A 141575-nucleotide genomic window follows, 5' to 3' on the forward strand; every position below is an offset into this window, starting at 1 on the left:
TCACTTCAAAAACTCACACTTGTAAAGATCACCTGAACAACATACCTACAGCATTTCTCGGGTCATTATGGTCATCCATCAGTGGGGTGCGATGAAGGCCTTCTCAGTCAGTTGTTGTGGGGGGGTGGAGGGGGGTTGTCCTGTGGGTTTGTCTGCAGGGCTTTTCCCCTATGGGTCATTGGTCTAGTCAGTTTTTGTCATCCCACAAACGTCCGCGCCCACACCCCTTTTACCCCGCCGCTCGTCGGCGCCCACACCCCTTTTACCCCGCCGCTCGTCGGCGCCCACACCCCTTTTACCCCGCCGCTCGTCGGCGCCCACACGCCTTTTACCCCGCCGCTCGTCGGCGCCCACACGCCTTTTACCCCGCCGCTCGTCGGCGCCCACACCCCTTTTACCCCGCCGCTCGTCCGCGCCCACACCCCTTTTACCCCGCCGCTCGTCCGCGCCCACACCCCTTTTACCCCGCCGCTCGTCCGCGCCCACACCCCTTTTACCCCGCCGCTCGTCCGCGCCCACACCCCTTTTACCCCGCCGCTCGTCCGCGCCCACACCCCTTTTACCCCGCCGCTCGTCCGCGCCCACACCCCTTTTACAATAAATTCCACATTTGATCACAGAGCTGAGAATCCCAGATCTGTTACGGTTGTTGTACCCAAGACCAGAACACCTACCTTTCACATAGATTACCAGATTTTCCTGCGTCGACCTGGGAATGGATCAACCGTTTTATTGTACCCGTTACCAATTTTCTTTGAAATCCTCCAATGACTTCAGAGTCTTGAGGACTGGCTACAGGAAGTAGCAAACCACATTTCCCACTGGTAGGTTCAGAGTCCAGTGCCATAGCCGCCTTCTTGATGTCCACAGGATCGTCAGTCTTCATGTTGACAAAAACTTGTTTGGCTTCTACATCTTCTTGGTCCGTATACCACAAGGTATTGAAAAGGTCTTAAATTCTGAACCATGAGCTCAAAACCATCATCACCATAGACAAACTGAGGATGCACATGGTGACAGTAGAGAGGAGCAACTTCCCTTTAACATGAAGACTTCCCAAAAAAAAAAAAAAAAAAGCCAACACTTCACCAAACATTATCTAGTATGGTTAAAAGTAATACCAAACAAGCTTAGCCAAGGCCTCATACTGAGGATACATGTGACAGAAAAGGAAAAACTTCCTTTTAACAGGATGATTTTCCAAAGGAAGAAAAAAAAAGTCATCACTACACCAATTATTTAAATTGGTTAAAAGTTATAAGCTTAGGCTCAAAATGAAGATGTATGCATTGACAGTGGAGAGGAAAAACTTCCCTTTAACAGGAAATAACCTCTAGCGGAACCAGAAGGTGGTTCTGCATGAAAGCCCATCTGTCACGACCCCCGGGGGGAATAGAAAGGACAGAGCAGAGAGACAGAAAGAGCTGCTGCAGGAGTATTTCTATATTGGAGAAAATAAAGAGTTAGTTGCAATAGAAGCTCCTTTTGTGGCTTTATCAGAGAAAAAATGGTTAGATGCAACACAATGCAAGTAAGGATCTTAGTCTAGGAGAGAAACTGGGTTAAAAACAGACAAAACTCTTAGACAGGTCCCAGTGGCTCATCTCTAGAAGGAAAACTGTTAATTTCATCTGAAAACCTGCAAATCAGAGGGTGGATTAGACAATGAACATTACCTCTGACCTCTGACCTCCAGTAGATCTCTCCGTTGAGCGCCGTCGTCCAGAAGAAATGAAATTGTCGTCCAGAAGAAATGAAATCGCAAGAGGCCACGCGTTTGACGCAAAGACAATCGGTTGTCACTTTTAAGTTGTTTAACGTAAATAAAATTTGTGAGTTAGATTATTAAAGTATGGATCCCATTTCTGAAATATTTAGATGAGGTTTCAAACTAAGTATTAAGTGCATACAAAAAATAAAAAAGGTATGTACATTGAAATGTAAAAGACCTCATTTTCCACCCAAAAACATTTAGTATTCATGCAAAAGACAAATATCTTATGCAGCTATATTAAATGGCAACATAGTCACATTGAATTATCACCAATAATGTGTAGGTATGGCATCAAGGATTATTATGGTGATATCTACTTGGCCCAACTCAATGACTTCCTGCAGCCTTTATACTGTATTCGCCAAAACCTTGGCAGCCATCTTTCTTTCACAGAACTACTGATTTTTAATCATGAACTTCAGATTCCAACATGCAAACTACACTTAAACCTCCACAGATCAACATGACCACAACCAAGAAAAAAGGATTTTCAACAGCCGGATCCTTCTCAGCTCACTGACTCTCAGCAGAGAATCAAACCAAACCAGCATCAGCCGAGCGTTGGCCTTCAACAGCGTTAGCATCAGCAGCTAGCATCAAACCCGCAGCAGCTCCTACCCTGAGATGTCTTCTGGACCCGCCATCGAACAGTTGCTTGACTTAACCTACCTTTGAAGGGTCGGGCGGGTCCCCCAGGCAGCCTGAAGCGATCCTCAGCCCGATTGTAAATCCCTTTAATATCCATAATCGATTTGCTGCTAGTTCCAGACGCCATTGTTTTCCTCCACAGATATTCAGGGACGCCATCAGCCAAACAAACCGCCTGAGACGCCATGGTCGGCTCGCTCTTCATCTGCTGCTCTGTTCAGCCATAAAAATGGCTTCAGTAACTTAATCAGGAACAACACAAATAACTCCGAGTGAGGATTCCAAAAAAATAACTTACCGAGTAACAACGCAGCCATTTCCAACATGGCGCTCCCGCGGCCTCTCGCCCTCTCTAGCCAATCCTCAGCAGGTGAGTTAAGTCGCCATTTTATGAGGCCTAAAGCAACACAGACCATTCCAGTTGGATTGGGAAAGTTTTGAGTTATTTAGGCTGGGCATCAAGAACGATGCGGCGTCTTAGGAGACCAGTGAAGTTCATTTTTAAATCCAGGTTCCAGAGTTGATGAATATCACACCAGCAGCTTGACGTCTCCGGCTGCCAGGTGCGATCCGCGCCTTTCTTTTCTTTTTGTCTTTCAAACAATTAACGTCGCTATATTTATATCCAGTATGGCGCATGCGCCTCACGCTCATAAATGACAAACATGGCGCTGTTCGACGGGGTTGCCAGATCTGACAATTTCCAGTTCAATGGTAATATATATATATATATATATATATATATATATATATATATATATATATATATATATATATATATATATATATATATATATATATATATATATATATATATATATATATATATATATACTGGTCAAAAAAATAAAGGGAACACTCAAATACTCAAATAACACATCCTAGATCTGAATGAATGAAATATTCTCATTGAATACTTTGTTCTGTACAAAGTTGAATGTGCTGACAACAAAATCACACAAAAATCATCAATGGAAATCAAATTTATTAACCAATGGAGGCCTGGATTTGGAGCCACACACAAAATTAAAGTGAAATGTTCTCTTTATTTTTTTGAGCAGTATATATATAATGTAAGACTGAAGACACTTTTTAAGCTTTGAAAATGTACATTTTAGTAAGAACAGTTTATCTCTAATGCCGTTTTAGAATAGTTAGAGAAACAGTGAAATTTAATATTTCACATATATATAACTTAAACTGTTACTCCAGTTCTCCACTCCTAAGTAACTTATGAAATAATTGTGTAAATGTGTCATTGACTTATTAAAACTCTCCACTCTATTCATTCTGTCAGAACAAGGTCGAGTCTAGTCAGACAGATGTTTTCACTTTTTAGTTTGAAAGATTAGTTGTTTTCTAAGAAAGCAACAAGACATGAAATGACACAACAGTCCAGCCAGATCATCTTTATTATTCATTTTTTGCTTCATTTTACATTTAGAGAATTCAAATCACACAAAAGTTTTCTGTCCGGATAGTAAATTTATTCATTTTTAATGATGGACAAGATTATACCAAATTCTGCAAGCTGTTGATTGATAGGACAGAGGTTTACATTTTGTCACCTTACTGGCAGGAATGTTAATCTTTATTTTTAATTATATTTTTTCTAGGGTGGAATGAAGATACAAGGAACTTAAAATATATTTTAAAATAGAAACAAGATGCAAAGTTTGAACTTATTGCTACTTTTCCAAACAGGCTGAAATGTAGAATGGACACAGATACAAACGTTTAATTAATTTAATGTTTCATTCACTTCTTTACAAAGACCTTACTGCTCCCACAGAGGCTTTTTTAACTTTTTGAATTTGAGCTAAAAAAAAAAAAAGAAATCTAACATTTATTCTGTTTTTGTCTTTTTGGTCATTATTAAATATTTCATAAAACAAAATTGAACAAGTACCTTAGTTATTTGTGAGAAAAGGTACCGAAAACAACCTGAAGTCGCGTTTCCAAAACCTTGCTCATGCCACAGCCTATTAAATAGTTTCAAGCCCAGACTTTGACTAGGCCATTCCAGAACCCTCCATCTGCTGATTTCAGACAGAAATTATATCCATTTACTCAGGTTCTGTTAAATATTAAAATTTGTGGAAAAAAAGCACAACCTGTATCCTTTATTACACATTTTAACTTAATCATTTTTTGCCAGATTTTTTTCCATTAATTTTAGAAATATTTTGGATTTTCTTTAGTAAACACAGGATAAAAATAGATATTTCCTCCACCTTTGTGTTGACAGCCATACTAATGTTGACAATTCATGTAAATATATACATTTAATTCCTGAAAAGCACTTTATGTTGCTCAGTACTGCACAAATAAATTAGATTGATTGATCCGATTATTCATTGCAAACATTTATTACATTTTTTAATGATGCAAACAACAGCAGGTCCCATTCATGTTGGAACATCTCATTACTTATTCATGAGGGATGAAAGAGACACAAAGGGACAGGGACAGATTAAAGTATATTATGCACATTGTTTCCTTAAAAAAAACAAAAACATGACAATCATCTCTAGTTGGTAATTTTGGCATCGTCTTCCCTCGTACAGAGTTAATAGTTCTTAAAAATAATCAAAAGAACAAGGCATGCATAATAGTTCCTGTTAATGCACATATTTCAAAGGATACCACTCAGAAATAGAAAATCCATGTACGATGTTTGTGTACATTTCATATATTTATATTTAATATGGTCCCTTTGTTGGAGGTGTTCTAGGCCTGTCTACCTGTCTCCGCTGTTTTCACCAAATTCACCCTGTCAAACGTCTCACTTGCTTCTAATATTGCCTAATTTTAACCAGCGTCTCTTTATTCCTCCCTCATCTCTTTATGGCGTGTTACGGTCAGCCGATTTGATTCCTTTAAACATCCATCTTTGCGTCAGCTGAACATTGTGATATCTACATAATTTTATCAAAGAGTTATAGCCAGTATCATATTCTATTTTAAAACAAACAACAAAGAGAAGTTGGCTCCGTTTTAAAAAGGGAGCCCGCTCAGAGGCTGGACAGAAAGAGATATGGATCTAACTTATGATACACTAAGATAAACGCACTGCTCCATTCAATACACGGGGAAACAGCCAAATGTGTGATGGTGAGGGCAATTTTTAAATGTACTCAAACCATGTTAAAGAAAGCAACAAAAAGAAAACACTGATTAGATACAACGTGGAATGAATTTATCTGTTAAAAAAGTGTACTGCTGTGTCTGAGTTGGGGGAAGGAAGAAGTTTATTTAGCAACAGAATCAAACAGATTTAAACTTCTGAGTCTGTCGGAAGAGGAGGACAGCAAACATGGTGTAGAAAAGATTCAACCATTTCAACGTGAACCCCTCTCTCTTGGAAAAATGAAATAAAAATAAAGAGATGATGATGATGAAAGTGAGTGTGTGTGAACCAAATGTTCGACCAATAAAAGTCTATTGGGGTCGAGTCGTACTGGTTTCTCTGGAGGCGAAGGCAGACTTGATTAACCGAACGGGGCTGAGAGGATGATGATGATGGTGGGCGTCTGGAACGGCTGGTTTTGGCCCCCTAGCCGATAGTGTAGTGGGAGGCGGGGCCTGGTTTAGTCGATGTACTGAGACAGCCAGCGGAAGCCCTCGCCGTAGCCCTGCCTCTTCAACACGCTGCACATGAAAACCTCCAGCGGTCTCGTGTTCAGCTCCTTCATGGGAACGTTGCCCTGGAGACCAAAAAGGTCCAAACAGTTCAGGTTGGATCCAACAGATCAGCGCCAAGCAGGAGACGATGGAGAGTTAGGAATCAATTACTAATCTATTGATTATTCTGACAAATTTTAAAAAATGACTAACCACATTAGCCGTTTTTATACATTAGAAATAACTACTTTAAAAAAATACTCATTTATTTAGTTTTAATAAAGGTGTACAGATTTATCAGCTGATTTCCTTCATTTTAGATGGGCTGATAATCGATGTGAAGCCGATCTTTTCTACCTAGCGAAGGTCTAAAGGTCAGACGGCCCACCGGCTCAGGTCTGCATATCTGCAGTAAACAATAGTCGCCCCACTTTCTACATCTAGCAATATTTCAGACAGAAAATTTAAAAATCTTTGTCAAAATTGGAATCAGCAGGTCAGACTTTTTAAAGATAAATAATTGGCAACCAAAAGGTATTTAATAGTTTTTTTTCCAGAATTTGAACCAGGTGAAGTTAAAACTTTGCTCCATGACGAGTTCAAGGTAAAACACATTTCAGACAAAGTAACTAAACCCCCAAATCAGTTTCTTTGCTGATAAACGAGACGCGTTAGCTCTGCTTCTATATTTATGTTTCTGTGGGTGAATTTCAAAGTTTTATATTCTCAGACAAATGAACCATCAGACAGAAAATCGTCTCACAGCCACACTGGGTTAGTTACACTTTGCTCAGTTTTGGTTTAATTACTATTGAAATTAGCTAATTATCAGAATATTAAATCATTTATTAAGTCATTCTTTCAACACCTGATTCATCGTGATTAATCCAATTAACTGTTTCTTAAAACATTTGATTAAAATAATGTTTTATTTTCCTTTTTCTTTGCATTGTAGACTGAACACAAACTGATCTTTGCAGCTTTAAAGTTAATTTGTCCTCATAAACCTTAAACATTAGTATAATGTTAAACATTTTAACACTGATCACTTTTAGCTCATCACTTTTCTTATTTCTCTTTGTTTTACTTAGTTTAGTTATCAATATCATCTTTGTTAAAGAGCTGAAGAAGTTTGTTAATAAATTCTTTTATTTTGGACAGAAGTTGTTGAATATATTTGTAGATTCACTCCGTCTGTTGTTCTATAACAGGCAGGTATCCATGAACCAACCGAGAGCTGATTGGCTGTTATTTCCTGATAATCAGCTGGATAAAAGAGGCTGAACAACAAATGGAGTCCAATGAAAAATTTAAATGTCATACGGCTTTTTTGCAAAAACATTTCCAGACTGTAAAAAATGACAGATGTTTTTATTTGTTTCTTTATCCATAAGACAGATGGTTTGCTCCGTCTCCTCACCTTGCCTGTCGTCTGTCCGTAAAGTCCAAAACATTCGCGCAGCTTCTCCTCGCTCACGGCTTCAGGCCTGTCGATTTTGTTGCCAAGGATTAAGATAGGCACATTTCCGATGGTCTCGTCTGTCATTAACGCCTAGAAAGGTGGATAAAAAAGAGCTATGATTATAGATCATCACTGAAACAGTAAATGTGAGATTAAATCCCAATCCCAGCAAAAAGCATCCGACATCTGTAAAATCTAGTAGAAATACAATGTCTGTACTAATGTTTTTATTTTTTGTAAATATGTTAAGGTATTTTATAGACACATATTATCTTTATCTAAATTCTGTCCCAGTTTTTAACGAAATAATTCAAAGGAAAACCACAGAAACACTGAAAGCTCACAGGTTTGATGAAATATAAAACTTGTTGCTACTGGTGACACAGACCCTGTATTTACATTTGCAGAATCAAACTCCTCGCCTGGCAAAGAGCTCAGAAATGGCAGAAAGATGGATGTTTTCATTCAGCTTCACTAAAAGCAGCCGACACTCACATCAAGTTCTGCTTTAGATTCACTCATTCTCTGAAGGTCTGCACAATCCACGATGAAGACGATCCCGTTAATGGCAGGGAGGTAGGTTTTCCACACTCTCCGGGCTGCAGAGGCAAAAAATAACCAACTTGTCAGGTAAACTGAAGATGAAAATCTCAATCTATTTATACACCTACTGCATGTTATAGTTTACAAATGGAAATTTTGATCATGTGCTCAACGCCGGAGGGCAAAAAGACGATTCTTTTCTATCCACAGCAGCGCTGCAGCAAAATAACACAGAAAAACTCAAAACCACTTTTGTTCTTGCTACGCAGACTCGTTGTCATAGCAACAGACAACCCCACCGCTATATGAGGATTCAACACTAAAAAACTCTCAAACTTTTTCACACACACAGAGCAGAACATTCAGTCGGTTACAGTTTTATGTTTTCAGGCTCGATGTTTGTTTAGTGATTATTAATAATGATCGCTGCGGTAGATTAGCTACCGCTGCTATTAGCTAAGATAACACAGTGGTGGTAGATTAGCTACCGCTGCTATTAGCTAAGCTAACACAGTGGTGGTAGATTAGCTACCGCTGCTATTAGCTAAGATAACACAGTGGTGGTAGATTAGCTACCGCTGCTATTAGCTAAGCTAACACAGTGGTGGTAGATTAGCTACCGCTGCTATTAGCTAAGCTAACACAGTGGTGGTAGATTAGCTACCGCTGCTATTAGCTAAGCTAACACAGTGGTGGTAGATTAGCTACCGCTGCTATTAGCTAAGATAACACAGTGGTGGTAGATTAGCTACCGCTGCTATTAGCTAAGCTAACACAGTGGTGGTAGATTAGCTACCGCTGCTATTAGCTAAGATAACACAGTGGTGGTAGATTAGCTACTGCTGCTATTAGCTAAGCTAACACAGTGGTGGTAGATTAGCTACCGCTGCTATTAGCTAAGCTAACACAGTGGTGGTAGATTAGCTACTGCTGCTATTAGCTAAGCTAACACAGTGGTGGTAGATTAGCTACCGCTGCTATTAGCTAAGCTAACACAGTGGTGGTAGATTAGCTACCGCTGCTATTAGCTAAGCTAACACAGTGGTGGTAGATTAGCTACCGCTGCTATTAGCTAAGCTAACACAGTGGTGGTAGATTAGCTACCGCTGCTATTAGCTAAGCTAACACAGCAGTGGAAGATTGGCTACCGTTGCTACTAGCTGAGCTAACACAGTGGTGGTAGATTAGCTACCACTGCTATTAGCTAAGCTAACACAGCAGTGGAATATTAGCTAATTTAAATACCTCCTCCACTGATTTTAACTGAACCAAAAAACTGAATTCTGCAGCACATCTACATGTTAATTCTGTCATAGTCAAGCTAGCATAACTAAGCTACTTCCATCTGATTCACTATTTTTCCTGATTGAAACCGTTTCCTGACTTTGCATCTAGTTGCTGTTAGTAGCAAAGCACTGAGTCCATTTTTCTTTTATATATCTGACATACATGTAAGATTTAGTGCGTTATGTTGACAATTTGACAGCTAAAACCCATGCTAGTCATTATTAGCGGGCAGATTTTCGCCCTCCAGCAGGAAGCTGCACACGGGATCTTGTGCATGTGAAGCCATGCTGCAACAGGTCTGTGTGTGTGTGTGTGTGTGTGTGTGTGTGTGTGTGTGTGTGTGTGTGTATATATATATATATATATATATATATAAATGAATTACACACCTTGTGCGTGGCCTCCAAGGTCAAAGGTGGTGAATGTCATGCCAGCAATCGTCAGCTCCTCTGATGCTGGGTAAAGAATCCAAAATCCCAGATTAACAAACAGCTGCATTATGTTTCTAAGTTATTAAATGTGCTAGATTATGGAAACAACTCACTTGGGTGTAAAGTTGGCACATGCTGTCCCAGTCTGTCATCTTTGAGCATGTGCAGTAGCGTCGTTTTGCCAGCATTGTCCAGGCCAAGAAATACTAACTTGCCCGATTTCTTGTACAGTCCTAAAATTAGAAACAAACTTAGATTTCCAAGGCGTAACAAATCTTAATACTAAACCAGATTTTAAGATGCCTTTTACATCTTGAAATCTCAAAGGGCCTAAAAAGAAAACAAGCAATTACAATGGATCAAAATAAATGAATAAAAGTAATTAAAATAAGCATCTAAGAAAATGAACCTGAGATTTTGGTAAAAAGAAATGTCTTTTTATATTAAATATAAATATTTCTGGTGCCTGCTACAAAAAAGGACAAAGTTTCTGTTCTTTGTTGCTTTTGTTTGAATTGTTTAAAGAACAAAGAACTAAAAGCAAACTCAACAACATGAGATCATCTTCTTTATTATCTGTTATGTAACTATGGAAACAAATACGCAACGCTACAAATAAAATAGAAATTGAATAAAAGCCATTTTATAAAGCAACCAGGTCCAGCAGCAGGTCTGCTGTCTGATTTCTGAATGAGCTGATATTTTTAGAACGAGTCACTAAAAACCGAGAAAAGAACAAAGTGGGCAGAAAGCATCATGTCAAGCGCTTTCTGTTGTCTTCCTGGCAAAATGTGCACCACAAAGAAACATGCTAATGAGTTTGTTGCTTCACATTTTCCTCCACTGCTGCGAGTGAAGTTAATGAAACTCTGCTGTGCTTCTGGACTTGATGTGAGAAAAGTAACATTTCTCCAAACGGGGCTGAATAAACCGATGAAAGGTGCAAACGAAGCCACTCCTCCTTCAGCTGAGTCAGCACAGCGAAACTCAGAGGATTTATAAGATTTGTGGCTGAGTCAGCGCCGCTGAACGTCATCGTTACTGTCAGCGCTCTGAGCAACCTGTCAAACTGGGAGAACTGGAACAATCGCTGCATGTCGCTCTGACTGAAACTGGAGCAGCGCACTGGGGAGAAGACCTACTGGTACACTTCAGGATGCTAGCGTCAATCTAGAGTCTAGTCCAAACCTAAAGCAGATGGGGGAGGGACTTGTGTTTCAAAATAATATTTCCTTTGTTTGCTTTAAGAGATTAAGATTAGGAAGAGGATTAGGGCCACTGGTAAAAATAATCTGACTTTAGTCTCAGAATTTCTCAAGATTAAAGTCAGAAGTTTAAAGAGGAAGTCAGAATTCGAAAGAAAAAAAAACTAAAAAGGTCAGAATTCAGAGAAAAAAACAATCGTAATTCAAAAGAAGAAAAGTCAGAATTTTGACTCCCCAAATAAAAAAAATACATTTTTAAAAAACTCAGAATTTGGAGGAAAAACATCAGAATTCTGAGATAAAAGACATAAATCATATCTGTTGTTGTTTTTCAGTGGCTCTAATCGTATTAACTTCCTGGACAGACGGGTTGACATTCTTCCGTTCGATGTTGAGGCCAAAACGTGTAAAAATCTGAGCCGACTCCAAACCGAATCCCAGGAACAAACAGGCGGCTGAATATTTCAAATATCAAACTAAATCAAATCAGTTGTCATTTCTGAAGCTCTTTGTTTTGGTTACAGAAGCAAAAGTTACAATAATGTTGGTAATTTTAAGCCAAAGATATGAGTTGTTGTAAATATTTAACCAAACATTGTTTTTTCTGCCAGGTGTAAATTTCAGCTATTGGGGAAAAATGAAATAAATTCAGCATTTGCTAAAAAAGGTTTAGGCAAACAAACAAACATCTTTTATTTCTAATTCTCTTTTGCTGCATTAAATGTACATTAGCATATTAATTATTAGCATAGCATCCCAGGCCACAGGGTGTTTACAGAATTAGTCGATATTAATTGCCGTCTCAGCAGTTCTCTGCACAGCGACACTGAAATGGCAACAACCAGCAGCTTCACCAAAACTTTCACTTCCAGCTCTGTTCTGTGTAATTAGGCAACAGTTTTATTTTATTCTTGGCTTTCTCTTGGTATAAAAAGCTGAGACAGTATCTCACCTAAAAACTGTAGTACGCTATTGAAACCGCTATAAATCCAATCGAATAGGAATGACATATCCGGAGCTGTTGAATTCTGCAAGACAAAACGAAAGAAAGAAGAAGTCATTCATGGAAAAACAAGTATAAATGTTAAGTTTGTGGGAATCACACCGTACACATCCAAAACGAAATAAATACAGGAAGGTTTCAGCACTTAAACTGTTCTGGTAACAACCTGCTGAAGATGCAAACAACGGCTCTGAAAATGTAGATTTTACAGAAATTAATTACAATTAAAATAGAAACTGATGGAAAAGCAGACAGAAATAAGTATACCTTTAATTTAAGAACATTTTATATCAGTTAATAATAATAATGATAGTACTAATAACAATAATACAATTGTATTTTTTGGAGTCAAATCACAAGAAAGAAAGTTTTCGTTAATAAAAATCTATTGCAGCAACAATAATTAGAACAATGAAGCGTTTCTTCACCTAATGATTAACTTTTGTTAAAATCAGAGCAACATGTCTGGAGCAGGAACACAATGTGGAAAAACCTCCAAACTAAAGACACTTTTATAAATCGCTATAACTGTAAAGTGAAGAGCTCATTATAGTTTATAGTTTCTTATCAGCTTATCCTACTTTTACAACCATGTAACTCATTTTGTCTGTGATTAAATACCAGAGGAGGCAGAGTATCCAAAAACTATACTCGAGTAAAAGCAGAAATACTTCAACATAATTTTATTCAAGTCTAAGTAAAAAGCAGCTGATCAGGAAATTACCCAAGAGTAAAACAAGTATTTGGTAAAAAGTTGAATCAAGGACTGAATAACTGTTCAAATTATCAATCATTTAATATTTAAAAATTCAGGGTTTCCCCCAGAAAACCTGCTCAACCCGGCGGTCGGAAATGTAAAAATATTACATGTTACAGAAAACATCCACAGTGAAATAATATTTAAACCCACAACTAAAAACAACAAATCAAACATCATTAAAATGAATATCAATTATCTGCACTTTGTTTAATCCAAATTAAGTCAGCGGCTCCATCGGGCCCCAGGGCTTCAGGGGGCAGAAGCCCTGGGGGCCTCAAAATATTCATCTGATTGTTTCACTTCTTATTTCATGTTGATGTTTATGAAGCTACACATGGAGAGACTGAAGGGATAGTTCTGGAGTTGGAAAGTTATGGCTAGAGAAGCAAAACTTGCTTCTGTAGCCAAAAATGCTGATATTTTAACAGATATATAAATGTAACATTTATTTATTGAGATGATCAATGCTGCTGAATTTGATTCAAAGGTTTCAGCATACATAAATGAAAAGATTTTAAATCGTTTAACATTTAAATTTAACTTTAAGGAGCTGGCAAGTTTACTTTGTAAAAGTTCAAAGAACAATATTCATAGTTCATGAAGCATGGCGGGCCGCCAGGCTTATAATGCACTGGGGGAAACCCTGAAATTACATCATCAGACGGACCAAAACATAAAGTTATGCTGAAATTTTGGTATTTGAAGGACCAAAATTACAATAAATCATACAAGAAACAAAATAATAATAAAATCAGGCCAAAATAAAATGTTTCTAAATGAGTTTCTTTCAATAAAAAACTTCTGAAACTTTAACAGAAACTGCAGGTTTGAGTCTATCTGGTGGATTTTTGGTAAAAACATGTTTTTCATTCAGTGGGAAGAAAATACAGAAATTTTACTCAAGTAAGAGAAGAAATACTTTTACTCAAGTAAAAGTAAAAAGTAGTAAAAAATACTCTTAAAAATACATTTAAAAAAAATCAAGTAAATGTAACTAGTTACTAAATACCATAAGTCAGAAAGAGTTATAAAATTAAGTTTCCTCGTTAAGGATTGCTCACTGCTGATTTCCAACCCCCCCATCATCATCATCAGTGGCCGATCCTGAAGCATATAGCGCGGTAAGCCAGCTCTGACCTCCAGCCTTAATTACGCAACATTCAAACAACTCCAGGGCTAAAGTATAAGGTAGATAAAGGTCAAGATCAGACAAATACAAGAAAAAAAAAACAGTTAAATGACGGACCAGCTGATGTCAGACGTGGTCTGATGCACCAGAGAGGGAAACTAACTAAAGTTGAGACATTTCTTAAAGCTACAACAGAAACTTGAATTAAAGTCTCTGGAGTTTAGAGCATCGTACTCAGGCTTCACTCAATATAAATCTAATCTGCTACACAGACGTTTTATCTACATGCTGCTTATGTTTTTTCTCAAGCTGAAATGTGCCACAGGTCTGAGGCTCTGAACTAATTGTTCTGTTACTACTTTGTGAACTTTGATAAAGTCAAACTGTTCACTAATATAAACAATGATCTGATAAATGTGATTAATATCCACAATCATTTCTGGAGTTGCACCTCATTATTTTCCAATTTCAGACAGCTTTTGTAAGTAAAATAAATGAAATGAGAAATCCATACTGTAAAGATAATTGGTTCAAGTCATCTGACCTTTTGACCCCAGTTATTACAGTATCACCTGATGAGATTACACATGCTATTTCTTTGTGGAAAGGTAAAGATACAACAGTTTTCATCTCAGCCTAAATGTTATTACAGCAAATCAAACTAATATCAAAAACCTTGATTAAGAAAAACAGGAGTTATGATGTAACTCCTGTTACAACTCCTAATGATAACATAACTATCACCAGTCAGTACAAATATATTTTCGCAGTTTAGGTTTCCAAATTAAACAGTTTTTAAATGCCTTTAACGGACTCAATCAGTGTTTGTTTACTACTATAACAAACTATGAAGGCCAGTGCAATATCAAAAATTTTATCTTATTACAAATATTTTACAATGCCATCCTACCAAAAACATAAAAACTTTTAAAAGTGTTTGTATTACAGCGTCTGTCGCTCCTACATTTAATGAACACGCAATAAAGTTACATTTCTGCCCTAACTTTACACAACAATGTTAACGTTAGCTGAGTCTATTTAAATGTACACACATGTAACAGTCTCTCCTAACAAAATAAAAACCATCAGCTACTCTGGGATAGTGTGAAACCTATTTTGGGCTGTCACACTTCTAAAGGTTTCATAATATTAAAATGAGAAGAAGCGACATTTTAGGCTACGTGAGATAGGATCTATGTCTTATGAAAAAAAGCATACAGTGTCATAACTCTTGATTAATTTAAAATGATGGGTAACAAATATTTTAGATCAACACCGGTTAACGACCTGAGAACAAGCTACGTGTCATATTCAGTAGGCGACGTCGCTCCGAGTCGCTACTAGCGGCGCTAGCTAATTAGCAGTTAGCTAGACAAATAGTTATTTGATTGCCTAAACGCAGCAGGATTTGGAGTAACAATTGTGTTTCTCAATATAATATTACTAAAGACTGTTATTACGCTAAGAATAATACATGTGTAGTTAATATCAAGTTTAAAAAAGCTCAATCGAAGCAAAAAAAGAATGCTAATGTAGCATCGTTAGCTACCGGGGAAACAAGCTAAAAAAGCCGACCGCTCACCTCCGTTTTTGTTGTGAAATATGATCAAAAAACTTACCGGTTGTTTAGATGTAGATTTATTTACCGAGTGCCTACGCTCTAACAGTCATGTAAATTAATCTGTCGGTCAAGGGGAACGGGGAGAGCGGCTGCCAGGTCTTCCTCAGCCCTTTCGTATTTTGTTACTGAGCCACGACACTGCAATGGCTGTCCTGCTACTCCCCAGCCGCTTCCTGCTGGTGTCTCACCGACAGCCTTCCGACAGGAGAACTGAAGTAAACCAACACCCGAACGTTCCGTTATTCTCAATTCTACAAATTTACACCTAATGCAAAAATTCACACCGATGCATTTTTTTTAATGCATCGGTATGTTTAGTTTAGTTTAGTTTAGTTTAGTTTAGTTTAGTTTAGTTTAGTTTAGTTTAGAATAGATACCAGTACAGTATTGTTGAATAAAAAGTTTAGCTTGTATTTAACAAAAAGTGAAACTTTTTGTATTTAAAAAGCTTAATAAATATCTATGGTGGCAAACATCTGTACAATTTTAATGATTTTATTGTCATTACATTGAAATAAGGAAAAGAAAGGAACAAGAAAATATATTTTAAAAAATAGATAAACTAATTAGAATAATTAAAATAAATATAAAATAAAGAAAATTAAAGAAAACAAACAAATAAAAAATATAAATAATAACAACTAAATAAAAGAACTTAAATTAATAAGATAAATAAATAAAAACAAATACAAGAAATATTTTTATTTAAACAGATTTTAAAAATACATGTTTGGAAAAGAAAAATGCCTTAGTCTGCTATTCATATGAAGTGAGGACGACATCACAACTCTGGTGAAACAGTGAGAAGCGTGCAGAAAAACAAACCAAACATTTCTGTGAATGAAGTGGATAAAAAATGAGAACTTATTAATTGGAAGCCATATTTCTGTTTTAATAATTAACATGATCACTTCTGGAGATTACCACAAAAGAGGAACAATCTAACATCGCAGGTGAGAAAATATCTTTAGTGTAGAAAGGTTATAATTGTTTCCATTTCTTTAGAATAATAATAAAATTATGAAAATACAACTTCTTGCTCTAATTCTTTTGTCTCATATTTTACTTTTGCTGTCAAAAAGGGAAAAATAATCGAGTGGTATTTTAATAGATTAATACAATAATATATGTGTTGCTGAACAAAGCAAGAAACTAAAACAATAGAAAATCATTTTTAAGTTGTTGAATTGTCTTTTACCAACTCTTATTTTTTAAAGTCACCAATGCGAAGTGAATACATATTGTTGTAGTGATACTTTAATTGGGGAAATTCAAAATAGGTTCTATAATTCTGACGTTTGCTGCTGACTGAAATGGATTTAAATTTCTTTAGTCTTCTCCAAAATCAATAACAAATACTTGATGTTCCCACAACCCCTTGAGAAATATTTGCATTGAGGTGGCCCTCCACTTGATTTTAATAAAAATATCTGGTAATAATTTGTGTTGTTTTAGTTTGATAATTTGGGTTATGTTTTTCACTGTTTCCCTGGTTTTACACCTATTATAAACTTTGCCTCTTCAAGAATCACTCGTGCAACAGGAGGAATTTCTCATTTTCCCTTTATTTGTCCAGCAAATAAGGCAGATCCAACACATTGTTTGCCTCAGTTAGCAGGACAGAACATGCACAGAAAGCAATGCCTTTCTCTTTTGTTGTGGTCTTTTTACTCTTTTGTATTTCATTTCTTGTCTGACCTGTTTTTGTTGTTATTCAAATGTGTTTTTTATTAGATGTTATGCAGTCAATGCAACCTTTTGCACTATATGTACATGTCTGTTGAAAAGTCTTTAATTTACTTTATTTAATAATAGTTTATAATTAATTGAAAACTAACAATTATATTATGATATTATTTTATTTGTTACATTTGGTTAATTGATATTCTTATTTTTTAAAGATAATTTTTAGCTCTTAAACGTGTATGAAATGCATCACTTCTTGAAAAAAAAACTTTAAATAAAGGTTCCATAAACATTCTCTTTACAAAAACAATGTTTTCAGTCAGAGGCCTCTTCAGATGCACTGTAACACAGACAGCTACAGGAGAGCTTTCCTGCCCACAGTCATCGAATTACATCCATCCTGTACACTGTTGTCCCTTGTCGGATCGGGAGGGGTGCTGGTGCCTCTCCAGCGAACATTTCGGGTGAGGTGGGGGGGTCACCTGGAAGGTCACCTGTCTGTTGCAGGGCAACACAGAGACAGGCAGGACAAACGACCATGCACACACACACAAGCAGAATTTAGAGAGACCAATTAACCTAACAGTCACTGTGGGAGGAAGCCGGAGTACCCAGAGAGAACCTCCCTGCAAACTCCATGCAGAAAGACCCTGGGCTGGGAGTCGAACCCAGGACCTTCTTGCTGCAGGGCAACAGTTGTGCCACTGAGCAGCCCCATCAAGTTACAATAACATTTAATATCACTTTGGAAGTAATAAAGTGTGTTTTAATTGAATTTAAATTACATTACCTTAGCCATGAAAATATTGTATATTCTACAGGTTGCCATTAGTAGGTTGGATTATAATTTATTGTTTTTCACTGTACATATGTACTATGAGATCAAAGCCAGCACCAAAACAGTGCAAACATTGTAAGAAATATATACAACATAAACATAAATATGGTGATATTTACAGTATTAAATCAGTTAAATTTATGTATACAGGCATAGACATATGACCACCATATAATTGGTGCATGTGAGAGTTCAGGGTGTTTTGGGGAATAAACAGTTTTTGAGTCTATATATGAGGGTTATGAAGCTGGTCTGAGATTTTGGATGGGAGAATGTATTGATGTAGTAAAATCTCAGTCCGTTTTGTTTCTGGTACTCTGAAAAAATCCTGTGCACAGGAGGAAATGCCACGTGTACATACTGCGCATGCCCAACCATTTTTTACGTTGATCCTGCTGGGTGATCCCAACTTCCGGTGAAAGGGGAGAAGATTTACTCTGAGCAGGCCCGACGTTGACCAACCTGTGGGTTGTTGAACCGGGTCTTGGGGTACTAATCATGGTTTATTGATAGTGAAACGACCGCCCAATCAACACCTTTAAAGTAAGCAGAAGATTTCCGCCTCGGACTTTGCTCTTTGCTGTGAGCTTTCACCGTCAGAGCCACAGGTTTGAGCGTCTAGCCCGCGACGGTCAGAGCTAGCCAGCTAGCTTTCAGAGCAGTCACCCGAGAACCTCTAAATTAGATTCTGGTGTCTGTTTCAACATGTCAACCGCCGGGTTCAACTCCCAGAACGGGACTGGGACGGGACAGACGTACACGAACGGTGAGTAACTTTTTAACGTGTGTGAAGGCGGTTCGTTTCGATGTAGCATGTGAGCTAACGCTGTTAGCTGGAGTCAGGAGACGTTTTGGACTGAGGTTACCCGTTAGCTGGCTTTACTTAGAGAGGTGGTAGCGTAAGCATGATCTGTCAGGTTAACTCATTATTAATCTCGACCCGTTACCTAATTTAAGACGACAGAAATAGTTTCTGAAGCGTGAACTGAAGACTTCTAGAGCTGTAACAATTAGTTTTATTATTTAGATTACAACATTATGAAGGTAGTGCAAAGGTTTCAGACCCAATGCGTGTCAAATGACCAGTTAATTTAAAACCTCATTAAACTTAATGTGTTGAGGAAAGGAAGTCATTATTCAGTAAAATGTTGTTATATGTTTAAAAACATTAGGATTCATATTCAAAACGCTCAGAAAGTGATTGGTTTTTACTTTAGATGAGCTCTTTAGCTCATCAGCCAGACTGAAGCTGTTCAGAAACACCCAGCTCGTCTTTTCCTCTTTTCTCCAGGGAGTTTTCACCAGAATAATTTGTCAGACTGCCATGCTCCCCTCTATGTTTATTGGCTGGTTCTTTGTTGTGCAATAACAGAATATAGAGCCAAACAGAAGCAACTTGTGTTCTGCCTTTCTCTGTACATGTGGCACTTTGGGGATGATCCACACGATTTCTTCCAGCCTGAGACATCATCTGCTGTGCAGATTATTTTCACATTTTAGTGACATTCCTTTGAGATCAGAAAAAAATCAACCTACACACACTTAGTGATTGCTGATGTAAGCATTCTGCAGCTTTTATTATTGATGCATGTAAATAACTTTTCCTTTACTTCTGACTTTATGCATCTCCAGTTTATTGTTCTCCAGCTTTATTTAAGACAAAATTCTCATTAATCTTTATATATCGCTTTGAATTTGACACCTGCTGTCTATTAAAGGCATCATAAAGATGTCATGTTTGTGTACAGTATGAGATCCTGTCGGTATTATCAGCCGCTGTGTTCTTGTTTCACAACATCACGATCTTTATTCAAAACATTTCAATCAAAATTTGCATTGCAATTAAATAGAAAAGCTAGATTTATTCCCACAGCCGCTGAATATTACAGCACTTAAACAGTTTGATGCACACATGAGCAAAAATACAGGACAAAATAAAAGTTAGCAGTGGTTTCAGTGATGAGTAATTTTCGTCATAATACATAAGTATTATGAAATGAGCTTACTTAGCTCCTTCAGCCAGTTGTAGCTTTAAACCAGCATAACCTCAGGAGTAAATGCTGGCACTTCATGTTTTCACCACTGGAAAACTTTCCAGACGGTTTGATAGCCAGCTGATCAGCAGTGCGCAGCGACAAGTTGTCATTCTAAACTCCATACAGTCTAAGTGAAATCTACCTTCTTTTGTTTGCTGGACAATAAAGAAGTTGTAATATGCTGTTGTTTTCCATTAATATAACGGTAATGACATATTAACACTCATTCTCAAATGTCAATGAACTTTAAATTTTAATGAGCATTTAACTCTGGAGCTGAAGGACATTTTAAATATCCAAAATAAATAAACAAAACAAAAGAAACAACAAATAAAATGATTAAAAAGCACCAGACTTTATAATCCAGTTTTTAGTAGAAAGAAAACAATAAATCATGCAAATTGAAATTATTGAGATCATTTTAATTTCTCAGGTGATTAATTTATTGATATTGCAACCAGCCTTAATGCACCTGGTATTTTTATTTGATTTCTCTCCAGTCAGATTTTACGTAATTTTAAAACAGAACTTGGTCAATCAGGACAGAAAAAGAGAAGGAAATGTATTGTTGGGGAATCCTTCTGTTAAATCATAAATGAATCAAAAGTTTCTTCCTGTGACTCATTTTTCCAGATTTTATTTCCAACACTTTTTATTATTCGTGACATAATTGAGCATCTGTCGAAATGTGACAATAAGAACAAGCCACTTGGAGTGATTCCTGACGCAAATGAGTGACTGTGATTAGTTTTCATATTTATTATGTTTAAATATTCATTATTTTAAAAACCGTACTGCATATCAGTGACAGTCTTGCAGTCAAACTTGTCAGTAATAATATCATCTCTACAGTTTACCTTTGTAAATCCATACTGCGATTTGATTTGTGTGCATTTCTGGAGGGATTGTTCTGATGATCTGATTGGCAATATCAGAGTCCTGGATGAGAAAAATGTTTTAACCTGAAGATTTAGTTCATAAATGTCCTGCAAAGATGCAGAGAAATAAGGAACTGAATATTGTCCTTTTTTGTGTAATTGCTCTTGCATGTGTTGAGAGAGACTTGGAGAACGGTATCGAACTCCTTTTCAGTTACGTTATAAATTATTACTGTAATAACTTTAAATGTTTATCATCTTGTTGAAAATGCTTTAGATAATCCATCTGATGAGGTTTTATATCCTGTATTTATGAAACTGAGGGGAAAATGTCCAATAATGCTGATTCAGTAAAATAGTTTGATTGGGTGTAAAGCATCACTGTGGCTGGTTTCAGATCCTGCTCAATTAAATCCTAGTAAGGAGATTAGACCTTTGGCTGCAGCTCAGCAGTCAGTTGATGCATTTTTGAGCAATTCTTGGATTGAATTGAACCTCTTTGGAAGTGTTTGGAGTTATTGTGACCGGACTGCAGCATCTAAACACAACTTTACTCTGAGAGCTGAAACTTTAAGACGACAGTAAAGTACGTGACCAAACGTAGTGGGGCTGAAACGATTAATTAATCATGATTAATTGATCATTGAAATAATCCGTCAACTAATTTAGTAATCAGTTAATCATTAACTGGAGCATACAGACCTTAAAAAGACAAACGGACTCAGAGCATCAATAAAACCCCAAACTGAACAAAAATAGAAACATTTTGCATTTCTTCGTTTGTAAGTCTGTTCTACCCATCCATCCATTTTCTAACACCCTTGTCCCTAATGAGATCAGGAGCTGCTGCTGCCTCTCCAGCTAATGCTCTGGGCGAGAGGCGGGGTCACCTGGACGGGTCACCAGTCTGTCGCAGGGCAACACAGAGACGAACAACCATGCACACACACATTTAACCTGACAGTCATGTTTTTGGACTGTGGGAGGAAACCGGAGAACCCAGAGAAAACCCACCATGCTCAGGGAGAACATGGAGACTCCATGCAGAAAGACCCCGGGCCGGGAATCGAACCAGAACCTTCATGCTGCAAGGCAACAGCTCTACCAACCGCGCCACTGTGCAGTCCTGTTCTACAGAACAACTCAAATTACATTTTTATCTTCATCTGCTTTAAATTCAGTAAAAAACAAATCTTTTATTAAGCACCTTCATAAGACATTTATTAATTTAATAAAAATAATCAGTAGATTATTAGAAAATATTTTTTAGCCGCAGATGCATCTTTTGGTAAAAATGAATGTTATGATGTTGCATTTTATCCAGTAAAATGTAAAAATGTTATTATTTGTATCTTCTAATGGGATTTCTAATATTGTGTAAAAATGGCTGAAGTGTTTAAATAAAAAAATCTGTAAAACGTGACGATTTCTTATCCTAATGATTGATTACTAAAACAGTCATTAGTTGCAGCCCTAAAATGTGGGTCAATGAGGACTTTTGAGTTTTTGGATTCGTTGTTTAACAGAAATGTTTCATTTTTAACAAATAGGGGTGCACCGATTTATCAGCCAGCCGATTTATTGCTGCAGATTTCTTTAATTTTGGGCGATGGGCCGATACTGCCATGTGAGGCCGATATTTTCTTCCTCAGCGAAGGTCTAAAAATCGTCTGCTGTCATCTGCTCTGCAGTGAGAGGTTTGACTGACTGACCGGCTCACCAGGTCAGGTCCAAACCACTTAACAGATGTTGCCAACTCGGCGTCTTTATTTCTATATTTAGTAGGAATTCACTGATTGCAGTTTTCTGATCTATCCCCAGTTACCGATTTAAAAAAAAAAAAAAAAACTGACCAGCTAATTTTGATTTTGGCTGATATAATTTTTTTTCTGTCTGAAATGTTGCTAAATATAGCAAGAAAGTTGCTGAGTTAATATTTGTTAACTGCCAACATTTGGACCTGAGCTGAGCCGGTCTGTCAGTCCAACCTCTCACTGCAGAGCAGAAGACGACAGCGGCTGATTTTTAGACCTTTGCTGAGGCAGAAAAGATCGGCCGATCTCCTAAAAGTATGGAAATCAGTGCCGAAAAGTCGGTGCACAACTGGCATTGAACAACATTGCAGACAAAGAATTTGTATCAGCCAAACTGTGAATTAGCAGGTCAGCTTGTTGAAGATCCGTAAACTGCAGTCGGTGCCTTCCTAACAGTCTTTATTTATTTCTCTCCTGATCTGCAGGTCCGTCACAGAATCCCGTTGCTCTGCAGCAGCCGTCGGGGGTCGGCTACAGCGTGAACCACCAGCCGGCCTACAACCAGATGCAGGCCAAAGTGTTGGCCCCCCCCGGCCCTGCTCTGTACCCGTCTGGACCGTACCAGCCGGTTCCGCCTGGCCCGCAGGTCGGCTCCTACCCTCCGGCACCGGCCCAGCCTCTGCTGCCCCGGCCGCAGATCGGCATTCTCCCGTCCCACACCCCGCCTCAGTCCGCCAGCCCCAGCCCGGGGCCACGGCCAGCTCAGGCCACGCCCCCAGCTCAGGCCACGCCCCCTCCTCCTGCTGTCACCTCCACCAGTTACTACACCGGCCCGCCAGCGTGGCAGTACGCTGCTCCCCGGGGCCCCGCGCCCAATCATGTGAACCCAGCTGCTGCTGCGCCGCCCCTCATGTCCCACAGCTCCGCACAGCCACCTGGTCCAGGAGCCCCGCCCACCTCCATACACGGATTCACTCAGCCAGGTAGGAGCACGCTGGGGGCCTATCAGTGTGGGCCTACAGCTGGGGGTCTACCAGTGTGGGCCTACAGCTGGGGGTCTACCAGTGGGGGCCTACAGCTGGGGGTCTACCAGTGTGGGCCTACCGCTGGGTTCCTACCGCTGGGTTCCTACCAGTGGGGGCCTACCGCTGGGGGTCTACCAGTGGGGGCCTACCGCTGGGTTCCTACAGCTGGGGGTCTACCAGTGTGGGCCTACAGCTGGGGGTCTACCGCTGGGTTCCTACCAGTGGGGGCCTACAGCTGGGTTCCTACCAGTGGGGGCCTACAGCTGGGGGTCTACCAGTGTGGGCCTACAGCTGGGGGTCTACCAGTGTGGGCCTACCGCTGGGTTCCTACCGCTGGGGGCCTGCCACTAACTATTCTCCTTACAGTTTAATTCCAGGCATAGTTGCTCTGGGTTTGTGAAACAAAGTCCAGCTGACACAGTTTAGCCTGAAGTGATGAATTATCTGCTCCAGTTTCTATAAACCAAACCAGTTAGCTTAAACTGCTAATTCAGGCTCAAGACAATGTTCTATAAAATCTGCACTAGAGAAGATTGTGCTGATTTGTTAGACATTTTTATATTTGTGACCAGAAGTGATGAAGCTACAGATGGACACAAACCAGCTGCTTAAATGTTGTACGGCTGAAATGATTAAAAGTATTAATCATGATTAATTGATTATTGAAAAAAATCAGCTAATTTAGAAATCGATTAATCAGATATACACCAAAAAAAGGCCATTTGCTGAATTAACAAGACACTTAGAGCTGTAATTAATTAAACTGTATGGCATAATAATAATAATGTAAGAACAGATTCTCAACCATCAATAAACCTTAAATTCTAATGAACATTTAAAAGTGGAACTGGAAGACACTTTAAATATCCAAAATAAATAAAACAATAAATTATGAAGTCTCTGTAAATAAAATTCTTCTTCTTCATAGAAAAGATTAGTTGAGACCAAAACACCAAAGTGAAAACGTTTATCATTCAGTTTTAAACAGAGGAAAGGAAGCAATAAGTCCTGTTCATGGAAATTTGTTTTATAATTAACTGATTTATTGCGACAGGCTTATTAAAGCGGATAGTTTTATCTTCCCCTGCTTCACTGTGTTTTATAATAATGTTTAGTTTTCAGGGCTGATCGACTCAAACCGCCTCACAACCTGAAACAAAAACTGTAATTACTCTGATCGTCTGACATGAGCTGCAGATACTCGTATCTGCAGGCTGATACGTTGGAGCTGGACGTTGACCTCTGCCCCAACACCGAACATGTTGGCCCTCCCATCACACACACACACACACACACACACGTTCAGTCTATCTCTGGACAAAGTCCAGATCAAACTCTGATCTGAATTAAAATCTCATATTTTAAAAAAGGGCATGTTTTATTTTCAGCTTCTGTTTCACATATTTGTGATGAAAATAGGAAACAAAAGCCACAAACGGAGACGAGTAACTTCTGTTGCATATCACAGATTGCGTCATTTCTGCCCACAGTGCATAAAGTTTGCTGAGACTGTTGTGATTATTATTTGCTGAAGCACATGAATCCCCTGGAGGATGCAGAAAGCTGTTCCATTCTCTGAGAAGTTTTTGGTTCTTATGTTAATAATCTGTCAGTATTTAGTTTTTTAGTTCGTAGTATCACCAAACCGTCACTCTGGGCCCGCATTAGATTATAAAGTTAGTAAAATTATTCTGGTGTCTTGGTGTTTACACAAGTTGATTTATGACATAATCTTATTGAAAATTGAAACTTCTTTTATACTCCAGTACGAATAAGCAATAATCTGATGAGGTATGTATTTTGCTTAATCTTGAACATTTTTGACAAACCGTCGTTTTGAAAGATGCTGAAGACATTTAACACAAAGCACCCAGTAGTTTGTGGTGTTAACATTATTTTTTATTATTTTACAAAAGGCCTAACTGGGGGTTTTTCCTTGTCTGAGCCTGATGATTAATATATTTTATTTTATTTATCATTTTGACTGTTTTGATTATTTAAAATGTCTTGCAGTTCCAGAGTTAAATATTTTTAGAAATTAAAGTTTATTGATCCTAGAGACGCTGTACTTGAATTATTCTGGTATTATTAGTCTAAAATAGATGCAAAACAATGATGTTATTGTTTAAAGCAATAATATTTCAAAATTTATCATGACAGGTTGCATATTAAAGTTATTAAATGTCTTATTTTGATTTATAAACTTCAACAAACATAAAATAAAAATCTAAAATATAGTATTTTTAAATCATGTTTTAATAAGCTAATGGGTGACAGTAGCTTTTTCCCCTCTAAATAAATAAGATATCTTATTTAGAAAAATGTAATAGTTTATTTTCTCTATGGGAAAATGTCAAAGATGATCAGAAAAAGTTCTTGATGTTTAATTCTTTCCAGGCTCCGCCCCTCCACCAATGAACCCTCTGCCTCCCCACACATACCAGCCCAACAGGCCCGCCTATGGTCCTCCACCAACCATGAAACCCACAGCGCCCCCTGCTGGGCCCCCAGGAACCACCGGCACACCTCCGCCTCCCAAAGCTGATGGTGGGTTTAGATCTGCTCGGTTTCAGTCCCACTGGTTGCTCATAAAGTTTTAACTTGTTAAAAATTGAATGTTTTTTGTTGGAAGTCTTAGGGATTGGTAAGAACAGAGTAGAATATGAAGTGATCTGAAAAGTGTGGTGTGCATTTGTACTCGGGGCCCAATTTTACCAGAGTTGGGTAGTAACTAGTTACATTTACTCAGTTACATTTACTTGAGTAACTTTTTTGGGGGAAAAAGTATTACACTGTACTTTTTATTTTTACCTAAATTTTATTCTGAAGTATCTCTGCTCTTACTTGAGTCAAATTTCAGGATTTTCTTCCCACTGAATGAAAAACAAACATGTTTTAACCAGAAATCCACCAGACTCAGACCTTTCTGTTAAAGTCGGACATAAATCCAGAACTTAAAAACTGAAATGCTCTTCCTCCAGTCTGACGGAGTTTAAGGTTTTGGCAAGAAAAGTCTCAGGGTTTCAGTCTGTGGGAGGTCGCAGCTGTGACTAGGAAGTTCTGATTTAATTAGCACACTTTAAAAGTATAATTTTCTTTTTACATCACAAATATGTACAGACTTGAGTTGGTCTGTCTTGTTAACGTACATCGAAGTTCACATGTGTTTGTGACTTAAAGGAGTGTGAATACTTCAGGTCTGGAAGCCGTGACCGTTGGATAACAGGTTGTGTTGGGAGCAGAGTAAACTGTAGACGGCAGCCTCATGTGGTTGTTGATCACATCTGGAAGCAGGTCCAGTTCCTTCTGTCCTGACCTTGTCCGTCCCTCTTTTTGTTCCCCCTCCTTATCGAGGCCAGCTCAGTGCTGGGGGGCTGCCAGCAGCGCCCGGCCCCCCGCTGAGCCCGACACCCAGGAAGGAGATGTTGAATGTCCAGGTGTGGCCAGGTCATGAGTGTTGCTGTGTTTGCTGTTCTGTTCATCTTCCATCCTGTGTTCTGGTGGTCAAACTTCAGCCGATTCACTTTGTTTTATTACCAGAATGTCTTTAAATGAGCCCCAAAGTTTCAGCCACCTTTAGTTTCCATAGTTGTTGTCTTTATTGTTTCTTTGTTTAGGGCTGCAACGGTTATTTTAGTATCGATCATTATGTATTTTAAAAATTGGCTCGTTCTGCACATTTCTTATACAGTCTAAGAAATGCAAATATATGCCAATATAATAATTCAATTCCTTTTTTAAATAAGAAAATAAACATTTCATTGCCTAAAATTAGGCCTGTCCCGGACAGTAATTTTTCCTGCAGTTACCATGATAAATGATGATATTGTTGTTTTGAAACCATTTTCAAGTGACATAATTGTAATTATGTTGTCAATCTTTGAGACCAGATTCTCAAAGATCGATAAACTTTAAATTCTAATGAACATTTAACACTGAAACATTTTAAATATCCAAAATAAATAAATAAACAACAAATAAACTGCCCTTAAACGTGTTTAGTTGAGGCCAAAACACCAGACTGGAAACTTTTAACATCCAGTTTTTGTTAGAAAAAGAAAAGTGATAAATCATCCAGATGGAAATTATTGAGCTTGTTTTAATTTGTCATATGATTAATGGATTGATTATTGCTTATTGTGACAGGCCTTTTAAAATCCAATCACAGAATCTGAACCAGATCAAACTAAAAATGCTGATTGTTGTTTTTATCTTTAATTCAAAATATACATGTTTTGGATTTATTATTGCTCTGAATATGTTTCTTTTTTTTATTTTTAAGTCTGCGTTCTCCAGTTAATGATTAATCGATTAATAAATTAGTTGCTGATTATTTCACTAATTGATTAATCGTTGCAGCCCGAGTCCATCTGCAGCTTTTATCGGAAACATGCAGGTGTCTAACAGGTGAAATCCCTTCTGCTGTTTTGTTCCAGGAGACGTGGCAGGAAACGGCCCCCAGGCACCAAACAGCTACAATCACGTTGACAACAGAATGGGTAAGGCTTCCTCTGCCTCCGACTAGGGCTGTTGTAAACGAATATTTTAGTAATCGAGTAATCTATCGATTATTCTTACGATTAATCGAGTAATCGGATAAAAAAAATTATAAAATGAAATATTGGTAAATCTGGCATAATACCGGTGTTACTATCAGATATCAATATCAGTCCAATGTTTCATATTTGAGCATCCCTAACAGTTGCTTTTTTGTAGTTTAGAAAACTAACCTGTAACAATAATAGCTCACTTTCTAAGTTAACCAGAAGAAAAGTTATAGAAAAATCTGAAATTATATTGAATTTAATAACAAAGAGGCAGGCTCACAAATATGCTTATAAAAAATGTCTACAATCCAGCTTTTAGTTTATGTATTCATCTTCAGTGAGTTTAATAGATTAATTAAACTCACCTTGCCACCTAACCTGTCACGCTTTGGGTTTGAAAATACGGGAAATGTCGCCTGGAGTGGGAGGAGAGGGCGAATGAACGAACATGGGGTGGAGGGGAGGAAATAGACCAGCGGACTGACGAACCGTTAGCCCGGGGGACGAACACGGGGGGAAGCAATACGGGATATTTACGACACCTTCACTGGTCACACTCAGAAACTCATCTACCAGCCATGTACGATGCGCTCCGCCACCCGTTTCTTCAGACCGGGATATGAAATTTATTGTGCGGTTCGTCGGTAAAGCTACATTTACACGGTAAGCATCAGCTACTCAGCCGCCCGCCCTGTTCAGGCTATCCGCTCACCTCAGCGCTCTTCCCGCCGTTCGCTTTCAACCAGCAGCCCCGGAGGAGAAATGCTGCCGTACTCCAGGGATTCCCCCCCAGTCATTTTAAGGATGCTTATTGGTTCCCCAAAAACGATAAAAAGTCGGGCATTATCATCAATCAATAAAATCCCCACGGGCCAATCTTGAAGATTGGACTTTATGCCGCTGAGACTTAGCTTTTGTCAACAACTCAGAGGCGGAAGTGAGAGCTCCGCGCAACGCAAATGAAGTCCCGGCCGGAACACGGTGCGCTAACTAATAAAACATAAATTAACGAAGCTTCGAGGCAGGTAAATTTTCCTCGAGGAATTTTAGTAATCGAGGTACTCGAACCTTCATTACCATCGATTAAAAATACTTCTAGTAAAGGATAACTTGGCTGACTTGTTTTTACAGCTTCTGTGAAGCCAACCAGCTTTTCTACTAAATAATTTATAGTTTTATGAAATGACCAGAGCCTTTTTTTCTTAAACTGCTTTCCCAGTGATAATAGACAGATCAATGTGAAGCATAAGTGTTTTTTCCTCTGCTACTCAGGATTAGACCTGTAAAAATAACATTTTTCCATAAATCAGCCCAGAAATTATTGCGGTAACCAATAATGTTACTTTGAGACAATTAATATAATGGTGATGGCATAATAATGCAAGAACACATTCTCAAACATCAAACTTTAAATTCTCAGCAGGATTTCCCCCAGAAACCAGCTGAGGCCGCTGGAAGGTACAATGTTTAGCCTGGTGGGAGGCAAATAAAGCCTGGTGGCCCGCCAGGCTGATGAAAGCTTACAACTGGAAGACACTTTAAATATCCAAAATAAACAAAACAGAAACGGCAAATAAAATGAATTATAAAGTCTCTGTAAATAAAATTATCCTTAAAGTTTTAGTTGCAGCCAAAACAACAGACTGAAGAGAAAAGCCATAAATTAAATGGAGATAAATTTATTTATGCAGTTAGTTGATTTATTGGGACAGGTGACTGGTCCTCCTGGTCTAAATGTTTTTGTTGTTTACCTCAGCTGGTGCAGCTCCGCCCGGCCCGCCCGGCCGGCATTTGGGCCACTACCCGTCCCTGCCCCCCGGGTACCAGAACACCTCGGCGCCGCCTCCCTCCTCCCTTCACCCGGCGCTCCAAGCCGCCACGCAGCCGTACACTCAGGGCCCTCAGCCGTACCAACAGGTGAGTCTCAGATTCAGTTCAGGCCATTTTCACGCAGATCGGCTCTGAAAAGCTAAAAGTGCTGCTGAAGATGGAGCATCTTCAAAAATCCTTTTTATCATTTCTGAAATTTCCAAATGCTTTGTAAATCTGGGACAATTTGACAAATTTCACTGTATTGGTGACATCATTATGACTAGATGTCTGAAATAGGGAAGTCTCCTAATTAAAGAAACATCTCATTTATTTGGAAATGTCTTAAAAGGAATATTCGCTAATCAAAAACCAGATATTGCTTCAGTTAATCATTATTTGCTTTGAGGATTTCATCAATTTAATTTGCGCTGGTTGAACACATATCTACGGAGGAGGAATAGGGCCATCTGGGAAAAAAATAATTCCCAAATGGCCCAAATTAGGGCCATTTGGGAAGTGCCTGAAGATGACTCAACAACAGCAAGCAGTTTCCTGTCTACAGGAGCTCCATTGGGACAAAGTAGTTTTTTAGTAAATTAAAAAAGTAGTAAATTCTGAGATGTAAATTCATCTCAGAATTTACATTTTTTACCCTCCAAATTCTGATTTTTCTTATTTTTTTCTTCTCAGAATTTTGGTTTTTGGTGTCAGATTAAAGTCTGACTTGTGAAGTTTTTTTTTCAGTGACCCGGTTCCTCTTCCGTAGACCTCCTCTCTAAAATACATGTATAACCTCCAAATTAAAAATAAGTTAAGATATCTAATTGGAACAGAAAGCAAGATATCGTAAAAATGCTTCATGATGAGTCATAATTTATTTAAGATGATCAGTAATTAATTGTATGTATTTTTAATTAAAGTCTTCATGCAACTGAATGGTAAATCTGACTTCATTTATAGCAGTCAGAATATAATCAGAAATATCAAATATGTATTTTGTCTTGTCAAAATATTACATACTTTAATTAATATTTCTAGTCAAAGTATTTTCTGATGTCTGGAATGTAAGTGAGGTTGATTTTTATGTTAAAACTGCTTGCCGTACAGAGGAATGTTTCTGGAAACTAGAGGTGTGCCGATCGATCGGTCACCGATCATAATCGGGCCGATTTTCGTGAAAAAGTGCATGATCGGTGATCGGCGATCATTGTCTCTTGTTGCCGATACCGATCATCTCATTTCCAGCCTGCCTGTGCAGCTGGTCTCCTCTTTCCTTCACTCTGCGCAAACGCGCAGCAACAAATCCTAAGCGATGTGGAACTATAACGCACTGAGTGAATGGGGAAGTTTGCTGCGTGTTGCAGCGGAAAATTGAAGCACGTCAAAATGCATCAACACAACGAAGCTAATACGACATAAAAACAATGAGATACTTGACGGAGTTTGGCTACATCGAGGCTCACTGCAGTAAAAAAGACATACGGAGGATCAGACAGCAGGTAAAGCAGCGCACAGCTACAAACACTCACCCGGATTAGCATGACGGTCAGAAAGCTAAACAAATAACCCGCGAAATTATTTAAGTCTTTGAGCTACGATGTCAGACGCTGGTTCTGCTCTCCTGTTGAACCGCTGCTACGCTACAGGTAGTAATATCTGACAGACGGAGCTTCGCTTCTGCTCCACCTGGTAGTGACTCTCACACTGAACCTGCTTAAAGCTGCAGCATCTAACTTAAAAAATACATTTTACATCCGTATTAAAACTTTCGCTGTCCTAACATGAGACAGATAACCTCTAAAAAAATAATCGATCTCCTCCCTGATCTGCATAATCACTCCGCTCAGTCAGAAACAGCCAATCAGAGCTAGCAGTAATCAGCTAGCCGCCATGCTAACAGGAAGTTTTCATTCAGTAACTCTGGATTGTTTATTGTAATGGAACCTGTTTTTGCCTTTGAATGTTAAGTTTTATACTTGAACTTCTTGACAATGTTGAGAGGTTTTATTTTGGCTCTTTGTATTATTTAGCCTCTTCAGAGCCTTCATATGTTTTCAGTCTGTTAAAGATAGTATTATCAATAGCAGTACAATTTGCACAATGCCTGTTTTGTTTAGTTTTCTTCTTGGAAAAAGTTATTAAAAACAAGTTTTTGTCTAAATTAAGGTGAATTCATGGTTCCTTTTTCCACATAATGTAACAGGTAGGGTTTATGATAAAAAATAAATAAATAATAATTATGTGATCGGTATCGGTGATCGGTATCGGTGTATCGGCCCTCATGGGTGATCGGTATCGGCAGGAAAAAACCTGATCGGCACATCCCTACTGGAAACCCAATAATATGAATATAAACTGTTGAGTTTTCAGTTTTAGTTTATAGTTTCACCGTCTCCCAGCAGCCTGGCGGTCCCGGTCCCGGTCCTGGTCCCGGTGCCGGTCCGGCCCAGCTGAGCCCGTCGATGGCGGCCATGAGCCTCCAGTCCAGCACGCCGGAGGCTCTGAGAGTGGTCAACCTGCTGCAGGAGAGGAACCTGCTGCCGCCAGCGCCGGTCCCCGCCCCGACGCCCTGCCTCACCCAGGACCTGCAGAAGCTCAACTGCAGCCCAGAGTGAGACGAGACGGACCGCATGCGGCACCTGCTGCGTTTACGCCTTCGGCTCTGATCGTCCTGTTTGTTCCTGCAGGGTTTTCCGTTGCACGCTGACCAGCATCCCTCAGACACAGTCTGTGCTGAATAAAGCCAAGCTGCCGCTGGGCCTGCTGCTGCACCCCTTTAAAGACCTCTCGGTAACTCCCTGGTCCCTTCTGATGCCCACATGCTCAGTCTGGGCTCGTTTGAGTCGTTTGGGGATTAAACTGGTTTCACTTCTGGCCATGTTTGGGAGGGACAGTTTGGAAGAAAAAGAGGCAGAGCAAACTTCAACTTGTTGGCATTTAAAGTGTGGAAAAATATTCTAACCAGCCTGAACTTAGTCACTGCATTACAAAAACACAAATATCCTAGGACAAAAATAACTTTTTAGCAAGATAAATGAGCTGGTTTTGGTCAATAATTCCTTAATATTCATGGAAAAATGCACGTTGACTTTTGCCAATCACAAAACTACTGAAGCATTTTGAATTTAGTTTTACTTTATCAGGTACTTTAAAATAATTAAATGATGTTTTTCATATTTTCAGAAATTTTGTGAAATAAATTGTTGGATTATTTTTTAAATGAAGCATGATGAGGTAAAGAAATATTGATTAATTGGTGAGATATAAACGCCACTTATTGGGCTTTTAATGATCAAACATGACTTTGGTTTGAATAAACTGATGTTTTCACAACTTGGAAGAAAACCGAACACAAAACGACTCATTTGGTTTCTTCTGTTTATATGAATGCAGCAGCTTCCTGTGGTGACGTCCAGCACCATAGTGCGGTGTCGGTCCTGCAGAACCTACATCAACCCGTTTGTTTCCTTTCTGGACCAGAGGAGGTGGAAATGCAACCTGTGCTATCGAGTAAATGATGGTAAGGAGATGTGTAGAGTCACACTGCTTTTATCTGTTTTATCTCAGCATTATTCTCAGAAATGTTCATTTTAATGTGAGACCTTTAATGGATTTCATGTTTTTGTGTTTTAGTCCCAGAGGAGTTTATGTACAACCCGGTCAGCAGGTCGTACGGCGAACCGCACAAAAGACCAGAAGTCCAGAACGCCACTATTGAGTTCATCGCTCCTTCAGAATACATGGCGAGTTAAAATCCCTTCTTATTGCTGCATTAATGTCGTTTTAATAAGCCTGTTTTTACTGAGCGTTTGCCTCCATGAGGGCGACGGTAATAATGTCAGACAAAACAAAACGAAAATAATAAACGCAGCTGAGGAAATGTTCAGACATAAAAATTATAAGATGTAGATAAAAACTCAATAATCAGATTTTAAAAATAAAATCACAAAAAGAAAAATGTTATAAAGTAGATACTCATTCCAATATAAAATAAATTAGATATTTTTATAAAATATAAAATAAAACTCAATTATGTGGTAGAAATAAAAAATCTACAATCTTTATAAATGCTAAAAATAAGATCAGAAATATTGAAAAGAGGAATAATAAATAAATTTAAATGGGAAACATTTTTAATGCATCAATAACAAATGGAAGTAAAATAATGAAATTATTATTCTAAAATCCTAACGACTAAGATCCAGAAAAAATAGACATAAAATATCAGAAATAAATAAAATCCTGAGTTGGAGATAAAAATACAATCAGATGTTAAAATTCTCATAATTGTTTAAAGTAAAATCATAAATATAAGAAAATAATGGAACTAAATGCTGAGGTAGAGAAAAAAATATAATTATCCTTAAGTGTTGAAACTATAATCATAAATATTTAAAGTGGAAAATTAATAAAATTATTTTAATAAAATAAGGGAATGAAGTGGAAACGTGACTGTAGAAATAAAAAGTATGAAAAACAAATTTTAATTGTATCCAGTTCAATAAACGTCCATGGAAAAGTATCAAACCTGTAACTCTGACACACACACACACATATTTGTTTTTGTTTTGTCTGATGCCATTTAAAAAAGGAAATGAAACAAAGATGGACGTAAAAATGTCCATTTTATTCAGGCTCTTAATGAATCACAGTTTGCTGGTAGCTGTGCTGCTGCGGTTGCAGCTGGTTGTCAGTAACTCTCCCTGCCTGCCTCTGCAGCTGCGGCCGCCGCAGCCGGCCGTCTACCTGTTCGTCCTGGACGTGTCCCACAACGCCGTGGAGACGGGTTACCTGAGCGTCTTCTGCCAGTCGCTGCTGGACAACATCAGCGCGTGCGTACCGATCAGAACCTGGAGTTTGCTCAAAGTTTTAGGTTTATTCTTATTTATTCACATGGAACCCGACGTCAGCAGGTTCATGGTTCTGATGTTTACCCTCTTCATGTAAAACCGGAGTAAAGCTTTGTTTCTGCGCCTCAGGCTTCCTGGAGACTCGCGGACCAAGGTGGGCTTCATCACCTTCGACAGCACCATCCACTTCTACAACCTGCAGGAGGGGCTTTCCCAGCCGCAGATGCTCATCGTCTCCGACATCGAAGGTGAGCCGCGTCCGGAGCGCCACTGCTGGACGGCTTCTGCATTTCTGCTCTTATTGAAATTATAACGTTTGATCCACAGATATCTTTCTACCAACACCAGACAGCCTTCTAGTAAACCTTAACGAATGCAAGGAGGTAAGCGGCTTTTTCATCAGTCGGTCATGTTTTGACTGGGCAGGAAAATAAAACCTCAATTTTTTTATTACCTGGTTGATTTCTTGCTTTCGTTAAGAAATGATAGAAAATATTTTCAAAAGTGGCTTTTATTTCCATTTCAGTTACAGAAATAGTTGTAATATTAGCCGAATAAAGAGGCAATTTCAACAGAATAGAAAGTAATTTTAATGAGAAAAATGTTGATAGTTCTTTAGTCCTACACTTTTTACTTTACCACGCGGCTGTTTCTTCTCCAGCTTGTGCAGGATCTGCTGAAGAGTCTGCCAAACTTATTTGAGAAGACGATGGAGACGCAGTCTGCTCTGGGCTCGGCTCTTCAGGCCGCCTTCAAGCTGCTGTCTCCCACCGGAGGGCGGATGTCCGTGTTTCAGACGCAGCTGCCCAACCTGGGCGTGGGGGCGCTGCAGTCCAGAGAGGACCCCAACCAGAGAGCGTCTGCCAAGGTACAGACTGGGGCAAACGCGGCGTAGTTCTGTAGATCCCAAGTTGCTGCAGAGAGAATGTGTTGATCCCTGCATGATGTTGTTTCTGTCTCGAAGTTTCACACATGCGCCCAACGCTGGAGGGTGAAAAGATGATTCTTCTGTCCATTTTTATTTCTGTCCACATCAGGCGTTCATTTAAGAGCTAACACGCTATGTTGGCAGCTAAACCATCGTTGGCAAGCAGCTTTTTGCCCTTCAGCAGGAAGCTGGGGCAGATCTGGCATGTTGCTAATGGTCTACAATTGAATAAATAAATCAGCTTAATAGAAACACAACAGGTTTTTGTGGTTTTTCAGCCATATTGAATTTAGTGCGTTGTCTAAAACTGAGAAACTTAACTTAGTAAAAATTGCTGACTGGCTGGTATTTTTGTTTTCCTGCCAGGACGTCCAGCATTTATCCCCAGCAACAGATTTCTACAAGAAGCTGGCGCTGGACTGCTCCGGCCAGCAGGTGGCAGTCGACCTGTTTCTGCTCAGCGCTCAGTACTGTGACCTGGCGACGCTTGGTGAGGAAAACCACAACCAGCGGTTTTAAAATGCATGTTTTGGTGCCAAGACTGAGTTTAATTTGAAACGTTTCCTGCTGCTGCCCGTTTCTCAGGATGCATATCCAGATACTCGGCAGGGAGCGTTTATTACTACCCCTCCTATCACCATCAGCACAACCCGGCTCAGGTGGAGCGCTTCCAGAGGGATCTGAAGAGATACTTAACGCGAAAAATCGGCTTTGAGGCCGTCATGAGAATACGATGCACCAAAGGCAAGAAAATCTCCCAGCTTTTTATTTCATTCTAGACTTTAAAATCCCTAATTTAGCTTAACGGCTGAAACAGTTAATTAAAGCAATGGTGATTATTGAAATCATTGTCAACCAATTAATCAATTTATTAACTGGACTATCCAGACGCCCCAAAACAGAGCAACACACTCAGAATAGTATTTAACTGAAAACTGTTTAAAAATTAATACATTTTGCATTTAAGAAAAAAAACTGTAAATATGTCTTCAAATTATTATTTTTTTTAGCTGCAGATGCATCTTCTGCTAATTTTTATTATTCAGAAAAGTAGTTGAATTATTTGCTAATTTGCATGTTAGTCCATCTCTAATATTGTGCAAAAATAGGCTTGTATGGTAAATCTGCACAATCTGCCGTTATTGATACGATTAATCGATTACTAATCAATTACTAATCGTTAGCTGCAGCCCAGTAATTTTTTACAGTGTAATTTGAGTTGTTTTGAACATTTTAAAGTGTAGTTTTTCTGTTTTTCTTCTAATTCTCTGCCTTGTTGCTGGAAAATGGCTGAACTAATAAAGCTTGTTGTCGTTCTTCTCCCTGCAGGATTGTCCATCCACACGTTCCACGGAAACTTCTTTGTGCGTTCCACGGATCTGCTGTCCCTCCCCAACGTCAACCCGGACGCTGGCTTCGCCGTCCAGATGTCCATTGAGGAAAACCTGGACGACATGCAGGTCGTCTCCTTCCAGGCTGCTCTGCTTTACACCTCCAGCAAAGGTTGGAGAACAAGCTCTTATTTTGAAAGTCCAACTCCAATTTTTTTTTTCCTCCTGTTTTTATGAAACAAAATGTCTTCCCTTCACAGGAGAGAGGAGGATTCGGGTTCACACCATGTGCCTCCCGGTGGTCAGTTCTCTGTCGGATGTGTTTGCTGGAGCGGACGTTCAGGCCATCACGGGGCTGCTGGCCTGCATGGGTACGCACTCCTCCAAGCTGCGCAGACGCTGAATTCATGATGTTATTCCTCTTCTCTGAATCCGCCACAGATATCCACTCCCTTCACGCAGCCAACTTTTCTACCTTAACTAAACATAAAGCAGTACATTAAGGCAGTGTTTGGCCGCCAGGGGGCGCTAGAGAGCCTCCAAGTTGGAGGGAAGTAAATTTTTAAATCTCAACATTTATATAAAAAATAAATTAATTTGTTTTTCCATCATTATTATAAATACAAGTTAAAATAATTTATCGAAGATGCAGACAGAAGACAGAAAAACTCTTATTGTCTCAGAAAAGAAATTTAGGAAAAACGTTTTGATCCTGAAGCTGGAAACGGAAAAGTTTGACAAGAAAAAGAACGAAGGAAGCGTCCAGCTGTGGAGGACTCTGCTGCTAGAAAATATTTTAAATCAAATTTGATGGCATTAATATAAAAATCTAACTGTGGGTTTTTTTATCAAGAGAGGATGTGGTGGAAATGTATATCTAAAATATTCAACATCAGATTAATGACATTTATAATATTTACCTGATAAAATATCTCATTGCAAAATCAAAAGGTATAAACAACATTCATGCTAAATCGATATAATAATTATTGAACAGTAAATAAAGTGAGAATAAAAATGTAAACCTGTCTTTACATGTTGTGCAGCCTGAAGTTGGCTGAGCAGCATCTTGGTGCTGCTGCACTAAGACCTGCCTGCTGTTCTGCTCGGTTTGTCTGTCGATGCCGAATAAACTTAGTAGATGCTGCAGCCTCTGTTTGCAAAACAAGCTAACCGTTTAAAAACCGTCTATTTATCCATTTATGGCGTCACAATTACTCACCAGATCCAACCGGATGAGATTCAAGAAGAAATAAAATCATTTAATTAGAATCCGGAGGACGGCAGAGTACAGTTACTACCGAACTCTGAGGAAATCCCGCTCTCTCCAAGCTGAACCTTTTCCAGAAAATATTTAATGGGAACCACCGTCTGTGTCTCGTTTCCAGCTGTGGACCGCTCTGTGACGTCCAGCCTGAGCGACGCCAGAGACGCCATGACCAACGCCGCCATCGACTCGCTGTCCTCGTACCGGCAGTCTGCGCTGACCATCCAGCAGCCCGGCCTGCTGGCTCCGGCCTGCCTGCGCCTCTTCCCGCTCTACATCCTGGCTCTGCTCAAACAGGTACCGCTCACAGTCCGCTCTGCTTCCACCGCGGCTCTGTAGTGTTGGTACCAAAAGTCACGTTTCGGAACCTCCACCATCAGAAGTGATTTTAATTTACGTCTGGCCAGAGATGAAGTGTCGATTCGCTCCTTATCCAGCTCTCCTATCTGAAACATTTTGGATCTGTTGGATTGTGGGTTAGATTCATTTTAAGGGAAAGACAAAAGAGCCGAGTTCCTCTGTAGCTTCGCCTGAGCAGCTCTTCAGCTGAACATTTCGTTTGGATCCATCCGTTTCTGTTCATTCAAGTTTACATGAAATCTGCTTCACTTCAAGCAGCCTCAGCACGTAAAACACATAAAAACTCCCAATAAAAAGTGATTAAGGCAATTAATCCGGAAATTGAAGCACACTAATGTTACATAGCAGGTTAATTAAATCGGCCGGTTTGACCTAAAAGCCTTTCTGCTGTGAGGCCGCCTGCATTCAGCTTCTGTGCTCCACCAATCTGGAACAAACCTCCAGAAGACTGTCAAACGACCGAAACACTGACTTCCTTTACATCCAGGGTAAAAACCAGCTGCAGTTGATTTAAAACGTAATCGATCAGCATTTTATGGTTCTAATGCCGCTCTTCTAAATGTACCGTTTGTTCATTTGTTGACTGTTTTCTTCAGAACTTTGTAGTTTTTTAAAGCAGCTTAAACCTCCTGAAATCAAACCTGGTTGATCTGTAATATTAACCTGTTTGGTGTTTTTGTGCGTTCCCTGCAGAAAGCCTTCAGAACCGGAACCAGCACCCGGCTGGATGAGCGAGTGTTCGCCATGTACCAGCTGAAGTACCAGCCGCTGGCGTTCGCCATGCTGATGATCCACCCGGCTCTGTACCGCCTGGACGACCTGAGCGACGAGGTGCGGCTCAGGAAGCCGAACATCTTTATCTCGCTGCGTGTCTTTATTTTCACCTGGTTTCCGTCGTCCTCAGGGAGCGCTGAACATCGGCGAGCGGACGATCCCCCAGCCCAGAGTCCTGCAGCTGTCGGTGGAGAAGCTCAGCCGGGAGGGAGCGTTCCTCCTGGACGCTGGGCTGGTGCGTTTGGAGGGAAGGAGGAACGTTCCTGTTGAACCAGGTCAAAACCGTAACGCCCGTGTCTTTAATCCAGGTCATGTATCTTTGGATCGGACGAAACTGCCACCAAAACTTCCTCTCTCAAGTCCTGGGAGTTTCCAGCTACGCTGCCGTTCCGGAGAAGCTGGTAGGAAAAACAACATTTAACGATGATGCAGCTACTTTTAATAAGGACAGCGGCAGGGTTAGCACTGCAAAAACACAAATATTACCATGTAAATTCAGTTTAGTTGGTAGAGAAAATATCTGTGAATACATTGGAAATGAGAGAAAACTAACTTAGCAGCAACTAGTTTAAGTCAGTAAATACGGGTATGAAAACTTTAGTTCCACTGGCAGATTATTTTAGTTTAACACATTTTGCATGTTATAAGTGGAATAACCTGCCAGTGGAACTAAAGCTTTTTATATCAGTTTTAAGGATTTATTGACTTAAAGCTAATGTTTCTTGCTGAATAGTTGCTGTTAGTTTTTGCTCTACAAACTAAACAATAAATATCTGGTAAAGGTTTCCAGCTGGTGGAAAAAGAAACTATGATAAAATAATTTCTCGTCTCGATGTATCAAGTTTGAAAAGTTCTCCTCCTTCTCAGTCTCCTTACTTCCTGTCCTTCCTTCATTCTTCCCTTCATCTTTCCTTTTGTTTTTCTGGATCTACCGTCACTTTTCTTCTTTCACATCTCGTCGTTTCACCTTTCTCTGCTTTTCATTTCCTTGGTTTCCTTCCACCCGTTCATCCATGTCCCTCCGTTTTTATCTCCTTTCTTTAGCTTCTGGACCGCTAAGGCCTGCCTGCTGTAGAAATGTTCACTAAACATCAGCAGGACTTTGTGGTCTCTGCCAGATTGAACACCAAGTTAAACTCTGAGCCGTTTCCTGTTGTAGCCGAGTCACTAGACTGATGCTGTAACTCGGTTTTATCTCTTACTTTAAAAGGTCTGTTGCTCTCCTCTGCAGTATCTCCTTCCAGAGCTGGACACTGCAGAGTCCCAGAGAACCAGAGCGTTCGTCAGCTGGCTCAGGGACCAGCGGCCGTTCTTCCCCTCCCTCCACATCATCAGGTGGGTTTTGATTTAAAATGATTCAAAGTATCTGTTGTTCTTAATAAAGTCTTGGACCTCTGTTGTTCACACTGCTACCAACTCTACAGTTATTGGGGAAAACTTTGACTGGACAGACCCAGTCAGACATTTTAGGCATGAATTTGAAAACATTCTAGTTTTTTTAAGTCTTTACCCAGAGTGAAATTAACAATACAACTTCAGTCAGTTTTAAAAATAAGAACTGGCTTTTAAACGTGTGTGAATTATACATAAAAGACGTAAAACTAGACTCGGCATTGCCACTGATGTTTGGCTGGAACATCAGTAACTGAACAAATGCTGCAGAAAGATTTATAATCTGGCAAGAAATGAATCTGATGGAAAAGGAGCCAGTAAACGGCCAAAATGTCTAAAAATCTGATCTTTAATCCAAGATGGCCGACTTCCTGTTTGGCTCATGTGCAAGAGGCTTTTCTGCAGATTTCTACGGCTGTAAAAAAATCATTCTTCTTCATTAAATTAAATTATACACAGAGTATTTTGAATGCCAGAAAACATTTTTACACATTTTTTTGTGTTTTAATCGTTTAATTTGAGAGGAAGGTTGTTTATCGTAAGAGTTTGTTTTGTTTCACTTTAATGAATATTTATTCTTCTTAATGGCTCAATGGCTTACTGGTCTTCTTACATGTTTTTCATTAAACAGTTACTTTTATTTTTTGTTAATTTAGTGTTTTGGTGTCAGACGTTTCGAAACATAAAATTATATTTTACTTTGCCAAGTTTAGTAGAATGTGGAATACTATCAAAATATTTTAATAAGAATAATAAATTATATCATATAATAGTGAACTTGTATTGTTTTTGTCTCCAAAGTGTGGTGTTTGAGTTTTATTGTGGAAAAGGAGCCGTTCACAGGAATAGAGAAGTTTCTTGTTTTTAAAGTCAAAGCTTGATAATTGGTCTTTACATGTTGGATAAAAGCGGCACTGAGCAGGAATTTTCCTGTCGTTAATTTCCTGCTCAGGGACGAGAGCCAGCTGAAGCCTCACTTCCTGCAGAACATGATCGAAGACCGGACGGAGTCGGCTCTGTCCTACTACGAGTTCCTGCTCCACCTGCAGCAGCAAATCTCCAAATAATCAGCAGCGGCGCGTCGGAGAAAGGACGTTCACCGTGTGTGTGTGTGTGTTAGGATGTCTGTGTGTGTGTGGGGCAGCAAGAGGCAGCGCTCTACACACACTCCAGCTGCGATCCGCCATCACCTCTAGAAAAACCTGAGCGGGAACGTCGGATCAGAATCTGACGGTCGGACAGAGGAACTGGGTTCTGTCATTTCTCCGGCCGGCTGAGTCGGAGAAGGCAGCGGCTGGAAGTCCATGTTGATCATAATGGCGTTTATCGGATGAATCAGTGTTTCTTTTCCTCGGAACAATGCTGTCGAACCGAGGTGTCGATCAGATGCAGAACAGGCGGTCTCTAGTGTTTCTGTTCAAAAAGCACATTTTGTCTTCACTAACAAATCAAACTGGTCTCCATGTGAGTTCATCTGCTTAGTGGGCGTACGAGCGGCCGAGCGTTGGCCGTCTTCATGTTCCTGAAGGAGAGTGTGTGTTTTTCCATTTTAAGTCATTATAATTGTTGAACAAAGCATAGACTCTAAAGCTGGAGGCGGACGGACGCGGCGGTCTCTGCGGCCTGGAATGTGCCGACTCGGCGGCGGGGAAAAGGTCCGGTCGGTCAGATCTGTCCTCCAGAAACTCGTCCGCCATCTTTTCTCTCTGGACTTTGCAGAACACCTCTACGACTTCGCTGTTCTGTTTTTCGTTATTTTCTGACTCCTGTTTAATTTATGAGACTCCCAATCTGATTAAATTCCATAATTGCCTTGTATGGGAACTCACTTTTTATTATTAAACCTCTGTTTAAATACTGACTCTATATATAAAATATTTTAATATAATAGGATATGGGAAATCTTTAACACAGGTGTGACGAAGCCATTCTGATCTTTTAATCCTGCTTATTGATACTTGTATATTGAACAGACTGCATTATGTAAAGGAGAAGAAATGCTGATGATTTTAGTATAAATAAATTGAAATGGATGCTAAGAAAATAAACAGTTTGGGACTTTTTACATGTAGTTTGTGTTTTAGTTGGTCAATTATGTTTATTTTGGAGTTACAAGTTTCAGGCTCATTGAAATGGAGTTTATATGCCAAATTAGATTATCTTGAGTTATAAAAATACAATATAAATAGCTTTAAAGATTTTTATGTCAAATTAAACCTTAGACTTTCAGATCACTGATGTGGGTTTGGGTACCTGCAGAACCTGAATGACTATCAGTAACTACGCTCTAAAATAACAATATGGAGAGTAATAAAAGTAGGTTTTCTGGTGAGCATTAAATGCAGATTCATGTATTTATTCTCCATTTCCTGGGAATTATGAAGCTTCTAGAGACAATCAGTCAAAGGCAGTAATTCATACATTTTCTGTTTGGTTTTTCGTTTATTTTGACTTTGTTTTAGTTATGGTTTTTTTTTTATTGTCTTTGGCTAAATTAACCAATGTCGAGGTAATATTGGGACTCTGTAGGTGAACTTGCCTCCGCTGAGCGGATATTGTAACTCTGCTAATGGAGCATCAAGCAGGTGAGACTGACGGATGAAAGGCATCAGTCTGTCCAAACACAGACATTTACTGCGGTAAATGGAGCCACCTCTTCGGAAATGAAAGAGTATTTGATTTTAAAAGGAAAATTGCAGTTCAACTTGTTAGTGAGATGAAACGTCTGAACAGGAAGGCAGTGAGCCGCCGGAGGAGCCGGACCGCAGGCCGCTTGTTCGCTGAGTTTGTGCCTCCTTGTTGGTGCGTTCACTGCGGCCAAGTTGTGCTCGGGAAAAGAAGGAAGGCGTTCCGATTTCCCAGTCAGAAAACTTAAATGGGGAGAAACTCCGACTATAGTTACATTTTGTAAGACCGGCTCCGCGTGTCGTTGTGGCCGCTCCTTACATCAACAGTAGAAAGCTGATGGCGGTGGAAACTTTAATTATACAAGACAAACGTGCGAGAGCGTCTAAAATCAATATTACTTGTTGCTCCTTCAACTGTTAACTGAACAAATTAAAAGTAGTGCTTGGACGTGGAAATTAATGCTTAAATAGTGTTTGTAAGAGGAGCTGCATACAATGTACCTCAGGTCTGATGTCACACCGAGCTCCGATTTACGATTTCCCAGGAACGCAGCATCAGAAACCTGGGGACGAAACCTGGTTTCGTTACCAGGTTTGGCGAAATCTGGTGACTTTTTCTGTCGGCTTCTTTCTCCGAGGAGAAAACAAGACTCAGATGCTTTTTCAGAAAAATGGATGTTACAGCTGCAACTTTGTTCATTTTATTTTTCTCCCTCTCTGGGTTTATTTTCGGTAAGAGTTTATGCTTTTATTTGCGTCGTGTTTTGTCTTTTATTAGTTTTGTGTAGATTTCTCCTTTTCAAACTAACTTTTAATAGAGAGAGGATTCATTACCCCCCCCCCCCCCACACACACACACACACACACACGCACACACACACAATTTATTTAGATAAATGAACAGCCAATGCAGCATTTCCATGTCGAGTGGGCCGGTGGGGGATTTTTAACTTTTTATGTATTGTTTTTATTTTATTTTTTATTTTTACCTTGTTTAAAGATTATAATTTTCAAAAGGTATTTGTAATCTGGCAAACGAGCCTCAGAACGCATACTATAACTGAATGAATTAGGCATTACTACGAACAGGGTCGCAACTGCATATTATTCAGGTGGAAGCGAACATATAAATCGACGCCCCCCCCCCCCCCCCCCCCACGTGAACAGTGGCGCTGCATGCCCACGCATGACAATAAAACTCTGCCGAGTCGGTAGTACGGGTTCCTCCCCCAATCGGCAGGTTGTTGGTTCGATCTCCGCTCCATCTCGTCTGTACCTGGGGATTACAGTTTCCTTCTTCTGTCAGACCCCCATCTGCACCCTCACTGCAGATGGGGGTCAAGAAGTAAATGCAGCCCGTTCGCCCTTTGAGACAGCTTCAAAATGCCAAAAGTCTGTGATGTGTTGGTGGTTCTAGAGACTGAGATTAATGTTACTTTCATGTTTCTAAAGTCGTTAGTCACTTAAATTTATAAAACTACCGGGAAAAGTGGATCAACAATCTTAAAACAGGAGGTAACTCAATGCCAGAGTTTGCAGCGACCAATGAACAACCAAGCTTTCTTTTGATGGAAGTACTGCCACCTTTTGTTGAGTTACAGTGGTGCAAGTTCCTCTTTAACTTCTCTGCTCTGTTCTTCCTTCCTGCAGCTCAGGAGAACATCGGAGCTGAAACTGGGCAGGATGTGATTCTGCCGTGCCAAACTCCTGACAACAATCCTGTCATAGTTGTTGAGTGGAGGAGAAATGATTCGGTATCTGAATACGTTCTTCTGTTCAGAGACGATCAGCTGGATCCAGACAACCAGCAGCCGACTTTTAGGAACCGAGTGGATCTGCTGTTCAGGCCGATAAAAGACAGAAACGCGTCTTTGGTCCTGAAGAACGTGACGACTGACGATAAGGGAACCTACGAATGTCGAGTTATTGAGAGAGACCCAAAGCGGGGACAGAGAGCAGGTCTAACATCTGAACCAGTCAGCATCGTCAACCTGGACGTTGTTCCTCCTGGTGAGTCCGTCAGCTGGTTTGTCTTCCTGTGACACCAAAGATCCTGCTGCTGTTTCCTGGAAGCAGATAAAGTGTGGCTGCAGGCTGCAGGCCGCAGGTGAAATGTTTTTGGTTTTGTTCTTCACCCGTCTCCAGTCTAACAGCTGATCCATGTTTCTGATCTGCAGGCCAAAAAGACGACCAAGAAGAAAACCATGTCAGCCATCGAAGACGTGATGCTCTGATCGGCGTGGCTGTCCTTTTGGCTGCTGCAGCTGCTGCTGTCAGCTGGAGGAAAATTAAAATGGAGCTATCTGCAGAGGAACATCAGATGAAAGAGCTTCCCTGATCAAATTTCACTTCTCTGTAATTTTAGGCAGCGGTAATTTCTTCCACCAGCCACTCAAAAATGAGCCACTATTTGCTTAAATGATGTGTCTATGTCAAGCTTGTCAGGTGTCAAATAATTTAACGAGGTGAAATTATTTCATTTATAGATCTGAGAGGAATTTATTGTTGAGGTGTTATGTGTTTTCAGGCATGTTTTGCCATTTTATAGCACAATGAAGTAACTATGCTGCCTTCAGTTCTTATAATAATGCTGTAAAGGGAAATCCCATCAGTTTTTTAATCAAATGCAGGGATTTGAATGGGTTAAAAAAAAACATTAGGCAAAATGAAAAGCTTCATTTATTTCATATTTATAGTAAAAAGAATCAAAGCAACACTCCAGGTATATTTCTTATGATAACATAACATGATGTAAAGCTGAAATTTGCATATCTTCCCCTTATTTCTGTAAAAGTAGAACAATGTACTATTAAAGTGTTCAGAGGTCAAATCACACGTAAACACATCTTCATCTAAAACCACGTGGGACAATGGAGATAGTACCTCAAATCTCAATGGGATTAATTTGATAATTCATAGATTTTGTGTTTCATTGCAACTCTGTTAAAATGTACCTGTAAATATTTATGTTTTTTTATTACAGGTATACTGCAGATAATGTAGCAATATATATATATATATATATAGGTTATATATATATATATATAGGGTATATATATATATATATATATATATATATATATATATATATGTATAAGCGTACATGGAACGACATAACCAAGTGGCGGGCATAGTGTACAGGAACATCTGTGCAGAATATGGACTGGAAGCCCCGAGGTCAAAGTGGGGGACACCCCCAAAGGTGGTGGAGAATGACCGAGCTAAGATCCTGTGGGACTTCCAGATCCAGACAGACAAGATGGTAATGGAGAACCAACCGGACATTGTGGTGGTGGATAAAGAACAGAGGAAAGCCGTTGTGGTGGATGTAGCAATACCAAGTGACTACAACATCAGGAAAAAGGAGAAATTGGAGAAATACCAGGGCCTCAGAGAGGAACTGGAGAAGGCCTGGAAGGTGAAGACCACAGTGGTGCCTGTGGTCATCGGGGCCCTCGGGGCAGTCACCCCCAAACTGGAGCAGTGGCTCAAACAGATCCCAGGAACAACATCAGACATCTCAGTCCAGAAATGTGCAGTTCTAGGCACAGCCAAGATACTGCGCAGAACCCTCAAGCTCCCAGGCCTCTGGTAGAGGACCCGAGCTCAGAGGATGAAAGAGAGAGAGAGAGAGAGAGAGAGAGACCACCCGTGGAGGGTGAGAAGGGAATTTTTTTATGTTATTTTGCAGCTTAAAGCTGCTATGATGTTCAAACTAATTTTAACAGACAAAGCTTTATATATTCACTGAAACGCTCATCTGCTTCTACATAGGATCTTTGTGCAGACTTCTGATGCTGTATTGTAACTTTTTTGTTTCATGATTTATTGATTTAATGTGTAGCATGCTTTGTTTGAATTTTGAAACATGGAAGTTACAGAAAGTTATCCTGCTTCATAAACGAAGCACAATACTGTAAAAGGAACAACAGTTTTCTTTTTGCTTGGTTTGTCCAACAATAGCACTGAGAAATCTGATCAGTCTGAAGTTCATTTAATCTTCAGGGTCGGAGGCGGAAATAAAATGTTTTAAAAATGTTGACTATCAAATGAGCATTTTTGTGGCAATTTTTCTCCATAATTTAAAAAAAAAAACATGCAGTGAAGTAAAGAAATTGTGACACTTGAATCAGCTTTTGGTCACAATTAAACAAGAACAAGAAACAGTAAAATCATGACATAACCTGGGAAAATAAAAGTGTTTTCAGTTGGTTTAAAAACTTCCACAGAGTCAGCAAAACTAAACTGATTCATATTAATCCTTTACTTTTTCTATTTTTCTGGGTTTTTATCAGTTAAAAGCTTTAATCGTTTCCCTTTTTGAATTCAACTCCAACTTTTCTTTGATAGTCTAACTCAGTGAAATGCACATGGTTGTTCCTGTGAGGCAGCGTTCAGGGAAAAACAACATCCTGCGTCATTCCCGTTGTCTGCTCTTGATGATGTCATCAATGTGCGCCCCGTTTCTTCATTCTGTCGTGTTTTCCGCGAGGCATTAATCTGTTAGAAGCTTTTGTTCCACCTGCAGCGTGCTGTTAACCCGCTGGTCGTGTTTTCTGTGGTCACACCGGGAAGTGTTAGCTGAACCTGGGCATGGAGGCCGCGGAGGAGAAGACGGGCTCCATGTCTGCGGCTCAGCTCCGGGCGGAGAAACGGAGAAGGAAACTGCTGCTCAACTCGGAGGACAGAATGAACAGAATCGTTGGATTCGCTAAAAACGAGCCGGATCACAGCGGTAGGCAGGCACAGAAAACCTGGAGACTGCAGGCTGAAACCTCCGGCTGATTATTTAGGTTTATCATTTTTAAAACGTTTTGGACGCCGGCCAAAACATCGCATCTGAACTGTCCACACCTGAATTCATAGAAAGAAGGAAAACGTTTTTAAAACTAAACAGATTCTACAAGTGAAAAGCCAGTAGATTTATCTCTAATAAACGAGTTACTCAATCACGGATCATATAACAGGGCCGGATTGAAGAGGATTAGAGCCCCTGGGCTACAGATGGTTTTGGTGCCCTATCTAAAACAAAAGAAACATTTTACTCATGCTCTTTACAGTAATGGGCAAAAATATACATCAGCAGGTGGCGATAGCTCCAAGTTAGTGCAGCACTATTCAATCATAAATAAGCATTTTAATGCCTAAAGGTCAATAACATATGTCCTTTAATGATCATCTGCAGCTAAAACATCCTTCTGACATTAACATGAGAACAACTCAGGCCTTCCTGCTGGATTGCTGTCAGTACAGTGTAGAGATGATCTGGAGATTATTTTTATTAATAATTAGAAAGCAAAAGGTGCTGAACAGATAAAAACAAACTGAATTTGAACCAGAGGAAACTAAAACTATCCTAGTTGAGGAGTTCTGGACAGAACATGTTCTATATTGCTGACCTTTTTTAGAGCCTTTATACATAACATTAACATTAACATTAGTGGATGATTATTTGAATAATCAATTCGTCACATTTAATCCCATGAACTGTTTCAGCCTTAATTATTTTTCATCCTGTAAAATATTGAGGGCTTTTTGCCATTAAAGGTGAAAAAAGTCAAATTGTCTCCAAACGTTTTGCTCTCTGCAGCAGCCGCCCTGCGTCCCGCCGAACCGCGCTTCCACCTGGATCTGGACAGGTCAGAGCCGTGGTCCTCGCCTTCGCCCAGACCGTCTCCCTTCCTGTCGGAGGCGCCGGGCGTCCGCTCCCACACCGCCACGCCGGAGAGGCGGGGCTCCCCGCTGCCGGACTTCGGCCAACCTCGTAGGGCGTCTCTGGAGGGCGACGTCGGAGGACTCCGCCACAGAGCGAAGGCGGAGCGGCCATCAGACGAGGCCGGCGGCTCGCCGCGCCGAGGCCTCCATCAGTACTTATCTCGCTTCGATGACGCCATGAAGCTTCGGAGCCAGCTGGCCAATGAGAAGCCGGAGCAGGACGGCGGTTCTGACGTAGAGGAGTTCGATCCGTTTCGGGTCTTCCGGCTCGTCGGCAGCGTCCTCCTCGCTGTTTTCGTCAGAGTTTTCGTTTGCAAGTATCTGGTGGGTCAGCCTGCTGCTAACATGAAGCTACAGGATCCAACTTATGTTTTTATCAAATCACAGGATTTTTAATACGATGGAGGATTAGGGCCATTCTAATAAAAAGATAAAAAATTAAAACACAAGAAGAAAGTCATAATATTACAGGAATATAGTCGGAGTAATATGAGAATAAAGTCATAATATTGTCGTGAGCTCACTTTTTGCATTTTCTAATGCTGTGTTGTATATTGAAGATGCACAGAAAAGCTAGTTTAAAATTTTCTCCTTTTTTCTCTCTTCCAGTCAATATTTGCTCCATTTCTGACCCTTGAACTTGCCTACATGGGATTGTCAAAATACTTTCCAAAGGTAAAGTTACTCTTCTATATTTTCTTTTAACTAAATGTAAATAATAAATAATTGAACCTCATGGTAGGTTATTTAGTTTTATCAGCACTCCACTGTGGAATATCATAAATTAAACAATTTCCAAATTTTTATGACAAATTTAAGTAAAACTTAATATTTTCTATGAGAAAATGAGGAAAATAAAAAATCTGTTGTCATCTGGTTGCAAAAATTCTTTATTGAATTCAATTTTGTTTATTCAAAACCACTCCAATTTATTTCAAATTAATCTGAAAATACACAACAAATCAAAATTACACCAACATATTTGAATCATTCAGACAGATTTAAACCTTTTTAGTCAGTTTTAGTGTTCAGTCCTCTAACTTTAGTTTTGTTTGAATGACTATTTAAACATATTTTCCAGTTTGTTGATCACCTGCAGGATATTTTTTCTGCTCCTTCAGGTGGAGAAGAAAACCAAAACCACGGTTCTGACAGCCGCCCTACTGCTGTCCGGCATCCCGGCCGAAGTCATCAGCCGCTCCATGGACACCTACCGCAGGATGGGCGACGTCTTCTCCGACCTCTGCGTCTACTTCTTCACCTTCATCATCTCCCACGAGATCCTGACGCTCTTCGGCTCAGAGACGCCCTGACAGAACAAAACCACACCTTCTTCTTCTTCTTCTTCCCCCTCCTCATACCGATGAGGCTTACTCGTTTGCGCCCCCTGTTGTTTACATTCTGCTGCCTTATGTTGAGGGCTGCACCCCCTGGATGGGCTCTTCAGCTCTAATCAGAGTCCAGTGTCTAAACCTGCATGTTGATTTTACTGCTTACAGAAACTCTGGAAGAGGTTTCATGTTTTGACTTTGTTTGCATACCAGGTCCATGCTCTACAAACACTGTAAAAAACTGAATCTGACCAAGTATTTTTCATCTAGTTTCCAGTACAAATATTTGAACCACTTGAATTTATACAAAACTAACTTACAAGTAAGTTTTCAGAAGCTTGTTTCGAGTAAATAATTCCTTAATTTCGATGAAAACGTTCCAGTTACACTGGCAGATTATTTAACTTAAAACTACATTTTCCGTTAAGAGCAATTAAGGATTTTGATATAATATGGAGCCATTATGAGTTACTAGAAACAAAGAGATGCTGCACTGCAAAAACACTAAATCTTACCAAGTAGTTTTAGTGCAAATGTCTCAAGTGTCCTTGAAATAAGACAAAACTAGCAATAAACTGCAACTTGTTTTAGATTAATAATTCCTAAATATTGATTTTTAAAAAAAGGTATTTCCACTGGCAAATTATTTCACTTAGGATATTAAAACATTTCTTGTTATAAGAGAAACAATCTGCCAGTGGAACTAGAACTGGGTTGCTAGGTAACGGTGGAGTTCTTTTTATGAAACAATCTACCAGTGGAACTAGAACTGGGTTGCTAGGTAACAGGCTGGGCTCAGCTGGGGTTGCTAGGTAACGGTGGAGTTCTTTTTATGAAACAATCTACCAGTGGAACTAGAACTGGGTTGCTAGGTAACAGGCTGGGCTCAGCTGGGGTTGCTAGGTTACGGTGGAGTTCTCTTTATGAAACAATCTACCAGTGGAACTAGAACTGGGTTGCTAGGTAACAGGCTGGGCTCAGCTGGGGTTGCTAGGTTACGGTGGAGTTCTCTTTATGAAACAATCTACCAGTGGAACTAGAACTGGGTTGCTAGGTAACAAGCTGGGCTCAGCTGGGGTTGCTAGGTTACGGTGGAGTTCTCTTTATGAAACAATCTACCAGTGGAACTAGAACTGGGTTGCTAGGTAACAGGCTGGGCTCAGCTGGGGTTGCTAGGTTACGGTGGAGTTCTCTTTATGAAACAATCTACTAGTGGAATTAGAACTTTTCATCAATATTTAGGAATTATTAACTTAAACTCTTATATCTGCTGAAATGTTGCTTGTAAGATAGCGTAGTCTCATTTTAACCTAATATGAGATTTGCACCAGAAACTAGAGAAAAATACTTGGTAAGATTTTGTGTTTTTACAGTGACAGAGTTTAATCAGCTCATTAATCCCAATAAAGGATTAAAATCATAACAGAAAGAATGTGTGATATGGTCAGGGAATTTTCTACTGTTACATTAAAGGGGAAATATGACAATTTTATTAATTAATAATCTCCATAATTTGTTGATACTCATGATGCTCATTAGAAATTAGCGGGGCGGCCATTTTGCTTGGATATGAGGAGAAATGTGTCATTATTTTAATCCGTTAGTCGAGGAATAAATAAACTGAAATACTTTAAACTGTCTTCATGTTTAGCGTAGCGTTAGTAAAGAATGTGGAAGAAATGAAGGAGCTTAGATCTGATTCTATGATCTTCAGGTATTGTTTACTGTAGGATTAAAACCAGATGAAGTTTTATGTTTGGGTCATTTTCGCTCCATCCTTCAGTTTAAAGCCATTTGAAAGCGGTCGGCTCGTTGCTGCCGTCTGTTCAATCGGTGGAGAATGTAAAATACGTGTCAGCATTATGAACAAGGTTTTCTGTTTTTCCTCTGAGTCTGATGAAGCATTTAGCTGTGGAACATATGTTGCATTGTGTGTTTGTGAGCATAAAGTTCCATGTTTGTGTGAACCAGTGGGTTTTGTGAGCTTCCTTCAAGCCTTTTGTACAGTATTTTCTCCGCTGTCCTTGCTCCTATTTAATCCTAAATTAATTTATTAATGCTGTTTTTCATGTAAATGAATTGGTGTGATTTATTCTACAGCTTATCTGCTCTGTTTCATATTTTTTGATAAATTTACTTAGACAGTCTTAATGGCTGTTGTCGTTTCGCTGAGATTGAATAAAAGCGATGTTTCAAACTGAACAGCTCATACCAAATAAACGGCCCCTTGTCTGACTTATTCTGTACTTTTCTGTTATTATTTGTCTAATTTGGAGGATAAACTCTGAGATTAACGAGGCTCTAGCAACACTTTGTAAATTTATTCTTAATCTTACAGTTTAACCTGAAAATAAGATTTACAGGATTTTCTCTTAACTGCTGCTTGAGTTTTCACTTCAAGTAAAAATAATTTATCAGATTAAAGGAACATTTTGAAAATAACCTTTAAGCAGGACTTAACATTAATTTCTGTTAAATTAACAGAAATTAAAAAATTTCTGTTAATTCCCCTCTCACCCTCCGTGGGTGGTCTCTTTCATCCTCTGAGCTCGGGTCCTCTACCAGAGGCCTGGGAGCTTGAGGGTCCTCCAGTATCTTGGCTGTGCCTAGAACTGCACATTTCTGGACTGAGATGTCTGATGTTGTTCCTGGGATCTGTTTGAGCCACTGCTCCAATTTGGGGGTGACTGCCCCGAGGGCCCCGATGACCACAGGCACCACTGTGGTCTTCACCTTCCAGCCCTTCTCCAGTTCCTCTCTGAGGCCCTGGTATTTCTCCAATTTCTCCTTTTTCCTGATGTTGTGGTCACTTGGTATTGCTACATCCACCACAACGGCTTTCCTCTGTTCTTTATCCACCACCACAATGTCCGGTTGGTTCTCCATTACCATCTTGTCTGTCTGGATCTGGAAGTCCCACAGGATCTTAGCTCGGTCATTCTCCACCACCTTTGGGGGTGTCCCCCACTTTGACCTCGGGGCTTCCAGTCCATATTCGGCACAGATGTTCCTGTACACTATGCCCGCCACTTGGTTATGTCGTTCCATGTACGCTTTCCCTGCCAGCATCTTGCACCCTGCTGTTATGTGCTGGACTGTCTCAGAGGCCTCCTTGCACAACCTACACCTTGGGTCTTGTCTGGTGTGGTAGATCTGAGCCTCTATTGCTCTGGTGTTTAGGGCCTGTTCCTGGGCGGCCAGGATGAGGGCCTCCGTGCTGTCCTTGAGTCCAGCTTTCTCCAGCCATTGGTAGAAAGCTATATATATATATATGACCTGTGGTCATCGGGGCCCTCGGGGCAGTCACCCCCAAACTGGAGCAGTGGCTCAAACAGATCCCAGGAACAACATCAGACATCTCAGTCCAGAAATGTGCAGTTCTAGGTACAGCCAAGATACTGCGCAGAACCCTCAAGCTCCCAGGCCTCTGGTAGAGGACCCGAGCTCAGAGGATGAAAGAGACCACCCACGGAGGGTGAGAGGGGAATTTTTTTTTTTTTTTATATATATATATAATATGCTCATACTTGAGAGAAAATGTAGTGTCAATGTTACAATTTATAAAGTTGTTGCATTCTTTCTAAAATCTTCTGACAAATCCAGAAGAAATGACTAATTGTTTCTCGATTTGTCTATATATTGCCTTATATATATATTAAATACTGTATTGATTAGTTGAATAAAATCTGTGTAACAGTTTAAAGGAGACATCTCTTATTTTGCTATTTATCAAAGTTTCTGATTTAATGTCCACACCTTTTCCCACAGTAAATCAGGGGCAGATCTGTGACGCTTTCTTCAACCTCCGAACACGTGAGGGCGCTCTCTCTATTTTTACCACATGCTTGTCGCAGTTTTCATACGTTTCTGCGACACAAACAAACCATCGTCTGCATTTCGAGACGCATTAGTTCCCTTAAATCAATTTGACCTTCATTTAGTGCAACTCTGGTTAAGTCGCAATGGGACGTGAGTCCAGGTGAGTCCAAGTTTTTTGCCTAATTAACGTTTTAATCGTTTAATTGGCAGTTTTATGTGATATGCTAACATTAGCATGCTAGCTAAAACGGATGTTGTTGCACGTTCTCTAGTCGATCAAACTCTTGCTGCTTAGTTATGATTTTTCTTTCTTTTGTTATGTTGTTCCTCCGCCAACAGACACTACAGGAAGCGCTCAACGTCCCGCGGCCGGTCGGGCACCCGGTCCAAGAGTCGCTCCCCGGACAACAAGCGCTCAAAGAAAGACGACCGAGACCGAAGCAGGAGGGATCGGTCCAGGAGCAGAGACCGCAGGAGGTCCCGGTCCAGAGACAGGAAAAGAACCCGGTACGTTCCGGTGTCACCCGGCCGGGAAAACACCAACAAAAATAAACTTTAAAATTCATGTTTGTAACAAAATTTGATGTTTATGCGACTTTCAGCTTCTGTATGCAGCTACAGAAATTAGACCTGTTTTATTCGAGATTATATTTCTTTTATTTCTGTATATTTAGTAATTCGTTACAGTTTAGTTAACTGAACATACTTCTGAGTACCTTGTTCATTTTTCAAAGAATTTACTACAGTTTAACTTTAAAAGTCAGTGTAGTTTATTAAAATGTTTGCTATATTTGAATAAAATATAATCTAATAGATTTTCTTTAATTATTAAAGTTTAGGAATTAAGGAATTTGTAGACCAAACCTTTTCCTCCTGACCTCTGCAAAAAGTGAGGAGCAGAAAATCAACGACTTGTTGAATTAACTAATCACCTTTGATAGAAAGAAAATCAGATTAAATTAACAGCAGTCTAGAAGCAGCTGCCTTCATGCTATAATTGAAGGTATATTTTTATTCCTTTCTGATTTCTCTCACCCCGGTGATTGTGTCTGGTGTGCAGGCGGTCCCGCAGCAGAGACCGGAGGAGGTCCAGAAGCCGGGAGAGGAAGAGATCACGCAGTCGGAGTCGAACTCGCAGGTCCCGAACCGGCAGCCCGGCAAAGAGCAAGAAGTCAGATGAAAAGTGAGTTTTTAATTTTCTGGGACAGAAAAGCTCACAGCGTTTCATCCCCTCAGGTCCAGGCTGGTGGAAACATTTCATCCCAGCTGGTTTCCAGTCCTAACAATTACTGAGAAGCAATTAATCAATCAAAAGCTCAATAATTTTCATTCTGATAAAGATTCATTTTGTCTAGAAAAACATCATAATCCATGTTATTTATGATTTCTGTTGTGTGTAGTTTTTATTTCCGTTTCATTTATCGGTTTTCATTACTATGTTTCATTTTAGATATTTAAAATATTTTCCTGTTCAGTATAAAAAGTTCTTTACAAAAGAGGTTTGAGAGGATGAACTTGCATTAATGTGTCATTATCATATTACATAAAAACAGTTCCAAACAACAATGTTATCGTTTATCGTCCAGCAAAATATCAGTTATATTTATTTCACCTGACAGTGAAATATTTTGATACATAATAAGATAAATCAGAGACGCTTAAATCTGACTGTTATGATTCTAATCCTCATTCTGGGTGGAAAACTTTAACAAAGTTAGAGATTAAGGAACTTCCATAAAATCAATCTGCTGTGAATTTTTCACATTTAAATTTAGTAGATGACTTTCATATCATATATTATTTTAAATATTAACTTGTACAAAGAGACTTAAAGTGGATCAATAATGGAGAGAAAGAAAGCCATCAAAACTGTAGATGTGCCATAAAAATGATGAGTTTTAAAGAAATGTATTACATTTATTAAACTCCAATGAAATGTTGTTTTGGTTTTGTTTTGTCTTCTCAGAGCCAAGAGCAAAGAAAAGGAAAAGGAGAGCGTCGACCCAGTTTCCGAGAAGAAGAAGGTGAAAGAGGAGAAGGAAGATGAGAAGGTGGAGGACGTAAGTTCAAAAGTGTGTCTCCCAGATTTTATTGACCTCAGATGTTCCCCTCATGGTGGCAGGAAAACCTGATCATTTCTTGTCTTTGCAGCAAGATTTTGACCAAAACAAACTGGAGGAAGAAATGAGGAAGAGGAAGGAGCGTGTGGAGAAATGGAGAGAGGAGCAGAGGAAGAAGGCGATTGAAAACATTGGAGAGATAAAGAAAGAACTGGAGGAAATGAAACAGGGCAAGAAATGGAGCCTGGAGGACGACGACGGTAAGGATAAAAAAACCAGGAAATTTACCCAAACATGGGAATATTTATGGGAATATTTTACGTCTCTTATGTTTTTAGTTGTTACTAAAAATAAAACCAATTTACTGAGCAGTATTTAAAAATGCTCTATCAGATACTTGGAAGATGAAACTTTGTATCTCACAAATATTTTTGACCTTCAAGATAAATTTTGTTTTAAAATGTTCACTGTCATGCCACACTTTTCAGATTTGAAAAGTTTCTTTCACTGCAAATATATGCATGTCTTTGCAGGACTGAGTCCATTTGTGAAATAATTGTCAAATAATTTGGTCATTGATTAACTGGAGAATACACTCAGCAAAATGAAAAAACGGCCATTTGCAGAAAAAACCAAAATATTCAGAGCAATAATTGACCCAAAACGGAACAATAAATATATAGATTTGCATGTAAGATAAAAATACAAAACTCCTAAAGTGGAACAGTTTGAGCTTCACTCAGTTCAAATTCTGCAAAAAACAAACTTCATATTAATCTCCTTTTCATATCCAATCGTTAATCAATCAAAAAGTTTTTCACATGAATCTTTTTTTAACTGCAGATTCATCCTTCACTACAAATGATCAAACTTTCACTACAGGAAGGTTATGTTGTTAAACTTTAGGCATTAAAATGTTTTATTATTTACAGTATTTGAATGAATTTGTTTAATTTCTCCATCTTTTAATGTAATTATGTTAATGAATAAAAAAATAAGTAGTTAAATAAAAAAATCTGCAGAATATGGAATTTTTAAATCAGATTATCATCAGAATAATCAATTTCTAAAATAATTGTTATTTGCAGCATTTGTGTTGTTGTGTCTCCAGAGGAGGAAAGTTCCCAAAAATGATCCTGAAGTAAGAGTAGAAATACTTCGACATGGTTTTACTCAACGAAAGGAAAAAGTATCTGGTTAAAAAGTAAACTGATCAAATTATCAATCATTTAATGTTTAAAGATTACACCACCAGTCGGACCAGAATATGATGATAAATGGATATTTTGGTATTTTAAGAACAAAAATGACAATAATTGATATAAGTAACAAAAATAACAAAATAAAATGTTTCCAAATCCGTTTCTTTCAATAAAATCTCAGAAACTTTAACAGAAGCTGCAGGTTTGATTCTGGAGGGTTTTTGATTAAAACATGTTTGTTTTTCATTCAGTAGGAAGAAAATCCAGAAGTTTAACTCGGTAAAATATAAAAACAGTTTGTCTTTTTAAATATCAGATGACGATGAGGAGGGTCCTGCTCTGATGGAAGTGGATGAAGATGAAGAGGAGGGGGAAGGAAAGGAGGAGGGAAAAGAGAAGGATGCAGAGGAAGTGAAGAAGGAGGAGGGCGAGGCTGAGAAGGAGGCGCCGATGGAGCAGCAGGTGGAGGAGGACGAGGTGGATCCTCTGGACGCCTACATGGAGGAGGTCAAACAGGAAGTGAAGAAGTTCAACATCGGAGCCATGAAGGGGAACGATAAGGTGAGCGCTTCACTGTGAAGGAAGTTAAAAGTTTATTTCCATGAGATATTGATTTGTTTTAATCAACAGAAAGGAGCAACGACAGTAACCAAAGTGGTGACGGTGGTGAAGACCAAGAAACAACCGATGACGCACAAGAAGAAGGGCGAGCTGATGGAGAACGACCAGGACGCCATGGAGGTGCGGCGGAGACCCGCTTAGCGACTCCATTTCACCAATTAGTCTGATTAAGATTTAACTTTTGGAAAAATCTGGAGTTTTTTTCTCATCAGGATAATATGTCCCTCTATTTCTGTATCAGGGATAGAATTGTAGTAATATGACAATAAAGCCGAAATATTGCAAGAATAAAGTGTTTAAAAATGAGTGACATTGATAAAATTATCAATATCAGGACTTTGAGCAACAACTGAGAAGTAACCAACCTGAGGTGATCATATTAGGTTTTAACTTCATTTAAAAACAACTTTTTCTCATATGTTTTTCTGCTAATATTATAATTACATTTTCATAATGAAACAAACATTTTCATAGCCTAATCCTCCGTCGTGCAGCTCACAGAAGAGATGACTGAAATAAAATCCACTTCTTGAAAATATTCTGTCATTTTTTAGAAAATTAAGGAGAAAAAACCTCTTCAAACAGTGTTTGTTGTGAAAACCAGTTGGATTTAATTTCTGAGCTGCTGGTGCCTAACATGCCGCCTTCCTCTGACAGTACTCATCGGAGGAAGAGGAGGTGGACCTGCAGACGGCTCTGACGGGTTTCCAGACCAAGCAGAGGAAAGTTCTGGAGCCGGTCGACCACACCAAGATCCAGTACGAGTCGTACCGCAAGAACTTCTACGTGGAAGTTCCTGAGCTGGCCAAGATGACCACAGAGGGTCGGTCCATACGCCTGACTGCACAAACACATTGCCTGTCACTGTTGGTGATTCCACTGGAAAAACTGTTGTTTGAAGGGGAACTTTTACTCCAAATTCACGTTTTGCACATTTTTGTTCTTCAGTTTGGATTTCTGCTGCTTCTGAAATCAGAACAGACTCTAAAAAAACATCCAGCTGTTTTTGTCTAAGTTTTTTTTTTGGGTGTCTGGAAAATGAGCCATTTCAGAAACAAATCAGCTGGCACTGCATGTTGCCTAGCAACCCCAGTGGAGTTCCGTCCGTTACCTGACAACCGAAGCAGAGCTTCAGCCCGTTTGGTCAGCTGGTTTTCCCGCTGTATGTGCTGTACAATGGCTGCTGGAAAAGACAAAAGTTTAGCTGTGCAGGAGGCTCCACTAATGCTTTTCAAACATGTACAGTTGTATAATTGTCCATCTGTTGCAGCCATTTTGTTGTGAGTTGGGGGCGTGGCCAGCAGCAGCTTGTTTGGATTTAAAGTGACAGAGACCCTGAAACAGCTCAGACTGAAATCTGATTATCTAACAAAGATTGAATGTAAAAATTGTAATGAACATGTTTTGAATGGACCATAGAGCGATCCTAACCGGCTGCAGGAATCTTTAGATGTTCAAAGTGATATTTCTTCCAGATAAGCGACCGGTTGTCCTCTTTAAATGAATTCTGTTTCCTGTTTCCAGAAGTGAACGCCTACAGGCTGGAGCTGGAAGGCATCACCGTCAAAGGCAAAGGTTGTCCCAAACCCATCAGGACCTGGGTGCAGTGCGGCGTGTCGATGAAGATCCTCAACTCCCTGAAGAAGTGAGAGCAAAGATTCTCACTTTCATTTATTTTACTACTTTTTTACCTAAAAATACAGAAATTAAAATAAAGTTAGATTTTTACAATTCTCTACAAAACTGAGCCCCATCCTGTTAATCTTGTCTGAAATTACTAAACCATACAGAACCTTACTCATGTTTTTATGTTTATGTACACAAAATAACAGAAAATGGTTCATAAATATGAATTTTAAATAGTCCACAAGAGGATTTTATTTCCTAATTTGGTGACTTCTGAAGGTAAATGCTTATTTAGGGGTGATCTGAACGTCCTGATTGGTTTATTTCTCATTGCGACAGGCCTGGTGACGATGCAAAGCGACTCATTTTCAGGGGCGTGATTTCTTTTCAGGCTCCTGTGTTCAGTGACATTAAAGCTGATTCATGTTTTGTTTAATCGATGAAACCAGACACGCGTATGAGAAGCCGACGCCGATCCAGGCCCAGGCCATCCCCGCCATCATGTCCGGCAGAGACCTGATCGGCATCGCCAAGACCGGCAGCGGGAAGACCATCGCCTTCCTGCTGCCCATGTTCCGCCACATCATGGACCAGCGCCCCCTGGAGGAGGGAGAGGGGCCAATCTGTAAGGCCCATGTCAGAAATGAATGTTTTATTGGAGTATGAAGCAGCCTGGAAACTGACGGACGCCCTTTGTTTCTGTCACAGCTGTAATCATGACTCCCACCAGAGAGCTGGCTCTGCAGATCACCAAGGAGTGTAAGAAGTTCTCCAAACCGCTGGGGCTGCGAGTGGTGTGTGTTTACGGAGGGACGGGAATCAGCGAACAGGTACAAGAACCTCCAGGCAGAGCCGCCTCGCTCTGTCCGGCCCAGAGAGCTTTAAATAGGCCGCTTTAGAAAATATCCATCAAATCACCAGGAAACAAAAGCAGAGGGACATGGAGGAAGAAACATGGAGTGATTTACTGATTTAGCCTGAAATTATTCATCCAGGATTTTTTGATGCTAATTAAGAACTTGAAATATTCAAATACTGATTACATATAAACAGAGTTGGGCAGTAACTAGTTACATTTACTTGAGTAACATTTTAGAAAAAAATTACTTTTCGGAGTGTTTTACCACACTGTACTTGTATTTTTACTCTTGAGTCAAATTTCTGGATTTTCTTCCCACTGAATGAAAATCAAACATGTTTTAACCAGACAGACTCAAACCTGCAGCTTCAGTTAAAGTTTCATCAGTTTTTTATTGAAAGGACCTGATCTGGAAACATTTCTTATATTTTGTCTCTTACATGAATTATTATTATTTTGGTTCTGAAAACACCAAACTTTTCAGTTGGCTTCATATTTTGGTTTGTCTGATGATTTAAATATTAAATGACTGATAATTTGATCAGTTACTCAGTTCTTGAGTAACTTTTAACCAAATACATTTTTACTCTTATTTGGCTAATTTTGTGGACGGCTAATTTTTACTTGAGTTAAAATATGTTAAAGTGTTTCTGCTCTTAGCTGAATAATATTTTTGGTAACTCTTCCTATTTATATGAGTAAAATAATCTCTTTTAATGAAAGTTTGGAATCTTTAAAAAGCATTTAAAGAGCTTAAATCTCCCTCACTTTACAAAAACTAAATGCATTTCAATTGTATTTTGTCTGAAATGTTTTATTTTGGTGCTTTTAGACGCTCTACGCAGACTGAATTTACCAATATTGAAAATCAAATTTAAGCTGCGTCCTCTGATACTTACTGATTTCACCTGGAGTTGGATGCTGATTATATGGTGATTTCTGTGGAAGTTTTCCTGAGTGTCGTTGCTGGTTCCAGATTGCGGAGCTGAAGCGCGGAGCAGAGATCATCGTTTGCACTCCAGGGAGGATGATTGACATGCTGGGCGCTAACAGCGGTGAGTTCAGCCTCCTCAGGAGGACGTTGATGTGATTTAGGTTTTGGTCTCAGTTTTTATCCTCACCAGTGCCTTTCTACTAAACTGTTGACATTATCTGACCGCTTTTGGGATCAGTCATTTCTACAAGACAGTGATGAGTTTCCTGAAGATCAGGGCGAGCACAGGTAGGTGGGATCCAGGTTGGGTCGTTCATGATGCCTCCTATCAGGGACTTGGATTAGACCGTTCATGTAATTATTACCATAAATAAACTTATTTCTGTTCTGATGGTCCAGCAGCAAGTTAATCGAACTCTCTGGGGATAAATGTTAGCATGCTAAATGCCACATGTTAGTATTTTTGAATGGTAACACCAGGGTTTGTGTCTGGCTTCCACACATGCGAGGTAATCTGTAATTTGTTTCCCTTGTAGGTGATGGGCTCCATCTCTTGTTTTGTATCTTGAGGCAGTTTTCTGACTTTTTCAGGTCCCTCATGTCCCTGAGATGGTACGCAAGACCAGAGCCAAGCAGAGTCAGGAATCTGAAATGCAGCCATAGGAGGAAAAATATATGTTTTGACATTTGAATACATTAAGTAACTTTAAGTAGCCTCATCCTGAAAGCGGCTGTTTGCTAGGTTAGCTGGATGTTTCTAGAAAAAGGCAGGCTGCTTTTTTGTGGAGCTGAATTCCCCTGATGACTGATTGTTCTTCGATTTGCTCCTCTTCCTTGGCGTGTAGGTCGGGTCACCAACCTGCGGAGGGTCACGTACGTGGTGCTGGACGAAGCAGACAGGATGTTTGACATGGGCTTTGAGCCACAGGTCGGTGTTTCTACCCGAACGCTAACAACGTCTCTGAACGCCTTCAAATCACATCTTCCCCAAGGCAAAAACAGCCAAACGGTTTATAGTAAAGCTGTTACAATCACACCGTTTGATTTGTCCTCAATGGAATAACAGTTAGCGCACGGCGCTAGCATAAGCAGACGCTACTGCTAGCAAAGCAACGACCAGGACGTCACCTCTAAAACAAATTTTACATGTTACCTCCAGGTTTGCTGTGTCTGTCCTTTCATTGAGGATTTTGTTTGGTTTTATTATAAAATCAGTTTTACTTTTCCACTGTATTTTTTTGTAAACACGTTTTTATGTCTGGGTCGAGAGAAATGAGGTCACAGTTCAGCTGGACAGAAAGGATTCAGTAACTTATAGAGCTCATTTCTCTGCTGTTCAATATCTCCAACTTCAACTAAATCTTATGGAAAGGGTCAAGGTTTGCCACAAGTTCTCTCTTGGATTTTGTTGTGGACTTTGACTAGGCCAGAGATGTCCAAACATGTTGAAAGTTCTCAATGGCCCCAAAAATCATATTTTTATAAAACTTTTCTTGTCTGTCCTTTGAGTATGTGTTGCTGTATTTAGTTGTTGTTAGTTTTATAAATCGATAAAATCCAGATTTTGGTGCGTCCAGATCTGATTCAGATTAACAGTTGGACGAAGCAACAAGAAAAAAAAGAAAAGGTGTTATCAGTAAAAAATCTCCACAGCTCCTTGGACTAGGCCGTTCTGACACATGAGTATTTGCTATAAACCTGGTTCTGCTGTCTCCGCAGCATGATGCTGCCACCACCGTGCTTCACAGTGGGGACAGTGTAATCTTATTACATTTACTTACTCATTTCTTTATCATTTTTAACATGTCCTCCTTCTGTTATTCTGTTACCTAAAGCTTAAATGAAATGTTTGCAATGACAAAATGCGAAAAAGTTTAAGGTTTGCAAGCACTGGCAGTTGTGCTGCTTTGTTCAGATTTTCACAAGGTAATGAGACAAAATCTAAAAAGTCTAATTGATCTTTCACGTTGTGGTCGTGCAGGTGATGCGTATCGTGGACAACGTGCGTCCCGACCGACAGACGGTCATGTTCTCCGCCACCTTCCCCAGAGCCATGGAGGCGCTGGCCCGCAGGATCCTGGCCAAGCCCCTCGAGGTGCAGGTCGGAGGTCGCAGCGTGGTCTGCTCAGATGTGGAGCAGCACGTGGTAAATAATCCTAATCTGAATTATTCTCAGAGATTACATGTCCCTTCTATCTACACTGCAAAACATAAAACCTTACAAAGTATTTTGTCTGGTTTCTAATGCGAATATTTTACTACACTTCAAATAAGACAAAACTAACAAGAAAGTAAGAGTAGAACTCCTTCAACATGTTTCTACTCAGGTAAAAGTAAAAATTACTCAAAAAGTGTTTGGTCAGAAGTCTGAGTAACTGATCAGATAATCAATCATTTAATGTTTAAAATTACATCATCAAACGGACCAAAATATAAAGACCAAGTGGAAACTTTGGTATCTGAAGAGCCAAAATGACAATAAATCATATAAGTAACAAAAAATAATAAAATCAGACAAAAATAAAATGTTTCCAAATCAGTTTTTCAATAAAAAACTTTAACAGAAGCTGCAGGTTTGAGTCTGTCTGGTGAGTTTCTGGTTAAAACGTTTCATTTTCATTCAGTGGGAAGAAAATCCAGAAATTTTACTCAAGAGCAGAAAAACTTTATAATAAAATTACTAAAGTACAGTGTAGTAAAAGTAAATTTTTACAAAAAGTAAATGTAATTGGATACATGTGACCAGTTACTACCAAACTCTGTTTATAAGTGACTTTCAGAGTTTAAGTTAATAATTCCTCAACGTTTATTGAGAAAGTTCTAGTTGCATTGACAGTTTGTCATTTTTCCTGCCAAGTGAAATAACATCAGAAATAATTGACTGGAAACAGACTCATGTCTTGCTGAAAGTTACCTTTAAGTTATTATTATTTCTGGTGAACTTAGACCAAAAGTACTTGGTGAGATTTAATGTTTTTGCAGTGGAGCCACTCCAGCTTATAGTTTGATATGTTTTCATTTTCTCTGTCAGCTGGTGATTGATGAGGAAAAGAAGTTCCTGAAGCTGCTGGAGATCTTGGGTCACTACCAGGAGAAAGGCTCAGTCATCATCTTTGTGGACAAACAGGAGCATGCAGACGGCCTGCTGAAGGACCTGATGAAAGCCTCCTACCCCTGCCTGTCTCTACATGGAGGTGAGCTTAGATCAGCATGGTGTGCATCGTATTTCGGTTGAATCTTTTGCCGGTGATCTTTGAGAGTTTCCGTGTCGTCGTTTTCCTCCGAGGCATCGACCAGTACGACCGAGACAGCATCATCAACGACTTTAAGACGGGAGTGTGTCGCCTGATGGTGGCCACCTCAGTGGCGGCCAGAGGCTTGGACGTCAAGCAGCTCATCCTGGTGGTCAACTACAGCTGCCCCAACCACTACGAGGACTACGTCCACAGGGCGGGGCGCACCGGCAGGGCGGGCAACAAGGTCCGACACCTTCACTGCTCAAACTCTGCTCTGTGCTCCAATGCAGCTGCTGACAGGACAAACCACAGAACTCTGAGGAGTCTGTCCATGTCTGGTTTACCAGATTCAAATTAATGGGTAGTAACTAGTTACCTTCACTCATTTACTTCAGTAACCTTTTGAAAAATGTCCTTTTGGGAGTTTCTTTGCTACACTGTACCCGAGTCATTTTATTATGAAGTATTTTTACTTGACTAAAATTTCTGGATTTTTTTCCCACTTAATCAAACATGTTTTAACCAGAAACTCCTCAGACTCACAGCTGCAGCTTCTGTTAAAGTTTAACAAGTTTTTTATTGAAAGAAACTGATTTGAATCATTTTATTTAGCCTGATTTTGTTATTTTTTGTTGCCTGTGTGAATTATTGTCATTTTGGTTCTTAAAATACCAAAATTTCCACTTAACTTTATATTTTGGCCTGTCTGATGTCATTTTTAAACTTTAAATCATTGATCATTTGATCAGCTACTCAGTTCTTCAGTAACTTTTTAACCAAATTCATTTTTTTCTCTTATTTGGGTCATTTCTTGGATGGCTACTTTTAATTTTTCTTGAGTAAAAAGATGTTGAAGGAGTTTCTTCTCTAAGCTGAGTATAATTTTGGGGAACTCTGCCCACCTCTGGTGCTAATCGATTAGCTAATAACGGCCAGTTGGACCTTATTTTGGTGTTGTAGTTTGGCCGCCATCGGGTCGCGTTTGTCGTTTGATTCTTACCCAGGAAGCACATCGGCTAAACCGTGAGAGAAACGGTCACTGAGACTGACTAGTATATATTCCATTGAGGGAAAGGAACTTTAAATACACCTTTTCAACAGGCGAGGGCGCTCTTTCTCCGTCTACAATCAGACATTTAAGCGACTTGAAACCATTCCTCCAGACCCCATGGGCACCCATCCGCCCCCCCAACCCCCTCTAGCTCCGCGCCTGATTGTCCAGCTAAAGGCTAACTGTCTTAGCATTAGTGTGTGGCTGTGAGCTGATATAAACTGTAGGGGAGCTTTGTAGGTGTGATTAGAGGAAGAATCGTCTTTTAATGGATTTTTCCTTCTCTTAATTGCTTCTTCTTTTTGCATGTCTAGAATTAACAGATGATCTGTTTCTGGTAGGGCTACGCGTACACCTTCATCACAGAGGACCAGGCTCGCTACGCTGGCGACATCCTAAAGGCCTTGGAGCTGTCGGGCTCCGCCGTTCCTCCAGAACTGGAGCAGCTGTGGGCTTCCTTCAAGGACCAGCAGAAGGCGGTGAGATAAATTTGTTAAAAAATAATAAATTCTGTTTAAATCGAATCTGAGCTTTAAATATTCCTGATTCCTCCCATGCAGGAGGGTAAGGTGATTAAGAGCAGCAGTGGCTTCTCAGGGAAAGGCTTTAAGTTCGATGAGACGGAGCATGCTCTGGCCAACGAGAGGAAGAAGCTGCAGAAAGCTGCGCTGGGACTGCAGGACTCTGACGATGAGGACGGCGCCTTGGATGTGAGGAACGACCCGCCTGTTAAAACGCTCTAAAGGATCTGTAACCCTGCAACGTTCCAACCTCTCCTTCCCTCAGATCGAGGAGCAAATAGAAAGCATGTTCAACTCTAAGAAGCGGGTGAAGGACCTGTCAGCTCCCGGCGCGGCCACCGGTCCCGCCGGCGCCGTCACGGCTGCAGCGGCGGCCCCTGGGGGCCCGGCGGGCCTCATGCCCGGGTCCGCTGGAAACAACCAGAAGCTGGAGATGGCCAAAAGGCTGGCGCTCAAGATCAACGCTCAGAAGAACCTGGGCGCCGAGGCTCAGGTGGGTCAGGCCGACGGAGGCGATTCTGCCTGAGATCCAGGCAGGAGGCACAGAAACCTCAAGTTTCTAAAACATCGTTTTGATGTTTCAAGGTTTGGAAAGTGGTTTAGATTCAAACTGCACAGTTTTGTAAGAAAATCCACTTAATGTTTGATTAAAAGTCTAAATTTGGAAATCGATATTCACAGTTGAAACCAGATATTTTCATACACTTTATAAAGTCACACATTTCTTTTCTCGCTGTGTGAAGTTTAGTCAGAATGAACATTTTTTGTTTTAGGTCAGTTAGAATTACAAAAATTATTTATATTTGACAAAAGCCAGAAAGTTTGCAAAAACATTTTTAAAGAGTTTTTTTGTAATTTTCTTTGTATTTTGTGTTTAAGTATTTAATTAAAAGTAAAAAGTGCAGTGTAGAAGAAATACTGCGAAAAGTAACATTTTTAAAATAGTTGCTGAGTAAATGTAACTGGTTCCCGTCTGTCTGGTTCTGTGTTTTCCTGTTCTACCTGCAGGACGTGATGCAGCAGGCCACCAACGCCATCCTGCGCGGCGACCCCATCATGACCCCGTCGGTGTCGGCCAAGACGATCGCGGAGCAGCTGGCGGAGAAGATCAACGCCAAGCTGAACTACACGCCGGTGGAGAAGCTGGAGGAGGAGCGGCAGGCGGCCGAACAGGCCGAAACCGTCAAGAGATACGAGGAGGAGCTGGAGATCAACGACTTCCCTCAGGTCAGCCGTTTCTCAGTTCATCAGCTGATCGATCGACTCGTTTCAGTTCCTTCACATAAACAATTATTTTACCTGTTCAGTTATTCCTTCCCTCTAAGTAGAATATGAAAAAAACTTAGAACAGATTAAAGTGTGAATTATTTGTATAAAGAACAAACTAAATCCTGCATATGCAGCAGGCTACAGATTTTAAATTTAATAACAAATCAATTAATTGCATAATAAATTAAAACAAGTTCAATAATTCCCATTTGGATGAGTTATCATTTTTCTCTTTCTACCAGAAACTGGATGATACATGTCTTCAGTCTGGTGTTTTGGTCTCAAATAAAACGACAAATAAAATGAATTATGGAGTCTCTAAACAAAATTATCCTTAAAACAAGTTTAGTTTTTGGATATTTAAAAATGTCAGCTTTGATATTTAAACAAATAATCGTTCTTAACTGGGCAGAAACAAAGTAAAAATGTTGATTAGCTATGTTTTTCTGACGAGCTGCCGCCTCATTGTGTAGTTTTACAGAAAGTTAAATGTGTGGTGATGCTTGTGTTGTGCAGACGGCCCGGTGGAAGGTGACGTCTAAAGAGGCTTTGCAGAGGATTGGAGAATACTCTGAGGCGGCCATCACCATCAGAGGAACGTATTTCCCTCCAGGCAAAGAGCCGAAGGAGGGAGAGCGAAAGATTTATCTGGCTATTGAGAGTGAGAACATTTACTGCTTCCTGCTTAGACACTCAACACAGAATAAGTCATCTGGTGTTTTATCTGTGGATGGCAAACACACCCAGACACACACAGATGCACGCAGACGCACGCAGAGACATGCAGACGCACGCAGAGACATGCAGACGCACGCAGACACACCCAGACACACACGCAGAGACATGCAGACGCACGCAGACACACCCAGACACACACGCAGAGACATGCAGACGCACGCAGACGCACGCAGACGCACACGCAGACACACCCAGACACACACGCAGACGCACGCAGAGACATGCAGACGCACGCAGACGCACCCAGACGCACGCAGAGACACGCAGACGCACGCAGAGACACGCAGACACACCCAGACACACACGCAGAGACATGCAGACGCACGCAGACGCACACGCAGACACACCCAGACACACACGCAGACGCACGCAGACGCACGCAGAGACATGCAGACGCACGCAGACGCACCCAGACGCACGCAGACGCACACGCAGACGCACGCAGACGCACACGCAGACGCAGACGCACACGCAGACGCACACGCAGACGCACACGCAGACACACGCAGAGACATGCAGACGCACCCAGACGCACGCAGACACACGCAGACGCACACGCAGACGCACACGCAGACACACACAGACGCACGCAGAGACACGCAGACGCACGCAGACGCACGCAGAGACATGCAGACGCACACGCAGACACACGCAGACGCACACGCAGACACACGCAGACACGCAGACGCACACATTTCCCAAAATTACTAGATAAAGTTTGCAGATCTGCTTTTTATTGTTCTTATTTACACGCCTGTTCAGTTTCTGACTTATAAAAGGGGAAAAATACAAAAAAACTGAAGCTGATTAATTGTTTTGATATCAATATCTGTATCGGTCCCAATATTATAAAAAATCTAGCTCAGGTATGGATTCTGTGGCTGATCCAAAGGGCAGATCTATTCAGTCAGATTCTGTACATTATTATTTATTTTACATTATATTTAGGATTTCTAGCTGCACTTTCTGAACCATGTGGAAAAAAGTTTGTTGCAGTTTATTTTTTTACAGATTACTTTAGTCATTTTTTTTGTTTATTTCCATTGGCTTTTATTCTAACTTCACTGACTGAACAAATTAAAGTTGTTTTTACATGTTTGACCAGATGGTGAAACTATTTAAGTTCTCAAATAAATTTGTAATTCAGTTCACTTATATCTGTTTTTAAGGAAGAAGAAACGTTAAATCTTTACTTTGCACAATATTTGATAACTAAAAGTTTTACATTTGGAAACAAATGCATGAACGTTTTAAAGTGATAGGCTTGTGTGCGCTAATTCTTATTTGCTTGACTTTTCTCTTGAGTTTCAGGCCTTAAGGACTTTCTAAGTCCTTAATTCTCAGAGAAGCTTTGATTTTGAGGTTTTTCCTTGTAGTAAAGTGTTTCTGTTCTGTCTTTTAGGTGCGAGTGAACTGGCTGTGCAGAAAGCCAAAACGGAGATTACACGGCTAATAAAGGAAGAGCTCATCAGATTAGTATGTGTCGTTACAGATTAGCTGTGTTTGGTTGAATATACATAAGTGACATTTGCTGTTTTAAATTCTTTAAAATGTGTAATTGTCTCATTTTTTCCTTTTTTCCTTTAGCAAAATTCCTACCAGCCAACAAGCAAAGGCCGCTACAAGGTGCTGTAGAGGAAGCGGCGAGGATAATCCGATGTCACGTTTATCTCTGCAGTTTCATCAAAGTGGATGATGAATATTTTAATCTGTGTTTTAATGTTTCATTGATTTAGTTTGTATTTCCCCGACTGTCCAGCCGTTTTTCTTATGCTCTCATTCCACATTTAACATTAAAGCAACACGTTTCTCCAATGATCTGGTTAAAGTATGTTTTTATTTTTAATGGAAAACAAATTTAAGTCAAATTTGTTTGCAAATATTATGTTGATGCAAAGATAAAATATTTCTAGTTTTCTGGTTGCTGAAGAAATAAACGCAATGTGCTCAGATATAGTTAATTATTCAGCAGCTCTTGGTCTTTATATTATTTATAAGCGGTGGGATCCAGATGTGTCTGTGGCGACCGAGCCGACTTGTTCTGCCAGTTCGTTTTAGTGAACAACTTCCTTTTAATCCTTTATCTGCATTTAATGTTGGAGTCATAATCAAATTTTACCCTCCCTCTGATTGGCTGCCATGCAACTAACTAACCAATGAAACTAAATCGCTCATCTTGCTCCGCCCACTCACTTTCACAGTTGAGAACAATTCATGACATAAAATATGTATTTAAATAATTCAGGATGCTTTGAACATGTAGTGAACACAGGCTTATAAATGCATTTATTCATGAAACAATTTAATATACATTTAATTAATGTATGCATATCAAATTTTATTTAATCAAATAATTTGTTTAAGTAATGATTTGTGGCAGTTTTGGGCTTTAAACTTTAAATAATTCTGCACATCTAGATCTAATCTTTTTTTTTTTCTTTTTTTTTACTATTAATAGCTCAAATTAGCAGAAATAAATGTTTGAAATATGTTGACCTGTCTGTAATAAATCAACAGTGCTGCAAAAATTATCTTAAATGTTAGATATCAAACCAATTTTAATATCAAACATAATCAACCTGAACTCAGTTTTCAAATGATTCCCAGTAAGATTACAAATTGCTAATTTTACATCTTGTAGCCTACTTCATGTTGTCAGACAGGTTCTATCTCGATTTATTCGTTCAGGAATGCAGTAATAAATGATCATGGTTGAATGTAATCATGGTGATTGTATACTTTCACAACTGAAATCATTTCGAAACTGCTTTTTTAATGTACTCTTTGATATTAAAACGTGTGATCAGAAACATGTAAGAGTGGAGTACATTTACGATGTTATTCACATTTATTGAACTGTTGGACGAAATTACAAACTTTTTGGAAGCTGAATCACTTTGGTGTGATGAGCCAAATGATGCGGATCTCCTAAAAAGGAACGGAATTCCCACCGTCACAGCGAGCGGCGTTTAGAAAGCATTACCACTCAGCTACTGATGTTTTCTCGACAGCATTGTTAAAAATGAAGCAAAACTTTCCCTTTTCATTCACCTGCGGCCGATAATCGCTCCTGTTTTTCGTGTCAAAGCTTCTCATGAGGCGGAAAGGCTGGAAACCTCAGCCGCTGTTCGGCTGCGCTGCGCATGCTCAGACTGCGCTCTCCATTCTTATTAATTTTTAATGGAAAATGGCTGCGTTTCTTATCCAAACCGCCGGAGCTGAGGAATAAAGGAACCGTCTCTTCGGCCTCGCCGCCGCTCACGTCGAACCGGTTCTATGTGTTTGACTTCACGCTGAGCCGAACCGAACCGAACCGAGCCGTGAGGTGGAAAAATAACAGGGGAGAAAATGGACCGACTCCCGCTTTGAGGGATGAAAGATCATTTTTCTCCTTAACCCTTCTGCTTGATCTACGAACAATCGAGGTACAGTAACCCCGAGAGTTTTAAGATTTTCTTACTTAAAATATCGTCACTTTTTTCGTGATGCTGCCATGTTTTCTGCTGGACCGCTATCCGGGCCAGAACCAGGCTGGAGGCAGCCGGAGTCACCGAGCGGTTTTTGTGTCTGGACGCAAAGATGCGGAATCCATGTGCGCGTATTTATTTGTGAATGGAAAACAGTAAAGATGGTGTATTTGATAGTAAACTCTACATCACTCTAACGTCATTATTGATGTGATTTAATCCCATCAGAGAATAAATGAAGATATTTAGAGAGTAAAATGTTAATTAACTTTATGTTTGTTGATTAATCTGCGCTTATTTGGTTTGGTCGGAGGGAAATCTGCACTTTTCTCGAGGTTCTGATGTTAGAGGAAAATTAGGTCACTGTTTTATTTAACAAAGAGATTTTAGGGGACAACCATATATATATATATATATATATATATATATATATATATATATATATCCTTTAACTTAAACATACCTTTCACCAAGAATTGTATATATTTAAGGAATATGCAAACAAAAATGTATTCATTTAATTTCTTGACAAAACTCGTGTAAGGAAAAGGAAGAACAAAATATATATACTTCTGCTTTTATTTTTAATTATGTCAGTTTTGGTCTTCCATAGGCCCTTCCCCCATTTAAAACAAATGTAAATTTGAATGCCACATAAATTTAAATTATGTTCAAATCAATTAAAAGATGCTTTCTTCATCCAAAATTCAAATTATATTTCAGATCATTCAAAAACCGTAAAAGGTTGTGGATGGTGATACTGTAGCAGTCAGTGTTGCAGTGAATCTGGAGAATCCTCTGACTGAAGACTGTTGCTTTATGTCAGTGTCAGACCAATAAACCTTCACACTGAAACTGGAAGATATGTTAATTATCCAAAATGAAACACAACCAAAACCATAAAGACAGTTTTTTGTCTCAAATTATATTAATAATCAGAATGGAAACTATTGATCTCATTTTAATTGAACATGTGATGATTTATTACTAAAAAGTTGAGTTTGTTGGTTTTAGAGTGTAATGGCCGCCGCCATAACTTTTCAGATTTGCATTTGTAAGAATTTCTACATTGTTTTGATTTGATAACTTTATTCTTTGTGGTTTATTTTGCCACTAAAATGTAGAGATTTTACCGTCTAAGAACTTAAACCATTATTTAGTTGGTTTACTAACATGAAAAATATAAAATTAATTTGAGGAAGTTTTTTCATTTTGCTTTTCTGCCAGAAAGTGAGATTATGTATTTTATGCTAATTTACAATTCCTAGTTATAATTCCTGAATCATTTGAAAGTTTGTTGCAGTTTGTTTTAACGTATGGTTCTGGTTCTAGTCGGTTTGTTTCTTTGTTTTTCTCCTGCTCTGACTGAACAGGTCAAAGTTGTTTTTACAGTTTGACCAAGATGCTGAAGCTGTTGGTGGATTTAGGTTATCAAATAAATTTGTAATTCAGTTCATTTGTGTCTGTGTTTACAAAAGGAAACATTTTAAGTCAATCTGTATCGATATCGGTCTGCACTAAACCTCAGATATCGTATCGAAAGGTAAAAAATGTGGATCAGTGAGAGGGATGCGTGTGGTCTGGTTTGTCCACATTAGATGATATAATCCTATCTAATCTAATCCTATTTTAGATTATCTAACAGAAGAATTGCAGATTTATTTCAGTTTACTGAATAATTTTACTGAATTGATTAATTATTTTTGATTGTTTCAGTTGTTGAGGAATAAAATAGAAAGTTTTATTAAAGTTCACATAGAAAGTGTGAAAAAAATAAAAACAAAATAAACAATAAAAATATTAAACTGTTCAAGATTATAACAGAAAATACTGTGCAGTTATTAGAAATAGAAATATTAGACTTGAACATAAAAACTATTACTAATATTGTGTATCAGTGCAGAAAATCAGATGTTTTGGGTCTTTAAATAATAACATCATATCATCGACATATAGACAAAAATTTTCTAGGTAGCAGATTTTGCTGGATGATAAATTTTCCCAGAAGTTATTGCCATAAGAGATAAAATTGTTTAGAGACAATTTTCCAGTAAATAATGTTATTGGCATAATAAGAACAGATTATCAAAGATCAATAAATATTAAATTCTAATGACCATTTAACACTGGAACTGGAAGACATGTTAAATATACAAAATAAACAAAACTACAGAAACAAAATTAATTATGAAAACTCTGGAAAACAAAATTATCCTTCAAAAAAGGTTAAAACCAAAACACCAGACTGAAAACTTTTATCATCCAGTTTTTTTTTAGAAAAACAATAAATCATTCAAATGGAAATTGATTTTGTTTTAGTTTATCATGCGATTAATTGATTTTCTAAATTATTTTCCTAATCAGTCACAGTTATTCAGTCCGTCTCAAGCACTTTGCATGACATGGAGCCGTGAGTTCCTCGGCGTTTCCTCGCCAGTAACGACCCGTTACTCTGACCCCCAGCAAAGATGATGCGCCAGGTGACCACCAGCGACTTCTGCATGAGCAGCAGGCCGTCCTGCCTGGCGGAGGACGCTCACCACCCCGCCGCTCATTTCGACCTCTGCGCCTCGCAGCCCAGCAAGTTCTACCCGCCTCCGCCGCCGGCCTCCCTGCAGATGACGCTGGCGCCGATGGCCTTACCCGCCCAGAGCCACAAGCCGCTGGGGTGCCACAGACAGGACCTTCTGGGTGCTGACCCGCGCGCACCTGGAAAAATGCCTGGCCTGAAAGGCTCGGAGCAAACGCCCGGCGAGGCGAAGAAAAAGACCAAAGGTGCCGGGAAGTCGGGCCGGCGCGGCCGGCCGCTGGGCACCACCAAGCTGGCCGGGTACAGAACCAGCACCGGGCGGCCCCTCGGCACCACCAGGGCCGCGGGGTTCAAGACGAGCCCGGGGAGGCCGCTCGGCACCACGCGGGCCGCGGGGTACAAGGTCAGCCCCGGGCGGCCCCCCGGCAGCATCAAGGGCCTTTCCCGCCTCAACAAACTGGCTTACAGCAGCAGCTGCAGCGCGGCGGCGTTCCCCTACCCTCTACCGCACAAAGACGTCCTCTGTGAACCTTCCTGCAAAGACAAGGCGGCCGCCGAGGACCGGCTCTGCACCGTCTCCACCTCGCCCTGACCTGGCTGGGAACGCCGCTGCTTCCCGTTGGGGCTGGCTGCCATTTTGAATTGTGACACTTTTTAAAACAAATTCTTGTTGTCTTGCTGTCATTTGTGTGCCTGCCGCCTGATAAACCGCCGTTTGTTTCTAATGCTAATGCTAATGGTGGAGATCTCCGACAGCGTCATGGGAACAGCAGGCCTGTCAGAGCAGCAGCTCCACTTTATATGTAGCATTTTAACATCATTTAAAATGGAAAATTAATTTCTCCATTATGCGCTTCAATTACAAATGTGTGCAAAACTTTGTCAAAAACACAATTTCACGATTATGATGTTTCCATCAAATAGGAAATTAAAAACCATCATCCTCCAACCACTTCCTGTCTTCTTCCTCTTCTTCGTGGTTTCTGGCAGTAGTAACATCCTGCTGTTGATCATGTGACCCAGGATGAGAAACAAAGAAAACGTGACGTTACTAGAGTTTCGTTCTTGTTCTTATCATGAAAAGGTCAAATATAATCATGCCATCTCGTTTCCTTTCAGGTGTGTTCAGGCTTGTTGCTCATGTTTATGTTCTCTTCCAGACATTGATAAATATGTTAGTAAGCTGTTTGCATGGAAAATAAAAACTGAGATCATTTTTCCCACTTGATAAACTTTATGCTCACAAACAACAGCGTCTCTCTCCCAGCCACGTTTCTGCCTGGATGATCTCAGTTTTTCTGTTGCTAAAGTTTTCACTTGATGCTTAAATCCTTTTAAAGTTATGTTTTTAAACCCCTCTGTTTATTCATTTTCTGAAATGTATTTACCCTGTAAGCTAATGTGAACGCAGAGTCCAAGCAGAAGAGAAGGAATGCTGGGATCTGTCTCTGCACCCAGAAAATGAATCTGTAAACAGTTTGGACTCTTAAACTCCATAACTCAGATGAACTCGGTTTATTCGGACTCTTCTGACCGAAACTCAAAATGTTGCTCTCAAAATGTCTTTTTGTTATTTGCATGTTTTTGTCTGACGGCTCCCTCGGCCTGCAGGCTGACAAATACGACTGTTATCTGTCTTGTAATGTTTGCTTTTGTTATGAATACCAAACAGAAAAGTGTTTTCTCTTTCAGTGTTTCTCACAGGAATGTTGCAAAGATTTGGATAATTGTTCATCCTGCAGAATTCAATCTGTCCTTTTAAACTTAATTAGTTCATTTCTGTTTTCTTGGTGGAATTCTGCATTTTTAGAAATTCCTCAGTGGTTTTCCCAAACGATGGATCGTTCCACTTATGTTTCATTACAGACGCATTTTGTAGATTTTTTTTAAGGCAATACTTTTCTACACATTATCCACGTGTAATTATATCTCAATGTATGATAAACATTACCTCATTATTAATAACTGTAGATAAACAAGATGGTTTTTGAAATCAGAAAATATCTGAGGAGTAAATATGAATCCATGTTTCTTATTTGTTTGTTTCTGACTAATTGTTCCAACAAAGTATCAGCGAGTAGAAACATGACTATCACATTATGATTATATTATATATAAAGATTCTTTCACCTTTCTGTCTGGGAGCCTATTAATTATGTATTGGCATTTTAATTTTTACAAGCTAAACTCTGGTTTGTTTGTTTTGTCAGTGTGACATAAGCTCCAGCTTTATATGTATTTGTTTTATTTATTTTTGTGTTTCTAGTTTCATCATAAGCCTTGAAATCAAACTTTATGTAAAACTAATGTTTTTATGAAGCCCCATCCAGAAATATGGCCTAGTCCAAGTTTAGTTCAACTTCGTTAAGTTGCTCTTCTTGGAAACCATTTAAAATTGATCAATTTGGTGCAATAATTTACTGTATGCATTCTTTGCTTTTTACTTTTCTGGTCTTTTAACTGGTGTGCGTTTTATGAAATGTTTGGATTCTCTGTGCAGTGAACAAATGTTCAGAAAAAGACTTTTTAACTCTTCTTTACCAAAGAACGCAGCATCTCAAACGGTTCGATTCAACATTAAAATGTAAATAACAAACAATATCATTAACAAAACATGGGTGAAGTAAAACTTGTTGCATTAGATGCTAAAATGAAGGCTTTCATATCAGCTGCTTTATGTCTGATTTTTCTATTAATCTGTTATGCTGTGAAAGAAATAATCTCTCTGTATCACATTTTATCTGTTTAACAGATACACTTTGGTTTAAATCTAGTTGTAGTCTTTATTGTTAAACTTATCATCTGTCTTTATATTTACATTTTGTCCTTTTGTCTTAATCTTCAGGCTAATTTCCTGAAGTTCTTCAGGAATGTGAAACTGAAAGATTTGTCATGATTTCCTGAAAATGTTTAGAAATGTGAGGCTGTCCCTGTGAGGTTCATTTAATTTACCCAAAATCAGAAAACAGTTTACACCGCCACAGCTAGCTAAGGAAGCTAGCATGAGTTTGGTTTGAATAGCATTATTAAAAATAAACATAATTTGTGGTGAAACAAAACACAAAATAATAATGTACACTTTCTATCTAGATTTTAGGCAATTTAAATCTCTAAGGTTTTGTATGTGGATCATAAACACAGATTCCTTTTTGACACCAAACACTAAAAATCCAATTTCCTGATTTAAATCAGATTTTTTTTCTTCCAAACTGTCATGATAGCTTCAAAAGTATAAGCTAAAATATTCTGACTGATTTAATGTTTTCACTTTACAGCGAAGCTTGTGCTGGGTTAGCATAAAGTCCTGCTGCACCGCCACATTCACACATCGGCCCTGAAAAGGCATTTCTTTTCACCAAGTAAAATAGTTAATTAGAAGTTGTTTTTTACGCTGACATGGCACGTTAATTTGAGAAAGAATCATTAACGGCAATTAAACTAAAAATAATTTATGTTGAAATAATAAAACACTAAAGATTTCTCTGCTTTGTATTTCTGTGTATATTATCACAATTTCAATTTTCTGAAGATCTCAGATTTGTGTTTTATTTTTAACACTTTAATATTTAACCTCCATCAGATAAAAAATAATAATTTCTGCTGTTTTAGTTTAATTTTTAACTAAATTGTTAAATGAGAGTTTTAGTCTTTACTTTTGTCATAAATATTGACTGTTTTTATATTAACTTTGTCTTTACAAGATTCTGTTAAAATAAGGCCAATGAGTCCATCCATACTGTAAAACTTACATATTTAATATTCTGGAATATTTTAAAGATCTGATGTTTTGTTTTTCCAAACAATATTATTATTATTATTTTTAAATAATTTATAGCTTCACATCCTGCTGGTTAGCAGGAGGAGCTAGCATTAGCATGATTTCATTAGCGCTAACAATTAAATGTAAATTTTCTGCCTTTACTGTGGCAGAAGGTTTTTATTAACGTAGAATTATCATTATTAACTCTCCATTAATAAGAGTTATCATTATTTGTGTTGTCTTTGTGACAATCTGATCATTAATCTGTTGTTGTGAAATTCTAAGAATAAAAGCTAACATTTATTTAGCTTAAAACTATGAAATAAATAATCCCAAGAACCGGTTCCAAGTTTCTATAAAAACTGCTGGTAAAAATGAGAATAGAGTGAAAATTTGATTCATATATTGTATCTTAATTATCTTCTGGGATTTAGATATTAAACTGAAGCTAATTTTTGTTAAAAAGACAGATGCTGGTATGAATTTAGACAAACTTTACCTCATTGTGTCAGCTAATATTAGGCCTGAGATCCACTGTTTGTTTGAAAGGAGGAGAAAGAATACCTAAACAATTCTTGATTCTTATTATTTGAAGCAAGACATTGCAAACCAAGGATCCCAGTTATCAATAGTTTAATCTCTGTTACCGTTTTGTGTCTCTCCGCCTGCAGCTTTATCTCACGTTTGTGTTTTGGAGAAAATGTGAAGCCCAGTTATTCCTGTGTGATTGGCAAAGCTTGTAAAGCTTTGTACAGATTCTCATACTCTTCCTGCATGATTGTTGTGAAATGTTGAAAAGCTGTGTAATAAATAAAAAACAACACTTCAGTCATTTTTTCTTTGTTTTTATGACTGTTTTGCTTTTCTGACTGTAGTGTTTGTTGTTCAGTGTCTGAAAAGCCTTTTTTTCACAGTGTATGTCAATATAAAGACATTTATAGATGTTAACTCCTGTAGTAATATTTAAGTATTATGTAATGATATGATGGATTAACGTTAATGTCACTTCATTAACTATTAAGGTAAAAAATGAAATAAAAACATCTAAAATTAGATGTTTTAGCCAACATTTACCTGATTTTAAGTTGTTCTTTTGTTCATTTAAAAAATAAAAAAAAACCATTTTGTACATGTTTTTTGTACAAAAAAAACAAATATTCCTTCATTATAAATTCACTGGGAGTGGATGATTATCCTCAGTGGATTTATAAAGTTATACTTTGTTCTTGGAAGGTAATTTTTTATAGATCTGCTGCACAAAAACTTCCCACTTCCCTTTCACCTGAGTTTAAGTTAAGTTTTATTGTACATTTAAACCTTTTCATTCCTTCACAAAGAACATCATGTTCTTTTGCATCTAAAAGAAAAAAGAGCTTCCACTATATTGTTAAAGATTTTTCTTTAAAGCTTTTATGAAATTTAGCCTTAAAACAATGGGTTTGATCATTTTATTTGGAGGCCTAATAGAAAAAAATGAAATTATTCTGGAAGTAATTTGAAAGCAATGAAAGAAGAAAAAGCTCTACTAAAGTAATCTGGAAGCACATGTTAGTTTTTGTTCCCCCATGAGCCCTAAAATATACTTTAGTCTGAATAAAAACATAAGATCTTGTACGCAACACAATACGTCATATCAGCAAATAAAACTAAAAAAATAATAGAGGAATAAGGAGACGTTACATAATAATATAGAAATAATAACCGTAAGAATGATCATTATTGACAATATTCAAGAAAGTTAAGTTAAAATATAAAGTAAAAAAAGTACAAATTTATTTGTAAATGACAAAAATAAGATAAAATGTGCATCAACCTTAAATCTATGCAAAATATTGTTTAGAATTTCTTATTATTCATTCTTTACGTAATCAAACGTTGCATTAGCACCCCGGAAGTTATAATTTGCGGTGTATCTTTTATATAGTTCCGCCACAGTGCGAAATATTTGTTCCTAGGAAACAAATGCTGCTCTCACATCTCATCATAATGGCCTCATCATCACTTCTCTGACCGCCTGGTCGTCTTAAAAACTAAAATATGTCGCGGAAGTATCGTAAACCTTTTATAACGTTTGTTTTGTTATTCATTTTTCATAGTCCCGCCATGTTGAGTCTATCGGCTGAGACAGCAGAAGGTAGGACACTAACTGTCAATGTTGTGAAAATTAACCGACGATTATGCTAATAAATATAACATTTATGTTAAGATTGTATATAGAAGCACTAATTAAAGGTTCTGTGTTGCTTATATTTTTGTTTAAGTCAATTTATCGTCTTGTAATGTGACGCCATTTTTCATTAATATCTTAAGCTGGCTAATTTAAACACATGTAAATGTGATCATATTTTTTCCCACTTAATAAAATAGGTAGTTGTTTACCACAGATATAAAGATCTGTATTATATCTTCTTTATAGATTATAAATACAGTTTTACATTGTATTTTTGACTCTTCCGTCAAGTAAGTTTTGGAATAAACAAGTTGGATAAAACATTTAAAAATTAACCCATATTTAATAGAAATCTGAAATGCACACTTGGTCAAGATTAAATAAAAACTAACAGAGGATAATGTATAGTGAAAAATGTTTATAAATATTAGTGGAGCATCAGTGTTGGCAAACCATATTTATTTTTTAAGTTACGTACTGCAGCTTTAAGGCTGTGATGGGTTTCGTAAGGGAATCCCTCCTCTCTGTGAGATTTGTGTTTGAACCTTCCTGACTGAACCACATTAGAAATGTTGAGTGAGATATCTTCTGTTTTTCTTCAGGAACCGATGAGTCTCCTCAGGTTGTTCTGTCAGAGGAGTCGGAGAATAAACCCAGCTTTGTTGAGTCGGAGGAGTTGGACTCTTTGCCCAGACGGCAGTTTAAGACGGCTGAAATCGCAGACGCGGTGATGGGGACTGAAACCCCGATCGATCCGTCTGACATCGAATCCCTGATTCCCAGGAACGTGAAGGACTTCCAGTCGGGCTTCTCTCCCCCCTGCGACGGGAACGGCGATCGGTGCATCTCGCCTGCGCAGGCCGAAGACCTGGAGCTGCTGGAGGAACCGGAAGCAGAATCAATGCAGCAGGTTCTTCAGCTGGAGCTCAGAAACTGAAATACAAGCTGCTGTGAAATGACTGAAGGGCTGAAAACATCACACAGAACCTTTACTTTTATTGTTTCACCTCCAGGTCACTCTGGAGATGGTCCCTGCAGAACTCCCAGCTGAAGAAGCGAACACCACAGAGACAGCAAAGACGTATAAAGTGAACTGTGACAAGAGGAACATCACAGGACTGGAGAGCTTCACCGTTCAGGTCCTCAACGCCTCACAGGTGCTTCTTCCTGTGAAATCTGTCACAATGCAAAAACACAAAACATCACTTTGGTCTAGTCTCTAGTGAAAATATCTATTTGAAATAAGACAAAACTAACTTACAAGTAACTTTTCAGCAAGAGCTAGTTTCAAGTCAGTTATTTTTTAATATTGATGAAAAAGTTCTAGATCCCCTGCCAGATGATTTCACTTATAACTTGGGAAACATATCTTGTTATAAATGAAATCATCTGCCTATGTAACAAAAACATTTTGTTTTATCTTGCTGAAAGTTAGTTTTAAGTTAGTTTTGTCTAATTTAAAATGAACTAAGATATTTGCAGGAGAAACTAAACAAAAATACTTTGCAAAATTTGTGTTTTTTGCTGTCATTTTCAATTTCAACCTGGGACGTTTTAAAAATGTAATCCCCTCACTGGTAAGTCATGAATGAACTAATTTTCAGCAGCTGCACCCAGGTTGGAAACTGCTTTGGTTTCTAGTAATTAATCCAGGATAAATGGCTCCTGTCTGACAGACTGAAGTAGGTGAAAAGGTCCTAAAGGTCCAGATGATCTAAAGAAACTCAAGGACAGAAACAAACAGTCAGATGATCTTTAACTGTTAGGATGTTGTTGTTTAAACACCTCATTTATCTTACAGAGGCTGATCTGCTTGTTTTCTGTTCCAGCCAGTGAAACTTCAGAGGTTTTTCCTGTAACTGAGCAGCAAAGTGAGGATTTGCTCCTTTCTTTCAGGACCTGATGGATTTTCTCAACGCCAACAGCACAGAGTGCTCTGTGGTTCTGTTCTTCACAGCCTGGTGTCAGTTCTCAGCCAAACTGGCGCCGCACTTCAACGCCCTGCCCCGCGTTTTTCCCAGCATGCATTTCCTGGCACTGGATGCCTCGCAGCACAGCAGGTGGATGTAACCTCTGTAGGGTGTGAATACGCCTCGTTTCCTGCTGCGTCTCCGTTAAAAACACGATTCATTTTAGTTTCATTTACTCTGTGGCTTAGTTTCCTTATGATTGTCGAGTTCAGTTTAAATAAACAGTTTGAGCCAAACTGCAAACTAGACATTTTCTTCACCACAGATGTAATAATGAGCAACTTGTTCAGCAGGAACCAGTTTGTCTTGTACAGAGTTGAGCTGAAAAACTATTTTAGGAGTATTTTTACTACGCTGTACTTTTTACTTTTACTGAAGTAAAACTTCTGGATTTTCTTCCCACTGAATGAAAAACATGTTTTAACCAAAAACTCACCAGTCAGACTCACACCTGCAGTTTTTATTAGTTTCATATTTTTTATTGAAAGAAACTGATTTGGAAAATTTTTGTTTTGCTTAATTTTGTTCATTTTTGTTCCTTATATAAATTATTGTCATTTTGGTTCTTAAAATACCAAAATTTCCACTTAACTTTACATTTCTGTCCATCTGATGATGTAATTTTTAAATCTTAAATGATTGATAATTTGATCAGTTACTCGTTACTTCAGTAACTTTTTACCAAATACTTCTTTACTCTTACTTGAGTCATTTCTTGGACGGATACTTTTTACTTTTACTTGAATAGAAACATGTTGAATTCTTAATTTTGTACTACAACACTGTAGCTTGACTTCCAAACACTAATCAGTCAGCGGACGTCATTAATTAATCAATTGGAATTAATTTTAATCTAATGAAGCATAGATTGACAATTAATCGTAAGTCGATTATTTGCAAAGCTTCCTCTCTCAGTGCTGAAATTGATAAATTAGTAGTAATTAAATAAGGAACCATAAGTTGTGTTTATAGTTTCCATCTCTTGAACTTTTGTCCCGGTTGCGTTTGGCTGCCAGTCTCTCCACCAGGTTTGGGACGGTGGCCGTTCCCAACATCCTGCTGTTCCAGGGGGCCAAACCTATGGCTCGCTTCAACCACACGGACCGCACGCTGGAGATGCTCACCTCCTTCATCACCAACCAGACAGGTAGAGCCAGCAGTGTGTGTGTGTGTGTGTGTGTGTGTGTGTGTGTGTGTGTGTGTGTGTGTGTGTGTGTGTGTGTGTGTGTGTGATCTGGATATGGGTGCAGCTTTCAGCTCGGTGAACCGATCAGTCGGTCAGCTGCCTCTTGATCGGTTCTGATTGGCAATAAATTAATGTTTTCTCCTGTTAATTAAAAGCATAGGAAATAATATTTAAGTGATCACTTTATTTCTGGTCCATGAATTTTTCTGCTCAGTCGTTAATTTTTCATACATGATGATTGAATTGTTTTTTGCATTGTGGGTTTATTGTTATCATTGTGTGCAAGACTTTTAGCTGCTTTAGAAATAAAATGTATTGAGTGATGAATAAATCAACAAACATGTTTTTGCACTTTTTTTTAGTTTGATAAAAAAGATAATGGTTAGAAACATGTGCTTTGATGTTTACATTGGGATAGTCTTGTAATTTCTCCTTTTCCTGTTAAATTCAAACCTACTTGGAATTTCAGAGAACTTTCTGCTCATTTTTCTTCTGTGAACATCGTTTAACTGGGGCTCCAACCCTCTGGGACTTTAGTCAAACCTCCAGGTTTTTAGTTGAAACGCCGTCAACTGGGACTCTAAACCCCGTAGGACTTTAGTTCAACGTCATTTAACAAGGATTCTCACACCCCTAGACATAGATTCGTTTTCCAGGGGGTTTACATAGACGGGGTGAAAGAGAAATTAAAAGAAGTTAATAACTAGATGAAAAGTAAAGATAAAAACATTAAAAACATCAAAGACATCAAAACCCGCACTCTAACCCTAATTTAGCCATCAAAAATTTTACATCAAACATTTCTGACAGAAGCAATTATGTAAATATCTAATGAATTTTATTGCTTAAGGTCAATGTCTAAGCAAATGTTGTGAAGTTTAAATCATTGATTATAGTCTATAATCGTCAGCTGGCTCCCAGGGGAAGGCTGGTGTTTCTGAGGACTTTTCAGACGTGTAAAGAAATAAAATTTAGATAAACTAAGAGGTTAAAGCAGAATGTTTTGGTTTCAGGGTTTGAAGCGGGCCCCAACAGAGACGTGACAGAGGGAGACCAGAAGGGGCCCCTGTCCAGCATCCCGGTGAGAGGCATCGACTGGCTGCTCGTCTTCTCCATCCTCTTCATCACGGCCTTCATCGTCTACGCCATCCTGCGGGCGGACAGCCTGCGCTGGCTCATACCGGGACAGGAGCACGAACACCAGGACTGAAAACACAATAATCACACTGCAAAGTTTTTCATTCAAAAATGTTTTAGATTCAAATAAAATATGTGAAATGTTGTGGTTTATGTTTTAAAAATTGGTAATATTTCATAGCTTTTTGAGTTGGTTTCCCCTCAGTGGTGGGCAATAATCTTAGAGTTCAAAGTTCAAATCACATAAAGCAAATGTGACGCGTGTAGCATGTTAGTCACACCTCAATTTCTTTACAAACAAAAAATAAAGTAGAAATATTTTACATGAAAGAAACTCCATTTTATAAGAATAATTTCATAACAAGTCATGATTTAAGCAACAAAACGGACCAGAAATTAACTTAATATGCTTTTATTGTTTTCTGATCTGGATAAACTATGAAAAAATAAAAACTACTGATATTTTTAACCTCCCTTACATCCTTCTAATTTCCTGGCAGTTTTGTTGCTAAAATGGGTTACTAATACGCCTAGAAAATAAAATACACTTTATTGATCCCCTAGAAAATTACTTATTGCTTAATTTTTGAGAAGCTACTCCCATCCAAAATGTTATTAGTAAATATAAACATTCCATTAGTAATACAACAACACGAGTGTGAAATAAGTAAGTTAAATATGAATAAATATATTGACTTAAGTGTAAATAAATACAATTATTTGGTGACCATTAGTTGTGCCCCCTGTGAGAGTGAATGTTAAAGGTTAGATGTAAAAGAAAAAAAAGTCAATGAAATGTTTCTATTGCTATACACAAATTATTTTAATAACTACGTGTATACATTTACTTTTTGATTTTTTTTTACTAGTTTTTGTGTAGGCTGACTCCTTTCGGGTGATTTTGATCAGGCAGTGAGGTGAACAGCTACGTTGAACGTGAGTCAGGACCTCGGAGGACGCACGTTTGCGTAGAACAGGTTGTAAAGGGTAAATAAAGTGAAACAGACATGTTTGCGTTAACGTTCATCCTGAGGACGAGCAGCTTTCGGTCCTGCAGCCGGTTGAACTGCCTAAGGAAACCTCCGCTCCACAGAAACTACTCTAAAATGGTGAGAGCAACAGCCGCGCTTTTCTGTTAGCATTCATGTTAATTAGCGTCTTTAAAAGACGAGCGGGACGCCAGAGTTGTTATCCCGACGGTGTTTCTTCATGGGGGAAAGTTTGTAGAAGCGGCGGCGTATGTCGCTTTTAGTTTGTGTCATGACGAAAAACACACATCCTTTTAATTACTCTAAATTTATTTTGTTACCTTCTGTCATGTTAGTGCTATGTTAACATTTATTTAAAATCTCTCCGGGCTTCTGTTAATTTTATAATATCGCGCAAGAGTTTGGGAATAAGGAACTAAAAACACAATTTAAGAAACTTGGAGCGCGCTGAAAAAGACATTCAAAATCACAATGTTAGGAGTTTATCACAATAAAATACAGAGAAACATGCATGACAAAGCATAGTGAAATAGTAGCTCAGATTTTGTTAGGAAATGTGACTAGCAGCATTGACGGAAACACCTCCACCTGCTGGAGACTAAACAAACTGCACCCAGGTGTCCACAAAATAAAACACGAATGGTTTCAAACAGAACAACAATATTACAATACATTTAAACTAATAACTGACACATTAAAAACTAATCCATCGTTTAGGTATCTAATAACATCTCCTGATGCAGCAGCTTCCAATTTAACGAAGGTGACTCACTGTTGATCATAAATCTGTACACTTGCCTTAATTAATTTAAAGAATTACATTATCTTCTGTATCTAAAGATGCACATATACTGCAGAAAACTGCTATAGCTTTCTCTTATAATGAAGAAATCAGATTATTGTAATCTAATAATCTGATTAACATTAGGCTGCACAGTGGTGCAGTTGGTAGAACTGTTGCCTTGCAGCAAGAAGGTTCTGGGTTTGATTCCCGGCCCAAGATCTTTCTGCATGGAGTTTGCATGTTCTCCCTGTGCAGAGTGGGTTCTCTCTGGGTACTCTGGCTTCCTCCCACAGTCCAAAAGCATGACTGTCAGGTTAATTGGTCTCTCTAAATCCTCCCTACGTGTGAGTGTGTGTGTGGTTGTCTGTCTCTGTGTTGCCCTGCGACAGACTGGCGACCTGGACAGGCGACCCCGCCTCTGGCCCAGAACGTTAGCTGGAGAAGCAGCCTGACCCCACTAATGGATGATTAAGGTTGAATCCAATTCTTTGCTATTTATTTTTGTTTTAGTTTGGTGAACAAATTATTAAATTTGCACCAGTACATCTGCTAGATCCTGTTTTATTATGATCCTAATAGCCAGATTGGTTTAAATATATGCTACTGATACAAAAATATAAAAAATAAATATTATTTAGACAAGTAATTTTAAATGAGTCCTGTAAATTTACCCTTTTATTGCAGTAATTTTAACCAAAACAGCTTATATGTTATGTTTTATTTACAGAATAACTTAATAGTAGCTAGAGCAATAGGAGTCTCAGATAATATCGCAAATAATACAGATATTATTTGTGCAAACATTTTCTCATCACAAAAGCCTAAACAATATATCTTAACATGAAAAAAATGTCTAAAAATAACTTTTTTTTGTTTGGAAAAGCAGAGTAAACTGCAGAGGAAATCCCACAATGAGCAGCTGCCATGAGGCTGTTGCTGCTCTGCAGTTATAAATCTGAAGGAAATCCAGTAAAACTGAGCCTGAACTCGGTGGTAGAAATGTTTGATTTTAATAACTTGGAGCGGCTTGTTGTGTCCAGTCGTCAGACTCTCATTGGCTGAGCCCTGCAGACCGGGACCAGCTGGTGATGGAGCTCCGGGCGACGGGCTGGATGGAGGTGGAGGACCGCGACGCCATCTTCAAGGAGCTGCACTTTAAAACCTTTAATCAGGTCTGTGGCTTTATGCTTGTTTTCATATCGCCTCTTCTGAGGAATGTTTTTTTATGTTTCTTAGGTATTTTGAAAATTTATACAGAAAGGAAGGAAAAAAAGGAAAGAACAATCAGAGGACAAAACTTATACAGCTCTGATGTAGAGAACAAAAAAACAGGAGGCAAGTTCATAAATTACAGCAGTTATTTGAGAAAAGTAACCAAATTATACCTAAACTTAAATATATACATCATTCGGGTTCACATTACTGGTCTTTTAATTTTGAGATTTTGAAGTATTCGAGCAGACATTCCCATCTTTTCTAAAAGCATAGAGTTTCCCATTCACAGTATCTCATTCTTTCTAATACAATAACTTCAGAAATGAAGTTTCTCCGTAGCTGGATCAAAGGGGCGGCACAACCGACCCATTTAACCATCATCGACGTTCTGCCACATCGATAGGAACTGGAACTGTGACTGGATATGAACCCAAGGAGACGCAGCACTGAACCAAAGAAGTGTTTGTCCTGGAGCAGAGCTAATGTCTCGACATTCTGCTCACCAGAAAGCCTCAATAATTCTAGTCCCTTTACATTTGGGGAACTTCCTGGTGTGTGCTTGCTAGATATATATATGGAGATATGCATACATTGTGTAAAATATTATATTGCATGTCTTTATATCAGTTACATACTGAGATTCTGCAAGGCAGAGTCAGAATGTCTTCCCATGCTTCTGAATCAATTGTGCTTTTCAGAGTTATGGTCCAGGATGAGCTTATCTTCCCTTAGGGCTTGTAATTCCCGAGGAATGTTTTTGAGTTTTTTAGTAAAATGTTGAGTCAGAGGGCTGCAAACTCAAAAATCAGACATTTTTCTGCTCAGTTAATGCACCATCACAGCAACACTCACCGAGTACAGATGCCGACTATATAAACTGTGAGGGATTGTTTTTAATGAAATTTATCTTATTTGGTAGGAACAATGCATTCATGTGCCAAAATTAGCCAAAATACTTTTTTCTTCTGTTGTCTCTAAATAATCCATAATTTGTCCTGCTAAACAAATAAAGGCGATAAAATAACTTAAGTTTTGTCAACAAATACAAAAAAATACAATCAAAACAAGGAACTATAACGCAGTTATCATGGGTAAAAAGTAAAATTATTAAAGGTTAAAACAGTAAAAGAAAAAAGTGGTTGTTAGACTTTGTATTGCCTTGTTGCTGAAAATGTGCTATATAAATAAAATTACCTTTACCTTCTGCATATCGTTGTCATTTTGCTCGTTTGCTGTTTTTAAAAAATATTTTTTGCACTTTTGGTCGTCCGTACCTGAATTTGTGCATTCATGCGAGCCGCGGAGAGATTTCTATCAGCAGAAAACATGAAGGCTGAACATTAAGCAGCAAAGTTTGATCCGTTTCCACCTTCTGTCTACATCAGGACTGAAACGATTAGTCAAATTAATCGCGATTAATTGGTAATTTAAGTAATCATCAATCAATTTTGTAATCGATTAATTGTTAATGGAGTATACAGACTAAGAAGAAGACCATTTGCTTAAAGAACAACACACTCATAGCCGATATGTCAAAACTACAAAAAATATACATTTTGCATTTAAGATAAAAAATGTTTTCTGTAATTTGTACACGAGGAGTTTTGGGTAGAACAGATTTACAAATGACTTTCTAACTTTAAATGTAAAATGTGAATACTTTTATACTGTTTTGTCTTGATATCTCCTCTGAGTGTTTTGTTCTTTCAACAAATGGTCTTTTTAAAAATCTGTATATTCCAGTTAATGAATTAATTACTAAATTAGTTGATTATTTCAGTGATCGATTAATCATTTAGCCCTACTTTGGCCAATAAAACATTTATATTTGGAGTCCTACTGCATGCCTCTTGCAGTGAAATAAGCAGAAAGTCTGACATAACTTTCTTGTTTTCTTTTTAATCAGCCTCCCGTTTAAAATCGTTTTTTTCTTCATCTCAGGGCCACTTAGAGGACTTCCTCTAATCCGCCGTTAGCTGCTTCAGCCACTAACGCCGCCTGTTTTTACACTTCCTGCCGTTTGAAGTCGGAGGCGCGTACGGCCGTCCTCCCCCTCCGGATCCTCTTACCCGACACGTCGGGCCGCATTAGGCGGAGACTCGCCAGGCGGCCAGTTGGCAGCAATTGGGGTTTTGATCAGAATGATTTCTTTCACAAACAATGAAATTAGTTAAAATGTCTCATCTGGTTTGCAAACCACTAACAACCCGTCGGCCTGCAGTGGATGTCCCTCTCCTCTCCCTATCGCTGCCTCTTCTCGTCTCTTGTTTCCTTCTGGAAGATGAGCTCATGTTGTTCCAATTTTGGCTGTTGGCGTCTCTCTGTTTTGTCTTGTGGGCCGTGTTTCAGTCGGGGTGTTTTCACTCTCATGGCTGCACTTAAAGGGCTTTTAAAATGACGAGCGCTGACGAGGAGCGACATGCTGGCTGATTTCCATTTGCCACTTATCTAAAGACATCGAGTCCACGAAATCAGATCCCCCAAGAGTTTATAATGGAAATAACAAGCCCCCTTTTCTGCTTTGAAGCGCCTCCTTATGTGATCACCAGGGGGCGCCAGAGCTGCAGTTAAAAAAGCAAAAACGACATCTGCGCTCGGTTTTTACTCAGATTATTGCAAATGGAAAGTGTCATGTTTGTTGGTGGCAGTGAATTTGAGAGGATTTTTCTTTTGTATTTTTTTACATCAAATTCCTGTTTAACCAGGTTTGGGTGGTGAGGAGAATCCCTGCAACCACATGTGATTCTGCTCAGAAACATGCATGTTTTTCTGTTTTTCTTGTTTTAAGTTGCAGCCGCTGATGCTGTTTACACACAGAGTTTAAAGATTGGCCATCTGCTCTACGTTTCTGTGAATAAAGCAGAAACAGTCATGTGAAACGGCAGAGGTGAGCTGTGCATCCTCAACTGTTGTGCTACGTTAGCTGAGGTTGACAACAATGGCATTCCTTCATTTTCCCACATAAACTCACTCCTGCAGCAGGGGGACAGCTGCTGCAGCTGAATCTGAAGCTGCTGCTGAAGCTGCTGCTGCTGCTGAAGCTGCTGCTGCTGAAGCTGCTGCTGCTGCTGCTGAAGCTGCTGCTGCTGCTGCTGAAGCTGCTGCTGCTGCTGCTGAAGCTGCTGCTGCTGCTGCTGAAGCTGAAGCTGCTGCTGCTGCAGCTGAAGCTGCTGCTGCTGCAGCTGAAGCTGAAGCTGCTGCTTTCATCCTCCTCCTCCGTCTCTCGTTCTGCGGCTGTTGAATCCGTTTTAATCTTCTGCTGAAGCTCCTGTTTGTAAATCTGATTCAGATTATTACTGAAACCTCAGATTACAGACAATAAATCAGTTTTAATAATTTCACAATGAGAAATTAAACAAGTTAATCTAACGGTCAACATGGTTTGAGTCGATGTGATTGTAGCTCAGCTCAACTATAAAATAAATTTGTTTTTTTCAGCTTTTGTATGTGAAACTTAAATTTTCTACATATTTTTCAGTTTATTTAATGTAATTTAGAGTTTTAGTTACTTTGTTATTTTATTCTTTTAGTTTTTCTCATCATTTTGGGTTAAAATTATTTCTAAAAGTCTAGAATGAACAAATATTAATTTAAAAGAATATTACTTTAACTCAATGAAAATATGATCTAAAATACATTAGAATAAAATCCTAAAAAGTAGATAAAACTAAAATATTTTAAACAAGTATATAAGTTCACAAAAGTTCCAAAATTATATAAAATAAATTAACCAAAAGAAAATTTAAATATTAAAATATATGGACGTTAAGAAATGAAATATTAAAGTAAATAAAAAGTTGTAATAATTTCAGAGTGAAGTACTGAAACAGATGAATCGGTGTTTAGTACATTTTCTGAGTTCTTTAAAATTCTGCAGACTTTTGATCATTTGCTGATCTGAACTTTATTTTCATGGAAGCTGAGAGAAAAACAGGTTTTTTCCCCGAGTCGGTAAAACTTTACGTTTCCTGCAGCTGATTTTTCTCTCTGACTTCGTCTCATTTTGTCCTTAAATATCCAGAGAAATCCTGCAACATGTGACGTTTGTGAACTTTTAATTGTAGTTTAGCTCTTCATGATGACTTTGCTCCTGGACTCTGAGAGTCGGCTTTGAGATGCAAAATGCACCTCATGTGGTTCCTTTTAGGAATATAAACGTCCAATAAACTCCTGAAGTTTCACAAAGTTTGTTTTTATTTCTTATCAAATTATTTTAAAAATTATCCTTTATGTTATGGAAAGACGGTCGGCCCTTTTCATAAGAGAGAAAACTGTCAGGTTTTTAAGTTTTCTGAGAAAGGCAGAGTGCCTTCAGTCAGAGGCTTTTTCAAACTGACCGGAACACAGACTGCTACAGGAGATCTGTCCTGCCAGCAACCAGAATTAATATGAGCTACATTTGATTTCTCTTTGGGATCAATAAAGTACCTTTGAATTTGAATTGAAGGTTTTTATTTTTCAAAAGCTGAAAATTTTTAACTTTTGAAACTGAAAAACCTCCAAGTTTTTTCTAGAAAATCTCTGAAATTAATCTTAGCTAATGTTGGTGGGAATGATGTTCTGTCTGGATGTCGCTGGCGCTCCGTCGTCCAGGTCCTGCTCAGCCAGCTGGCAGAGGCTGGAAGGTTATTTGGAGAGTGAAACATAAGAGGTGTGGTCATCATCCTCATCATGGGCGCAGCGTTCTCCCGTTTCGCTGCCGCAGAGCGGAGGTGATGTGTCTAATGCGGCGGCGTAGGGCTGAGTGCACGGTGTGAACGTGTCTGCCGGGGTTCGATGGAGGAGCCGCAGTCTGCAGCCACTTAGCCTGGCGAGGCGTTCCTAAGCCTCTGCAGCGCGCCGGGCGGCCGAAAGCCCATCTGCAAATGACAGACATGTGTTTGAAACCGCGGCCGCAGCCAGAGCGGGAACACCGCCTCGCTCCGACGTCAAATTATTTCATCCAGTGTTGTATGACAATCATCCTGTAATAGCTCCAAAATGGCTCCTCCTGCAGGCGGCGGCTGGTTCTGATTATTGGGATGGAGACTCTGCGTAACCTCACGTCAAATTATCTGAGTCTGACAGCTGCAGCTGCTGGAAACGGCGAAGGACGGCCGCCTCGCCGGCTGACCTGCCGCCTGCCACAAGAGTGGCCCAAACAATACAAACGGCCTAAACAAAGCACTTTAAGAGGGAGAGCCCTTGACCTCTGTTGACTTGCTGGCTGGGAGTGGAGAGGCGGTTTTTATTTTCGTTTGGGCCCAAGTGGAGGATGTTGAGACGCTTACTGGCCCTGAGGGACCGCCGCCCGTCAGAACAAACGCTCCATTTTCACAGCATTTCTGCTGTTTCAAAACTAATTTTAATCTTTTTCTATCTGTAGGGAGAGATTAGATGATTTTCCTCTCATGAGCTTTAAAATATTTTTCTGTTTGCAGAAAATTCACTTCCTGTAGTTTGTGCCTCAGTAGGCCTGCAAATGTTTATTATAGAAATAATTCACATCTAATTTAGTAATCAATTAGCCATTAATACAGACTAAAAGACTAAAAAACACACTCGGAGCCATAACTAAGACAAAACTGGACAACATATTTAATCATTTGCATTTAAGATAAAAAGAATCTTGTTTGTAAAAATGTTCAGCATAAAACTGCCCAAATCTTTCAGTTTTCAATATTTTTGTTTCATTCCCTGAAGTCAAAGCTTTGCAGAACCAAGTTGATCTGGGATGTTTCAGTTTTTCACATCTGAAACTTTTCATCCATTCTTTGATCAGAATAAAGACTTGAACCCACATGTTCCCCTCCTTCAGTCCAGTCGACCCGGTTCTACTGGACCCAGAACATCTGCTCCACCTCCAGCTGCTGTGGTTCTGAGTCAAACCAACCTGTTCCCCTCCTGGCCTGTGGGGGCGCTGCACCAACAACCACTGAAGGAAACGACACAAAAACCTCTGAAGACACTGAGAGCAACTTCCTTCTTCACCAGATGGAAACAAGATGGAGGATTTTAGCGGTTGGAGGATTTCTCTTTAGGCTAAAGACCAGGAGCCATTTCTGCTGCTAGCGCTAGGCTAGCACGTTAGCTTTGGTTGGATTTACCCAGAATGCCCTGCCCTGTAGTCCACTTCCTGCTTCTGGAGCGGTTTCCGGTCCACTTGGCGTTCACATCAACCGAACCCAGACCGAGGGTCAGAGGTCAGAGGTCGATTGGCGTTCACACCACCAAACCAGCCCGACTCGGCTGAATTAAGTTGAAACTTTAAGAGCTTTTCAAGTTTTTAGAAACATTTTACTGTAGGACCATTTCTGTTTCCCTGTCGTTTTACTCAATAAAACCTTCTGAATCTGAAATAATTGTGAGAACGGCAGTAACGTCTTGTTTTATTGAACTGGTTCAGTTCGAGTTCGTCCGTTCCGGAGAGTCGTGAGTCAAATGCGATATGTCAGAGTCCGGACCTAAAGAGCTGCTGGTGTTGTGAAGCGGGCCGGCGGCAGGAGCCTGACGTGTTGCCCAACCGTTTCCTGTCTCGGCTCCCAGCAGCAGTTCAGCCTGAGATCGGCCCACAGACACCAGACAAGTTTGGACAACACCTGACTCAGCCTGCTCCGCCGCCTCCATTAGAGCCAATGAGCGCTGAGGAAAAGCAGAACGCCTCGCTCTGCAAATTGGAGCCTCTGGGGGTCAAGTTGCAGGAATATGTCAATTACTTAAATTGATCAGGAGACGGTTTCCCTGATAACCAATTTGATCGAGCTGCCGATCGTGTTACACGCATAGCGGCACAAGGGAACCAAACAGGGCGTCTCAAAAATTGGTCCGCCACGCTAAAAAGACTAAACCCAATTTCCTTTGTGAAGATAATTCTGTTTGGTCCTGTCAGGTGGCGGATGGGGCCGCGGCCGCCCGTAAACAATGGCATTTCAGTTGATTTAATTAGGCACAGAGGAAGCATTTAGGGGCTTAATTGAGATTGCAGTGGGAAATTGCTCTGAAATAAGGCCTACCTGCGTTTCTTCCCCCTCTCTCTCTGGTCGGGGCGAGCAAGACGAGGGATTTCTCTCTCGTCTTTGTAGATAATTAGGATTTCAGTAATCACTCCCTGGATGACCTGTGATTGGAGCGAGCCGCATACCGAGGCCTGAGGACCAATCTGAGCTCTGATTGGTCAGAAACGTGCAGAAATAAAGTTTCAGCTTCAGGATGTTTCTGTTCTGAGAGGAAATGCATTAATTCAACAAAACTCATTTTTATGGTTTCTTATCACAATTTAGAGCAACAAATGATTAATTTAAACCTTTATAATACAATATTAGAAATATATTTAAAAATGCAAATAGACATTTTAAAATGAGAAAATATTTTTTTTCCTAAAGTAAAATGTTAAATGCAGCTTTCCTGAATGTTTGAACACTCAGCTGAACATCAACAGTGTAAATCTGATCGGTTTATCATTTTGGAGATTCAATTATTGATTAATGGATAAGAAAAATAAAAAAATCTGAGATTTTTTTAGGAGTTTTGTGTTTCTCATATTTACAGGCAGTTTTTTTTTAATTTAAATACAAAATGTTTATTTCTTAGTTTCTGCTCAGCAAATGGTCTTTTCCTTTTTCCCCAGTTATTGATTAATTGATTACTGAATTAGTTGACAGTTGTTTTAATGACTGATTAATCGAGATTAAATTTAATGTAATTTTAGTTTTGCTGAGGATTTAAATCAGACATCTAGTTAACTTTTTATTTTTTTAAGTGTACTGGTGGAAACATTTGGTTTTGCTGCTGAATGTTTTCAGCAGAATCGTTTATTTTCCAGGGAAACGGGGACGATGCGGTTCTTCAGCCCACTGTCGCCTCGTGCTTCTGCACTTAACGACCGATTGGATCAGAAACATTTTACCAATATGATGGCTGGATTTAACTAAATGATATCATTTTATTGACTGTCTTTAAATCTCAGATTATGATTATTGTTGGCTTGTTTGGGATTATTCGATATAATTTGAACCTTTTTGTCCTGTAAAAAGTGACTGGTGCTACATAACTGATCTACACTGAAAGAAATTAGTTTCCAAACTGGGATTCATATTTTTACTGTCAAAATTAAAAATGGATATTTTAATGAGCTGCATTTATGTTTTATAGTAAGATTAAAATATTTCAACCTCTGCTTACCAATTATGACTTTTAAGTACAAAAAATATGCAGAAAACATATTTAGGATAATTTTATTGATAAAAATAGATTATTTTCCTCAGACTTGTTGTTTATGTTGGCCGAGTTCATACATTTAAATGTGCTTCAGTTTGTCTAAACGTGAAAGTTAATTTTTGCAGGATGTTGTAGGGAGTTTTAAAAACCTTTTCTGATTTTAAGTGTCGCTGTGTTGTCCTTCCACTTAACTTTCTGTTAATGTGCTTGGACATAGCAGCCAGCTGCTGTGGTTAGGTTGTCTGCTGGACATGACTGCAGAGATTCCTGTTAAAAATCATTTTTATGTCATATGATCATCTAGAAAGATGAATTTATATTTTTATTTTGTCTGAAATCCATAATCATCAAAATGAGCAAAAACACTGAAAACATAAAACTGAAACAGATCTTTCATTAGAATTTCTCCAATGTACTTTTCAGTCTTACTTTAGATGATGAACCCCTAAAAAGTACATATTTTAGTTTTTTAATAGTATTTCTGAACACGAGTCATTATGAAGCCTGAACCCATGAAGTTTTTCTCCCTCCAGGCGTTTGGCTTCATGTCTCGAGTCGCTCTGCAGGCGGAGAAGATGAACCATCATCCAGAGTGGTTCAACGTTTACAATAAGGTAAAACCTTCCTGTTGCTGCACATAAAACCCACAGGCGCCGATTCAGACTCTCCAGAAATCTCTCCATCCAAACTCCTAAAATATTCTAAAAGTCAGAAATAAAAACATAAAAAAACAAGTTTCACCTGCAGTCCTTTAGTTTTTCTCCTGGAACGATTCATCCGATTAATCGATTATTGATTATTGATCGTTAACCCTTTGATAAAAAGAGAAGCACAATTAAGGCAAAATTTTATAAACATATACATTTTGGCTTTAAGGTGGGAAAAAACTTTTTGGTCATTTTTTTCACATGTTGATGTTTGATGTGTTTATTTTTAGCTGTTATTGCATTTTAGGAAATATTTCCTTTTTCAGTTAAAAATACATCTAATTTAGTTTTTTGAGTGTTTTAATACATTTCTAAGGTATAGAAAAAAAACCTAAATGAACAAAATGTGCCAATTTTAATGACTCGATTACTGAGACGACTCCACCTCATCAGGTATTGAGAAATGTACTTTTAGGAGTATTTTTACTACACAGTACTTGAGTAATTTTATTATGAAGTATTTTTGCTCTTACTTGAGTAAACTTTCTGGATTTTCTTTCCTCTGAATGAAAATCAAACATGTTTTAACCAGAAACAGACTCAAACCTGCAGCTTCTGTTAAAGTTCAACAACTGATTTGGAAACATTTTATTTTATGTTCCTTATATGATTTATCGTCATTTTGCTTCTTAAAATACCAAAATTTCCACTTAACTTTACATTTTGGTCCGTCTGATGATGACATTTTTAAATATTAAATGATAATTTGATCAGTTACTCAGTACTGGAGTAAACTTTCTACTCTTTGCTTTTAGCCGAGTGTCTCTTCCCGGCTCGTCAGCGATTTTTCCTCGGAGGTGGAGAAGTGTGTGACGCAGCCGGTCGGTGAAAATCTGTCAGCATTAGGCTGAAGCCGCTGAATTACCGTGCCGTGCAGCGCGGCTCTTTAGGAGGAATGCTGCTCCTAATCCACTCTTTATTAAAGCGGCTGCAGATCTCGGCGCTTTGCACCAGACACTGAAAACCTGAACAAAATACTTGATCCATTCTGAATTCATACTGAACATAAATAATGTTCTGCTCAGTTTTCATGATTCGCTGAAGTGTGAAGAAAAATCCCGCGTAGGGTTCAACCTCACTGGTTTAAGTTGCTCAGCTGATCAGGGGTGTACTTACTTTTCCACGGCTCCTCCAGACCTTCATGCAATCTCTAAAAACCTCAAAGCCCCCAGGATTTTCTGACGTATGTTTAAAATAACAAACCCAAATCTGGTAGAGTTTTTCTCAGCAGTTACAAACGCTGTTTCAGTAATCTTGGTATCAAAATAAAGCTAAAACTTTGGAGACTCAATCAGAAACGTAAATATCACTGCAGAGGAGAGGAGGATGGAACAGAAATGACTTTTTCAATGCACACTGAATGGTGTATTTAAGTTATCAGATAAATTTGTAGTTCAGTGCATTTATGTCTGCGTTAAATAAAGTTCTGTATCAGTTGGTACTGAACCTCATATCGGTATGGAAAGAAGAAAAAACTTTTTAAAATACCCACATTCGTTTTTTATTGAAATTGAATAAAATATTAAGAGATTGAAGTGTATTTTTTGTAATCCAGTGTAAAAAAAAAAATTACAACAAATTTAGGCACATTTTAGTGGTGGCTTAAAAACACAAATTAAGCCACCAAAATATCTATTTTTGGCACTGCCTGAGCTCCGTATGGTGTCTTTTTGCTGAAGACTCCTGATCTCTGATGTCGGTTCTGCAGAACTTTGGACAGAAACTCAAACGCAAAATACTTTTTATCAGCTTCTAGGAGAGCCTCGCGTTTCCATGGAAACCAAATGTGTTTATGTTTAACTGAGAGGAGGTGCAAAAATGAAGGAAGAAAAGTTTAAATCTGCCCTGGTTCTGTCCCGGTTCTGGCCCGGTTTTGCCCTGGTTCTGCCCCGGTTCTGGCCCGGTTTTGCCCCGGTTTTGCCCCGGTTCTGCCCCGGTTCTGGGCTTAAGGAAGTGGGTTTCTGAGGGTCTTTGAAAGATTTTCTTTAAATGTTTTCGGCTATTTACTCTTTTTTTGTTCCATCAACGTTTTCAGAGGAATGTTTGTTTTAGCTGCTTCACTGCTAACATTTTATTTACAACAAATGTCATGAAATGAAGAATAAAAGCAGAAACCTGCTGGTTGAGTTTACTTAAAAATGACATTTTATAAATAAATACGTCGTTACAGGGAACCGGTCTGAACAAAAGGGTTTTATTCTGTGTAGTAAATAACAGTTAGACGTTCTTTGAGCCAATAAACACGTTTTCTGGTGTGTGAATGTAAATATCGCAGAGCATTCATGTTAAAGCAGCAGGAACATTTTGAACATGTTTGTGACTGAACCCAGTCTGCTTCTGTTTCCTCAGGTCCAAATTACTCTGACCACTCATGACTGCGGAGGGATTTCTAAACGTGACGTCAAAATGGCCAAATTTATTGACAAAATTGCACTTTCAATGTAATGTCAGACGTTGTCCTGAAGTCCCATTTTTAGTAATCCAGAGTTTTTCCATCATTCTTTTGTTTTCTGCCAATAAAATGGACCAAAATGAGGTTCTTCCTCCAGAGATCTGATTCTGGGTCTTCAGGTGGAAAGATTGTAGATTTGACTCCATTTTATCACCGACTGCTTGATTTTGGCAGCATTTCTCATTGCAGAAGGTAATAAAATAAATTGAATAGTTTTTCTGCGTGGGACTTGGCAGGAAACGACTTGTTCCTGACTCCGTCCTCCTCAGTCGTATTTTTTTGTTTTGGCTTGGCAGGTTGGAGCAAAGCGAAGGACCCCTTGAACTTTTCCCTCTTTTTTATGTATTTACTGGGATTTTTTGATAGGCCAACACCAAGTGGTGCATAACTGTGAAGTAGAAGAAAAATGACGTACAAATAAGAAATATGGAAACTTCTCAGCATTTGCATTCAATCACTTTCGCTTCTATTCCTCTAAATAATTTCTGGTGCAAACAGTTGGATAAACTGCATGAAACATCATTTTAAAATGTTAATCTGCTGGTTGCTTGGGAAAAAATCTGACTTTAAACAACAAAATTTGTTTTTTTTAGGATTAAATCTGCATAAAGCAGCTTTTCACTCATTCATCAACCTGGTTTCATCACAGCAGATGAAACTGGAACAACTTGGAGAAAAATGTTTTCAAAACTTTATCTGCTCACGTTTTTTAACGGATTTCATTTAAACATTTCAAACACAAATTTTCCAGATTTTAATATTTGTTTTAATGTATCGTAGAAATTTACAGCTGATATTTTACACTCATTTTTTAAAACTTGCTTAAGTTGAAAAGAAAAAGACATTTTTTATTTCTCATGTTTTTATCTTGGAGTTTAACTCCAGGATGGCAGGAAAATGTCCATGAAACAGATCCACGAGTTTTTATTTATTATGAAGCTAAATGTTTTTTATTTATGTCTTGGAAACAAGGAGATAAACTAACTGCAGCGTTTCACGTTTGGCACAACATTTACTTGACGGTTGTTTTCCTTGATCGCGCTCCTGTCCCTCCGGCCAAAACGTTTGCAGAGGCAGCAACAATTTATCTTTCCTGCTAGAAACACAAAAATAAAGAAATGGTTTTAAATGAGTTCATCAATCACAGATAATTAGTTTAAAAGTCAAATCCAGATTTGAATCTGAGAAAATTGGATTTATGATTGCAGTACGAAATATTTAAACTTTCTGCTTTTGTTAATCTAAACACTGAAAGCAGATTTAATTCTTTCCCAAACTTTTGGACCAAATGGAAACTAAAAGTATTCAACCCTCCATCAGTTATGAGCCACACAATAACTTTGACTTTTCCAGTCCTTTATACTTTGGGAAGGTGAACAAGGTTACGCCGGCAGCAGCAACTTACCTGGTGCCGTTTACAGTAATGAGTCAAATATGAACGTTAGCATTAGGCTAACAGCCTGGTAATAAACAAGAATTCATAAACACTGAATATTTAGCAGTAAAATAAAATTTAAACACTTACCTTCATGAACGCACAATACTGAAGCCTGATTAGATCCGTGTGTCGCATCTAAATACGTCCGGGTGGAAACCAGACATCCACCCACAGATCCAGGAGATTGGAGTGAAGACCTGAGCATCATCTGCATAATTATCATAGCTGATCTTATGAGTGTCAGTAATCCGAGCGGGTGGGAGCATCTTAAAGGACATGGACTCCAGGACAGAACCCTGAGGAACCCCACATGTGATTTCTGTCACAAGTTACTTAGTAACACGAAGAACTTCCTGTTCTTCAGGTTCTGCAAGGAATCAGACTTTCTGAATATTTACATAAATTCTGTAATTTGTATGATCACAAAATGTTCTGCTTTTTCCTCGTCGTTTCATCAGTTGGTGTACATGACGCCTCGTCTGTGAACATTTTCATTTCTTTTTGTGAGCAGAAATCAGACAAATGTTGCTTTTGTTCTTCCTGAGCCGACGCTCCTTCATGGAAACAGAACCAGTGAGTTCAGGTGTTTTTAATGGCTTCCAGCTCAGTTTGCTCTCATGTAGCTCATCTGTATCGTTTCAACTGAACACATGTTCTTCTTGTACCTAATTGAAACAGAAGAGCCAAATGTTCACTGGTTGCCAGTTAAAATGCTGGTTTCCATAATGATACCAGGATGGGAAACGAGAGATCAGAGTTCTGTTAAATCTGCAACATTTTCTCTGTCGGATTAATTTATTAATGATATTACATCAGGTTCTTATTGTCTTATCACCTACTTCATGTTGTCAGACATGTTCTATTAAAATGAAACTAAACTCTGACTCAAAACATTAATCAGATTTAATGCATTATTTAATAAAGAAGTTTGGACTTTAAACAGTGTTTGGATTGTTTATTGTGTTGAAAACCACATTTTGTATTTTCTCATTTAGTGAAAATCAGTGAGAGAGAAAACACTGACAGCAACATGTTAGTCACATTTTAGACACTTTTCTATTTCCATTTCAGTCTGTGATTAAAAACACCCCTCTGTTTTTTGGCAATAGGTTCATTATGATTTTTAGTGTCTGGAAGTTTTTGAAACGGCTCATTTTCCAGAGTGTAGCAACCCCACCTGATCTCCAGCGTTTGGTCGGCTGGTTTTCCTCTGTACAATGGCTGCTGGAAAACACAAGAGTTTAATTGTTGACTTGCTGCAGTCTGGTTGGTTGTGCAGGAGGCTCCACTAATGTTTTTCAAAGATGTACAGTTTTATAACTGCCCACCTGTTTGCAGCCATTTTGTTATGAGTGTGAACGTTGAGTTGGGGGCGTGGCCAGCAGTAGCTTGACTGGATTTAAAGCGACAGAGGCCCTAACAGGTCAGACTGAAACCTAAGAATGATTTGGTCCTAAAAATGTCGTCGTCATGTTTTGTTTAGGTCATAGATCTGCCCTAACCTGTCTAGAAGCAGAATGGATCACCTTTAAATCTGAAGCTGATTATTAAAGTCTTACTGCGTTTCTTCATTGTTTAGTAACAGGAACATTTAATTTACTGTTTTTATTTCTGTTTCACTTTATTTTTTGTATTTGTTTAGCAAACTTTTTCACAATGAAAGAGTTAAATATTTTGCACATGTAATTTGTAAATGACCCCGTCTGACTCTTTTTCTGTATAAGTAAATTTAGGAAAGTGAAGCTGTTTCCAGGTTCTCCTTCCATCACTTCTCTGAGAAACGCTCCAAAGTGAAGCAGCTCTGGATCTAAACAGATCAGTTTGAATTTGATGCTTTTTATTTGTATTGATGCTGAGCTGACTGTAAAACTTTGTAACTTTTTACCAGAACAGAAAATTACAGCTTCATTTGGAAATATTTTCTTTTAAACATGATGAGTAGTTAATTTCATGTTACTGAAAGAAAGCAGAGTTGCCAGAAGTCCGCGGCTCTGTGCCTCTGGGGGGAGGGGGCTTTCTGCCGAGGCCGGGCTGAGCCGGCCGAGCCGGACCGGCCCAGATGAGGCTCCTTCACATAATTGGCCTCAGCTGATGGCCAGAAGCTGCGACCGGCCAAGTCAGCCCTCCATTAGTGAGCTCCCTGCTTTCTGCCCCCCTAATCCAGTTTGGGCTCCAGCTACTAATTCTGCACTGCCAGCACTCTGGCTAACACACACACACACACACACACACAGAGCAGAGTGGGAACAGAGCAACTGCAGGAGCAGAGGGGAGGAAACGACACGCTGTGATTTGTTTTGTCTTTAGGATGAGAAAAATAATTCTCCTCAGCATAAATGTCCAGCCGGCCCTCGGAGCAGGAACTGCAGGGAGTTATTTACACCAGCGAGAGCAGAAACCACAAGCACATTAGAGGCTCTCTGGGCTCCTGCCAAGCGGCCGCGGAGCCAGATGGCAGCTATATATCTGCTGCTTCAGGGTTCGGGCTCAGGCACCGCCGGCCGCTGAGGACGCAGGACGGCCGATCTGATGTGGCTCGGATGAAGACGGGAGGCTTTCTGAATCGACCTGGACTGAGGTCCGTTTGGAGCCTGCAGGGCAGCAGAGGCCGGTGAACAGGTGGAGCTCTGGCGGTTCCTGCTGCTGGAGGTCGCTGAGCTGCAGCCTGATGTTCAGCTCTGAATTTACAGCCTTTCAAAGGTTTTCATGTTTTCCTCTCATTACGGACAGAATCATGAATATTAAACTGAGATTTTAATTGAGAACATGCAAAAAAAAAAAAAGCATTTTACTTTTTAATTTACGATTAGAGATCTGCAAAGTATGGTGTGCATTAGAATCCAGCCTTTAATTTGGACGTATTATGCAAAATTCACATTTTGAACATTTTTATTCTTCCATTTTGGTCTCAACTTTTCCAAAAACAGAACAAGAGATTAAAATAAAAACTCAGCGGGTTTTTAGACTTCAACGCTCATGTGGGCAATGACAGTGAGACCTGGAGGGGCGTGGCTGGGAGGAACGGCCCCCGATCTGAACCCGAGTGGTGTTCTGTTGTTGGACTTCTGTGCTGGTCACGGATTGTCCATCTTGAACACCATGTTCAGGCATAAGGGTGTCCATATGTGCACTTGGCACCAGAACACACTAGGCTGCAGTTCGATGATCGATTGTCTCATCGTTTCATCGGATCTGCGGCCGTATGTCTTGGACACTCGGGTGAAGAGAGGTGCAGAGCTGTCCACTGACCACTACCTGGTGGTGAGTTGGCTCCGGTGGTGGGGGAGGAAGCCGGTCAGACCTGGGAGGCCCAAACGTGTAGTGAGGGTCTGTGGGAATGTCTGGCGGAGTCTCCTGTGAGGCGAAGCTTTAACTCCCATCTCCAGCAGAACTTCGAACACGTTCCAGGGGAGGTGGGGGACATTGAGTCTGAATGGACCATGTTCCGTGCCTCCACTGCCGAGGCGGCTTATCGGAGCTGTGGCTGGAAGGTTGTTGGTCCCTGTCGCGTCATCAACCCTCGAACCCGTTGGTGGACACCTTCGGTGAGGGATGCTGTCAAGCTGAAGAAGGAGTCCTATCGGGCCTTTTTAGCCTGTGGGACTCCAGAAGCAGCCGATGGGTACCAGCGGGCGAAGCGGCACGCGGCTCGGGTGGTCGCTGAGGCAAAAACTAGGGCGTGGGAGGAGTTTGGAGATGCCATGGAGAAAGACTTCCTACGGCTTCGAGGCGATTCTGGTCCACCATCCGGCGTCTCAGGAGGGGGAAGCAGTGCAGCACCACCACTGTTTATAGTGAGGATGGTGGTGCTGCTGACCTCAACTCGGCCGGTGGGCAGAATACTTCGAAGACCTCCTCAATGCCACCAACATGCCTTCTGTTGAGGAAGCTGAGCCTGGGGACTCTGGATCGGGCTCTCCAATCTCTGGGGACGAGGTCGCTGAGGTGGTTAAGAAGCTCCTCTGTGGCAGGGCCCCAGGGTGGCAGGGCCCCTGGGGTGGCAGGGCCCCAGGGTGGCAGGGCCCCTGGGTGGCAGGGCCCTGGGGTGGCAGGGCCCCGGGGTGGCAGGGCCCCGGGGTGGCAGGGCCCCGGGGGTGGATGAGATCCACCCAGAGTTCCTTAAGGCTCTGGATGTTGTAGGGTTGTGTTGGCTGACACCACTCTGCAATATCGCATGGACATCGGGGGCAGTTCCCCTGGATCGGCAGACTGGGGTGGTGGTCCCTCTGTTCAAAAAGGGGGACCGGAGGGTGTGCTCCAATTACAGAGGGTCACACTCTTAAGCCTCCCTGGTAAGGTCTATTCAGGGGTCCTGGAGAGGAGGGTCCACCGGATAGTCGAACCTCGGATTCAGGAAGAGCAGTGTGGTTCTGGTTCTGGTCGTGGATCACTGGACCAGCTCTACACCCTCAGCAGGGTTCTGAGAGTTCGCCCAACCGGTCTACATGTGTTTTGTGGACTTGGAGAAGGCGTTCAACCGTGTCCCTCGGGGGGCCTTGTGGTGGGTTCTCCGGGAGTATGGGGTACCGGGCCCTTTGACACGGGCTGTCAGAGTCTGGTCCGCATTGCCGGCAGTAAGTCAGGCTCATTTCCGGTGAGAGTTGGACTCTGCCAAGGCTGCCCTTTGTCACCGATTCTGTTCATTACTTTTATGACCAGCCGAGGTGTTGAGAGGATCCGTTTTGGTGGCCTTAGGATCGCATCTTTGCTTTTTGCGGATGATGTGGTCCTGTTGGCTTCAGCGGGGGATCGACAGGCGGATTGGTGCAGCGTCCACCGTGAAGCGGGCGCTGTACCAGTCCATCGTGGTGAAGAGAGAGCTGAGTCAAAAAGCAAAGCTCTCGATTTACCGGTCGATCTACATTCCTACCCTCATCTATGGTCATGAGCTTTGGGTCATGACTGAAAGAACGAGATCATGGATACAAGCGGCCGAAACGGGTTTCCTCTGCAGGGTGGCTGGGCTCCCTTAGAGAGAGGAGCTCAGTCATCCAGGAGGGACTCAGAGTAGAGCTGCTGCTCCTCCACGTCGAGAGGAGCCAGTTGAGGCTCGGCCATCTGGTCAGGATGCCTCCTGGACGCCTCCCTGGTGAGGAGTTCATGTCCCGCCTGGAGGAGGGGAGACCCAGGACACACTGGAGGGACGATGTCTCTCTGTGGGCCTGGGAAAGACTTGGGGTTCCTGGAGGAGCTGGAAGAGGCTGGGGAGGGAAGTCTGGGCCTCCCTTCTGAAGCTGCTGCCCCCACGACCTGACCCGGGATAAGCGAAAGAAGATGGATGGATGGATGGATGGATGGATGGATGGATGGATGGATGGATGGATGGATGGATGGATGGATGGATGGATGGATGGATGGATGGATGGATGGATGGATGGATGGATGGATGGATGGATGGATGGATGGATGGATGGGTTTTTTTAGCAATAACTTCATGATTTTTGGTGTCTGGAAAATGAGCCGTTTCAAAAACCTGCAGATTGTTGAGTCACATTGAAGGGCACTGTGCTGTTGCCTAGCAGCCCCACCTATTCTCCAGCGTTTGGTCAGCTGGTTTTCCTCTGTACAATGGCTGCTGGAAAAGACAAAAGTTTAGCTGTTGACTTGCTGCAGTCTGGTTGGTTGTCCAGGAGATCTTTGATTGTATAATTGTGGATCCGTTTGCAGCCATTTTCATGTGAGTGTAAACGTTGAGTTGGGGCCGTGGCCAGCAGCAGCTTGTCTGGATTTAAAGCGACAGAGACCCTAAAACATCTCAGACTGAAATCTGATTATCTGAGAATAATTTAGTGAAATTAATGTGATGAACATGTTTGTGTCAACCATAGAGTGATCCTGACCTGTTAAAGGAAGCTTAGATCTTAGTTAGCATGAAGAACAGCAGAGGTCAGGGTCAAAGTTCAAACCAGGGTTAGTTCAGAAAACAATTCCCCGAGCTTTGAACATTTCACAGATCTCTGTTCCGCTGGTGAAAATGGAAAGACAGCAGCACAAATGCAAACCTTGTAGCTGAATGAAAGAAGAGCGTCAACTAGAGAAACTTCCCAGAGACTGAAGGTGACTGAGGAGGACCTGCAGAAACCCCCGGATCAGTCGGAGCAGCAGCTGCAGGTTCTGGTGTGGAGCCTCACTCAGCTGGACGGATCTGAACGTATATTTTATCTCAAGGCTCCTTCAGCCTTAATATGGTTGGAGCAGCAGGAGCCGCTGACGGCACATGAGTCACTGCTCAGTGTTTGGGGTCGCTGTTGCCTGACAGTCCCAAAATGGCGGGTCGTGTTGGTCACATGACCCCAGGTGTGAATCGCTACGGAGACGAGTTGATGCTGCAGAGTTAGAAAGAGGAAATCTGAGATCAGATCCTCTGTTCAGCGTTTTTCATGCCTGTTTTATGAAATTTTAAATCAGGGTCGAAGGAGATTGGCGGCAATAACGAAACCAAACGCTGTTTCTGCTAGAATTAAATGTGCTCAATTTATTCCCCACAGAATACAGTACAAAACACTCTGACTAAACACGTGATGCTCGATTCATTCAGGTTACCAGCGCTTACCTCGTGAAACTTGGCCGGAGAGCCTTCGGCCTAGAGACAAAGCAGCATCAACGTAGCTGGGCGTTCGAACGCGATCCACAGCAGACTCTGACCAAAACCGCGGGCTTTTTCATATTTTATCTCTTAAACAAAGGGATGCCTGCGTGCAAAGGGGGAATGGCCATCTCCATCCTTGCAGGCGAGCCATCCAATCAGAGGTAGGTTCTACACCACCTGGTTCTACACCATCTGGTTCTACACCACCTGGTTCTACACCATCTAGTTCTACACCACCTAGTTCTACACCACCCGGTTCTACACCACCCGGTTCTACAGCACCTGGTTCTACACCACCTGGTTCTACACCACCTAGTTCTACACCATCTAGTTCTACACCACCCGGTTCTACACCACCTGGTTCTACACCACCTGGTTCTACACCACCCGGTTCTACACCACCTGGTTCTACACCACCTAGTTCTACACCATCTAGTTCTACACCACCTGGTTCTACACCACCTAGTTCTACACCACCTGGTTCTACACCACCTAGTTCTACACCATCTAGTTCTACACCACCTGGTTCTACACCACCCGGTTCTACAGCACCTGGTTCTACACCACCTGGTTCTACACCACCCGGTTCTACAGCACCTGGTTCTACACCACCTGGTTCTACACCACCTAGTTCTACACCACCTGGTTCTACACCACCTAGTTCTACACCACCCGGTTCTACACCACCTAGTTCTACACCATCTAGTTCTACACCACCTGGTTCTACACCACCCGGTTCTACACCACCTGGTTCTACACCACCTAGTTCTACACCATCTAGTTCTACACCACCTGGTTCTACACCACCCGGTTCTACACCATCTAGTTCTACACCACCTGGTTCTACACCACCCGGTTCTACACCACCCGGTTCTAAGGTTGATGTTCAGATTCTCTTTGCTGCATTTTACTGATAAAAACAGATAAATGTAACTTTTCTATATCAACGCTAAATGCATGTTGCCGTTGCCTTTGCTGGAAACAGCAACAGCTGGTTCTACAAATTATTGACCTGCAGAAATTATAATTTTTTTGTGTGTATTATTTTCTTTCAGCTTCTCGTGTGTTGGTGGTGTTATGGTGGTTTATGCTGCAGCAGCTGCATTTTATCTCACAATAAGCAGATAAAACATTGCGGAGTGAAGCTCCTGTTGCTCTTTCCTGCTCCAGTTTTCAGCCTGTTGCGTCTGCAGGAATGTGCTGAACAATACGTCTGTCTGCCTTGATGCTGCTCCTCTGGAGGACACGCCCTGACAGCTGCTGGCTCTGCGCCATCACAGGATGACAGAATCAAGTCTTTCCATCATGTCTGCACAATGCCGCCGCCGCTCACTGAGCCGCAGGAACGAAGCTGCAGCCTGTCAGCCACTGCACTCATCCCACAAACTTGTCTAACTCTGTTGTGGAAAAGTTTTCATCTGCTGGAGGAAAACACAGAAATGAGACAAAAAAGATGATTTTTCCCAGTAAACTGAGAGAATGGGTAACTGTGTCTTTTAACTGGCTGATGTTTTATTCTTCCATGTTTAGCGTTGAGCGCTGAGCCAGCAGCAACACCTTCACTCTGATAAATCAGTCAGAATGTTTTACTTCCTTATAATATCACTTGCTTTAATTTTCTACATTTATCTGCAGTTTCTGATTTGCTGCTTGAATCTGTGATATTTTTAATGATCTTGTGTTGAATAAACGTAATAAAACCAGATCAGCGATCCGCCCACAGCCTTCTGCGGCCTTCACCTTCTGATCCCTAAATGACGGCTTCGTCAGGTGCTGCAGCTCACACACAGAGCTGGATGGAGTCACAACATTTTCTTATGACACATATAATTACAGTGATTCATCCTGCTGTTCTCAGGTTCGGAACTGCAAACTTCTGTTTTCAAATATAACCATCAGATTCATAAATTAGAGGGTAAAAAAGCTGCACAGGCTAAATGTTGGTTCATTAAATCATCTGATGCTGTTATCATGTCAGCTGAGGGAACAACCATAATAAAACATAACACCAACTTATCTGCATTGAATTACTCTGTTTTCATTCATTCACTTTGTGCAACAACTCAGACCTGAAACTTTCATGGAGGAAAATTACGTCTTCTAATCACCAGAGAAGATTAATTTCTGTTTGGATTAGGAATAAATCTGTGGAGCTTCTATTCAGATTACACTGCAAAAACACAAAACCCTTCCAAGTAGTTTGGTTTAGTTTTCTACCTTAGTTCACTTCACATAAAACAAAAATAAGTAACTTTTCTGCAACACATATAAGTAAATAATTCCTGAATATTGATTTAGCAGATTTTCCACTTATAAGATATTTGTTCCATTTTATATGTGAAATAATCTACCAGTGGACCTGGTATGTTTTAAATCAATATTAAGGAATTATTGACTTAAAACAAGCTTCTTTATGTTGATGAAAAATTAATGTAAGTTAGTTTTGTGGTATTTCAAGTAAACTAAGATATTTACAGTAGCAACAAGATTTAAAATACTTGGTAGGATTTTGTTTTACAGTGTAGATAAAATTATTAGGAGTGCCTCAATGCAACTTTTTCATTTCCGATACGATATCAGTATCAGTATCATACTTTTATTACATATTTTGTAAAGGAGTGTAAGAAAAACTTAATCAGTGATTACAATCATCTGATCCTTTTATTATAAACGGAGTCTGTGTGGGATAGAAATCCTGGGCCGGACTCGATACTGGAGCGGACTGATTCCATCAGAGATTTAAGATGCGGGTCGATATCCGATATTTAATATCACTATCGGATCGATACTCTTAGTTATTACAGTTTATTATAACTTCCGCCCCCTACAGGTCGCACATTTGACACCGTTATGTAGAAAATGAGCTGAAATCTCATAGCTTTGGTTTAAATCGGTTTGTGTTTCAGTTCAACGTTCGTTCAAGGAAAATGGAAAGTATCTGAATCTGGAAACGCAATGAATTTGTCAGGATCTGTGTTCTGGATGCAGAGTCTGCTGTAAGCAGCTGCAGCTGCTGCAGCAGGTCCTCTGCAGCTGCTGCAGCAGGTCCTCTGCAGCTGCTGCAGCAGGTCCTCTGCAGCTGCTGCAGCAAGTCCTCTGCAGCCGCTGTTGGAGGCCTTTTGTTTCTGCAGATCTTGTTTGTTAATCAGGGCTCTCACTGGGCAGAGGAACAAATGTCAGCTGGAGAGATGAGGCATTTTTCTAACAGCTCAAAGTAAAAACACGCCTTCCATGAAGTCATAATGCTCTGAATTAAAACCTGAGAGACGTAAACGTGGCGTCCTGATGTGTTGGGAAGGAAATGATCCGGCCTTTCTTTAGCTTATGCACTAAATTTAACTGAAAAGGTTGAATATCTTTATCACACGATGGAAGAATGAACTTGAGCAGACAGAGAGGATTCACGGTTTAAAGTGAAAAACAGCTGCAGAGAGAAACAGAATCGATTTTGTCCAACTTCACTTCCCAGAAACATTTTCAGTAACTCATGTCATCGTCCACTTCCTGAAAAACATCCAGTAATTAGTTTCAGACGCTGCAGAACGCTGACCTGATTTTATCACTAATATTTAATACTATTAGGTGTTTTAATCTGTGAAGGTCGTCCTGACTGGAGCAATAATCGATTTTGGGTCAATAAGGTCATTTTGTTTTGCTTTATTCATTCAGAACAGAGTTTGTTCTCTTTGACCTGAATCAGTTTTTGAGTTTAATGTAGAACTTTTAGGCAAAATTATGAGATAAATATACCAAATGATTTTCAGGATGTCTCTTTAAAGTGGCAGTGTGTAACTTTTATAAAAACTCCGTTTTAAATGTTTTTGAATCTTTCTCCATGTCGGGACAGTTTGAGACAGAATCTATGAAAACATCAAACTTCCATGTTTTCTCCCAGTGCTGCCTAGAAACAGCCAATCAGAGCCAGGAGGTGGGCCTTAGCGCTGTCAATCACTCTCCCTTTGCTCTCTGCTATGCTGCAGCTAGCATAACTTGCTGTAAATTGTAAAGCTAGTTAGCATAGCCACTGATGATGGCAGATAAACTGTTTTCCTTTAACGGTAAGCTGTTTCTCCTCCGTTAGCACATTTAGCAGTGAGTACATGAGCTTGATTGACAGCACTAAGCCCCGCCTCCTGGCTCTGATTGGTTGTTTTTGGTTAATTTCTTCAGACAGCAATATTAGCTCATGGAGGAGATCCATCTGCTCACAGATTATCTGTTTTATAACAAACTATCACAACATGATGTGACAGTTTGGTGCTTTTATTTTGAAAAGGCACTAAAGTTTACTTTCAGCTGAGAGATGATTCTGGACAAACATGGCAGATGCAGCATCAGCTCCATTTGATTTAAAGGAAACCGTCAGTCCAAGTGTGATGACTATGCTACATGCTAAATAGCTAGCAAAGCTAACATTCACAACTTCAGTGGATCTCTGGCTGTTCACGTTAAAACCTGCAGATTTTAAATGCAGCATATCTAAAATATTCAGAAGACAATGCATCATGGGAAACTGGAATATTTATGACATTAGGTAGCCAATCAGCGCTCATGTTGCTTTGTGCTGATTGGCTGTAGTTCCAGGGTGGAGAGCAGCTTCTAGAGCTCAGAGGCTTAAACTGCAGAAATGGTACTGTTAGGATTAATACCCAACAGTAAATATAGGTATTATATTTATCTATATAGATCAAACACACACAGATAGTTTGATCTATGTGTGTTTTCAGAAGGAAAGGTTTGAAGTCGATTGATTCTGACTGGAGTTAAACCAAAGGCTGAACTGGTTGATGTTTGACCCAGTACTGGGTTAGCTAACTTCCAGATTGACTTGTTTTAACCGTGCCGTTTTTAGAGTGTCACCCAGGTAACACACCAGTGACCAATCCTGTTCCTCCAGATTCCCTGCAGGCTTTAGATATTATATTTACCTCACCTGATCCAAAGCAATTAATTACTGAATCACTTTCAATATTATCGGTTTCCCAGAAGAGTTTGAACTGGAATATGCAACCAGACGGGCCTGATTATTACCAAGTATGTTTGATATTAGTTTTATTTATTTATTGGTTAGTTCAACTTAGAATTGCGCTGATATTTTTATCCATAAATGCGCAGTTTTTGCACCATTACAATTCTATTTTCTTCCATTCTATGCTTCGGGGTGTGTGGGGATTTCCAAACCAGAGAAAAACTGTTCAAATATTTACCAGGTATAAAGCAGCGCTGAACTTTGCCCTGCATGTGCGCGTGCGCGTCCGCGCCTCGTTTACAGCCGCAATCAGGAAAACTATTGGAGACGTTTTACGACAGTTTGCACGTTTTGTTTTTGTTGCGAATCACCGCGGCGCGGCGCGGCGCGTCCTGCTGCCAGAGGATTTCTAATCAAAGCCAAGAGCTGCAATTACAGGCTATGCGCGTGCGCGCCTTAAATAAACGCCGCGCGTGCACGCGAGCGCGCCCTGGAGAAGAATTTCTGATGATGCGCGCCGCCGATGGTCTGACTTGTGAACAGCTAAAGATTCATATTTACAAAACTTTATTAAATACCAGATAAACAGAAACGGTCCAGTTTAGACTTTCTTGCTAAATTATGACAAATAAATAAATAAAATGATATGAAAATTTGAAACGAGGAAAACGAAGCTCGTATGATCCGTTCAAACACTGAAGGGCAGAGAAACAAACAAGATCAGAAGGAAACAACTTCCTGCTGTTTATGAATAAAAAGGTTAAGATTTCACGATATAAATTAAATTAATGTTTGAGGTCAAAACTAATAGGAAAAAGATTATAATCTGATCAACAAACCCAACGTGATCTGAGCAGCAAGGAAAATAAAAGTTAATTCTTAGGATTAGATTAAAAATTTGAGTAAAAGTTTTAATAATAAAGGAAAAATATATTTTATAAACAGCCACACTCTAATCTATAATAGTGACATTTTAAATCATTTGTGTTTAATAATTAATTCTGATCATATTTCAGTGTTTTATTAAAGGCTGCCTCTAATCCCAATCCTTCAGATTACCTATCAGGTTAAACACTAATATCAGTCTAATGGCAGTAATATAGATAATACAGATATGAGGATTTCTGCAGGTGTCAGAAAAGCAGATATGATGTTGACTGAATAAACTGAGCGCTTCTGGCCAGAAGGAGAACATGTGACAGATTATAATCATATTTACTGATTTATTAAAACACTGTTTGCACCAAACTTCAGGGATTTCTGTGATTTGGTTGATCATAAATGACCGCCTCAGTTTTTAACTTTAAAATTCATCCTTCAGCCTCGATGAGGAGAAAGTTTGAAAATTAATCTGAGTTAATCGATTATGAATGTAATTATTTTAAATTGTAAAACGTTCTGTTGAAGTTAAATATTTAAATGAACCTTTTTAGTTTTCTGTGGATTTATTCAGACACACATGTTACATTAAACATGAGAACTTTGGATCATTTTATAAACAGTTCAGGCTAAACAGTCTTACATTAAATCACGTCAAGTTTAACATTGTTGTTTTTTTTTTTCGTTCATTTGAGCAAATAAAATGAGAAGCAGTCGGTGGCAAAAAGCACAAAGAAGCATTTATAAAATATGTACAATAAAGTCAAGATTTCTTCTTTTTTCAACTTTATGGTTTCAGTATCTTTAACGTTAATTATTTGTTTTTTAGTTATTCATAATCCCTCCCGCCGCCACTTTTTGGGGTTCCGGTCATTTCGCCCTCCGCCATTTTCTGCCTTTTTTTTTCTTTTTCTTTTTTTTTAACTGAAAATCTCGGTACAAAAACGAACAAAGAGCAAAACTTGTGGTTCCATTTCGTACCTGTCATTTCAAAATGAATTATGGGTATTTTGCTCCTTCATAATTTCCACGAAATTGAACCGCAAGGGATGCCGGTCATTTCGCGGTTTCGTAGTTACTTATTATTATTATTATTATTATTATTATTATTATTACTGTTGTTGTTGTTATTATTTATCAGTTTTGATGTTTTTGGGCGCCATTAGTTTTTTTAAGGTACGAAATAGAACCACCTGCAGATCAGTTTCTGCTCATCAGAAACGAAACGGATGAAAAAAATGTCCAGAAAAATATCAGCTGATCAAATGAAATAATTTGAGTATTTTTATGATTCTTTGTTTTTGAATAGTTTAAGTGCGTCGCTACGAAATGGAAGTAAGGAGGAGCGAAATGGAGCCACCAAGCAGCCCAACCAGTACCGGAACCAGAATCCCAGTTTGTTTTTGTATTTACAGTTAAATATGTACAGTGCAGCAATGTAACACGTCTTCATTGTTTAGAAAAGCTCCAGGAACCCGGATGTTTCATAGGTAAACTTGTAACCCGCATAATCCATTTTTTCTCTTATGGAAAAAATGTCCGCAGGGATCCAGGTCGGTTCGGTTGTTGGTTCGGGGTGAGATGCGGATCCTGCGGGTCGGTTCGGGGCCCCGCGGCCCGTCAGCTGTTGTACTGGCAGGCGTTGAGGCTGGAGCCGGGGCTCTGCAGGCCGCTGTATCCGAACGTGGGGTGCTGTTTGGACTTGAGTCTTAAGGTGGCCAGGCTGGAGTTACACGTGTCCCGGTAAACGCTGTACGGCGAGCCGGGAGGGCCATACGGACACGCAGAGGACGACATGGCCGAGTTGATGCCGGAGGTTCCGATGCCGTTCAGGTTGCTGATGTTGTTGAGGCCCGGGGCCGGCATGCCGGGCACGGCGGAGTGGCCCATGCCGGACGCCATACTCATGGAGGAGATGGAGTTCGGGGCGGAGAACATGGACTGCGAGGTGAGCGGACTCATGGAGTTGAAGAAGGTGAAGTTCTTGGTGGAGAGCGGTGCCGGGGCCAGGCCCTTGTTGGTCCAGTTGTTGTAGGTGTAGGTCGGGTACATGTCTTCGTAGGGCTGCATGAGGCCGCTGAACTGCGGCAGGTAGCTGTTCTTACACAGGTCCATCTGCTGGTTCCGCTCCCGCTTCCTCCACTTGGCCCGGCGGTTTTTGAACCACACCTGGAAGGTAAACACTGCGTCACTACGGCGGACACCCGGAGGCTGCCAGCCACACTATTCAGCTCCAGTCTGCTCACTAACTTGGCGCCAAATCACATTTATAATTATTATAAAATCCTGATTCATGTCAACATCCGACTCTAATTATAATACAGTTTAAGGATTCATGCAGATTATAGTTTATGATGCAGGAACTTTGATCAGGAAAATAACTTAATGCATTTAGATTTTAGAAACGTTTGTTCATTTTTTTTAAAATAAAAATATCAGTTTAGTTTGTATTATTGTGAAGAGTGCACGAAATATAAAAATTCACTGTAATGAAATTATTTACACTAATAATAATAATAATAATAATAATAATAATAATAATAATAATAATGTTTTCTCATCAGTTTATCTTCCTTTCCTTATCATGGGTTTTCCCCACGGAGCTGCTTTTACTCCCGTGGGTCCGTGAACGTTACATGAACATTTTTTAGATAGTTTTATATTTTATTGAGCTTTTATCAGTTTTTAAGTGCATATCTTTTTATTAAATAAATATGACATACGCGCTGAACTTTTTATAAATCGCTTTGCAATAATTTATTTCTGAACAAAAAACAATTAAACAATTTATCGTTATTCCAAATTAATTTTGGTTAATATTCCTGAGTTTGAATAATAATAATAATAAATATAAATCTGTTTAATACATTCTACATAAATACTGAAGTTATTCTACGTCATTTTAACCCGTTTTTTCTGAAAGGCGAAACATAATACATATTTTTTTGTCAATTAAAAAAAGCAAAATGATTTAATTTAAATTAAACTCCTGGTTGCATCGATTACAGAAGCTGATCGCATCAAACTGGATTACAGAAAAAACAGTTAAAAATCTAATCATATAAAATCAAAACGATCGAAACAAAAACAGTTTAAATGAAAACACGCAGTTTGATCCGCTGCTGTTTGCGCCACTTTAACTTTTATTTGAAGCTCCGACGGAGTCACTGCACGTTTACATCCAATATCAGAAATGAAAGAGTTACTAATATGATCTGTGCGCGAATTTATCTGAATAAAACCTGCAGGTGGGAGCGGGGAGGACCTCACCGCACCGCACCGCACCGCACCGCACCTCACCGCACCGCACCGCACCGCACCGCACCGCGCTGCCACTTTGCGGAATCGTTTTTAATTCATAACTGAAACAGTTTAAGTGGGTCCGTCCGATGAAGAGGATTTATAACCTCAATAATCTCCAGAAGCTGCATCAGAAAAAATGAAGGAGAAAACAAAGCGAGAAGCGATTAAAATAAATTAGATTTGGTTTATCTGTGATCTGCAGCCACTTAGTGGTGCAATAATTCAAAATGTCACATTTAGCACACTAACAGAAATATCGTTTTATTTTTTATAAAGTGCATGACAGAAAACTGCAGCTGGAAGCTGATTGTCCTCCTTCAAATGCAGGAGAGTCTGAACTCTGAGGAAATCCAAACCAAACGGACCGTTTGCTTTTCCACGCACGTTTCTCATAACCGACTAGAGAAAAACGCACCTGGCTGCGGCTCAACGTCCGACGAGAAGCCGCAAAAACCGAAAATGTAGCCAATTAAAAACCATGGAAAGGAAATGCTAAGTGTGTTCTGGTGTCATTAAGTCTAAAGTTTGTGATTAAACGGAGACAAAGATCCAAACTGGATCTAATGCAGATCTAATAAACATTTACAAAAAGTCAACAAGCTTCGTTTTTAAGTTTAATCTTTCGTCCTGATGTTTATTTGCGGAAACTCAAAGTGACAGTTTTGGATGTTTAAAATCATTTTCATAATTCCGGGTTTTCATTAAATCGCGTTTGATGAGAAACTTTTGACATGAAGTTCGTTCAGAGCCGCAAATCCTTCAGAAAAAAGCGGAACAATAAAATCCTTCAGTCTCATAAAGGTCAAACTATTTGACCCAGAATATAAATAATAGAGCATAAACTTCACTAATGCTGCGCCATAAAAATAGACGGAAACACCTTAAACCCTGACAAAAACAGAGAGCCTCTAGTTGGTTTTCTGATTTAAAATAAATAAGATTGATTAATGAAATTCTTGGACGTGTTTCCAACATGGCGCCGGGCCTCTTACCCGCACTCTGGCCTCCGTCAGGTTGGTCCAGACGGCGATCTCCTCCCTGGTGCTCATGTCCGGGTAGCGGTTCCTCTGGAAGGTGGCCTCCAGCTCCTGGAGCTGCTGGCTGGTGAAGTGAGTCCGCTGCCGCCGCTGCTTCTTCTTCTTCGGGTCGTCGGCGCTGCCGTCATCGCTGCGGTGCTCCGCGCTGCGCTCCTTCTCTGCGGGAAACAGAAACCAGCGGTGCGGTGAAGACGTGCGGCGCGGTGCGGTTCTGCTCACGCAGCTCACGCGACCTGGTCAAACGTTTCACACGCGGATTCAGTTTCCAACTTGCAAAACAGCGAAAGGTTTTAACCGAGCGCAGAGCGGAGAGCCTGAGGTCAGACATTTGCAAGTATTTTCATAAAATCCCTCAGCAGAGAAAGAAAAGCAAATATTCACACACATTTACAACCGATTCTGTTCTCACTGATAGGAATCTTTACATCAGGCCGCTCTTATCTGAGGTGGGATCTGTTGGAGAGGAACGTTTAACACAAATATCTAAACCCCCAAAGTTACATTTTCCACTTTAAACTCGTCAATAAATCAGACAGTGAACTTCAGCTGGGAGTTTGTTTCTGCTTTTGGGTTCAGATTGATGGTATTTATAGTTTGTTTAATCGTCTGACTGCAGGCCAGGCTCCGCACATTTTCCGTGACCCAGTCCGGGATCCGGCCCGGTGATTGGCTCAGGCAGCGCAGAACAAGAACAGAACAGATTTGGGGTGAAGCTGAACCTCTGAGTTCTGCTGGTGCGTAAATGAACGTCCCGCTGCGCATTTCTCTGCTTTTTACGCACCAACATGATTTCCGCTCAATAAAAAGTGGATTTTACAGGAAGAGTCTGAATCCGTCCGGCGGTATCTACCTGCCAGCTCTGCGTCTGAGGACTCGCTGCTTGAGTTCTCTAAAGCTTCCCGGCCGGCCTCTGCTGGTCTCTGTAAATGAAACGCGGCGGCCACGTCACGGGGCGGCGCGGCTCTCACGGCCTCCGAGATTCTGTCCAAATTCATGCCACCTTAAAGAGAAGGATGCGGGACAGTGAGAAACTGGGTGAGTCCTGCTCTGCAGCAGCTGCGACACCGAAGATCCAGAATCACACCGCGACATGAGCGGCGCAGCCACGCGGAGGGTTTCCACCAGAGGTTCGGATTCCCCAAAACCCACAAAGTTTCTGTGGAGGTGAAACAACGCGAGGCATCAGGCAGACGGTCCGGTCCGGTCCGGTCTGCAGCGGCGCCGCTCTGCTGTGCGCTCTGACCGACTCGGAGCTCCGACTGTCAGGCAGCAGATCCTCCTCCTGCCGCTCGGAACCTCCCAGACCGACAGTCCAACCCACCGAACCTGCGCCGCGACGCACCCCCACCAGCCAGGGACTATGACGTCACAGCGTCCCGCTGATGTAAAAGTCCAAACTGCTCGGCTCGTTGTTGGAAAACATTCATGAGAATCTTGGCAGCAGATTCGGTTTGGTTTTATTTTTGCTCCAATAGAAACTTTATGGATTAAAAACGGGGCGTGGCCACATGAGCAAAATGATTTATGGATCAGTTTTAATAACACAAATAATAAATAAATGTTGCAACTTGTTGCTTCTCTTTTCATAAATTCATAAATAGTTGATTTTGGTATTATTAATATTTCTGCGGTGGGAATCGGGAGCGCGCATTGTGTGCGGTTTTATTCATGTTTGCTGCGTTCCTTTACACACACACACACACACACACACACACACACACACACACACACACACACACACGCACACCTGCGTGTGTGTGTGTGTGTGTGTGTGTGAGAGAGAGAGCTGGATAAACATTTGCTGCTTCACTGTGTCCGGATGAACGATGCGCTGATGGATGAAACATGAAATGATCAGAAAACCCGCTGTGATTCTGACAGCTGCTGATTATCTAAGCAACTCTCTCTCTCACACACACACACACACACACACACACACACACACACACACACACACACACACACACACACACACACACACACAGACACAGACACACACACAGCTGCTGCTCTCTCACCTTTAGATTTCTAGACAGAAAAACAGCAAAAGGCCTAAATAAATTTCTCGTCTCCATATTTTGAATGATAATAATAAAATCATATTATACTGAAGAAAACTGGGAGCCAAAACTAAAACATGGAAAACATGTCAGCATGTTCTCATTGTGTTGGTTTACATGTTGAAGTGAATGAAGTTATAGAAAACTATGATTACAATCTAAATTAATTACAATTACTGAGTGTTTTGAAACAAATATATTTTTACTCCGCTGTACTTTTGACTTGAGTCATTTTATTTCTGGATTTTCTTCCCACTGAATGAAAGTCAAACATGTTTTAACCTGAAACTCAAACCTGTTAAAGTCTCTGAAGTTTTTATTGAAATAATATTTGTATTGTTGCCTGATTTTGTTATATTTTTGTTACTTACATGAATTATTGTCATTTTGTTCCTTATAATACCACAATTTCCACTTAACTTTATATTTTGGTTCGTCTGATGATGTAATTAACATGATGCTAAGCATTAGCATCATGCTAAGCATTAGCATGATGCTAAAGGATTTGTTCTCTTCGAAACTAAAATCTTCCCAGAATTGATAGAGAGATGAATAAAGCTTTTACATAAAATATTGAAATAGATAAATTCTTGATAGTCATTTAAAGTTTTTGTTGCTGCATTCTGTGTGATGAGTCCGCTGCTCTTGGACGCCCCCTGCTGGCCTGGATGTCCTAACCAGCAGCTTGTATTATATCATTCATCTTCCTACTTTAATCTATTTAAAAAATCCTTTATTTCATAAAGTTATAAAAGTTAAAGCTTCACACATTCAATACAACATTTATGTTACAGTTTCTTATAACAGAAAACTTCACAATAATCAAATGTTTGTTTCCAGAATCTGAATTTTTTAAGGTTTTATGTAAAATGTAAAATTTGTCCTAGAGCTCAGATAAAATCTGACTGAGGATGAAAAATATTTCATAATCCAGATTATTTTAGAGAAAAATAATAATTTATCTTGATTCTTGATTTAGTTTATTGTGTCAAATGGAGCAAAGAATAAATTTATTTCTAAAATGTTTTCACTCAAAGAAATGATATACATCTTTCCTTTTGAATATCAAAAATTATGATTTTTATTTTGCACAATTACAACTAATTAATAAAAAAGAATATAATCAGTGAAACCTGAGTTGTAATTACTGAGTTTGCTTCTGCATCAGGCCGGCTCTTTGTCCAAAATAACCAAACCAGAAAAAAATTGTTTTCACTTTAAACTCTTTAAAGTTTATGAAATTCATAAATGTAGAGATTTTATGAGTTTTACCAACACATTCAGTGAGAGTTTATGTAAAGATTCTCTATTTCTGGTTGATGCCATCTTCAAATCATTTCATTTTTTACACTCATACCGATATGAACAAACGTTTCGGACTCGTTTCTCTGAATAGATCTGGAGGTCAAAGGTCACATCCTTCCTGCTGCTGTGGTTGAAACATTTCAACAGGGTCGGCTACGTTCGAGTCCAGAAAAAATGAGATTTTCAGTATTTGAGCTAAATTAATAAAAGCCTTTGCAGCGTTTAATAATGACACTCGGTGGAGTCGCTGTGACTCTGGATGTTTTTGGAGTTTTTCGTTTCCGCAGCAGATCGTCTCTGTTTTCAGGCTTCGGTTGGTTTTAGATTAACGTTCAGACGAGTCGAGTTCCTTCTGCAGGACCAACGCTAACCTCAACTCAACACATTTACTACATTCTCTCTTTGTTTCATCAGTTTGACTGAACGCAGAGCCGGCCTGAGTCATAAAGGAGCCGAGTCGTCCCCCCATAAGGAACCACTGACTTTAAAACAGAGGTTCACAGATTTGTGTTGTTTGTATTTAGTTTTAGCTTCAGTTTAATTCCTTTACTCTGGAAAATGATCATTTAAAATAATTTGACAAGCAAATCAGTTCTGTATAAAATGGAAAAGCTTTCAGACAGACAGATCCATGTTTTATGACCGAACTGCTCCTACAGGCTGATTACTGAACGCATCTGTCCTGCATGTGTGAAGCGAGTCGTTCCAGTGACTCTCTGCGTGTCGTCCCGTGTGTGATCCTCCTGCCTCTGAACCCGGACAGTCGGCGGCGCCAGCAGAGCCTCCTGACATCAGATCCTGAAGCGCCCGGAGCGCCCGGACCGGACCAGTTTCTCAACATTTGGGCTCAGAGCTCCTGCCGTCCTCCAGCGTGTTTCTCTGACAGGAATCACGGTAGCGACCTGCGCAGGCCTGCCGGGACGACTGCGCTTCAGAAACGGATTTGTTACATGAACCGGAGCGGAGCGTGGTTCTGGTCACAGCAGAGGTTTAGCTGCCCGTGACACGTTTCCACGGCGACAGAGCGTTTAACCCAGCATGGATCCGTTTCCAGGTTTTACTTCAGAAAACAACTTTATTACCAAAACAATGTTTAATAAAACTGATGAATAAACACTGCAAAACACAAAACTTGCCAGATAAATTAAAATGAGACAAAACTAACTTACATGTCACTTTTCAGCAGATACAACAGTTTCCTTTAAGTAAATAAATTCATTAATATTGATGAAAAAGTTCTAGTTCCTCTGCAGATTATTTCACTGATAATAAAACATTTTTCCCACATTATGAGTGAAATAATCATCATGTTGAACTGGAACTTTTTCATCAATATTAATGACTTAAGCTGTTATTTTTGCTGAAAGTTTCCTGTAAGTTAGTTTAGTTTCTTTTAAGTGAACGGAGATATTTACTCTATAAATCCAAACTCCTTTCTTAGGATTGAGTGTTTCTGCAGTGTAAGAGGCCGAGTTACAGGGTTAGTGGATATGTGGCTTAACTTTATCAATACTGTAATTTTAGTATCACTCAGAGAAGATGCATCATCTCTAAATCTGGAGCGTTTTGATGTTGGAGCTGCTGTGCAGTTTTCTGGCTTCGCTCTGCGGCTGATCGATGGCGGTTATCTAAATACTCCAGCCTCCATCTCGCCTGCGTCCTTCTGCTCCACTTCTGCGTGTGATGGATGAGTTAAAAAGCCTTCCCATCCGGCAGGACAGGTTAAAGGTCCAGCAGCAGCGCAAACATTCATACTTTTTTCTCTCTCCTGTCCATGATGTAAAAATAAAGTGTGTGAGCCTCATTAATCACAAAGCACACACGGAGGGAATAAAAGTGCCGTTTTTTCCCCTGCAGCTGGAAAACAAAGCAGATTGAAAGCGAGACCAGCAGCGGAGATGTAACTGGAGCCGCTGGGTAACTGGAGAAGCGCCGGGCAGATTATCGCCGTGGTGACGGTTCCCCTGCGTGGGCCGAGGCCCGTTTGACCTCCGACTCTGACATCCAAACAGCGCTTAAGAACAACCGCTAATGAGCAGAAAAACACACAGAAATCCCACTAAGGCTGATGGAGCCGATAAAATCATCCTTCATTCAGAACCAGCAGAACGTCCTCAACCAGCTGGGCCGGCCTGAGGCATACGCAAAGTCAGCAGCCGCTGCTGAGCTTTCACAAGAAAACTGCAGAAAACTAAACTCTGTCAGATCTTCTTGTTTAAAATCGTTTTAGACGTTACAATTTATGGGGAAAGTTTAATAAAATCTGAACTTTATTACATTACATTTCCATCAGCTGTGGAAACACGAGACGTTTGTTTTCTGAAATATTCTGGACTTTTCTCTGCAGAGCAGCCGTATATTTATTAGAAATAAAAACATGAACTTTTGTTTACTGGAATGTTTGAGGCCAAAAATCTCTCAAAGAATATTTGAAATCTAAAATCTTTAAGAATTGTTCATTAATTTTTCTGAAAGGCAGCAAATTTTTACATTTAAAATAAATGTAAACTTTAAATGTTTTAGATTTTTGTATATTTTCCAGATAATATAAAAATTAACAGCTGCATGTTTTCTGCAGAACAGTAAAATGTTTCCCCAGAAAATCTTAGAAATAATTTTAACTTCTCCAGCTGATGACTGTGGGCAGAGCCGGCCCCCGTATCAGCGATCTACATGTTGCTTTGGTTCCTCCAGGCCAGCAGGGGGACCCCCAGGCTTTTTATCACAGCATCTCCATGCTTTGTGTTCAAGTTTATCAACTTCTTAAAATAAAAAATATGAAATAGTTTCAAGCAGTAAAACCATCCATCCATTTTCTAACACCTTGTCCCTTAATGGGTCAGGAGGAGCTGCTGCCGGGCAAGAGGCGGGGTGACCTGGACAGGTGACCTGGACATGGACAGGTGACCTGGACATGGACAGGTGACCTGGACATGGTCAGGTGACCTGGACAGGCCGCCAGGCTGTCTCAGGCAGTAAAACCAGTAAAGTCATAAATTAATTATATTGTCTATTATCTTTTGCCAGCTTGCAAATAAACAATAATATTTTGGGGGTTTCTGACATTTTTAGTTTAACCTTTAAACTAAAACGTAGTTTTATTGTTTGTGTGAATAAACCACCAGCTGTTCATTTATTAAAACTGTTTATGATTTGAATGAGCCGCGTCAGAGACACAATTAGACAAAACATAAAATCTATTTTTCCTTTCATCTGCAGATAAAACCAGAAATCCATGTGACCGATGCGGCTCCAGATCATTTCGTTTTTTTACTTCAGGTTGTTTCAAACTAAATATTTTCCAGGTAGAAATGAAGCCGCGCGCAACGTGACGTTTCCTGTCGTTTATTATTATTATTATTATTATTATTATTATTATTATTATTATTATTATTATTATTATTATTATTATTATTACATTTAAAATAATTTTCATTCATTCTAACAGTCCGCTGACGTCGGTCCAGTTATTCTGGTTGATCGGATTTAATTAACGATCAGGACGAAACGACGCGCAGCTTCAGATGTAAAATTAAACTGAATTAAATTACAGTTATTATTTATCTCCATAATGTATGAAAAAATCTAAAGTGAAATAAGTCGGTGTGGAAAGTTGACGAGCGACTCCGTCCTTCATCTGTTAGAACCAAATGTTTTATTGTTTATATGTTTTAGAATTTAACAAAAATATTATATATAAATGAAACAAAATGTTCAAACCTTTATGATTACAGTTTCTGTTTTTAAACATATTTAACATCGATTTTTAAATGTTTAAGTAAAAATTCATTAGTTAATTCCTTCACTTGTCATTTTCGCGCTCCTTTATTTGCACATGAACATTTAATAATTCCGCACATCTGCGCTTTTCTGACCTCAGAAACTTATGAAGCATAAACTGCGACTAAGCTATGAGTTTTAATGAATTTAGGTTTGTGTGTGAAGCGTTTCCCAAAAGCAGAATCTGTCAGAGAAATGAAGATGTTGGTTCTGGTTCTTACCTGGGTCTCCGCATGAAATCACATTCTTGGACAGATTCAGCTCCATTCCAGATCCCTGCAAACACAACAAGCTTTTATTTCAGCTGCTTTTTCCTCACAACTTTATTAAATATAATCATCCTGAACTGGTTTCAAGTTTCTGAATCTGAAAATTTAAACTGGAGGGAAAAAAGTGAAAACAAACAAACAGCAGAAAGAAAGAAAGAGAAAATATTTATTGATCCGAGGCGACGCTTCAAACGGAACCTTCATCATTTATCCAGAACCAGGAACAGACACACACACACACACACACACACACACACGCACACACACACACACACACACACACACACACACACACACACACACACACACACACACAGTTATCTGCGGGAATCTGCTCCAGTAAATCTTCTCTCTCTGTCCCTCAGCCGAGCAGAAATGTTGAAATGTTGCCTTGATTTTCCGCACAGCCTTAAAATTGCGCTTTATTTGCGCCATGTGTTTTTATAATTAAAATAATGAAAGCTTAATGAACCCTTTCTTTCTGGTCTCCTTCGGGTCTATTTGTGTTTAATGTGATGTTTTTCTCGCAGCTCTAAAGCTTCCCAGTCAGGACCAGTTACTCACCAGTTGGTTCCCAGTAGAGAGAAGAGGTGAAGGGAGGAGAAGCCTGACTGCGTCCCATGCAGGTGTTCAGTAAATCCAACAAAGCGCGGTCTGTGCGTGAGGCTGCGTGAGACTGCGTGACGCTGCGTCCGCGGTGAGCGCCGCTGTGGTTTCCTCCGCGCTGCGCTGCGTCGCTTTTCTCCTCCGGCGCTGCGCTGCACGCCTCGCCGTGACGTCACCACGCCCCCACCCCGTCACCTTCCTCATCCTCCTGCATCTTCTTCAACCTTCATCCCGAAAAACAAAGATTCGGGATGAAAAAAACATCAAACTATTATTACTATTATTACGAGAGAGCAACGCGAGTTAATAAGCAAAATAAATTTACATCTGCATGTTTTTCGTACTCAACTCATTTACCGTTTTTTATTTTTTATTAATTCTGAATAAAGGGGCCCTCTAAGATATCTGGTATTTTACATATTCATAATATTAATTGGTTTTAAAATTATATTTGTTGTTATTTTCATACTTTCTGATGCGCCTACATCACATTTATTTTTGTTTAAATTTTATTACATTATTTAACATTTTGGATTAGTTGTTGAATCTTCTGACCTCTTATTATACTTTATGTTTAATTTATTCCCGTTCATATTTTTATGTTTAATACTCAGATTTATATTTGATTGTTTTACATTTTCTCAAATATTATAACAGAAATTTATGTAAGCATGAAGTATATGTTAACTTTGATAAATGTTATATCTTAATATAACATAAAAAATAAATGTTTTACTCTCAGATTTATTAGTAACTGGATGAATTTTAGCAAATGTACAATAAGAATCAAGATTTTGTGTGTTTTTAATAATTGAAACAACAGATTATTGCTTTTCTTAAAATCGTTAATAAAAAAGTTTTTTCTTTTTTAGTCATTACAAGTTCAGCATGAAGAGAGAACAGTTTGTTTTTCAAATTAAACTCCGCTTCCTTTTCAATTATTGGTTCATAATTTATATCTGACTTATGTTGCTTTTGAAAATTAATCAGATAAATACCAGAGCAAATGATTAATGTTTCCTAAAAAAAGAAAAAAAGGTGAGAACAAAACAGGTTTTCTTTCTTTTTTTTTTCAGCAGGAAATTCCCACCGCAGAAACACAGGAACCGGAAACCGAGCGGCGGGATGATCTGGGTCAGAGGTGAAGCGAGTCGGCCACAGGAAGCCGACATCAACTCATTCATTAATAACTCAAATAAAATTAAATATTTAAGAATTATTAGTTCTAGAGATAAAATCTAAAAGCTGAATCATGTTTTGGGTGAAGCCCAGACATTTAGCGCAGGAAAAATGAGTTTCCATGTTCAAACTCATTTTGGCGATGAAGACGCCAGAGAAAATGTGAAATGTGTCCCTTCTGCCCTCCTGTAGAACCGAGCCGATTTATTTGGGCTAATAGTTTCTACCTGCAGGTCCTTTAATCCACACAGAAGGAACACACTTCAGGTTTGGGATTAATACTGCAGATTTAGCTAAATTAACATAATTTTTGCAAAATTACTATAAAAGATAATGCACCTTATCATAACTATTGGCTTATCATTGATCAAAGTTCTGCATCTTTCCTGTTTGACTGCTGTTGCTCGTATACAGACCCAGAACAGCTCAGAACAAAAATGAACTGAAATATGAATTTCTAAAGTTTTTAAACATTAATTTCTAAAGTGATTTTATTTAAATTAAACATAACAGTTCATAAATGTTCAAAAAAGATTAAATCCTTCCTCAGCATGTAGATTAGATTTTGATTTATTTCTAATTATTCTTTTTGTGTTGTTCAGTGCATAGAAATGTTACCTGGGTTTTGATAATAATAAATGTATCCATTCTGTGTATTAGCTTAAGCGCACCATGAGGCTGTTAGCATAAAGCTGTCGGTGTTTGCTGCATGTTTTCTCTGCTCCCTGTCTGATCATCAGTAACGGCCACAGAAACCATTTAAACACAAACAGTTCAGATCTGCATTAACAGTTATGGTACAAAAAGGTTTAAGGTTAGTTTTAATCCAGCTTTAGGTAATCTAATGATGGCTAATGCTAAAGTCAAACTTAATAGCAAACTGAGATTTTTAGTGCTGAGCACATTTGCGTGATATTAATAATCAGAAAAAATGATCAAGCATAATATTCTGATGGGATTAAAATTTTTATCCATCCATTCTGCATCCAGCTTTAGCTAACGTAGCATCTGAGCTAATTCTAAATTCTAACTTGCTATTTGGATAAGCCAGTCTCTGCTAATCAACTGTCTTAGCAATGTTTGTCAGTGAAAAGGTTCACACGTTAAATAGTTAAAATAGATTTTAAAAGTTTGTATCTCCATTAGCATCAGCGCTAATGATAAAGTCAGAGGGTATTTACCATCAAGGTGGCGCTATTAAACATGACATGGTTGTTCACATGCTACCGTCAGATTTGAAAAAAAGAAAGTTTGTATAACACAAAAGTCACACATGCTAACAAGCATGTTGCAGCTAATCATTGTTGGATGAAGTTGTGAATGAAACCTTTTAGCTGCCACTTTGTCCAAATGCATTAATTAGTTTGTAGCCTATCTAGCACTAACTAGTTCTACGGTGGCCCAGAAGGGTCAGCAAAATGCAAAACCCACACAGAAGAAGTTGCTGTTGTGCTGGGACTTTTACATATTGTTGACCCTTCTGGCCCACCATTAGGGTTTAGCTTTAGCGCTACGCAAAAGTCAGGCCTGCTAGCAAGTTGAGCTTCTTAACTTTGACGCAGCTTCTGCTTCTTAAAGGCACATCGTAGTTATTTGTTTACATGTCACTTTGTTAAAATATATAAATTATATTTTGTATCCAGCTATAACTAGCTTAGTGTCTGTGCTAATATTTGCTAGCAGGTTGAGCTTGGGGCTAATGAGCCGCTCATCAGGGAAACTTCTTTCTATTTCATTTTGCCTGTTTGAACAATTTGAAACATTTGTAATATGTTTTCTTTTATTTAGAAAATTTATTTTAGTATCTTTTGGCTGATTCAAATCAACGAAAATAAAACGAGTTTAATTAATCTGGTTGATTTAACTGTAACAGTTGGTTTATCAGTGTGTACTGGTAAAAATACTCATAATAGTCTCATCAGAGTGTGTAATTGTCTACCTGTGAGGCCTGCATTGCTAGATAATGAGTCTGTGACACACACACACACACACACACACACACACACACACACACACACACACACACACACACACACACACACACACACACACACACAGGCTGTAATTAGGCAGCGAGCAGAATGCTGTGATTACGGGACGAGTGACTGGAGGAGTTAAGTGTCACCCTGCAGGCGAGGCCGTGGCCTCTTCTTCTCCTGTGTAAATAGGTGGGGGGATTATTTGGGCCACTCAGGTGTGTGTCTGTGGCCAGACCTGTCTGTCTGTCTGGTGGACAGCTCTGCACTGTAAATAGTTATTCCTAAATGACAGAACAGCTCACATGCAGCTAAACTGAAGAAGTGACACTTCACAGTTGCTGTTTATTTTTATTTAAATAAAAACTGAAAGTAGAAGTGATTGGTTTCTTGGTTGATCTTCAGCTCAGCGTTTCCACCGTCCGTCAGAGGAGCAGAGCCGGTGGTTTTAGCCTGTCAGGCCTTTTTCCGCCCGCTGAGCAGCAGAGAAGTCTGTGTGATCGGCGTGTCGTCCAGATCCTGCAGAATCAATCAGGAGGATTTTCTCAGCTTCATGTTGGGCCGCTCGACAGAACAGAAAGCCTTTTGTTAAGTCCAAGATGTTTTTTCTAACTCAGTCCGTCTTCATGCCGGCCTGCCGCGATGGCAGAACAGACACTAAACAATGCAGCCATATTTACTGCATAAAGTCTGCAGCGTTATGGATACATATCCTCCTCCAAACACAGCAGCAGATGAGGGTGAGCTCATCCTGTCATCAGCAGAGCCGTGCTGAGGATCGGACACGTCCCACTTTGAAGCTGTCCCCCTCTCAGGGTGTTCGACGCAGATGTCACAGTTTCCGATCGGCAGTAAAATTAAAGATGTTTTGATTAGGCCGGTCTGGGAGATTACCAACATAAACAGCTCCGCAGTGTAGATCATCATTTTCCACTTTGTCCAAACTCAGCAGCTCTTCTCAGCTTAGCGCTGATGACAATCGGACATCCAGCTTCCAGTTTCACATCTGAGCGTAAACATGGTGCTGGATAAAGACTGCTTTCCTTTCTGGACCTGCAGGTAGAACCTCACAGCAGCCTGGTTACACTTTGGTCTGACAAAAATCATACAGTGAAACCTTCATCTAAAGTATATTTAAGGCACTATTCACCTTTATCGTACAGAAAAATGAGGGGAAATAAGACATGCAGCATTCATATCTTAATTTATGCTTAGAAATCTGATTAAAAGGACTTGATGTTCTGGACTCTTTGTTCTCCCAAAAGCCAAACATTTCACTCAAAACAGAAAAAATCTAAATGACTTTTATAAACCAGGCTGATGGCTGGAAGTTCCTCAAGGCTCCTGTCTCAGCTCACTTTTATTCAGTGTCAGAAACGTTTGTCCCTCTGGTGCTTTTTACATTTTGTTGAAACCATACTGGATATTTATATGTTGGAGCAACAAAAAGTAATGTATAAATATGAAATAATAATAAAAAAAATTACTTGAGTAATTCCGCAACGTTAGTTATCGCAGTTGTTTTCCGTCCAACCTGACTGATGCTGAGAGTTTTAACAAATAAAATTAGAAAATAAAAGAAATCTGCAGCTTTAGCATCAGCTGAAGGTCACAGTAATAAAATGAAAAAGAAAAAACTTTATCATTCTGCTTTACTTTGAAACCCTGGTAATACATTAAAGTTTATGGCTACAACAAAATGTAGAGAAGTTTAAAATGTGTAAATACTTTGGCAAGGCGCCGTGAACAGACAAATAAATCAGAAATCCAAAATACATAATAATACAAACAAACATCGTAGTCAGATCATAAACTCCTGTTTGACTCAGATGAAGTTTTTCCAGTAAAATGAAATTTGTACCTGCAGGTGAATCTGATTCAGAGAAGAAACTCAGATTTAGATTTAATATTAAAGCGTTCATCCGGCTTGTTGTGCATAACGGAGCGACTCCACAGGAAGCTGCAGCAGGTTCTCAGGATTTGCTCCGTTAGCAGTTTATGTCTGTGGATATCGAGGCCTTTAACAGTCAAACGTCTTTGCTTTCTCCTCTGTAAGAGTTTAAGCTGCAGATATTTACTGCAGAATGAGGTTTCCATATCTGTTTATCCCTTCAATCCACCTGCATCTCCAGCTGATAAAACTAATCCGAGAGGAAAAGGTCTGCTCTGTATTCAGCATCAGCTTCAGACGGGATGAGTAAACGGAGCTGCAGGATCCCATCGGCTCACGTGGAATTAGCCGCTGATTCGACCCGCTGAGGCCGGCTCTGCTGCAGATCGCAGGAAATTACTGTTTATATATTAATGCATCTAGAAACACTTCATAAAAACACTTTTACTTCTTACAAACATTAATTAAAGAAATCCTTCCAATCATAGAACCGAAGCAGAGTGAATTTATAACACTGAATTGTTATAGCTACATATATTATTTACTGTTAATGGGATCTATTTTTATTTTTCCATTTAAGTCCAAACTTTTTCTAAAAACAGTTGAATTAGTTCAAATCACCCAGATGTTTTCAGTCAGCAGGTTAATGGTGTTTGGTGTCAGAAAGGAGAGCAGATTCAAAAACCTCCTGTTACCTAGCAACCACAGCTGATCTCCAGCATTTGGTTGGCTGGTTTTCCTCTGTATAATGGCTGCTGGAAAAAACAAGAGTTTAGTTGTTGACTTCTTGCATTCTGGCTGGTTGTGCAGGAGGCTCCACTGATGCTTTTCAAAGATGTACGGTTGTATAATTATGCATCTGTTTGCAGTCATTTTCTTGTGTGGGTGTAAACGTGGAGTTGGGGGCGTGGCCAGCAGCAGCTTGTTTGGATTTAAAGCGACAGAGACCCTAAAACAGCTCAGACTGAAACCAATTTCTCATATTTGCCCTGAAAACTGGAAGCTCTTTTAGATTACAGATATTCAGCTGTTTTCTCAGAACAACGGATTTATTGTTTGAGACAATGGAAGCAGAGAGGTCATGTGACCTCAAATAACATTCATACATGATACTGAATAATTCCTCTCAGTAAATGTCTGGATAAAGTTTTGGTGTCGGTCTGATGATGAGCTGCTGCGTCATCAGGGCGGCGATGGACCAGGGGCGGCACTAGGGTTTACTGACGGGGATCTGGAAGTGGAGAGGATTATTAATCCAGGAGCATCAGAATACACTTTGGATATGAGATTAATATTCAGAAACATTGAAGAGTTCAGTCATCGGGAAACAATTCTGGAAAACAGAAAAAAATATGTTCAATCTGCAGTTTTTAAATGCATGTCAGTTTAAAAAAATGAGACATTTAGTAAAAAATATTCTTTATTTTTAATATTTTATGTAAATTAAAGTAGATCAGCATTTGTTTTTAAAGGAACACCTGGTAAAATGAAACATTAAACTTTAGACCAGAACATAAACCAGTAAAACCAGTTGAGTCACATGACATGTTCAGGGTCTTCAGGTTAATTAGACATGATAAAAAGCTTCATCATTCATGAAGATTATGATATAGAAATAAAAACAAGCCTCTGAAGAGAAGCCACAATAACAAAAGTAAACAGACATTAAGATTAAAATTAAATAAAAGGGAAGTTTTGCTCTTTGTACATAAAATATAAAATGTTTCTTGCAGCTTCACCAAATCAGAGCGTAAAGTGAGCAGTGGAGCTTCTGAATAATTAATCAGCCATAATATGTAAGGAATAGTGACAGCTGCAGAGCAAGAATATAAATAATAATATTTAAAATGTAGGCTGAGCTGATTTTTCCTGAGATATAAATTATATTATAAGCTTCATATTCACCCTAATAAAGATTATTATTAAGTTAAATATCAAAATGTTCCACAGGATGATTCTTCTTTAGCTCGGTTCCTCTTGTCAGACGAGAAGCGTTTATATTCTTCTGTAGCTAACAAAGCAGGAAAACGTAGAAAATAATAAAAAAGGAAAACCAGTTAACAGATCTGCTGACCTCAGCATTATGTTTACATGAAGACTGAAATAAATAATGAATCCTCTGCAGTTCAAAGATTAAAAACATTAGGATGATAGATAAAAAATATTCATTCAAAGATTTATATGGTTTTCTACTCAAAGGTGAAAAATGAAAAATAAAGTCTAACTTTATATCAACATTTTAACATGGTAAAAACTGTTTTGAATAGAAAAAATTAAGAGTAAAGTATTAAATTATTCAGTCAAGCTGAAATAAAAAATAATGTACTTGACATTCAGTTTTAACTTCATTTCACATAAAACTTCTTTTTGACCTGATTGTAGCTCCGTAGATTTTGACAGCAGGTTTGAAGCATTTCTATAAGAACCGACAAACAGCAGGCTGGAAAAACTGCCTGACCGGCCAGAATGGAAAGTAGATGGAGAGTTAACAAGAGAGAGAGTGTGTGTGTGTGTGTGTGTGTGTGTGTGTGTGTGTTACCCACCCAGCTTTTGACCTATAGCTCTCTTTGTATTCCCCTGACACAAAGATTTATTACGCAAACATCACAGTTCCCAAAAATACATATTGAAACAATTTTTGGACAAACAGGGAGACAAAGTGAGTGTTCTGTTCTGTCACGGGAGTTTGGAGCTGAAGGTGGGCCAACGAGGCGGCGCACAGAGCAGCAAGTGCAGCAGCTTTCTCGCTTCAGGGGCGCTGAAAAGGCAGGAGGCGAGGCGAAGGTCTGCCAAACAAAAAGACCAGAGATGATTCAGAAGCTGCCACTGACTCCCTGCTCACCTGTAGCTGCTGCAAGGCCAACACATGAATATATGAACACATGAACAACATATCGCTCATATTCAGAGGAGTTTAGAGCAGCCAGGTCAGAGCAGAGCCACTTCAACTGATTTCACTTCATGAAAAGTAAAAAGGTCCCAGAAACGACTGAAACTCTATTTGGTTCTCAAGAACTTCAATCATTTAATGTTTAAAAATCCTCATATGGACCAAAATAATGACAATAATTAACATAAATAACATAATTACAAAATAACAAAATCAAAAGAAAACGTTTTGAAAATCTGATTCTTTCACTTTTAAACTTTAAACTGCAGCTGTGATTCCAATGAACATATATTTACTCCGTTTGACATTTTAAAGCTAAATTTGTTTAATGGAAACACAAATTATGAAAAAAAAAAGAAAATTTTAAATACAAATTTTGATGCTGGGATCAGGCGTTTTACTTTTGGTTTGTTTCCAAAACTGAAATTAAACTTTTTTCTGCATCCTGAGTCACATGATCAACAACAGGAAGTTACTACTGGCAGAAAACACGAAGAAGAAGACAGGAAGTGGTTGGAGCAAGATGATGGCGCTGAGTGTTTTTAATAACTTATCCCATAAACAAACTCATTCACTTTGATTTTAATTCTTATTTAATGGAATTTAATATTAGTTTAAATCCTTATCATTTTCTTAACATCCTGGTTGTTTTTTGTGTTTATATTATACATTTCATATTTATCTAAATATACTTATGTTTATGTGTTTGCCCTGCCTTAAGAGTTGCTATTTTTCTGATTTGTTGTTTCCTTTCACAGTGACAATAAAGCAGTTCTGATTCTGAAATATTGCATTTGCATAATTATGTTTTTTGACATAAATATTGACAAAGTTTTGCACATTTATATGGAACTGCAGGTTTGGTGAGTTTTTGTTTAAATCAGCTCTGTTCTTCATTCATTGAGTATCTAGAAATTTGAACTCAAATAAGAGAAGTGATACGTTATGACAAAAAGTAGTGTTGTAAAAAAACTCCTAAAAGTTCATTCTTTCAAAAAAAGTAACTGAGTAAATGTAGCTACAGCACCAGCCTGTGCTCATGTGTTTTCATGCTCTGATTCTGCATCACTGAAGGTCATGAGGTCATGTTGCACACCGAGCTGAACGTCTGAATGGTTCTGGTACCGGTTCCTCTGGTGTCACTGGTACTTCCCTTCAGTAACTGTGACGTTTCGTCTCAAAGGCTGGATTTGTAAAACTACGCTGCCTAGAAAAAGCGACACACTGACAATAAGAAAGGTCTCTTCTCACGAGATTCTCCAGCCTCCTGTGAGTCACTGCATTCCTGCTCACCGGCTCTTCGCGTTGCTGGTTTTGTTTTTTCCAGGACAAATATGTGAGCCGAAAGTTTGAGACATTTCAGGCTGCCCGGTGATGCCGCGCCCTCCGAACGTTTCTGTCTGACTTCACAACAAAGAACGGCTGTCCTGGTTCCCGCTGCAGCAACAATGACGTGGTCAACGCTTCGACGCTCCAACCAGGCTGAGCGTCTGTTCAGTCGTCCAACAAGCTGCATGTCCAATAACTGACCCTGCAGCCAAACCCTCAGCCATGTTTCAGTTTAGTTTTGCTGAAACGTTTCGTTTCATACGGTGCTTTAGGTCCTTGGAAACGATTCAAGGTTTTCCAAGGTTTGATTACTCTATAAAGTTGTTGATATTCAAACTGCAGTTTGGTAATAAAGTTCAGTTTAACGTTTGATTAAAAACCTAAATTATAAAACATTATTTACAGTTGAGACCAGATATTTTCATACAGCTAATATAAAATCACAGGAACATTTTTCTGAAATCTGAATAAACTTTTTTTGAATCAGATTATTTCATGGGACATAAAATTCTCATATTTTAGCTTAACTTGTTGAATACTATCACATTATTAATAACAGTAATAAATATCATATAATAGGGAAAAACTGTCTTCTAAATACCAAAACCTCTGAATAAGGAGTTGAGTTTTTAATAAAAACTCTGCACATTTACATCAAATATTATGTTAAAATATGAAAATATATAAAGACTTTTAGTTTCAGTAGATTAAAAACATGAAAAAACAGATTGTTTAGTATCTTTCTGTATTGTTTTATTCTGCTCACATGAAATATTCTTTTGAACAATGACTGTTAGGATTGTTATGAAATGATTTCCAGCTGCTTGTCGCCATGGTTACCTCAGGTAAACATGAAGAGAAAAACATGGAGAGGATTTCTGCTCCCACTTTCTGACTGCTAACAAAACTATTGAACGTTTGGAGAAAAATATAATAAAACTGCAAATTCATAATAAATCATCATGATGAGGACGAATCCGAGCGGTTCTCAGAGAAAGTTTAATTATTTTATGTCATATTTCTGTGAAATGGACATGAAGTTATAGTTTTGTGATTCATTTTTATTTTGCCACCCACATTTAAACTATTAACTTTACATTTTGTATGTAAAATTTATAGTTTAAATGTGATAATCTCAGTAGGATGATAAAGCAACATAAACACTGATTAAAAGGCTTTGACTAGACCCCAGGCCTTTATTTTAAATCTGTTGGGTTTAAACACTAATAAAACATCTGTTAAAAATGTTTTAATAAAACACTGAACATGCAAAGAAAAGACACTGAACTGTTTCTGCTGTAACAGTAAGATAATCAAATCTAAACTTTTAAACCATGGAGAGGATCTGGTTTGTGTCTTTCTATGCAGATGATGTTCGTTACATCTGCTTTTAAATCTGCTTACAGATTATTATGAGATGATTTCTGAATGTTTACTGCAGGTGAACGTGTCCATTAGGAGAAGATGTTGCAGAAATGTTTGGTTTAGCTTTGGGTCGACTGATGGAGACTTCGGGTTGACTTACACCTGAACTGACAGCTGACCCAAATGATGCTGCTCCGTAAAACCACCTGCAAATTCCATCTCTGTCTGAGATCTTCATATATCAGCCGCATCCTGCTTCAGCCAGAGAGCCTGACGTGTTCTTGGCGGAACGCCTCAGAGAGCGAGCATCGCTTATTGATTAGCAGAAAAATGCAGCGGCTGCATGCCTGCTGAGCAGCTCCAGCGACGTTTGTCAATCACAGAAAAGGTCAGCAGCGTATTTCATCTCACAAAGCAAATCCTGGAAGTAGCTGGACCTGAGAAACACGCATTCACGGTCGTATTAACATCAGCACATGCTCCACCTCAAGCTCTCATCATCCCTGAGGAAAAAACCGTGATGGATGTGTTTTTCAGAAATGTAGGTGAAACTCCTCTATCTGCTTCTCAGAGAGAAAGGTATTCAGGAGGGAGAGGACAACGTCGCCCCGTCCGACAATTTACTGCCCTTCCCTGGGAATCCCACATGATCCCAGAGCGGGAATGGAAAGGGGGGAAGGCTGGAACAGTAAACTCAGCCTGGCAGTTTTATCTTGATTGTCAGATAAAACGCTATCTGCAGCTCTAAAGGCCGAGCATGAGAGTCTTTAGCAGGAGGTACTTTAGCTCCTTCTCACGTTCTGCTTTCTGATAAAAAACCCACAAGGACTCCGTCATTAACGAGGCCAGAGAGAGTGCAGAGTCTTTTGAAGACTTCTCTCTAAAGCAGCGGCGCACTTGCGGAGGAAATAAAAACCTTTCTTTGGAGCTCATCAATCAGAAGCTGCAGGCGGCAGCTCAGCTGCACTCCGTTTTAAACCAGAGAGCTGCGTCATGAAGGAAGAGCAAAAACCCGGTAAGCCGAAGAGCAGCAGCTCTACAGAGAACATCACTTTTACACCAAAACAACATTCTCCCTGCTCCTCATGTGTGTATGCATCCACACACACACAGTAGCCTGACCCGGGCCGGGTTAAAGAGGAGTTAGGGAGGAGGAGGAGGAAGATGAACTCTGGTTATCTTCAGTCTGTGAGGAGAGCTTTCCCACCGCGCTGCTCGGCCTCTGGAGTAACGCACCGTCCAAATCTCCCTCTGACAGTTTTATCTGATCAAGGTTTCAATAAAAACGCTAAACTATGACTCGGCTTGATGACCTACAGGCTGAGAAATGATTAAACTTCATGTTTATGTTGTGCTTTACGTGTTCGGCTTCGGTCGCTGCGGAATCAGAGGAAGGTAATGAAAAGATGGAAATCAGACCGCAGGGCAAAAGTATCTCTGTCTCCCCAGCACCACCTTTCTATTTTTAAAGTATTATTTTTCCAGGGTACAATAATCAAATTTGGAACAAATTCAAACGAGAGATGGACAGACATGTGGTCAAGGTTCACAATGTATGAATAATTGTGGAAAAAAATATTATACACTATAAAACCTTATTTTATTATATGTGTAAAGTTGTTTTTAAAACATTTCACAATTTAATATGGCTTTATTTCATAAAAGCTTCTTGAAAATGATTTTTTTAATGGAAACGCAGTCAGTAGCTGTGTTTCCATAATGGTGCAAATTCAAATTACAAAAATAAATTTGTTTTGATTGAAAAAAACGTTTTTTTTTTTATCAAATATTTTGCTCCAGGATGAAGTGGGTTTCTGGTTATAATCAAATTACAATAATTTGAAAAATTGCAATAGAAACACTTTTTCCGCACCATTAGTCACATGATCATCAACCAGAAGTTACTACTGGTGGAAAAGACAAAATGGAAGACAACAGGAAGTGGTACAAGGATGATGGTGCTGTGTGTTTTAAACTTATCATGTGAACAGACTTATTCACATGTGATTGCCAAATTGTGTTTTTTAGATATTGGCAAAAATATTGACAAAGTTTTGCACATATTTGTAATGGAAATGCAGTTACTGTACTGTTGTAAATTACTGCAGTATTTACTTAAATACAAATAAATCTGAAACAAAAAATACAGTTAGACAAAAATTGAGAAAAAGGTGGCAGAAGGAATGAGAGGAAGGCGGTGTTACAGGAGAGATGAGAGAAACTTAACAAGATTTAAGATCTGGACACAGAACAGCTCATTATTCAGAATACAGAAACGTAATACAGGAAAATGTCAATATTATGGTTGAAATTGAAATAGTAAAATAATTCACATTTTAATTTAGTTATTTTGGAGAACAAAGTTGATTAACAGAATATGATCATACTTCTGTATGTAAGGACGTTTTGAGTCAAACTCCTATCAGCAGGTGGCGGTAATGCAACCTTAACGTTTCTTGCCAACCGCCATAAAATAATAATAATAATAATAATAATAATAATAATAATAATAATAATAATAATAATAATAATAAGACCGTTTCCGGAGCCGCTCTGTTTCCACCGGATGATGTTGGGCCGCAGCAGCAAATGTTCGTGTTGTACCCAAAATGTGTTCCTGTGCAGCGACAGTTTAAAATCTACTGATGTCCTGCAGTAAAAATTAGCAACAGAGTTAGCATCACTCACCAGAGAAATGTCCCGTTTGGAAGAGCAACCGTTCAGGTAAGTCTACAACAACAGCTTTTAGCCTAGCGAGGGCGCTAAGCTACACTATGCTATGCTTGTTTTTATGCTATGCTATATATTGTGTCATTGACTCAGGGGGTCTGAACATGTTTGAATTTAGCGCTTTAGCATTAGCTTATGCTAAATGTTAGTTTCTATGGGAACCCGCCTCTATCTGCTAGCTTCCTCCACCAATAGCCTCAGTGATATTAGCAAAGCTAACGAGTTCAGGTGATGAAATCAGCTCAGTTTGACCTCGTGGTTTTGTTTTACACAAACTGCTCCCGAACTGTGGTTCAGATTCACACAGCAGCTAAAAGTGTTGAAACTGACAGGAGTGAAGGGAAATGTGGAGACGGGAGGCGGGTGTGCCGGCCGGGTGAGGCTGAGAACGGTGAGAGGCTTTTCTTCAGGTCGCTCTGCCCAAACATGACGGCTTGTTTACCTGTCAGGTTGTTGCTTTTGTCTGGGCCTCCCACGGGAGACAAAGGAGAAGGAGCTTTAGCTTCTTACCGACCAGGACCACCAGTGAAGTGTGTGTGTGTGTGTTAGCAGCCATGTTTGCCTTTGGGTGTGCTCATTTAAACATTTTCACTGTTTTCCAATAGCTGCACATTTATATGATGTGTTTTTGTATTTCTGCGGGTGCAGACGCACATTACTGCGCCGTTTTCTCTGTTGTTATGTGTGTTGTTGGGTGTGTTTGTGTGCGGATGTAAAAATGTGTGACTAATTGGTTCTCTGTCAGTGCAGTGATGGGTTTGTGACCAGGGTCAGGAGTTTGGCGTCATTTTAACTCGAAAACCCACAATATGACGATGTGTTGTTGTTGACACACATTATGGAGAGTCTCAGAAATAACACACACACACACACACACACACACACACACACACACACACACACACACACACACACACACACACACACATTAAAAAGTTAACCATATTTTAGCCTCAGTCACCTGTTGGTTGGCGCTTCCGGTTCTTTTCAGACGTTAGTTGAGTGAAATAAGGATGACGGGACTGAAGGGTTAAAATGATCATCAGTCACATTTAATCACGTAGGTGTAACATTTCTGCTGTGAGTCAAGTTTCATACTGTAGTCATAAAATAACAAATGAATCTGTCTCAGTGATAAACCTTTAAGCTCCAAGATGACGCAACAGAAACGCGAGTTATGTAAAGCAGGAATTTAACTAAACTAGAATTTTATGTGATTTATTTTAAATATTTTATTATTTACTTGCTTATTCAGTTTTGAAATGTCGTCACATGAAGACAAATGGTTTTTTAATATAAGATCATTTCACAATGTCAGCTTTCTAAAAAAATTTATTATTATCATTATAATTATTATTATTATCCCCATTATTGTTCCTTTATTAAAACACTGCAGTTAAATCAGGTGTCTGATTAATGTAATAAACAAATATCCATGCTTCAGCATTTATTATTATTCGATAAATATTTACAGTAAGATTTTCACTTGATAAACTGAGAATACTTTAGTTATAGGGATTTTTATGTTACTTTTTCAAGTTATAATGAAAATATACCAGAGATAATTGGTTTATAAAATTTGTCTCTCAGTTGCTTCACTGAATTATATCAACAGCAAACAGATAGATACACATAAAAAATAAGCAATAATAATAAATGAATAAAATATAGACTTTACAGTAAAGTCAAATAAATGAGGTCAGAAAACCTCTGAGTTTACATGATTAGCAGATTTCCTACATTTTAGGAAAGTTATAAGAATATAGCAACAAATTTAACAGTTTGACAAAAACGTAAACAACATCATCCATCATGAGTTATAATTATGTTTTAATCTGTGAGATTAAAAAGAGATTATAGTTTCATTGATTATAAAACAGCGTCTGGAGAAACTGCAGAAAACAAATATCTGCTGCATCAAACTGAAGATTCAAAATAACATTTTAACACCAGAATACTTTAAAACTCGAGTTATTTGAGTGAGAACGACGTTCTGTTGTCATGGAGTCATTACTGATCAAAATGTAAACAAAACTAATCTCCTAAAAATGGATTATTAGCATTCTGTTCATAATCTCAGATTTTAAAGATGAAATTCTGGCTCTAAATCTGATAAAAAGGATTTTATTCATAAAACGATAAAATGTCAACGTCAGTACTGATGTTAATAAATGTCATAAATGTGAAGATCAATGGTCTAAAAAAATCAAATAATGTGAGAGAAAATACAGAAGGAAGTAATCCCTCAAAGCAGATTACATTTCCAAACAGAAAACTACATTAATCTGATTATGATGATGATTATAAAAATAATCATTTAAAATTTAAAAGTAACTGAATGCAAAAAGTTATTGTAGAAAGTAAATAGTCTGCAGTTTTTACACAAGTAAAAAAATATAAAGCAACCATGGATGGTAAACTAATAATCACCAAAATTAAATAACATATGGAAATATTTTCAACATTACTTAAAAAATGTTGACTTTTATATGAATTCATAAAAAAAAGTTCATTTTAAATAATCAAAAAAATTGTCCAGCAAACATTGTGGCTGATTATTAATTTTTGAAGAGAGAAAATCAGATAAGATCATTTGTTTTAATCATTTTGGTTTCTAAAATAAATACATGTTTTTATGTAAATGTTTTATAGAAATTAACAGGCGACATCTAAATTTTCCTGATCCTTTAGTCTTTAAAGTGTCTGTTTGTTGAATCTCTTTCAAAAGGCATTTTCTCATTATGGGACATTTTGTTCAGCAGAAATGAAAACTGTATTTACTCAGTGAGTATGACAGTTATGGTGAGATCAGCCTGCAGCGGCCTGGCTGCAGCAGGAGCCCT

At 39.4% G+C, this 141575-nt stretch overlaps 9 protein-coding genes across 14 annotated transcripts; 7 read left to right on the forward strand and 2 right to left on the reverse strand.

Annotated features, from left to right (window-relative positions):
- Positions 1 to 3816: 3816 nt before the first annotated feature.
- On the reverse strand, positions 3817 to 15669 carry sar1b (secretion associated, Ras related GTPase 1B). Its single transcript, XM_014985163.2, has 7 exons — positions 15486 to 15669; positions 11927 to 12002; positions 9883 to 10002; positions 9728 to 9793; positions 8004 to 8107; positions 7467 to 7598; positions 3817 to 6129 (listed from the first exon to the last, which is right to left on the reverse strand). The coding sequence occupies exons 2-7, from the start codon at positions 11982 to 11984 to the stop codon at positions 6013 to 6015; spliced, it is 597 nt and encodes a 198-aa protein (XP_014840649.1). The 5' UTR covers positions 11985 to 12002; positions 15486 to 15669; the 3' UTR covers positions 3817 to 6012.
- A 2743-nt stretch (positions 15670 to 18412) lies between these two features.
- sec24a (SEC24 homolog A, COPII coat complex component) lies at positions 18413 to 43028 on the forward strand. Of its 3 annotated transcripts, none has more exons than XM_088012205.1 (23): positions 18413 to 18777; positions 23165 to 23662; positions 26102 to 26251; positions 28141 to 28203; positions 30008 to 30168; positions 32463 to 32674; positions 32751 to 32853; positions 33457 to 33583; positions 33697 to 33806; positions 34783 to 34895; positions 35043 to 35161; positions 35241 to 35296; positions 35575 to 35781; positions 36208 to 36331; positions 36427 to 36585; positions 37171 to 37344; positions 37433 to 37543; positions 38561 to 38736; positions 39493 to 39630; positions 39704 to 39808; positions 39882 to 39974; positions 40784 to 40908; positions 41918 to 43028. In XM_088012205.1, the coding sequence occupies exons 1-23, from the start codon at positions 18717 to 18719 to the stop codon at positions 42030 to 42032; spliced, it is 3300 nt and encodes a 1099-aa protein (XP_087868331.1). In that variant the 5' UTR covers positions 18413 to 18716; the 3' UTR covers positions 42033 to 43028. The 3 variants fall into 3 exon arrangements, with proteins under 3 accessions (XP_087868331.1, XP_014840646.2, XP_087868332.1); XM_014985160.2 differs by having other exon boundaries at positions 40805 to 40908; XM_088012206.1 differs by having other exon boundaries at positions 32466 to 32674.
- Positions 43029 to 43170: 142 nt separating this feature from the next.
- LOC106916692 (ICOS ligand-like) lies at positions 43171 to 46427 on the forward strand. Its single transcript, XM_014985154.2, has 3 exons — positions 43171 to 44324; positions 45243 to 45602; positions 45770 to 46427. The coding sequence occupies exons 1-3, from the start codon at positions 44264 to 44266 to the stop codon at positions 45928 to 45930; spliced, it is 582 nt and encodes a 193-aa protein (XP_014840640.1). The 5' UTR covers positions 43171 to 44263; the 3' UTR covers positions 45931 to 46427.
- A 1565-nt stretch (positions 46428 to 47992) lies between these two features.
- On the forward strand, positions 47993 to 52877 carry camlg (calcium modulating ligand). 2 transcript variants are annotated; one of them, XR_015765185.1, is made up of 5 exons: positions 47993 to 48327; positions 49183 to 49631; positions 49917 to 49982; positions 50429 to 51359; positions 51420 to 52877. XR_015765185.1 is itself a non-coding variant. In XM_014985155.2 (4 exons), the coding sequence occupies exons 1-4, from the start codon at positions 48186 to 48188 to the stop codon at positions 50618 to 50620; spliced, it is 849 nt and encodes a 282-aa protein (XP_014840641.1). In that variant the 5' UTR covers positions 47993 to 48185; the 3' UTR covers positions 50621 to 52877. The 2 variants fall into 2 exon arrangements, 1 of the variants encoding a protein (XP_014840641.1); XM_014985155.2 differs by having other exon boundaries at positions 50429 to 52877.
- Positions 52878 to 54483: 1606 nt separating this feature from the next.
- Positions 54484 to 70389, forward strand: ddx46 (DEAD (Asp-Glu-Ala-Asp) box polypeptide 46). Of its 2 annotated transcripts, none has more exons than XM_014977768.2 (23): positions 54484 to 54617; positions 54797 to 54964; positions 55518 to 55640; positions 56424 to 56529; positions 56609 to 56777; positions 58036 to 58280; positions 58350 to 58460; positions 58998 to 59163; positions 59865 to 59985; positions 60416 to 60591; positions 60675 to 60796; positions 61802 to 61880; positions 62605 to 62687; positions 63741 to 63905; positions 64791 to 64953; positions 65046 to 65239; positions 66388 to 66525; positions 66607 to 66756; positions 66833 to 67060; positions 67576 to 67794; positions 68353 to 68497; positions 69977 to 70050; positions 70162 to 70389. In XM_014977768.2, the coding sequence occupies exons 1-23, from the start codon at positions 54601 to 54603 to the stop codon at positions 70207 to 70209; spliced, it is 3210 nt and encodes a 1069-aa protein (XP_014833254.1). In that variant the 5' UTR covers positions 54484 to 54600; the 3' UTR covers positions 70210 to 70389. The 2 variants fall into 2 exon arrangements, with proteins under 2 accessions (XP_014833254.1, XP_014833255.1); XM_014977769.2 differs by having other exon boundaries at positions 56424 to 56517.
- A 303-nt stretch (positions 70390 to 70692) lies between these two features.
- On the forward strand, positions 70693 to 78051 carry cunh5orf24 (chromosome unknown C5orf24 homolog). The gene is made up of 2 exons (XM_014977770.2): positions 70693 to 71999; positions 74505 to 78051. The coding sequence occupies exon 2, from the start codon at positions 74510 to 74512 to the stop codon at positions 75161 to 75163; it is 654 nt and encodes a 217-aa protein (XP_014833256.1). The 5' UTR covers positions 70693 to 71999; positions 74505 to 74509; the 3' UTR covers positions 75164 to 78051.
- Positions 78052 to 80257: 2206 nt separating this feature from the next.
- On the forward strand, positions 80258 to 84939 carry txndc15 (thioredoxin domain containing 15). Its single transcript, XM_014977771.2, has 6 exons — positions 80258 to 80465; positions 81104 to 81411; positions 81515 to 81658; positions 82398 to 82561; positions 83488 to 83618; positions 84671 to 84939. Exons 1-6 carry the CDS (start codon positions 80369 to 80371, stop codon positions 84865 to 84867), a joined length of 1041 nt encoding a protein of 346 aa, XP_014833257.2. The 5' UTR covers positions 80258 to 80368; the 3' UTR covers positions 84868 to 84939.
- Positions 84940 to 85735: 796 nt separating this feature from the next.
- On the forward strand, positions 85736 to 101515 carry LOC106931910 (pterin-4-alpha-carbinolamine dehydratase 2). Its single transcript, XM_015010290.2, has 4 exons — positions 85736 to 85903; positions 87608 to 87739; positions 96512 to 96592; positions 99035 to 101515. Exons 1-4 carry the CDS (start codon positions 85802 to 85804, stop codon positions 99128 to 99130), a joined length of 411 nt encoding a protein of 136 aa, XP_014865776.1. The 5' UTR covers positions 85736 to 85801; the 3' UTR covers positions 99131 to 101515.
- Positions 101516 to 113559: 12044 nt separating this feature from the next.
- On the reverse strand, positions 113560 to 125487 carry pitx1 (paired-like homeodomain 1). 2 transcript variants are annotated; one of them, XM_015010292.2, is made up of 5 exons: positions 125331 to 125487; positions 124719 to 124773; positions 118203 to 118352; positions 117308 to 117510; positions 113560 to 115181 (listed from the first exon to the last, which is right to left on the reverse strand). In XM_015010292.2, the coding sequence occupies exons 2-5, from the start codon at positions 124762 to 124764 to the stop codon at positions 114633 to 114635; spliced, it is 948 nt and encodes a 315-aa protein (XP_014865778.1). In that variant the 5' UTR covers positions 124765 to 124773; positions 125331 to 125487; the 3' UTR covers positions 113560 to 114632. The 2 variants fall into 2 exon arrangements, with proteins under 2 accessions (XP_014865778.1, XP_014865779.1); XM_015010293.2 differs by lacking the exon at positions 118203 to 118352.
- Between the last annotated feature and the right edge of the window lie 16088 nt (positions 125488 to 141575).

The sequence above is a fragment of the Poecilia mexicana genome, unplaced genomic scaffold, assembly GCF_051168715.1.
Source record: "Poecilia mexicana isolate PSO_F unplaced genomic scaffold, ASM5116871v1 scaffold_14, whole genome shotgun sequence".
Lineage (NCBI taxonomy): Eukaryota > Metazoa > Chordata > Actinopteri > Cyprinodontiformes > Poeciliidae > Poecilia > Poecilia mexicana.

What these genes read in the sequence shown, in the direction of transcription:
- sar1b (XM_014985163.2), bottom strand. Translation starts at nt 11,984, where the DNA reads ATGTCATTCCTATTCGATTGGATTTATAGCGGTTTCAATAGCGTACTA. An exon ending in CCTTGGAGGCCACGCACAAG is followed by an intron (nt 8,108 to 9,727) that starts GTGTGTAATTCA and finishes TTGCCTCTGCAG; the next exon opens with CCCGGAGAGTGTGGAAAACC. An exon ending in AATCTAAAGCAGAACTTGAT is followed by an intron (nt 7,599 to 8,003) that starts GTGAGTGTCGGC and finishes CCACCTTTCTAG; the next exon opens with GCGTTAATGACAGACGAGAC.
- sec24a (XM_088012205.1), top strand. Translation starts at nt 18,717, where the DNA reads ATGTCAACCGCCGGGTTCAACTCCCAGAACGGGACTGGGACGGGACAG. An exon ending in GTGCTATCGAGTAAATGATG is followed by an intron (nt 33,584 to 33,696) that starts GTAAGGAGATGT and finishes TTTGTGTTTTAG; the next exon opens with TCCCAGAGGAGTTTATGTAC. An exon ending in TGGACGACCTGAGCGACGAG is followed by an intron (nt 39,631 to 39,703) that starts GTGCGGCTCAGG and finishes CGTCGTCCTCAG; the next exon opens with GGAGCGCTGAACATCGGCGA.
- LOC106916692 (XM_014985154.2), top strand. Translation starts at nt 44,264, where the DNA reads ATGGATGTTACAGCTGCAACTTTGTTCATTTTATTTTTCTCCCTCTCT. An exon ending in CCTCTCTGGGTTTATTTTCG is followed by an intron (nt 44,325 to 45,242) that starts GTAAGAGTTTAT and finishes TCCTTCCTGCAG; the next exon opens with CTCAGGAGAACATCGGAGCT. An exon ending in CCTGGACGTTGTTCCTCCTG is followed by an intron (nt 45,603 to 45,769) that starts GTGAGTCCGTCA and finishes TCTGATCTGCAG; the next exon opens with GCCAAAAAGACGACCAAGAA.
- camlg (XM_014985155.2), top strand. Translation starts at nt 48,186, where the DNA reads ATGGAGGCCGCGGAGGAGAAGACGGGCTCCATGTCTGCGGCTCAGCTC. An exon ending in AAACGAGCCGGATCACAGCG is followed by an intron (nt 48,328 to 49,182) that starts GTAGGCAGGCAC and finishes TGCTCTCTGCAG; the next exon opens with CAGCCGCCCTGCGTCCCGCC. An exon ending in TTTTCGTTTGCAAGTATCTG is followed by an intron (nt 49,632 to 49,916) that starts GTGGGTCAGCCT and finishes TCTCTCTTCCAG; the next exon opens with TCAATATTTGCTCCATTTCT.
- ddx46 (XM_014977768.2), top strand. An exon ending in AGCAAGAAGTCAGATGAAAA is followed by an intron (nt 55,641 to 56,423) that starts GTGAGTTTTTAA and finishes TTGTCTTCTCAG; the next exon opens with AGCCAAGAGCAAAGAAAAGG. An exon ending in ACGACCAGGACGCCATGGAG is followed by an intron (nt 58,461 to 58,997) that starts GTGCGGCGGAGA and finishes TTCCTCTGACAG; the next exon opens with TACTCATCGGAGGAAGAGGA.
- cunh5orf24 (XM_014977770.2), top strand. Translation starts at nt 74,510, where the DNA reads ATGATGCGCCAGGTGACCACCAGCGACTTCTGCATGAGCAGCAGGCCG.
- txndc15 (XM_014977771.2), top strand. Translation starts at nt 80,369, where the DNA reads ATGTCGCGGAAGTATCGTAAACCTTTTATAACGTTTGTTTTGTTATTC. An exon ending in ATCGGCTGAGACAGCAGAAG is followed by an intron (nt 80,466 to 81,103) that starts GTAGGACACTAA and finishes GTTTTTCTTCAG; the next exon opens with GAACCGATGAGTCTCCTCAG. An exon ending in CTTCATCACCAACCAGACAG is followed by an intron (nt 83,619 to 84,670) that starts GTAGAGCCAGCA and finishes TTTTGGTTTCAG; the next exon opens with GGTTTGAAGCGGGCCCCAAC.
- LOC106931910 (XM_015010290.2), top strand. Translation starts at nt 85,802, where the DNA reads ATGTTTGCGTTAACGTTCATCCTGAGGACGAGCAGCTTTCGGTCCTGC. An exon ending in ACAGAAACTACTCTAAAATG is followed by an intron (nt 85,904 to 87,607) that starts GTGAGAGCAACA and finishes TGTTGTGTCCAG; the next exon opens with TCGTCAGACTCTCATTGGCT. An exon ending in GGTTCAACGTTTACAATAAG is followed by an intron (nt 96,593 to 99,034) that starts GTAAAACCTTCC and finishes CTGTTTCCTCAG; the next exon opens with GTCCAAATTACTCTGACCAC.
- pitx1 (XM_015010292.2), bottom strand. Translation starts at nt 124,764, where the DNA reads ATGGAGCTGAATCTGTCCAAGAATGTGATTTCATGCGGAGACCCAG. An exon ending in GATTTCATGCGGAGACCCAG is followed by an intron (nt 118,353 to 124,718) that starts GTAAGAACCAGA and finishes CTTCTCTTTAAG; the next exon opens with GTGGCATGAATTTGGACAGA. An exon ending in TGACGGAGGCCAGAGTGCGG is followed by an intron (nt 115,182 to 117,307) that starts GTAAGAGGCCCG and finishes TTTACCTTCCAG; the next exon opens with GTGTGGTTCAAAAACCGCCG.